At 44.5% G+C, this 143,519-nt stretch overlaps 4 protein-coding genes and 1 long non-coding RNA gene across 6 annotated transcripts; 4 read left to right on the forward strand and 1 right to left on the reverse strand.

Annotated features, from left to right (window-relative positions):
* Window positions 1–632: 632 nt before the first annotated feature.
* Window positions 633–41,278, forward strand: RHBDL2 (rhomboid like 2). Of its 2 annotated transcripts, XM_079776985.1 has the most exons (8): window positions 633–773; window positions 17,329–17,586; window positions 18,071–18,219; window positions 22,516–22,628; window positions 33,488–33,588; window positions 35,829–35,889; window positions 40,099–40,160; window positions 40,743–41,278. In XM_079776985.1, exons 2-8 carry the CDS (start codon window positions 17,347–17,349, stop codon window positions 40,920–40,922), a joined length of 906 nt encoding a protein of 301 aa, XP_079633111.1. In that variant the 5' UTR covers window positions 633–773; window positions 17,329–17,346; the 3' UTR covers window positions 40,923–41,278. The 2 variants fall into 2 exon arrangements, with proteins under 2 accessions (XP_079633111.1, XP_079633112.1); XM_079776986.1 differs by lacking the exons at window positions 40,099–40,160; window positions 40,743–41,278 and adding an exon at window positions 39,237–40,084.
* On the reverse strand, window positions 10,685–60,934 carry LOC307103074. The gene is made up of 3 exons (XR_013813781.1): window positions 60,582–60,934; window positions 34,492–34,570; window positions 10,685–11,797 (listed from the first exon to the last, which is right to left on the reverse strand). It is a non-coding gene; the product is annotated as an uncharacterized lncRNA (long non-coding RNA).
* Window positions 46,972–49,127, forward strand: GJA9 (gap junction protein alpha 9). The gene is given in 7 exon segments (XM_079776983.1): window positions 46,972–47,404; window positions 47,406–48,302; window positions 48,304–48,415; window positions 48,419–48,561; window positions 48,563–48,606; window positions 48,609–48,661; window positions 48,665–49,127. Coding segments are annotated over 7 exon segments (1,545 nt in total). The 5' UTR covers window positions 46,972–47,321; the 3' UTR covers window positions 48,878–49,127.
* On the forward strand, window positions 49,321–58,506 carry MYCBP (MYC binding protein). Its single transcript, XM_079776987.1, has 5 exons — window positions 49,321–50,187; window positions 50,389–50,461; window positions 53,862–53,910; window positions 54,150–54,279; window positions 55,466–58,506. The coding sequence occupies exons 1-5, from the start codon at window positions 50,104–50,106 to the stop codon at window positions 55,508–55,510; spliced, it is 381 nt and encodes a 126-aa protein (XP_079633113.1). The 5' UTR covers window positions 49,321–50,103; the 3' UTR covers window positions 55,511–58,506.
* A 131-nt stretch (window positions 60,935–61,065) lies between the features above and the next one.
* RRAGC (Ras related GTP binding C) lies at window positions 61,066–77,264 on the forward strand. The gene is made up of 7 exons (XM_079776984.1): window positions 61,066–61,379; window positions 62,723–62,926; window positions 63,864–64,063; window positions 67,320–67,434; window positions 68,603–68,745; window positions 71,124–71,272; window positions 75,778–77,264. The coding sequence occupies exons 1-7, from the start codon at window positions 61,143–61,145 to the stop codon at window positions 75,927–75,929; spliced, it is 1,200 nt and encodes a 399-aa protein (XP_079633110.1). The 5' UTR covers window positions 61,066–61,142; the 3' UTR covers window positions 75,930–77,264.
* The last annotated feature ends 66,255 nt before the right edge of the window (window positions 77,265–143,519 follow it).

Consider the following 143,519-nt stretch of genomic DNA (forward strand, 5'->3'; position numbering starts at 1 on the left):
AGTGAATGAATCAAAATTATATCTACTTTTTTTTTTTTTGCCAGATCGGCAACAAATATACTTTTTCGTGTGCCGCAGAATTTTAGTCATTAGTTACATGCGCCATGAGATGAGCAAGGTTGAAAATCACTGTATAGATCACCATGTTCCTCCACCTCTTTCTTCATCGTTAGGGCTGAGCCCAGGTGAGTGGTTCTCAGAAGGCACTGGATGAATAATCAGAAACTGGCAGGCATTTCACCAGCGCCCAGGGCACAACCAGTTCGGAGGAGAGTGCCTGGGGCTTGTGACTAACCCCCCGCTGGGAGTCACCAAGTCACCCACCCTGGCTTTCCGCGGGGCAGGGGTACAGGAGTAGAGGCCACCCGGCTGAGGTCTCGCCCTGAGAGCTGACAACGGACGGCGGGAGGCCCAGCGGGAGCAGGAGGATCGGACTTGGGGGAATGGAGTTCAGGGCCCCGGAGACGGAGCAGGGAGGCGGGCACAGGCTCCTGGCTCGGCCCCGGGCGGGCGGGCGGGAGGACTCATTCATCCCGGGCCAGCCCAGGAGAGGGCCTGCGGAGCTGGCGGGGAGGGGATTTCCTCCGGCTCCCTCCCTCCTCCCCCAGGGCCGGCTGCTGGGAACCGGCCCGGCGCCTTCAGTGAGGGGCGGGGCCGAGGAGCGCCGTCAGGCCAGAACTTCAGGGCAGTAAGGCAGCCCCTGGGCCCCGGACGCCTGGACACGGGGTGCTGCCGGTCCTGCCTGGGCGCCCCTGGGCCTCCCGGGGAAGGAGGTGAGCGGCGGGAGCTGGGAGCCGGTGGGGGAGCCCTTCCTTGGGACCATGGGGTGTGTGTGGGGGTGTGAAGGCAGGAAGCATGGGGCGGGGTGGCGGGAAGGAGACCGTGCCGTGTTCCCTGGGCAGCCTCCCTTCCGGAGTGGCCTTCAGCAGTGGCCGTTTGGGATCTTGCAACTTTCTGTTTAGAGTTGGCCAGGAGTCAGGGGCTGTTTCTTGGCTTCCCCCTAGGACTTGGGGGACATGGGGGGAGTGCCAGGCAACGCTGTTCCCCTTCTCCGACCTGGCCCATCATTGTCTCTCCCTTTATCCCACTCTCCCAGGGACACCCCCACCGCCCTCTTGCCCCCTAGTTTTATTCTCCCTGCAGCTGAGCCAGCGCTCGCCCCCCCGGGGTGCCTGCCCGCTGCCCCTGCCCTGGGCCCTGGAGACCACAGCCAGGGGACACAGCCCCGGGCTTCCTCCTGCGAGGCGCCTCGCTCAGGGTTATTTGTTTCCTCCTTCCTGGTAGGGGGTATCGGCCCATTCATGGTTTGTTATTCATTTATTTATTCACCGTTGTTTGAACATGTATCTGGATTCTCTGGGGGCGGAGAAACATACAATTCCTGCTCTTCCAGGGAATAAGAAAGTGGAAATTTATTTCACTAACGTGTAAGGGTCATTGATAAGCTGGTGGGCCATGTGGCACAGAGGAAAATTATTTTGGCATCACGGACACACTTGGTTTCATGTCCCGCCTCTCCGGTGCTCTTCCCGAGCCTCGGTTTCCTCCGCAGTAAGATGGTATCGCTCTGGGTGACAGGAGACAGGGCCGGGCAAGCACCCCTCCTGGTGCCAGGCACACGGGGAGCCTCAATGGGCATCTGTGCCCTGTCCTTCTTTGGCCCCTTTCCTGCCACCTCCCTAACCGCCACCTCCCCGCTCTAGGCTTGTAAAGGGGTAGAAGAACCTCTGGCCTTGAAAGCACTTGAAAGTAAACACAGAACTGGCAGTGAAGGGAAGGAGGCCTAGACGGTGCGGGGGTTGGGCTGAAGAGGGAAGGTGTCTCTCACCTCCGGCGGGTTTGAGGTCAGAATGCTGGACCAGGGATGGAACCCGGAGCTGGAGGGAGATGTTATCCCCAGCAGGCTCTCCGGCTGAGTTTCTGAATCTGCGCATTCACACCGAGCAAGTAATGGGAGCTGCGTGAGTTCCCGAAACCAACTCTGCTTTTAAATGTCCTATCTCACTGAATCATGACGTGTTAGGATATTACTAAAATGAAAATACAAACAGGCTCAAGGATGTGCCTAAGGTCACATGGCTAATCAGTTTCTCTGGATCAGAGAGAACAAAAGGACATCATCAGTCCCCGACATCCTAGACACCAGCTTCTCCCTTCCGGTATATCCCCTGCTCTAGACTTTTCATCCAGGTGGGGAGGAGCACACTCCTTCCCTGATTCATTCATTCATTCACTCATTCATACATCATTCATTCCATCAAGTGCACTCTTGGTCCCAAGAAGGCAGGGACAGTGTATAACCGGCAACTTGTATGTCCCTGATACAGAAATATTTTGATGAGTCCTTTGTGAGTAAATGAGTCAGCAAACATTTATTGATGCATTCCATGGGCTCCATAATAGGGATTTGAAGATGAATAAAACAGAAGTCCTATCCTCAGGGTATTCACAGCCTTGCAGAGGAGATGGTGGTAATATAAAGAAGACAAGAATAGCCGAAACCGGTTTGGCTCAGTGGATAGAGCGTCGGTCTGCGGACCTGGGGGTCCCGGGTTCGATTCCGGTCAAGGGCATGTACATTGTCTCATCGATGTTTCTAGCTCTCTATCCCTCTCCCTTCCTCTCTGTAAAAAATCAATAAAATATATTAAAAAAAAAAGAAGACAAGAATAGAGGTTGTTGAAGGAACTAAGAGGGGCATTTAATTCTACCGTGTCTGTTTTCCACTGTACCCAGGGCCTAGCATAATGGCAGACACACAGTAGATGCTCAGTACAGTTTTGCAGACGAGGTGTTTAGGACAATCTTGAAGGGGGTGTTAAAACTTCACTCGGAAAACAAATTGGGGAGGGAAAATATTCTAGGAGAGGGAGATGCTCATGAAAAGGCCTAGTGGAGGGAGGGAGCTGGAATTGCTGGGGGCTCAATATGGCTAAGTAGGGTGTGTGTGGAGGAATGGCAAGAAATGAGTCAATAAATAGGCAGGGCTCAGGTCATGAGGCCCTTGTGTGTCTTGTTAAGGAACCTCAGTTTTATACCAAGAGCACTGGGTAATGATTGAAGAGATTAGCAGAGGGAGGACATGATCTGATTTGTATTTCAGAAGTGTGGCTTATGCATGGGGGTCTCTGGGCCTGATGGGGTTCCTACCTGTCTGAGGAAACAAGTCTTCATTTTTAGGACTTCATGATGGTTCACGAAGGGACTCCTGACTTGTCCTATGTCCTGATTTATGGGTGCTTTGCCCTCAGCTGTAAACTGGGTTACAGCTAATCTGTTCTTCCTAATGAAAGTACTGAAATTTATGCATGATTTACATTTGTATAATCTGGAGCGAATTCAGGGATATACTGCTTGCTAACTTGCAATCCTTTATGCTTTGTTTTTTGTTTTGTTTTGTTTTGTTTGTCAATGGTGTTTAATTGAAATATGTTCCTTTGTGGGTCTTAACTGGACATTCCACTGCACCACTATTGATTTATCTGTGATGTCATGATGGTGGCAGCCATCAACATTGCAGCCCACAGACTGGTTAGCCCCAGGATCTCAATGGTTCCAGAAAGTTCTCTAGCTAAAGATCAGTGCTGTATCTGTTGGGCAATGTTGACGATCTCACCAAAAGTGATGTTTTCACTGTGCTGAATATTTGTTTGTTTTTCTTCTTTCTGTCTCTTGGCAGTTCTTTGAGGGCTTTGATGATTAGGGCAGAGGCAGAAGGCACTACCCCAATCTGGGCCTGTCCGGACTGTATGGTTAGTTTCACTGTAATCTTTAGACCCTTCCAATCACTGGTTGCTTTGGTGATGTCATCACCAAACTTTTTTTGGAGACAGGCCTAGGGGACCAGTCTTGGGGGCCACAACTTCCCCCCCTGGTTCTCCTCAGGTATATGACTTTGATCTCCTTGGGTGGCATGTGGGGGAGGGGGGCGACTGGTCAGATGAACCCAGATTCAGGAGGATCAAAGAAAGTTTCCCCTAAGCCTCCACCAAGTCAAAAGCCCAAAGCCAACAGCTGTGCTTTCTTATGTAAAAGAGAAAGAGATGGGGTTGGAGATGTGACACCAGGAATTCTACGGAGCTCTGAAGGTGCCCTGGGAGCTTGTACTCTGGAACTGGGGGGAAGTGGACATGGGTCCCTTTAAGGGAATCAGTTTCCAGATCCTCAAATTCCAGAGGGACTCTTTCCTGAAAACAGTCTGCTTGTTTGGATTCTTTTGAATTCTCCTTTTCACTTCTGTTTCTGTTGTAGGTCGTGGGAACGGCACCAGGTGTCTGGCCTGTGGGGTCAGAACAGAACCTGGGTTCAGCAACCTCGGTACTTGGGTTCTGGCTAGGAAAGAATTCAGAGCAAGACCCAAACTGTAAGAGAACATTTACTGGGTACATTTCAGAGGTAGAAGAAGTCATTCCTAGAGGAAATGGGTGCAGAAAACAAGTTATGGAGGCAAAGGAAGAGCCCTCGGAGCTTGGGAGTGGAAGCTAATGGTAACGTGCCTGGAGCGGGGAAGGAAGGGGAAAGGCACTGGGCCCTCTGTCCTAAGGGTTTGAAGGGCAGGGCGGAGATTTTAGGGGCGGTCCCAGGAAAGATCTTAAGAGAATAGTCAGTAGCTTTCCAGGTGTGTCCATTCAGGGTTGTAGTCTCCACTGATTGATTAGCCTGCACCAGGGCAGGGGGTCTTTACTGTAGCGGGTCCTGTCAGCTGTGGCTGGTTTTATTGATTATCGGGGCCTGGAGCTGAACGACAACTTGAGGCGTAAATGTTATCTCTAGGGAGGAAAGGTGAGGGTGTCCAAACCGCAGGACCAGCGATATGCTAGTGGAGGAAAAGTCACCCTGGGGGCGAGGTCCTAACCTACAACTGATTGCCTGTTGCTAGGTTCCTGGGGCTTTCCACCCTGGTGACCTTCTGGAACTGGCCCATCATCCTTGCTCTGCTCACGTCTGTCTAACTGCCTACAATAATTCCATTGTTTCCCTTCTCTGGCTTTACTAGATCCTTCCTGAATCTTTTTATGGTGAGTTGAGTTGCTTGGGGATATAAAAACCAAAAGGATAACTGGAGAATGCTCAGTTCCAGTGAGAGCAAGCAGAGAGAGAGATCAGGTAAAATAAACAGAAGGGGTGGTATCTTACTACAGATTCTTAGTAGTTATTTTTTTAAAAATCTTTTTTAATGCTAATTATGTGCCAGACCCTGTTCGGAAGGCTTTACAAATTAATAAAATCACTTAATACTCATACCAGCTCTATACAGTAGACATTTATTATCCTTCTTTTACAGATGAGGTTCCCAAGGCACCCAGAGGTTTAATAAGTAGCCCAAGGTCATAGAGCTCTTTAGTGGCAAAATCAGCGTTTGAACTCTTATACCTTTCCTTTAGCATGTGTGCTCTGAACGGTGATGCTAAACGTAAGTGCTTTAGCTCTTTTTCTGTGTACTGTAAAATTAGAATTGGGACCTGAGCCGGTTGTCATGGGGATGCAAATGAACTCATTTATAGAAATTTTTAAAAATGAAGGTGGATTGATTGTCTTACAAGCAGAAAATGATGCTCGTTGGGCTGATTGGTTTGACAGTGAGGACTGGCTTTGACAGTTGGATTACATGGTAGACAAGTTCCATGAACGGGACATGCTAAATCTGTAGCTCCAAGATTTGGATGAGAATATATCTAAAGCATGCCTCTAATAAAGACTGTGCCAGAAGATTCCATCTTGGGACCTATTTTTACTTGTGAAAGATAATTTTAGGTATTAACTTAAAAATGTGTGAGAGGGTCATAGCTTTTTCAACATTGTTATGGGGACTCATGAGCAAAAATTGGGAGGACTTCTGGAGTACGGCACATTATGAACAGCACTAGCCACGTGCGTCATGGTGGGCACGAGGATTCTGATCAGGTGAGGTGACGGGTCTTATCCATAGGTAAACAGGGGTGGAATTAGAGCAAGAACCAGGGTTTTCTGAATGCTGTAGTTTCAGTGCTCTTTCTATTATTCTTCCATACTTCCTTCTCCCTTCACTCTTCATTTACTTGCTGGTTTATTAGGGAAGACTTCTTAGGGAGGTGCTATTGGCTATGAAAGAGCTAGCCTTGTGTGAATGTGTTGGGGTGGGTGTGAGCTATAGAGAAAGGGTTAGGTAGAGGAAACAGCAAGTGGGAAGACCCTCAGGCAGCAGAGAGCTTGGCGTGTGCCTGGGACAGAAAGGCGGCCCTGCGGCTGCAGCACAGAGATGTCGGGGGAGAGTGGTAGAATTCCACAAGGAAGGCAGGAGCTGGGTCATGCAGGACCTCATCAGCCATAGAAAGGATATTGTATTTATCTTGAAGACAATGGGAAACCATTGAAGGATTTTAAGCAGAGAGTTGCTATATTTTGACTTGAAGTTGTATTTTTTTTAAAAATGTTTTTATGGATTTCAGAAATGAAGGAAGAGAGAGAGATAGAAACATCAGTGATGAAAGAGTATCATTGGCTGGCTGGCTGCCTCCTGCACCTCCCCACTGGGGATGGAGCCTGAAACCTGGGCATGTGCCCTGGCTGGGAATCGAATCAGGACCTCCTGGTTCATAGGTTGACATTCAACCACTGAGCCATGCCAGCCAGGCGTGTTTTTTTTTGTTTGTTTGTTTTGTTTTGTTTTGGAGGGGAGCAGGAGTGGAAACCCAGATAGAGACTAACTACAATCTATTTTATGGAGGGTTATGAAGATGAACAATGTTAATGGGAAGGCAGAATGGTATGGGATGTCATTCTATCTTCTAGTTCTGATGAGATGTGCTGGTAGCTATTGTTGTATGACAAATCATGCCAACATTTAGTAGCTTAAAACAACATTTTATTTTGTCACTAGAGGCCCAGTGCATGAATTTGAGCACAGGTGGGGTCTGGCCGGTCTGGCCCCAATAGGGCAGATCTGGGCTGGGCCTGTCCGGAGGCGGAGATGGTGAGAGGTTGGCCAGCCGGCCTGCCCTGATTGGGGCCTGATCAGGGCTGGGCTGGCTGGGGGGAGGGGCTGCGGGTGGTGGGCCGGCCGGCCCTGCCCCCAAATGGGGTGGGAGGGCCGATTGGGGGTCAGCTGCTGGGGGAGGGACTGTGGGAGGTTGGCCGGCCAGCCCTACACCCTATTGGGGTAGGGGGGGCGATTAGGGGTGGAGCTGGTTGGGGGAAGGGGCTTCGGGCTGATTGGGGTGGTGGGGGACCATCAGGGGCGGGGCCAGCTGGGGGAGGGGCTGTGGGAGGTTGGCCAGCGGCCCCACCCCTTCATCAGTCAGTTTGCTGCCCCCAGTGGGCATCATAATGACCGTTTGTTCTGGTCGTTATGGTGTTCCGGTTGCTGGCTTTTAATATATATGGATGATTCTGTGGGTCTAGAATTTGAGCAGAGCTCAGCTGAGTAGTTCTCCTTGTGGTGTCAGCTGGGGTCAATCACTTGGCTGGACAGATGGTTCCCAAATTATGATGGTTTGACTCATGATTTTTTGACTTTATAATGGTGAGAAAGTGATGTGCATTCAGTAGAAACTGTACTTTGAATTTTGATTCCCCCCCCCCCCCCCCCCCCCTAGGCTAGAATACTAGTATGCAGGAAGATCCTCTCTTGTGATACTGGGCAGTGGCAGTGAGATGAGATTGCCCAATTGTAGGCTAATGTAAGTGTTCTGAGCACATTTAAGGTAGGCTAGGCTAAGCTATGATGCTTGGTAGGGTAGGTGTGTTAAATGCATTTTCAACTTATGATGGATTCGTCGTAAGTCACAGAGTATCTGTATTCAGTTGGTGGATGAACTGGGCTGGAGGCCCGTGATGGCTTAACTCAGAGATCTGGCACATTGGTGCTCTTCCACATGGCATCTTTCTATGTGAGTAGCGGGGGCTTCCTCACAGCATGGTGGCCTCAGGGTAGTCAATCTTTCTTACATGGAACAAGCTTCACAGAGGGAGCATTCCAAGAGGAACAAAAGTGGGGGCTGCAGATCTCTAAAGGCCTGACCTTGAGGTACCCAGCACTACTTCCATATTGGTCAAAACCAGTCACAGAGCAAAACCCACCTCTTAGTGGGAGGAATGACAAATAATAGGCTCCATCTTTACCATACAAGTTTTCTGGGAACTGAATAACCATAACCATCCTGATCATGCTGATTCACTTTTAAATTTAAATCACAGTATACTGTCTTAGAACAATTTATAGGTCTTTACTCCCCATTGGATAGGGAAGACCTAGGGAACAGAAGGGTTTTAAAATATATATATATATTTCTATTTCTTTATTGATTTCATAGAGGAAGGGAGAGGGAGAGATAGAAACATCAGTGATGAGAGAGAATCATTGATCGGCTGCCTCCTGCATGCCCCCCGCTCCCCCTTACTGGGGATCGAGCCCACAACCTGGGCATGTACCCTTGGCCAGAATCAAACCCGGGACCCTTCAGTCTACAGGCTGATGCTCTATCCACTGAGACAAACTGGCTAGGGCCAAAAGGGTTTTGTTTTTTGCTTTTTCCTTGTATTCCAGAAACTACCATATATGAGGCATTCAGGGTTGCTTGTCCAATGAATGCATGCATCACTGGTTATCAAACTGTACTATACCTAAGACTCTCTGGAGAGTTGTTGGAAAAGTATGTAGATTCCTGAGCGAGACCCTGGTCCAGACCCTCTGAATCCAAATCTCTGAGGCAGGAACTTTTAGTCTTGGGTGCCCATTAAAAAATACCAGTGCCCAGGTCCTAGTTCCAGAGGCTATGATTCCATCGATCTGCGCTGAGCTCAGGCATCAATCCTCTGTGGTTTCCTCAGACAATTCTGACGTGTAGCCAGGGTTAAGAACCACTGCCCTAGGGTTGGAACCAGCCAGCTTCACGTGACATGTTCAGATGATTCTGAGGTAGATGGCCAATGATAGGGTGACCAACTGTCCTCAATCTGCTCAAGTCCCACATTCCAAGAAATCCATAGTCCCGTGCATACCAGCATAGTTGGTCACTATCGATGGGCCACTGTTGAAGAAACATTGTAGCCCTAACCGGTTTGGCTCAGTGGCTAGAGCATCAGCCTGCGGACTGAAAGGTCCCAGGTTTGATTCCGGTCAAGGGCATGTACCTTGGTTGTGGGCACATCCCCAGTAGGAGGTGTGCAGGAGGCAGCTGATCGATGTTTCTCTCTCATCGATGTTTCTAACTCTCTATCCCTCTCCCTTCCTCTCTGTAAAAAATCAATAAAATATATTAAACAAAAAAAGAAAGAAAGAAAGAAAGAAAAACATTGTAGATGAGGCAGTGAAAGCCTTTTTGAAAAATACCTAAATCTAACGGAAGCAGTGATTCTGCATTCTTACTTAAGAGACTGACATAGTGTCATAATGCTATAAAATAAAGTCAGCTCCGTGAGTTAAGGAGGAGATGGCTAAGGGTGAGGGTTTTCCTTCAGCCCTGGGCTCTGGTGTGCTAGGTCTGTTAAACTCGTTAAATAGTGTGTCCATCTTTGGGAATTCTTCCAGTGTCCATGAGGCAGCTTTGAGAACCTGACCACCATCAACAAGGACCATATGTTGAGGATATTATAACATATTAGGGGTCCAGTGCACGCATTTGTGCACCTTGAAAGGAACTGTGGGCCACGAGGCTGTGGTGGGCACAGGGGCAGGTCTCGGCCCATCCTTCGTGCCCCCGCCTGGCCCCTCCCGCTGCTGGCCCCAATCGCCCCTCAGGAACAGGGGGAGGTGAAGAAGCCCTGAGGGGCGATCAGGGCCGGCAGCCGCCGCTTGCACCCACTGATGGCGCCGAGTGATAGGGACCGGTGCTGGGCACCAGCAGCAGGTGCAAGCGGCGGCTCTGGTGCTGGCTGCAGGTGCAAGCAGGGCCAGTGCCAGCAGCAGGTGCAAGTGGGGCTGGTGCTGGCAGCAGGTGCAAGTGCACCAGGTGGGACTGTGGCGCACAGGAGCAAAGAATTTTCAGTAACCACCAGAGGCTCGCCCCGATGACAGTGACTGGTGCCCTGCCTTGTTCTGGCGCCCTGGCTCACCTGCTCCACCATCCAGACACAGCTGACACCTGCCATGTTCCGCACTCTGCCGCTTGCTGCCGATGCCCACCATGTTCTGCACACGCGGCACCCTCTCCCCTGCCCGTGGTCAGTGCACATCATAGCGACCAGTTGTTTGGTTGTTCCGCTGTTCGATCTATTTGCATATTAGGATTTTATATATATAGATAGGATGAAGTTCTGTGTTTCTACACCAGTGTGTACTTTTATTACTATTTTCCATATTATAATAGGGTACAAAAACATATGTAATATCTTAAATAGCTCTGTGGGGAGGTATTGTGATGTAGCAAAGAGCCCAGGATTTGGCTTAGAAAAATGGGTTAGTGCCACAGCTTTGCTGTGACTTGGTATGTAATTATGGGTGCCTCTTTTTGCCTTATTTGTTCATCTGTAAAATGGGAATAATAATGATGTCTTTTTCATAGGGCCACTGGGAGGATCCATTAAATAGTATACCTGGCTGGGTAGCTCAGTTGGTTAGAATGTCATTCTGATATGCCAAGGTTGTGGGTTCAATCCCTGGTTGGGGCACATACAAGAAACAACCAACGAACACATAAATAATTGGAACAACAAATCAATGTTTCCCTTTCCCTCCCTCTCTCTTTCCCTCCCTCTCTCTCTCCTTTGGTTTCTCTCACTCTAAAATCAACCAATAAAAAGAAAATAGTAGAAGTGAAAGTGATTCTGTAGACTGGGAAGAGGAGGTATTGTGATTTTCTTAGAATGGGAGAGAGACACAAAAGCATTATTCTGCTGTGAGGCCTTGCATGTGACCAAGGCCCTGGTCCCCCCACCCTGAACCACAGCCACAGCGGAGGGAGTCCAAGGCAGAAGCTGTGCCATGCAGCGGGCATGCAGAGACCTTAGGAAGCAGAGGGTCCTTACCCGAGTTGCCCTCACAATCGAGCCAAGAGTGCTTTGCTTCAGAAAGAAGGAAAACTTTTGGAAAAGAGGGTATTTTTTGTTTTTAAACCTTTTGCCTATTTATTCCAAGTGTATCCTCAGAGACGTAGCAAAAAAGAAACAACCACAGCCACAAACCCATAATATTGAAAAGCTGGTTCTTAATTTCTGTAGCTAAAAAAGCACTCTTTCAGGCTATAACCACGGAGATTGCTGCAGGCTTCTGGAACTGGCATAATAATGGTTTGCAGTGTGATGAAGGAGGCTGTTAACCTTTGTGGTCCAGAAGCTCAATACGTGGCCTCTCCAATTACTTACGTTGCCTAGCAACACCACCAAAAGTCTCCACACCAGGCCCAGCTGGGCAGCAATTGGGTATAACCAGCCCAGCCTGTTGCCCAGCCTCCTGGGCTCCCCGGCCACATTAAGGCCGCACTCATCCTTGCCAGGGGCCTGCCTGGTACCAAAGAATGGGTGGGGCCAGCTGTATAAAAAAAACAATTCAGATATTTAGAACCCACTTGTTTGCAGCGAGGAAAGCAGCACGAGCTAATGATCAAAAACTCTCTTCGGCCAGAGAGGAGTGGTCTAAAGGGGTGGCCTTGCCAGTGCTCTTCTGGGTGAGGTGAAGAAGGGAAGGTGAGCCTGACTTAGTCCTTTGGGTCCCAGAGAGACAAATCTTTTCCTTTCCTGGACGCCTGTCTGCATGTTGACTCCCTGTGGCAGCAATGGGAGTGGCGGGGATTCCCAGCCCCGTCCTCAGGGCTGGTGACCGGCCAGTTCTGTGGCTCCCATTTGGGAACTCCCAGGGTCTAGTCTGGTTCAGTTTGGGAAGCTGGAGGAAGAAGAGAGAGTTAGGGTAGAGGGAAGGTTGGGATGGAAATAATCAAAATAAAGACGTACACCTCTTTAACACTAGATGTGTAGAAATCACACGGTAGAGGAACACCCGGGGTCCTTGGCGTCAAACGCCCTGGGCTCCTCTCCCAGCCCTCCCCTCGCGGGTCTATGGCCTTGTTCAAGCTTTCTGGAAGCCTGAGTTTTGTTATCCATAAAATGGAGCTGTTACTATCCTGCTGTACAAGGTGTTGGGGAAATGAATGAAGAGAACGCTCACGAAGCGTTGAGCATGGAACCCGGCACATAGTTAGTGCTCACGAATGTGACAAATTTTCTTTCATTTGATTCTGATAATAATCCTGTGAGATCCTGAGGGGAGAGAGGAGCTCTGTTTTACAGCTGAGGAAACTGAGGCCCAGGGAAATGAAGTGTGGATGCTGGGAGTAGAACTCAGGTCTTTTTTTAAAAAATATATATTTTATTGATTTTTTTTACAGAGAGGAAGGGAGAGGGATAGAGAGTTAGAAACATCGATGAGAGAGAAACATCGATCAGCTGCCTCCTGCACACCTCCCACTGATATGTGCCCGCAACCAAGGTACATGCCCTTGACTGGAATCGAACCTGGGACCTTTCAGTCCGCAAGCCGACGCTCTATCCACTGAGCCAAACCGGTTAGGGAGAACTCAGGTCTTTACAGTGCCAAGTACAAGGAACAGAGCTCCTCAGAGACAGGCCACAAACCCTTTTGTAGCCATTCCAGCATGGTGGCTCCACAGGTCTCATTCCAACAGCCTAGTGATGGCAGAATGATAATGTGGTGGGGGTGGGAGTGCAGTGTGTTCGCGCAGAGGAGAAGGGGGTGAGAGATGCTTCTTAATACACAGTGATATAAGACTTAGTTAATGTGGTGTGGATAAAATTCCTCTTCCCCCTTCTTCCCTCCTCCACTCTTCCTTCCTTCCCTTCCTTCCTCTTTTCCTTCCTTCTTTCTTCCTCCCTTCTCTCTAGTATTCTTTTCAATAAACGTTTTATTTATTTTGGAATAATCTTAGATTTACAGAAAGGTTTCAGAGAGTTTCTGTTTTCCCTTTACTCAGATACAGGTATTTTCTGAACACTTCCTGTACACCAGGAACTTTTTGGGCACGAGGAATACAGCAATAAAACCATCTCTTCCAGGGTATGTGCCATGGAGTGGGCCAGAGAGAGTCTTAGTTTATGGTTCTCAAAGGTGCTGCTGCCTCCACTTCACTGGTATACTTGTCAGGGATCTACTCGTACTAAATCTATTAAATTAGTTTCTTCAGGGCGGGGCCCAGGAATCTGTATGACCAATGAGTGTCTGAGGGGATTCTAAAACAGCCAGTTTGGGGAACTACTGGTCTAGTGCAGACTGTTTACTGTGCATATGAGAGGATTGTCGCTTAGAGCTGAGAAGGGACTTGCTCCAGGTTACACCGCTGGGAGGTGGCAGAGGCTAGATCAGAAAACAGGTCTCCTGGTTCTGAGCTTTCCTTACACTATGTCTCCTCAATACAGAACAAGAAATGTGTTTAACTTGCCCCAGATAGTTTAGAAGAGTTTCTCGGCTATTCAGATGTATTAATTAGGTTCTTGGTTGCAAGGGAAAGAAACCAATTCTGGCTGATTGCACCAGTAAGTGAATTTTATTGAAAGCACACTGGATAGTAAAAGAAAAAATATTTCTCTATTCTTACTCACAGTTCTGACACCAAATGTATGAGTTTTCCACACCAAGCTATTTGACACTAACTAACTACCCCATAGGTTAAGGGCTCAGTCTCCTAAGACTTCTCCCCACTTCAGATGCCAATTGCAAGTCTGGGCCCCTAGTACTTCTGACCAACTGACTGTAAATTGGGGTTTCTATGACTCCTCTTCAGGTTCAATAATTTGCTCATAGAACAGCTCATAGAACTTAGGCGAGGGCTTTACTTACTATTGCCGGTTTATTGTAAAGGATACAACTCTGGAGCAGCTTAATGGAAAAGATGCACAGGGCTAGGTGTGTGAGAAGGGACACGAGGCTCCCACACTCTCTCTGGATGCACCACCCTCCCAGCACCTTGATGTGTTCAACAACATGGAAGCTCTCTGAACCCCTTTGTTGAGGGTTTTTATGGAGGTTCCATTACAAAGGCACGATTGATTAAATTTTGACCATTGGTGATTAAACTCAGTCTTTAGCCTGTTTCCCTTCCCCAGGGGTTGGGGCTGAAAGTCCCAACTTTCTAATCATAGATTGTTTCCCCTGGCAAACAGCCCCCAATCCTCCAAGAGTCACTTTATTAGCGTAAACTCAGGTAAGGTTGAAAGGGGATTATTATAAATAACAAAGATGTTCCTCTCACCGCTAACACTTTGAAAATTCCAAGGACGGAGATGAAGGCCAAATATATACATTTCTTAGTGTACCATAATTTTACAGGTAGATTACAAAAGTCACGAGAAGGCTGCAGACACAAGGTTTGGGAAATAAGCAGAAACAAAGGGAGATCAGGCACCTAGAACTCTACAAAGATCACATCACAGAGCCAAGTAGGTGAAGACAGCTTCCGTGTTGCTGCTGTATGCTCATTGCTGCAGCCTGTGTCAAAAATACAGCTGGGATTGGATGCTGGAGGCCACATTGACTCAGTGGATAGAGCGTCGGCCTTTGGACTCAAGGGTCCCAGGTTCGATTCCGGTCAAGGGCATGTACCTTGGTTGCGGGCACATACCCAGTAGGGAGTGTGCAGGAGGCAGCTGATCGAGGTTTCTCTCTCATCGATGTTTCTAACTCTCTATCCCTCTCCCTTCCTCTCTGTAAAAAATCAATAAAATATATTTATTTATTTATTTTTTATTTTTTAAATTTCTTTATTGATTAAGGTGTCACATATTTGTCCTCATCCCCCCATTCCCATCCCACACCCCTCCCCATGGATGCCCCAACCCCCTGTTGAACTTAACCATTGGTTAGGCTCTTATGCATGCACACAAGACCTTTGGTTGATCTCTCCCTTCTCCCCCCACCCTCCCTTATCCTCCCTCTGAGGCCCGATAGTCCGATCGATGCCTCCTTGTTTCTGGTTCTGTTCTTGTTCATCAGTCCATGCTGCTCATCATTTCCCCTAGATGAGCGAAATCATGTGTCACTAGAGATATACTTATAAGAATTGAATGTGCGACGAGCAATAATAGTTATGCTGACAGGCAAATGAATCAGTCTGTAGTGAGTTTCTTTCTCTATCTATCATCTATCTAAAAGGCTAAGCGACCATCTGACTGGTAGCTATGACGCACAATGACCACCAGGAGGCAGACACTCCGACCAGTAACTATGATGCGCACTGACCACCAGGGGGCACATGCTCAACGCAGGAGCTGCTGCGCTGTGGTGACTTGGCAGCGGCAGTTCTTGGGTAATGACGCACCTGGAACCAGAGAGGAGGGAGCCCGATTCTGGGGTGCATCACCCGAGAACCACCCTCTCACAATCCGGGACCCCTTGGGGGATGTTGGAGAGCCAGTTTTGGCCAGATCCCCGCAGGCCAGGCCGAGGGACCCCACCTGCCCTGCCGGAGGAACTTTGCTCACTCTGTAGACGACCTTCAAGCTGTGGCCACCCCAGGTGTGGCCAGCCGGGGAGGGACCGCGCGATTTGGCTCCAGAGTGTGTCCAGCCCATCTCGCCCAGTCCCAACCCAATGGCCACCTTCTAATTAATTTCCTTTCAATATGCACAAATCCGTGCACCGGGGCACTAATATATATATATATATACACATACACACACACACACACACACACACATACATATATATATATATATATATATATACACACACACACACATATATACATTTTATTGATTTTTTTTTTTTTTTTTTTACAGAGAGGAAGAGAGAGGAACAGAGAGCTAGAAACATCGATGATAGAGAAACATCGATCAGCCGCCCCCTGCACACCCCCCACCGGGGACGTGCCCGCAACCAAGGCACATGCCCCTGACCGGAATCGAACCCGGGACCCCCCAGTCCGCAGGCCGACGCTCCATCCACTGAGCCAAACCGGTCCCGGCCATATATACATTTTAAAATATGTTTATTGATTATAGAGAGAAAGGAAGGCAGGGGGTAGGTGAGACTGGGGGAAGGTCAATGGGGGGAAAAAAAGGAGACATATGTACTACTATTTGTAATACTTTAAAAATAAAAAGAGAGAAAGGAAGGGAGAGAGATAGAGATAGAAACATTAACTACCTCCTGCATGTCCTGACTGGGAATTGAACTGGTGACCTCTTGGTTCATGGGTTAATGCTCAACCACTGAGCTATTTCATATAAGACTATATTTCATCAGCCAGGCTGATTTCATATTTTTAAATCTTATTTTTATTTATTTTCAACTACAGCTGACACTCATTACTGTTTTGTATTTGCTTTGGGCATACAACATAGTGGTTAGACATTTATATAATTTACAAAGTGATCCCCCTGGGCGTATGTGTGTGATGAATGGATCCGTCTTTTTCATTGTTGCCAACCTGATTAGTCATGTTTCCAAGGTGGTGAATTGTGCTGAGAAATTCAGGTGTGGGAGCAGAAGGTAAACAGGAGTGGGAAGGATAGCATGACAGGAGGCAGCACCTGTGAGCACCCAGATGTTGGAGATAAGATGAAGCAGGGTGCTCCTGTTCTCGGGGAGCAGGCACAGACAGGTATGAAAGTCAGAGCGTGATAGTGATTGACTGAGAAGACAGGCGAAAACAAAATGTTGCAATCACTACCAATGCGCTCACCTGTTGCTAGAGCCTAAATTAGCTAGAACAACACAGCAGGTCCCTTTACTGTAGGTGCCAAGGAAGAAGGCAGACACACACCGAGTCTTGGCGAAACTGAATGGGTCAGGTATCTTTGCAGTCCAGGAAATACATTTCAGTAAAATACCTAAAATGGCGGGCTTGAAGTTGTGAAATGTCTGGAAAGTTTGGAATTCTGAAGAGAAAATTGGGGAGGAAGGACTGTAATTCTCATTTTTCTAGCTCCTTTTATAGATATACAGTTGTATTGTTAACAATGTAGAATTTTATTTCCTCATAATGTGATCATGTATGGTGCTTAAATTTACAATGGAACTTGTTAGTACAATGTGAATCATCCCTAATTGAACTTATTTTAAAAATGCTTTAACATGTGTGGTTAATAGATGTGATAGTCCCCAACATCGTGCCTGATACCCAGTTGATATTCATTAAATGACTTTTGATTCTGAATCAGAAACCTGAGAACAGAAGCAAGATGAAACTAGGAGGGGAAAGGAGATTGCTCAGTTAAACTAGACAAAACTGAGGTCAGTTATGTACTGTGCATGACTGGAGCCCTGAGACACATTACCCTCAGGGCAAAGCTAATGGTCGACTTGAAAGTCCAAGGCAGAGGGGAAGGAAGGAGTATACAAAGTAGTGTTGCCTTAAGACTATAGAGTCATCTGTTTTTCTCTGACATTTATGTCCCTTTCAGGTGTAGGTAGGACCCCGGATGGCTGCTGCTCAGGATTTGCAGATGGAGGATGTGAATGTGTATAGAGACATGGAAGAAGAGCTGGAGGAAGAAAAGAAAATGAGAGAGGATGGGGAAGGTAAAGATCCCTTCAAGAATAAGAAGGTCCACAAGATTGTCTCAAATTGGATGCTTCCTGAACATGCCCGAAGAACATACTTGGAGAGAGCTAACTGCCTCCCACCCCCTGTGTTCATCATCTCCGTCAGCCTGGCTGAGGTAAATACGTCGGGTGGTGGGCACTAGTGCACGTGCCACTGGGGAGCTGCAGACAAACTGGGGGCTTAGGTTAGACATAGATCAGAGACTAGAAAGCATGTAAGAAGGGAGTGAGGTGGTGGCAAGTACAGCACACACGGAACACAACCTCCCCCTCCCCATCCCCCTTCCCGGGCTTTTCCTATGTTCCCCAGTCACTTCCAGCCAAGCATTGAGCTTTATTTTTCAAACAAGGTCCCTTCCCAGCAGTGACTACAATTTCAGTGGCTGCATTTCATTTTAGTTGGTGGAGGAAGTAGGATAAGACCACATTTAAATGGTCAGACACACAGCAGGAAAATTTAATTCCTGTCATCTTTTGAGCACATGGTATGAAGCGGCCAACTGGAGAGCTAACCATTGGAAACAAAGGTGGTGCCCATGGGCTTTAATGGGGCCTCTGTGGAAGGTGTGGTTAGCATTCGTGTCTGCCCCTCCCTGACAGCTGGCAGTGTTTATTTACTATGCTGTGTGGAAGCCTCAGAAACAGTGGATCACCTTGGACACGGGCATCTTGGAGAGTCCATTTATCTACAATCCTAAGAAGAGGGAGGAGGCCTGGAGGTTTATCTCATACATGCTGGTACATGCTGGGTAAGGAATGATAGTTAAGTCACTGCAACCCCTAACGTTTGTTCAGAGCTTTATTACTGACTAGAGGCCTGGTGCCCAAAATTTGTGCACTGGGGAGGGGTCTCTCAGCCCGGCCTGTGCCCTCTCCCAGTCCAGGACCCCCCCGGGGATTGGGCCTAAGGCAGCAGTTGGACATTCCTCTCACAGTCCTGATCCCTCTCACAGTCTGGGACCCCTCGCTCCTTACTGCCTGCCTGCTTGCTGCTCCTTACCGCTCGGCTCGCTGTTCCTTAGTGCTTCTGCAGAGGTGGAAGAAGCTCCCGCCACCACCCTGCTTCTGGCTGAGCGGTGCTCCCCCTGGGGGAACAAACTGATCACCAGGAGGCAGCTCCTGTGTTGAGCGTCTGCTCTTTGGTGGTCAGTGCGCATCATAGCGACCGGTCATTCCATTCCGCTGGTTGTTCTGCCGTTTGGTTGATTTGCATATTAGGGTTTTATTATATAGGATAAGGCACTTTCATGTCCATAATCTTGCATGATCATCACAGTACCCCTAGGAGGCAGGTGTTACTCCCACTGTTTTATGTTTGAGGCTGAGGGTTAGGGTCACTTACTTGCTCCTTGTCACACAGCTAAGTTGTAGAGCTAGGACCTCAACCCATTAGTGCTAACTGCAGGTCCATTGTACTTTATATTACATTGTAACTGCCTAATATTGGTATGTATATAGGAATATTAATGAGATCAAATCATTACCAAACCAAAATTATGTTCCCCTGGTTGATGTTGTTGAATGTTCCCTTTAGAATATGAAGCATCCCTCCCACTTTTTCTGCTCCACCACACGCTTAAAAAAATAATTCATGGACACTGATGAATGTATAATACTGTTATCCACCTGGAATAATATAAGCCACAGGAGCTGCAGTGCCTAGCGTTTAGTTTTGCTTATAGTTTCTTTTTTTAAAAATTCTTTATTATTGTAAGTATTACATATGTCCTCTTCCCTCTCCCCCGCCCCCCATTGTCCTCTCCCAGCCTGCCCCCACCCCCCAGTCCTGGCCTTTACCTCCCCACCCCCATTGTCTGTATCCATTGGTTATGCCTACATGCATACAAGTTCTTTGGTTGATCTCTTCCCCACAAGTCTCCCCCCGGCCCACCCTCCTGCTTATAGTTTCTTAAGTGCTAATAGCCTTCTATGACCCCACTCAGAATCCACAATTCACCATGTCCACTGCAGACATGGTGAACTGAACAGCGTGCTGCTGGCCCCACCTCTCTGGTGGACTCCTGGGGTTACAGATGAGGCCAGCTTTGTCTAAGAGACCTACATAGCCCTGAACCTTGAAGGAAGACTCTGGCCTTTGGCCAAATAGGCATCCATGGCAGGACACAGGGCTCAGAGACTTGACAAGTCAGGGACAAAATCATCTACTGCTCAGTTTTTGTGGACACTTTCACACTTTGGTTTTTCATTTAACAAGTATGTTCTGAGCATATGTGGCTTCTGCACTCAATAACTTTAAAATGACAAGGAAGCAGTTAACTGATAATGCAAGGCAGTGTAGAATTATAGTATATAGTAGTTACTTAATCTCTTTGCATCTCAGTTTCCACATCTGTAAAATGGGGTAACAGTACCTACCTCATAAGGTTGCTGTGATTAAATCAGACAATGGTTATAACATAATTTTTATAGTGCCTGACACATACTAACCATTCAAAAAGAATTTACAAGGCTGTGTAGGACATGTAACATATGGGGTTGCCTAAATGCTTTTATATGTAAGTAACAACAATAATCTAACAGGGACTTCAATAAATGGAGGCCAATGTTTTCCCATATAAAAAGCTCAGAGGTAGGTGGTTGGTTCATCAGTTTAATGAAGCCAGGACACTAAGTCCTGTGCTGGCACCTCTGCTTTTTCCTTGGTCTTTCTCTCATGGTTGCAAATTAACTACTGTAGTGTGCGTTCAAAGCAGGAAGGGGGAAGAGGTAACACCAGGTACTGGTGAAATCATCCCTTTTTTCAAGACAGAAGCGCTCTTAAGTCTCCTGGCTGTGCTGCTTTTACTTGCATCTCACTGACCAGAGTTACGTGTCCCTACCTAAGAGAGGCTGGGAAAGCCCTAACCGGTTTGGCTCAGTGGATAGAGCATCGGCCTGCGGACTCAAGGGTCCCAGGTTCGATTCCGCTCACGGGCATGTACCTTGGTTGCGGGCACATCCCCAGTAGGGGGTGTGCAGGAGGCAGCTGATTGATATTTCTCTCTCATCGATGTTTCTGACTCTCCCTCTCCCTTCCTCTCTGTAAAAAATCAATAATATATATATATATATATATATATATATATATATATATATATATATTTTAAAAAAGAGAGAGGTTGGGAAAGTCAACAATAGCTCTTCCAGCCTCAGTAGAGGAGGTAGAGAAGGGGTAGGGAATGAGTGTTGGGTAAGCTACAGTAATATAAACGGAAAGAGGGAAAGATCAGAATGGGGATGGCTTCATACATGACATGGATCCTAGTTGGGCCTTGAAGGTGGATAAAATTTGGAATAAAAAATTAATATTTCATCCTAGCTGGTTTGGCTCAGTGGATAGAGCGTCGGCCTGCAGACCAAAGGGTCGTGGGTTTGATTCTGGTCAAGGGCACATACCTCGTTTGCAGGCTCCTCCCCAGCCCAGGCCCTGGTCAGGGCTCATGCAGGAGGCAACCAATTGATGTGCTTCTCTCACATAGATCTTTCTCTCTGTCTTTCCCTTTCTCTTCCACTCTCTCTAAAAATAAATGGAAAAATATCCTTGGGTGAGGATTTAAAAAAATTAATATTTCTATTTTGGGAATATGACAGGATCTCATCTTTCTGCCACTTCTACTCTCGATGTTGAGCAGAAGAAAGAGTCCTTGGGGTGATTCATTGGGGTCTTTGCGCTATTGGTCATCTTATCTTCTAGCTGCTGCCAGAGGACAGGATGGTATGGCTTTCTTTGACCTTGTTCAGATTCACAAAGTGCATATACTTCCAAATCTCCTTTATGTTTGAGGTCTCCATAAGACTAGTGTAATTGCTATTGCTAGACAGTTCTGTGCTGAGCTATGTTACCTCTCATATGTCTTTGAAGATGGCTTGGACAGTGATGGTTGCGGCTGGGTGTGCTTGTGGCCATAAAGGTAAGTTTTCTGTTCTGCCAGATATGCCCAGAGAACCTCTTCAATGGTCTAATGGATTTTTGTTAAGTAAATTATAATGTAAAACACACTCCCTAAAACTAATGCAAAAGCTGTTGCACTTTGTGGAAGATCCAATATCTTTCTTTTTTATTTTTTACTTTTTGCTTTAATCTGAAATCGTTGGGGGGAAAAAAGGGCATTGTGCTACATAACAACTAAATTGATGATTACGCTAATATGGGAATTTATCAAATTACATTCAGAGATTATCCAGAGATGCTTGTGGGGTTTGACAAGCAAAATGATATGAAATGTATTTAAAAACATTTTTACCTATTTAAAAACTATAATAAGAAAAAACCTGTACTCAAATGTGTTCTGCCAAATTGTGGTACATGGGAGATACCAACTTTAGCTAGGTAAACTTTCCCCCCCTATTCTGGTTAGCTTTTATTTTTATTGATTTTAGAGAGGAAGGGAGAGGGAGAGAGAGATAGAAACATCAATGATGAGACAGAGTCATTGATTGCTGCCTCTTACATGTCCCCTTCTGGGGACCGAGCCTGCAGCCCAGGCATATGCCCTTGACTGGAATCGAACCAGGGACCCTTCAGTCAGCAGGCTGACACTCTATTCACTGAGCCAAACTAGCTAGGGTCTCGTTAGCTTTAAAAAAAAACCTTTTTAGTGTAGACCTGGGAATGAAGTTCCTTTTGCCAGCTCTGTTTTATTAAAGAATATACTGAGATTGTAAGACACATTGCTTAACAACCTACTGAAATTTAACCTCAATATGAATGAATTAGGATGTCATCTATACTGTGCAAGTGAAACAAAATCAGATGCTGAGCTGATCTAAGTTGGCAATTGTCATCTAAACCTAATTTCAAGTTCATGTTCTTTAGGCCAGCCTTATTGTTCTCTGATTTTATCAGTAATTGTTATAATAAAACAGACCTTATAAAATAAATGTATACTTCTAAAATGCCCTTTTACCTGCTAAAACAATTAGAATTTGGAATTTGAGTTAAGCAAGTCTTTAACTGGAAACACCACCTCAATGCCTATTTATCTCCCAAGGAAATAACTGCCTGTCTCAGTAATAATATTTGACAAATGTGTTTGTCTCTGCAGAGTTCAGCACATCTTGGGGAATCTTATTATGCAGCTCGTTTTGGGTATTCCCTTGGAAATGGTCCATAAAGGCCTCCGAGTGGGGCTGGTGTACCTGGCAGGAGTGATTGCAGGTTAGTGTTCTCAGGGCAACAAGAAATCAACACCTCCGGACTCTCAGGAGGTTATAAACAAAATAAAGGTAATCAACTTTGATAATGGGCTTTTTAATTAAGATGTATTCTACTCCTAATAAGTGCTAGGAAACCTGATAGCACTGGAGATAAGTCAATTAGAGACAGTAGAGATAAGATTATCACATAGAAATGTCATTGTGAGTGCCCTTAGGTATCGCACAGACAGGGTTTTGCACGTTTGGAAACTTTGAATAGATTGATGCCCAGGTGCATACACTGGGTAAAGGCCTATAGCCAGATCAGGAAGGCCCTTATGTGCTCCTGTAAAGATTTTGGGAAGTAACATGATCAGATTTGCATTTGAGAAAGGTAACTTCAAGAGAATGTAGAGAATAAAGGGGTCTAAGGACAGAGTAGGTACTAGCAGCATACAGCAGTGACTTCTAAAATTGTGTGTGTGCCCAAGATGATTCATTATGGTGTGGGCAGAAAATATTAGAACTCCCATTCATCCATTATTTATTTGTTGGAAACTTTTTAAAAAAATAAGCTTTTCATTTTGAGGTATTGATTTATGCTTTAGTGTAAGAAATAAAAACCCAGAGGTACAGGTACCATTTAACCAGCTACCCACAATGGGTAACAGCTTGCAAAACTATAGTACAGTACCACCATCAGGATATCCACACTGATAAGAGTCAAGGTACAAAACATTTCCAGTACCATAAGCTATACTCTCTTCCCTCCCACTTGACACCCTCCTTTATCCCTGGCAACCATGAATCTATTCTCTATTTCTACAGAGGTGGGCAAAAGTAGGTTTACAGTTGTAATACAAATAAATAATCTATATATATAAAAGCCCAGCTACTGGAATGGCAAAATGACCAGAATGACCGGTGGCTATGACGCATACTGTGGCAGCCAACCAGCCTGATCCGGGCCCCGATGGTGCGGCGACCCCCCTTCCCCCCTCAAGCCGGCCTGGCCCTGATCAGTCCCCAACACCCTGATCGGGGGTGGAGCTGGCTGCCAACCGCCCAAGGCCCCTCCCCCTGGCCAGTCCCGCCCCCAATGGGCCCCTCCCATGTAGACTGGGGGCAAGGCTGGCCGGCCAACCGCCTGTGGCCCCTCCTCCCTGCTGGCACAGTCCAATGGGCCCCCATTGGGACAGGCCTGCCGGACCCCACCCATGCACGAATTCATGCACTGAGCCTCTAGTATAAGTAATAAATAAAAATACAAGAATAAACTATTTCATGTACTCAAAACAACCTGCTTTTGTCCACCCCTGTATAATTTTCTCATTTCAAGAATGTTACATAAATGGAATAATATGATAGGTAGCCTTTTGGGATTGGCCTTCTTTACTCAGCATAATTCTCTGGAGATTCATGTAGGTTGTTGCATGTATTAATAGTTCATTCATTTTTATTGCTGAATAGTAGTCCACCACCCACCCTTCAGTCACTGGATGATATCTGGATTGTTCCCAGTTTTGGACCATTACAAATAAAGCTGTTATACATTTGTGGACAGGTTTTGTGAACATAAGTACAGAGTTTTGTGAACATGAGTTTTCATTTCTCTAAGATAAATGTCCAAGAGCACAGATGCTGGGTTGCATGGCAGTTGCATATTTAGTTTTGTAAGAACCAGCCAACATGTTTTCCAGAATGGCTATTCCATTTTATATTTCTCCCAGAATTGTATAAGTGATTCAGTTTTCCACATTCTTCCATGAATTCAGTGTTGTTACTATTTTTTATTTTGGCTGTGCTCATAAGACTGTAGTGATATCTCTTCATAGTCTTAATTAGTATTTCTCTAGTGACTAGTGAAGCTGAACATCTTTTCATATACTTATTTGCCATTTATATCTCCTCTTTAGTGAAATTGTCTGTTTATGTCTTTTGCCCATTTTCTAATTAGATATTTTTTTCCTGTTGAATTTTTAGAGTTCTTTATATAGTCTAGATCCTAGTCCTTTATTGAATATGTAGTTTACAGGTATTTTCTCTCAGTTTGTAACTTGTCTTTTGTCTTAACATAAGGAGTCTCTCACAGAGCAAAAGTTTTCAATATTGATAAAATTTAACAATTTTTTTGGTTTATGAATCGTTCTTTTGGTGTTATGGCTAAGAACTCTTTACTGAGCCCTAGGTCTTGAATATTTTCTCCTATGTTATCTTCTAAAATTATAGTTTTATGTTTTACATTTAAATATGTGATCTATTTGAGTTTGTTAATTTTTATATAAATTGTGAGGTTTAGATTGAGGTCCTTTCTGTTTGTTTATTTGTATATGGATATCCAATTACTCCAGAACAACCTGTTGAAAGATTATTCTTCCTTCATTGAATTGCTTTTGCACCTTTGTCAAAAATCAGTTGGCTGTAGTTGTGTGTGACTGTTTCTGGGTTTTCCATTTTGTACCACTGATCAATGTGTCTATCCCTTCACATACTCAATACCACTGCTGCTATATATAATAAGTCTTGAAATCAGTTAGAGTGATTCCTCTCATTTTATTCTCATTTAAAAAATTAGTGTTTGTATTTTACTTTTAAAAAAAGATGGGTATTTAATTTGCTGGCTTTTTGTCCCCCCTGTGATAATAAAAAGCTTATAGTAGTAAGCTACTAACAGATGTTGAAAAAACAAACACCAAACGTGTCCCTTTGATGATATTAATATCATTTTTCTCCTAAGGAATAAGAATGTAACTGCTTTTCCAAAAATAGTTGTGCTATGAAAGGGCATTTTGAAAACTGGTCATTGGAAATCGCTCGATATTTATGCAATTTTGCTTCTGAAAATTATGCAACAACTCTTACAAATTCACATTTAAAAAGCTAGGAAACAATTTCCTAATCTGTTTTAACATTTTTCAGTAAAGAGTTTTAGTGCATTTTAAACTTATTTATTAAAACACTTACTAGTTTGCAAGAACTAATGACTGACATTAGGGAATGTGGGAATTAATAGCCAAAATTACAACAAAATTTTTGCATAATTGAAGCTCAGCCAATGATGCAATTCTTCCATTTTAAATTACACGTCATTTAAAAAAAAAGTTATATTTTGGCTATGGCAGTGATTAAGAGAAAATTTCTATAGAAAAATATCTGAATTTAGAAGTATATGTACGCCCCCCCCCACCTCCCTTAATCACAGGGAAAATGTTCCAAGATCCCAAGTGGATGCCTAAAATAGTGGATAGTACCAAACTCTAATGTACTGTTTTTTTCTATACATACATACCTATGATAAACTTTAACTTATAAATTAGGCACAGTAAGAGCTTAATAACAATAACTAATAATGAAATAGAACTATAACAATGTCCTGTAATAAAAGTTATGAGAATGTGGTCTCTTTCAAAATATATTGTACTGTATGTACAGTGTGGATACACTGGATAAAGGCATGATTCACATTCTGGGCTGGATGGAGCAGAATGGCATGAGATTTCATCATGTTACCCAGAATGGAACTTGATTCAAAACTTAAGAACTGTTTATTTCTGGAATTTTCCATTTAACATTTTTGAACTGTGGGTAACTGAAACTGTGGAAAGTGAAATCATACATAAGTGGGGGGGGGACTACTGTATCTGTATTTCTGTGTCATGATATTTAACCAGGATTTAAAAAAATAGTGAAGCTTATTTAATAACTTCATTGAAACATTTTTAAAAATTAAAGACATTTTAAAAAATGTATATTTTTTATTGATTTCAGAAAGGAAGGGAGAGGGATAGAGAGAAACATCAATGATGAGAATCATTGATCTGCTCCATCCAGCATGCCACACACTGGGGATTGAGCCCACAACCCAAGCATGTTACCTGACTGGGAATTGAACTGTGACCTCCTGGTTCATAGGTTGATGCTCAACCACCAAGCCATGCCAGCTGGGCTAATGAAATGTTTTAGAGCAGTTTTAGGTTCACAGCAAAATTGAGAGGAAGGTACAAAGATTTCCCAAATACCCTGTCCCCTATACACAGGCATAGCTTCCTCCATTATCAACATTTCCCCGAGTGGTACATCCTATATAATAAAAGCCTAATAGGCTAAGTGTCTGGTCGACCTATTGGCCGTTCAACCAATCAAAGCGTAATATGCTAATGCTATGCTAAGGCTGCTCAACTGCTTGCTATGACGTGCACTGACCACCTGGGGGCAGATAGTCAACCGGTTGACCAGTTGTTATGATGTGCACTGAATACCAGGGGGCAGATGCTCCGACTGGTAGGTTAGCTTGCTGCTGGGGTCTGGCTGATCGGGACTGACTGAGCGAGACGGGTGGGACACACCCTGTAGCCCGCCTGCGGTCCCTCCCTGGCTGGCCAACCTCTCCTGTCTCTCCCCAGTGGGGTCCCTTGGCCTGGCCTGCACCTTCTAGCAATCTGGGATGCCTCAGGGGATGTCAGAGAGCTGTTTTCAGTCCGATCCTGCAGACCAGGCCAAGGGACCCCACTGGTGCATGAATTTGTGCACTGGGCCTCTAGTTCCTTATAATTGATGAACTTACATTGACACAACATAATCACCCAAGTCCATAAAAGTAGAGTTCACTCTTGTGTGGTACATTCTGTGGTTTTGGACAAATGTTGACATGTATCCATCCCAGTATCGCCCAGAGTATTTTCACTGCCCTAAAATCTGTGCTCTACCTATTCATCCTTTCCCCCACCCACAACTCCTGGCAACCACTGATTTGTTTACTGTCTTTACTGTCTCCATAGTGTTGCCTTATCAAGAATGTCATATAGCCCTAACTGGTTTGGCTCAGTGGATAGAGCGTCAGCCTGCGGACTGAAAGGTCCCAGGTTTGATTCCGGTCAAGGGCATGTACCTTGGTTGCGGGCACATCCCCAGTAGGAGGTGTGCAGGAGGCAGCTGATAGATGTTTCTCTCCCATCGATGTTTCTGACTCTATAACCCTCTCCCTTCCTCTCTGTAAAAAATCAATAAAAATATAAAAAACATGCCGACACCGGTTTGGCTCTGTGGATAGAGCATCGGTCTGCGGACTGAAAGGTCCCAGGTTCGATTCCGGTCAAGGGCATGTACATTGGTTGCGGGCACATCCCGGTAGGGGGCGTGCAGGAGGCAGCTGGTCGATGTTTCTCTCTCATCGATGTTTCTAGCTTTCTATCCCTCTCCCTTCCTCTCTGTAAAAAATCAATAAAATATATTTAAAAAAATATATATATATATAAAAAACATAAAAAAGAATGTCATATAGTTGGAATCAGATAGTATGTGGCCTTTTCATATTGGCTTCCTTCCCTTAGTAAAATGTATTTAAGTTTCCCTATGTCTTTTTATGGCTCAATAAGTTTTTTAAAATACCATTAATGAAGTAAAAATAATTTTAAAATATTATGTAATCAATATGTAACATCAATGTGAGAGAAACACATAGATTGGTTGCCTCCTGCATGAATCCCAACCAGGGCCGGGGCCAGGGAGGAGCCTGCAACCAAGGCACATACCCTTGACAGGAATGGAACCCGGGACCCTTTGGTCTGCAGGCAGACCCTCTACCCACTGAGCCAAACAGGCTAGGGCATATCATATCTCTAAATAAGGTCACATTCTGAGGTGCTGGGCGTTAGGACTTCCACGTATCTTTGCGGGGGGACACAATCTGACCCATGACAATGCTTGGAAATGTTTTTTTACCAATCAAAGCTTTGCCAGCCTCCTAGATAGGGGCTTAATCACAAGGAACAACAAAAGCCCGTAATTATTGGAATCGAGAGTCTAGGTCGGTGGTCGGCAAACTCATTAGTCAACAGAGCGGTAAACCGCGGTGAGCCGCATGTGGCTCACGAGCCGCAGTTTGCCGACCACTGTCCTAGAGTAGTGGGGATGGAGAACAGGAAGCAGTCATGAGATAGACCTGCAAGGCTTACTGACATCTCCCCATCCTACTTCCCTCCTACTTAGGTGGATCCTGTTCTTCCGCCTTCTACTTCAGTTCCTGAATACACCTTTTCCCTGACCTTTTGTGACGTCAGGCCCTGCCTGGCTCCAGCATCTACACTCCCCTTTTCCCTACAGTTTGATTTCAACCTGTGGAATCAGCTCTGCCCCAGTTGCAGAGAAGAGAGAAAACATGAATAACCTGTTCAGATTCTTGCCTATTTTTGCAACAGCTTCTTGGCAGGTATTTCTTGACTGTTCTGGTTATCTTTCACACTGCTGCCTGGGACACCTTCCTCAAACACAGCATAGGTCATATTATAGACCATTTCCAGAGGCCAAAAGAAAGTTGAAATGTCCAAGATTGCTCTTCATTACCCTCCACGGCCGGGCCCTTTGCCTTTTCTCTTTTTCTTTTTGATAAAGAATGAACTTCTTTACTAATATTAAAAAAATAAATTAAATGTGAAGAGGTTAGAGGAAGACTGGATATGTTTTTTTTAAATCTTTTTTGAGTTTGATTGACATACAAAAATTAGTACCTATTTAATGTATACAACTTGAAGAATTTGGAGATAAGTATACACCCATGAAAACATCACCTATGCCATAAACATATCATCTCCAAAATTCCCTCCTGCCCATTGTCTTTTTTGCTTTGCCTATTTTGCCCTACAGACCAGGGTCTTCTTCCCATCCCTACCCTCCATCTGACTAATCATCAGAATCACCTGGAGAGATTATTACAACTGAAGCTACCCAGATCCCCACCCAAAGCTACTGAGTCAGAATCTCTGGGGATATGGCCCTGGGATCTGTGTTTTTCTGTTCAGAGATGTATAACTGATATGTAATAATGTGTACACATATTTTTGGCATACTGTAAATAGCACTATTTAAAGATTTCTATTTTTGATTCTTCATTGCTATTACATAGAAATATAGTTGATTTTTTACATTTTGATCTGGTATCCTCCAACTTGGTAAATTCACTTATTATTTCTAGGAGTTAGTTTAACAGTTAATTAGCCAATTATTTTCTAAAGAGATTTAAATAAGAAAAAAACTTGTATGTTTTTCCATGTTTCTATCATTTCCAGTGTTCTTCATTTCTTTGGGTAACCCTGTGTTTCCACCTGTATCTTTTTCCTTCTGCCTAAAGATTTCCTTTAGCATTTCTTGTAGTATGGGTCTGCTGGTCATCCATTCTTTCAGTCTCTGTATAACTGAAAAAAATTTCATTTTGCCTTTATTTTGAAGTATATAAGGTGTCTCCAAAAATGTATACACATACTTTTATTTTTAAAATATATTTTTATTGATTTCAGAGAGTAAGGGAAAAGGAGAGATAGAATCATTGATTTGCTGCCTCCTGCACGGCCCCTAATGGGGATTGAGCCTGCAACCCAGGCATGTGCCCTAACCAGAATTGAACCCTGACCTTCTGGTTCAACCTCTGAGCCACACTGGCCAGCCACACATATATTTTTTGATAGCTCAATTGATGTTTTTTTTTTTTCTTTTCAGATTTAAACCATTGGAATTAATAATTATTCAAAGTGTGTATACATTTTTTGGGACACCCTAAATTTTTACTAAGTATAGAATTCTAGCTTGGCAGTATTTTTCTTTCAGTACTTTAAAGATGTTACCCTACTGTTTTCTCATTTGCATTGTTTCCAATGAGAAATTAGTTATCATCCTTATCTTTGTTCCTCAGTATGAAACATGTCTTTTTATCCTGGCTGTTTTTAAGATTTTCACTGGTTTTGAGCCATGTTATTTTGTCACATGCCTTGGTATGGTTTTCTTTATGTTTCTTGTGCTTGGAGTTTTTTTTGAACTTTTTTGAATCTCATAATTTATATATTCTATAAAACTCTGGAAAATGTGGCCGTAATTTCTTCAAATATTTTTTATGTACCTGTCTTCTCTCTTCTCTTTTGGGGACTCCAATTATGCATTTATTAGGCTGCTTGAAATTGACCCATAGCTCATTGATACTGTATGTATTTTTTAAAATATTTTTGTCACCCAGCCAGTGTTGCTCGGTTGTTGAGCACCAACCCATGAACCAAGAGGTCATGGGTTTGATTCCCAGTTAGGGCACATGCCCAGGTTTCAGGCTCAATCCCCAGTAGGGGGTGTGTGGGAGGCAGCTCATCGATGTTTCTCTCATTGATGTTTCTATCTCTCTATCCCTCTCCCTTCCTCTGTAAAAGCAATAAAAACATATATTGAAAAAAAAATTGTGCTAGCCAGTTTGGCTCAGTGGATAGAACATTGACCCACAGACAGAAGGGTCCCAGGTTTGATTCCTGGGCACATACCTTGGTTTCAGGCTTGATCCCTGGTCCTGGTTAGGGTACGTGCAGGAGACAACCAATTGATGTGTCTCTTTCACATCGATGTTTCTCTCTTTGTCTCTCCCCCTCCCTTCCACTCACACTAAAAATCAATGGAAAAATATCCTCAGGTGAGGATTAGCAAAAAAAAAATTTTTCTCTGTGTTTCATTTTGGATAGTTTTATTACCATGTCTTCATGTTCACTAATCTTTTCTTCTGGAATGTCTAATCTGCCAATAATCTCAAGTTTATTTTTTCATCTTAAACATTGTAGTTTTCATCTTTAGAAGTTTGATTTGAGTCTGTTTATATATGTCTCTACTTAACATATAGAATATAGTTGTAATAATTATTTATTGCCCATAACTGCTAATACCTGTGTCAGTTTGGGTAGGTTTTATATTGTTCTCCTTATTATGAGTCACATTTTACTGTTTTCCAGACAATCTTTGTTTGGATGCTATACATTTTACCTTTGGATGGTGGATATTATTGTATCCCTATAAATATTCCTTAGATTTGTTCTGGAACTCAGTTACTTAGAAGCAGTTTGATCCTTTCTGGTGAAATTTGCTAGGTAAAATTATGTTTCTGAGTCATGTTTAGTGCTAATTATTCCCCACTACTATGTTCTTTACTCAATGCCCCATGAACTATGACATTTTCTAGTTTGAAAAGTTACTTAGCCTCTCTGGTGAGCAAGAGGTACTCTTCTCTCTATTCCTTTCTGGTAATTCTTTTCTTGGTTTGGATAATTTCTTCACATACTCCTCTCTGGAGTTCTCTCTCCATGTAGGTCTCTCCTCTCTGGTGCTCTGTCTTTTGAACTCTAGGTCTTTCTGGACTCTAAACTCTACTTCATCAACTTAAAGTTTACTGAGATCTACTCGGTTTTCCCTTCCATGCACTGCATCCTATCATAGCTCTTCAGACAGTAAGCTGGGCAATCAGACAACTCATCTCATTTATTTTGTATCTCTCAGGGTTCACTGTCCTTTGCTATCTGATATCCAGTACTTTGAAGACCACTGTTTCATATATTCTGTCCAGTGCTTTTAGATATTTCAAGTGGAGGGGTAAATCCTAACCTTGGGACTCCATCATGGCCAGAAGTGGACATTTGTATATGTATTTAAAAAATAAATTTCTTATATGATTAAGATGCAACCACTGTAGCCCTACCTATAAGTTGAGAACCATTGCTTTAAATCCATTGAACTACTTATCATTGATCTTTAGTTATCTGTATACCTTAGTTTCTATGTCTTTGCTTTTCCAGATCCCTACATTCTGAATACCTTCTCCTTTACTTTTCCTGTCCAAATTTTAAAGATTTTTCAGTGTTTAATAAAAAACTATCTCCTCAGAGTAGCACGGCCTACACCTCTCTGCTGAGAAAGTCATTCCTTTCTAGGTGCTTCCATAGCAAACTTATTACATTAAAAAAAAAACATCCCCTGCCGGGTGACTTGGTTGGAGCATTGTCTCGTACAAAAAAAGGTTGCAGTCAATACCTGGTTAGGGCACATACCTAGGTTGTGGGTTCACTCCCAGATTGGGACATGTATGGGAGGCAACTGATGGATGTTTTTCTCCCTCTCTTTCTCTCAAATCAATAAACATATCCTTAGGTGAAAATTTTTTTTTAAATTGTAGTTGTTATATTCTGCATTTTATGATTGTTTGCTCATCCATCTGTAAGATTGCTAAGGTCATACACTTTGTCTTTCTTGTATTAAGTAGGTATTATACTATATCCTAAGGATTGAAGGCGGGCCTCAAAAGCAAGAGACCAAATAATAGAACTAAGTAGTATAGAGAGATTATCTGAGAGTTTGTGTTGAGTAAAGTAATTTTTTTGTTTGTTTGTTTTTTTTTGTTCAGGCGATCTAAGATTAGGTTAGCACAATGGTCGGCAAACTGCGGCTCTCGAGCCACATGCGGCTCGTGAGCCGCGGTTTCCCGCTCTGTTGACTAATGAGTTTGCTGACCACTGGGTTAGCAAATAGATTTCATCTTGCTTGGTGATTCTGATGGAATGGTACGTTGAGGAGGTTTTGGAGGCCACATCTTGATTCCATGAGAAAGCTAGCGATTAGATAATAAAGTGTTTGGCGTGTTTCAGGTATTTTGATAGTGTGGGCTAAACATGTAGAATGTTTTGAAATAATAACAAGTATATAATACATTTCAGGTAGTGTTCTAAGCAAGATGCACATTTCAGCTCATTTACTTTCCCTGACAACTTATTAATATCCCCATTTTCTAAGTAGGAAAACTAAGGCACATAGAGGTTAAAAAACTTGCTCAAGTCACACAGCTGGTAATTCTTGCTCCAGAGTCTGTTCTTTTATCATTGTTATACTGTCTTCATATTGAACATTCATTCAATGTTTCAGAAAAATGAGGTGGTTACCCACATAGCTATACTTTTATAGTATGGAAGGGACAAAGTGAATACATTGTTTGTTAAATGGCCCAAACTCGGCAAACTTTTACCTTAGATTAGAAAGATTTGTCTTTCATGATTCTTATAATCATATCTGATTCTTTGTGTTTTATTTCTTTAGGATCCCTTGCCAGCTCCATCTTTGACCCACTCAAATATCTTGTGGGTGCTTCAGGAGGAGTCTATGCTCTGATGGGAGGCTATTTTATGAATGTTCTGGTGGTAAGAACTTTGGGAATGGAATCTATGGACTTTTTAAAAAACAAACAAACTAGTATTTGGTATAGGAATCTTCATTTATCAATATTTACTGAGTACTCATCTTCCTTTTGACCACCATTTTTTTCCTTTCATATTTTATCTTATTTTCCCCCTGATATCAAAAGTAATGAATACTAAATAAAATTTTAAATTGAAAGACAGAAAGTCAAAATCCCCAATATAGTATGTTAACAGTTTAATATACATTCTTTCAGATCTTTTACATGTATTAAAAATCCTACCAATTAATACAAAAATGGAACCACCCTTATAGTATTCCGAATCTTAACATAAAGTATTCTATCTACCCACGTCATTACACAGAAATCCACCTCAATCTTTTCAAGGGCTCACAGAACCCTCCATAGAGCTGTATCCTGACTTACTTATATTTCATTGAAAACAATGTGGGGTGATTACAGCTTTTCACATTTACATATAGGACTCTAAAGAATGTTCTTTTACATTTATCTTTTTGCATTTTTGTGATTTTTTTTGTAGGATAATTTCCTAGAAGTGGATTTCAATGTCAAATCGTCCTCCAAAGTTTGCATGCTATTTTACATTTCCATGATATAGTATGTGAGAATGTCAAGCACTTTTTAAACAGGCTAAAATCCTGTCTAGTTCTTAACCCTTTAACCATGTAGGTATACTTTAAAATATAAAGTGTTTATATTTTATTTATACTTATATATACATATATATATATATCTGTACTTTAAAAATACTGCAAGACAGGGGTGGGGAACCTTTTTTCTGCCAAGTGCTATTTGGATATTTATAACATCATTTGCGGGCCAGACAAAATTATCAACTTAAAAATTAGCCTGCTATATTTGGTCAAACATCTAATTAGCTCACCTCTAATGCCTTGGCAGGGCCAGACCAAATGATTTCGCGGGCCTAATACGGCCTGCAGGCCGGACGTTCCCCATCCTTGCTGTAAGAGGAAAAATATGAAACAATTATAAAACTGTTCCAAAAATAGAAGTCATTTAGAAAAATGTTTTTCAAACTTTGGATTTAAATCCAAAGTAGTTGTGAACTCAGCTTGAGGGTTGTGAAAAATTAAGCAAAAAAAGTGAAAAATAATTTCAGTAATAAGTACTGTTTGATTTATGTGTGTACTGGATTGTTACATAAATTATTTCTTTCTTTTTTTTTTTTTTTACACATAAATTATTTCTTATTGTAAGTCATGGTCACAAAGTTTGAAAATAATTTACTTAGAATAAACACAGTTATTCCAGCATCTTTACTCCTTGGGAAGAGAGTGAATAACTTGAAAGGGATTGGAGATACAATTCAATATATTAAAGTGGCAATGTTTTTCTGACTTTGTTCTCTAGTAACACATGAGGTTATTGCAAGCTAGACTGAGATGCATTTTTTCTGATCAGCGTTTAAAATTTTTTTTTTTGAAATTATCTCAAAAAATAAGGTAGAATTCAAATTTTAGTTCTTTACTAACTCCTACTTGGAAAGAGGATCAAGAAGTATCAATGACTATAAACCAAAAAAATGGGAAATATTTCATCCGACTTAGTTTGACAGCATATCTATCTATCTATCTATCTATCTATCTATCTATCTATCTCATGTTAAATGTCAATTTTATATTACTTACCTATATATATAAAAGCCTAAGTAACTGTTCGACCGGTAGCTATGACATGCAATGACCACCAGGGGGCAGACACTCAATGAACAGGCATGGAAACATGGAACAGACTGATGAATCTCAGGGGGGAAGGGAGAGGGTGGGAAGAAATTAACCAAAGATCTTATATGCATACTAGAGGCCTGGTGCACGAATGCACCAGTGGGGTCCCTCGGCCTGGCCTACAGGGATCGGGCCGAACCCAGCAGTCTGACATCCCCCGAGGGGTCCCGGATTGCGAGAGGGCACAGGCCAGGCCGAGGGACCCCACCGGTGCACGAATCTGTGCACTGGGCCGCCAGTATTTAGATCATTCCTGATAATAAAATTGTGTCTAGTTTATATTGTGGAGTTAAATGTCATGTTTCAATTTTGTTCTTCAAAGCACACCAAAGTTGTACTTCCAAAATATATTCTTTGTTTTGCAAATATTTCACATACTTTATTCTAAATGAAAAAGAAGATAAAGAGGGAGTACAGTTGAGGTTTCATTTGCCAATAGAGAGCTTATCTTAATTATTATTTATCTCTTTGCAAGAATTTTCGAGAAATGATTCCTGCCTTTGGAATTGTCAGACTACTGATCATCATCCTTATAAGTAAGTTTGTTTTGTGAATACTTCACTCCTTCAATTTTCTCGGTTCATCCTTCAGAAGGTTAACCTAGAAGGTAAACCTTTCTCTAAAGAAGTTATAGGCTTGGGGCATGACTACCCATAGTGACCTGCCCAGTTAGGAATTTAAGGTCAGCTCACCCTGTAGGTTACTTTCCATAGAACCTTTCTTTTAAATCACAAAAACAATAGCAAAAGCAGGGCTAATTATATTGTGTTTCCAGAGCTGATCCAGATAAAGCTGTGTCTGCTCGCAGGCGTGGGGAGAAGGGCAGATGTTGGGGTCACACTGTGGGTTCAGACTTGAGGGCCAAGACAGAGGTGACACTTGATAAGGCCTAAGATTTTTGCTGTCCACATGGTAAGAAAAAATGATTCTGCTAATTGGTATTGAGTTCAGTTATCCACACTGTGGAAACAGGGACAACCACCTCTGAGGAAAGACACTAAATAAAAACAGTTTAACTGTAAAAAAATGTTTCATCTTGAGAGAAAATAAGTGACTTATTTATAGTCTATGCCAGTGATGGGCAACCTTTTGAGCTTGGTGTGTCAAACTTCACCAAAAAACTGAGCATAACTTGGGTAGTGTGTCACTTTGAGGAAAAAACTAACTCCAAGACTCTAGTCACAAATGTTTCATCCTCAGGAGCAGCAAATGTTTCATCCTCGGCATGCGGCCGCGTGTCATCAGAAATGGCTACGCGTGTCAGTGCTGACACGCGTGTCATAGGTTCGCCATCACTGGTCTGTGCCATACTCTACGTAATTTTTTTTTCTCTAGAAGAAATCCAAGAGATGAGCTACAGCTGTCAGCACAGACAGGAGAGCTGTGCAGGGAGGGAGCTAGGAGAGTTGCTTTGGGAGCCGAGGTGCCACCCGAGTTGAGTCACACCAAGAACCAAGTCACACCAAGAACCAACTGAAAAATGTTGTTACACAAGTTACCTGGGTCTTCAGTTTGCTTCTTTTGTGTAATTATAAGTGACTTTTATAAAATAAGCCTCAAACCTTTGATGGGGAAGTAATTTTTATACTCTTCTTGAATACTCTTCAGTGTTGGAGTAAGAACCCTGTCCTCATGCACAGTGTTTCCAAAGATAGGTTAGTAAGAATATATCATTCTTGAGATAACTTGATAAAGCCACTGAATGATACACTTTTATTATGTCCCACAATAGCGGTAGGACAGGCCAACGTTAACTTTCCCCACTTCCCCACACACTTCTTTTTTTGAAAAATATATGTTTTTATTGATTTTAGAGAGAGAGGAAGGGAGAGGGATAGAAACATTGATGTGAGAGTGAAACATTGATCGGCTGCCTCCTGCATACCCCCTACTGAGGATCAAGCCCACAACCCAGGCATGTGCCCTGACCGACACATGGTTCATGGGTTGGTGCTCAACCACTGAGCCACACCAGTCGGGCACATCATTTCTAAACGTTCTTTGGCCTGGTTTACCTACTATTGAAAATTAGAAAAGTTACAACACATACCAGACATATAAGTACATTTTAATTTTAAACACATTTCCTTGTGAAAATGTATATACTTATAATGATATAAATTATTCTTTTTAAAAATTTTTATTGATTTTAGAGAAACACCGATTTTTTGTTCCACTTATTTATGCATTCATTGGTTGATTCTTTTTTAAAAATATATATTTTTATTGATTTCAGAGAGGAAGGAAGAGGGAGAGATAGAAACATCAATGATGAGACTCATTGATCAGCTGCCTCCAGCACGCCCCCTACTGGGGATCGAGCCTGCAACCTGGGCATGTGTCCTTGACTGGAATTGAATCCAGGACCCTTCAGTCCGCAGGCCGATGCTCTATCCATTGAGCCAAACTGGCTAGAGCTCATTGGTTGATTCTTGTATGTGCCCTGACTGAGGATCAAACCTGCAAGGGATGATGGTCTAACCCAGTGGTCGGCAAACTCATTAGTCAACAGAGCGGCAAACCGCGGCTCGAGAGCTGCAGTTTGCCGACCACTGGTCTAACCAACTGAACTACCTGGCCAAGGCTAAAAATTATTCTTAATTGTGGATGACACTTGGCCTTAAGCACCTTCCTTCAATAAGCATTATTTGTTGGATGTGTTTCCTGACAAAGCTAGTGAGCTTCCCTTCGGAAAACATTAAGAAAATCTCACGTTTTCATCGTTTTTAAAAAAAAGGTTGGTATAAAGGCAACCTTCTTAAAATGAGTGTTAAGTTTTTAGTGAGGATAATGATTCGGTTTGGAATGAGGAAGACTGGAGAGAGCACGGATTTATTGGGAAAACATGTCTCGGTTTAGAGACTGCAGCAACTTAGAAGCAAACTCCCCCAGAAAGCAGAAAGGGCCGGACAGAGGTGGGTGGAGGGGGGCGAGATGAAAGGGAAATGGGATGGAGACACTGACACGCTAAGGGTTACAAAGACTTTTGGAGAGGAGGCCTCCGCCTACCCTGGGAGACTAAACCAGAGTCACTGTTTCCAAGAAGTCAGCCCTGTTCTCTGGCAGGGCTTTCCTTATGCTTGCCTAGTCCCATCTCCATTGGCTCAGGAAATGCAAATGATTGAAAATACCATACAGCCACCTTTATCCAGAACCTTGTGTAACAGTCATTTACAATTAAATACTGAGTACTTCCTCGACCTCGATTCCTGTCCAGTGACTTTAACTTCGATACAGTAGGTTCTGAAGCTATTTTCCCGAAGGCAAGGGCTGGGCCTTTCCATCTCTTAGGATACAATGGCTCACTAAGCGAGCACAGGGAACTGGGGGATGGGAGCTGGATGTGGCAGTTTAATGAGATGTTTCCAAGTGCTGCACAAGTAGCGTGGGAGTCCTCGGCCAAGAAACCCGGACGTCTCCTGTTGTAGCACAGACCTGACTTATTTGAAGGATGTCTAAGCTTTGGCTCTCACTGTTCCATTGGAGCGTGTGCACTCATTCCCTTTCTGGCCCATCTTCAGTAATTAGAGGTCATTAGTGTGGTAGGTGAGAGTGGAGTCACACTGCCTAAAGTTCAAATCCTGGCCCTGCTTCTGAGCTGTGTTAAGTACTTGGGCCAGTACTTAAACCTCGGTGCCTTGGTTTCTTTATGTATAAAATGCCACCATCATTCCTCGCTGGTCTTCCTGCTCCTGTCCTTGCTCCGTAAGGTCTATTCCCTATATAACTGTCAGAATGAGCTTTTACAAACATAAGATAGGTTATGTCACTCCTGTGTTCAAAAGCTTTCAAAGGCTTCCTATCCCTCGGAATAAAAGTCAAAGTCCTTACACGGCCCCTACGTGGACTGGCCCCTGCTCATCATCTATCGATTTATCCCCAGCGGTAGTCCAGAATCACCTGGAGGTCTTGTTAAAACACAGACTGAGAGCCTCACCTTCAGCCTCTGGTTCAGTAAGTCTGGGGTGGGCCTGAGAATTTTAATTTCTAATGGGCTTCCAGATGCTGCTGCTCCCGCTGCTTTCGGGAGGGGCTGAAGCGGGGAGAACCACGCTTTGAAAAACACTGACCCAGCCAGATCAACTGCTTTAGTATTCCTCAAGCCCACCAGGCACATCCCTACCTCAGGGACTTTGCATTTGATCTTCCCTCTGCCTGGCTCTTATTTCCAAGGTCAGCATGGCTTACACCCTTATCTCCATCAAATACCATATGCTCAGATCCTCCCTGACCTATTAAAAGTCACACCCTACCCCCAGCTTTCCCAATTCCCCCACCCCCCACCCCCTTGTATTTCTCCACAGCACTTAGCACCACTTGACACACTGTATGTTTTCCTTGTTTCCGTCTGCCGCCCTCAGCTCCACCGGACAGGGCTATGTGATCTCGTCTTTACTTCCCTTTTCTCTTCTCTTCCCTCCCCTTGTATTTAGAAGCCCCTTCCTTAAAACCTAAAACCTTTTATTAGAAGTCTGCTCGCTCCAGTATGTCTACCACCTAGATAGTGCCTGGCACATAGAAGATAACAAATATTTGTTGGATGAATAAATCTGCAAAATGGGATAATGATAGTCCTGACTTTGTAGGCTCATTGAGAGGACTGATACAAGGTTAATCATGTAAAGCACCTGGCACAGAATAAGTCTTGATAAATGTCAGCTGCTACCATTATTAGGGGGAAACCAAAGCACTCGGTGTACTATTGTGGAGACCTTGGAGCTTCATCAGCTTGTCTTTCCTTCTAGTTGCGTCAGATGTGGGATTTGCTCTCTACAGAAGATTCTTTGTCCCTGCAAATGGGTCACCGGTGAGTTTGGCTTATTATTATTTTTTATAAAATATATTTTTATTTATTTCGGAGTGGGAGAGAGAGAGAGAGAAACATCAATGATGAGAGAGAATCATTGATTGGCTGTTTCCTGCATGCCCCCTGCTGGGGATCGAGTCTGCAACCTGGGCATGTGCCCTGACTGGGAATCAAACTGTGAACTCCTGGTTCATAGGTCAATCCTCAACCACTGAGCCATGCCAGTCGGGAAGGTTCTATGTTTTAAATCGGACATTTCATTTATGTGCGATCAGATTATGCTCCTATAAAGATCCTTCATGCAACTCAACTTTGTTCTCTTGTTTGGATCTATAGATCCATCCAAAATGGGATGATGGTCAATTACTCTGCCTTGTGCACTCAGAGAGTGAAATGACACTTTTTAGCTTTGCATATAGAACATCTCATCTCTCTGTGTCTCTTGCCTGAGCTCCTTGTTCTTCAGACTTTTTAGAGTCTTGTGTGACTGGGATGGTATTTGTTGTTTGGTAAGAGGGATGTAACTGAATTATGTAATTAGCATTTTTTCACTTATTTCTGTTTTCCTCCTTTTCTCCCAAGGTGTCTTTTGCAGCTCACATTGCAGGTGGATTTGCTGGAATGTCCATAGGTTACACTGTGTTTAGCTGCTTTGATAAGACACTGCTGAAAGATCCACGGTTTTGGATATCAATTGCAGCTTATTTAGCTTGCGTCTTATTTGCCGTGCTTTTCAACATTTTCCTATCCCCAGCAAACTGACCTGCCCTAATAGAAGCCAATTAATAAAAAGAGCCATCTCGGGAAAAACTGGAGAACTCTATGAAGAAAAAGAGAAGCCCCAGCAAATTTTAAAAGAAGGAAAAACACCACTGAAGTGATCAGTTGCAAGGACTTCTAACAAAAGTTTTAGGTTTTAAGGAGGGGCTTCTAGATACAAGGGGAGGGAAGAGGAAGAGAAAAGGGGAGTAAAGGCTGGAAATTTGGTCTTTCCCAGGCATATGGTGTGCTGCATGCATCCTCTACAAGAGACTTGTTCTTCGAGGATGTATTATAGAGATGGCTTGCTAGAGTCAAGAACTCTGTACTATGCTGATAATAAAAACTTTCATACCTGTGCCAGACTACTCATAGTCATTTCCAATCACTGTTCCAGCAGATAGATCACTGAGGTGCTTTATATACATTAATGCTAACCTTTTTAAGAACCCAAAAAGGTGGCTATTACTCTGCACCTTAGAGAGGAGGACATGGAAACTCTTTAAAAAAAAATCAAGTAACTTGCCTAAGAGGGAGCACAGTTGACAGATTGGTAATGACTTGAAAGCCCATACTCTCCTCCCCTACTGGTCTAACAATGCTGTATCCCCCAAATACTGGAGGTTAAGAATATCATGGGAGTATGGGAATAAACATTTCTGTGGGTGCACCAGGGATGGTAGAAATACCTCAGAGGAGAAGATGGAATTCTCTGGACAACTAGCTTCAGATTCTAATGGCTTGTCTAAGACCCCAAGGAACCTGGAAGTGACTTCCCAGTGCATACTGTGAACATAGCTCTGGACTGTCATCTGTGATAACATTCTTATCCTTCACCTGGCTAGTGGCTCTCCTAGGAGTGGGTGGGATTTATTTACAGAAGGTAAAAATGTCAGATCTGAAAGCTGAGATGCCTGTGTCGTTTTCATGTAAAGGACCCAGATTGTTGGCCATTCTTTTCCCCAAACAGTAGTTTTAGATTATCTGAACATCGGAAGTACAAGTTTATTCTCCTTTCATCATCCCTTCGACATGTTTTATTTATAAGCACCTCCACTTAATATAGTGAGGAACGTATTTTAGCATTTTGAGAAAAGCTAGTCTGGCATTTAAAACTTAAAAAAAAATTTGAGTATGAGAATATGAGTATTTCTTGGTTAAACAAATATTTGAATAAGAATGTAAAAAGGTACCCTTCCCTCCTCCCTTTTTTACTTTCTCACCCTCCAAACTGCTTTTTGCCCCTGGTGATGACCACTGTCAACAGCTGGGTGTGTATTCTAGGCCTTTTTCTATCCAGGATGAGCAGAAAGGGAAATGTATTTTAGATGATGGCTCACTACTCACTGCACGGAATTGCACTGAATCGACACTACATCCCCAAAGGGACAAATTCAGAGAAATGCTCATCTGCCGTGGTGAATACACCAGGTCACTAGCTCTGAGGAGAGACCTTTAATGACCTAAAGGGCAATGTAATGGTTAGCCATAGAAAACTGGACAGCAACAGGGTTCATCTATGAAATCGGACATGACCCATTGATTATTAATATGATGACTAAATAGTTACTATCTAGTCAGAAAGATTTTTTGGTACTAGAAACATTGTTCACATGACCAAACACAGTGATTATCTTATTGGGTTCCCCAGAGGGAAAAATTACCATAAAGAGAGCACACACAAACATCTGGTGTTTTAAATTTGATATCTCTGAATTATAGAGGAACCATTTATTCGGCTTAATTTGGGGTTCATAACTTCAGTCTTCCAAACTGTGCTGGGTTTTTGGACATACTGTAAGTATTCTTATCTGTGCTGTTCAATAAAGTAGCCACTAGGCACAGGTGGCTTACACATGTCACATTGCCAGAGCTCAAAAGCTACATGTGACCAGGGGTTACCTTATTGGAGAGCACATATAGTCTATTTCATCATTGCTGCAAAGAGCCCTATTGGACAGCCTGCTTTAGAGGCCAGAATGAGCTGAAAGGGAAATGGATTTTGGCTGGTGGCTGACTCATTCACTGACTGCACTGAACTGAACCTGCTCTACACCTGCAAAGGGAGCACAGGTTGAAAATGGCTGAGCTATAACTTCTGAGGAGGATTTGCTTCAGGTTCATATTCATCTAAACGAAGAAAGGTTTGTGTTAATTTCTCTCTTAGCTAATTAAGAGCCAATTGAAATGTTATTTTCTGCTTTTGAATTCTATAGTAATGTATTTATGTACACTAGCATTCATGTCATTTGCTATAAAAGCTTTAGAATCTAAGACTTGTGCTGAAATAATACTGCTTCTTTCAGGAAATACTATTCCCTTTAAGGGAAAAAAAAATCTTTTATTTCTTTTTGTGATAGAAAAGTAAAGTGCTCATGGTAAAAAAAATTATCAAAAATCAAGTTAATTGTACTCATACTACCCAGAGATAAGATTTTGATGAATATACTTCTAGGCTCTTTTTTGTTGTTGTTAATCCTCACCCAAGGATAGGTTTTTCTATTGATTTTTTAGAGAGAGTGGAAGGGAGGGGGAGAGAAAGAGAAACATTGATGTGTGAGAGACATATTGACTGGTTGCCTTCCACACGCCCCCCCACCGGGGCCAGGTATCAAGCCTGCAACTGGGGTACCTGCTCTTGCCTGGAATCAAACCTACGACCCTTCAGTCTGAGGGCTGACGCTTTAACCACTGAGGAAGTGGCCAAGGCATGGCCTTTTTTTTTTTGTATGCATCTCTACATTTAAGTAAATTCACAATGATGGGGCCATATTATTCTATTTTATAATCTGAATATCACTGAAACTGTTTATCAAATGTCTTTTTATATTAATATAAGATTATAATTTTTACTGTTTGCATATTACCACACTGTGGGTGTACTATTATTTATGTAAAATAGTCTTTCTTGTACCGATAATTATTGTGTATGTTTCCAAGGTATGATTACTATCATAATACCTGCTTACACTTTTTTTATGTCTTTTATTTTATTACTAGAGGCCCGATACACGAAATTCGTGTAAGGGGCTTGACCCTGGCAGCCACAGCCGTGGCGGCTTGCCTCGGCCCCTGCAGCCCTGGCTTCGTCTGGAAGGTTGTCCAGAAGGTCGTTGGGCTGTCTGGTCTAATTAGCATATTATGCTTTTATTATTATAGATTATTTTTTAAAATATATTTTTTTTATTGATTTCAGAGAGGAAGGGAGAGGGAGAGAGATAGAAACATCAATGATGAGAATCATTGATCGGCTGCCTCCTGCATGTCCTCTACTGGGGATTGAGCTGCAACTTGGGCATTTGCCCTTGACCGGAATTGAATCTGGGACCCTTCAGTCCACAGGCTGACACTCTATCCATTGAGCCAAACCGGTTAGGGCCCTGCTTACAGTTTAAAGTGCTTTGGATTGTTGGGTCAAAGAGTATAATATTGTTAACATAAATATAAACTTACTCTATCTCAGGAATACAACTACATTTTAGAAGGTTGATGCTTTTCCAAGTCTTTTTTAACTGCATAAAGCTTTCAAAAAGGCTCTAACCAGTTATTTAAAAAATCAAAACTATCTTTATTTAAATAATTAAACTTTTAAGAGAAAATAGACGATTTCTTAATGTCTCTTGCACACAGATTTCTTAAGTATGCTTAAAGAGAAAAACCAGTTTAATAACAATGGTTAAGAGCTGACTTTAGAGTTATATTAATTTAGCTGTGACCTTGGATAATATAAGGTGTGCCTCAGTTTCCTCACTGTCAAATAAGGAAGCAACATACCTATCTCGTAGGATTTTTGTGATGAATGTATCTTGTAACTATAGTATCCCGGGATATTGTTTGTGTAACATTTCCCTTTCTGTAAGGGATATAGGACATGCATTTATATTTTAGATGAAAGTGAATGAAAACATTTATTCTTTTTACTTTCTTTTGGGATATATTTCCTCTTAGATCAGTGATGGGCAACCTTTTGAGCTTGGTGTGCCAAACTTCGCCAAAAAACTGAGCATAACTCGGGTAGTGTGTCACTTTGAGGAAAAAACTAACTCCAAGACTCTAGTCGCAAATGTTTCATCCTCAGGAGCAGCAAATGTTTCATCCTGGGCATGCGGCCGCATGTCATCAGAAATGGCTACTCATGTCAGTGCTGACACGCGTGTCATAGGTTCGCCATCACTGTCTTAGATAGATATCCAAGGATACCAACCTTAATATAAAACCTGGCTGATAGTCCAAGCATGTAAATTATAACTTATCCTATTGTTCCTTCCACAAAGGCAAGCTTCATGTCTTAAATAGGTCAAATACTGTTACAATGAAAATGTCTGTAATATCACCACCACTCCAATGTTCCATTTATTTATCTAATAACATCTTGGTAGTATAAATAGTTGAAAATTTTTGGAGTTAATTTTAAGATGATAAAATTTTACAGTATTTTTCATAGCAAAATATAATAAAGATTTGATGAATATCCATGAATATACTACTGAAATGATTTCTGAAAATGTTCAAAAACTGCCATAAAGAAACTAGAACTTAGACATTTAAATGTGGATTAAAAAAACTAGTCTAAATTCTTATAGCGAGAGCCAGCTCTGTCTCCTCTGCCTTCACTGAATGCTGTGTCTTACTGACTGATGAAATGGAACCCATTCATCTTCCTTTGTGCATAAATGAGATTTCAAAATCACTGACTTTGGTTAGAACTTAACAGATCAATTCAGTAGTTTCAGGAACTTCTCCAAAAGCTGAGTTAAAAAATATAAAACAACAAACTTCAGCTAATTATAAGGTGACCAGACGTCCCGCTTTTGGCGGGACAGGCCCGATTTTTAACAATTTGTCCCGCGTCCTGCGGCGTTTTAAAAAAGTCCCAATTTTTGGAAAGAATGCACGACAAGCTAGGGAACGGCGGGAGAACGGAAAGGGAATATACGGTTTTCGGCGGCCATGTGGCTATTTAGCCAGGATATGAGTTTTATATTATTTTTGTTAATTTTATAATGTTAATAATAACAAATGTTAATAATAACAAATAATTGTTGAGAACTGATTATCGAGAACTGCTTATCAAAGTTTGCATTGTTGATCAGTTGTTAGAATCCGACCACCATTGTTTGGACTTAATGAACAATGGCATTTTTTGGGATTGGCAACGACGAAAACATTTTGTAACAGTCTCTCAGACGATACACATCGTACTGTGTGCTAGTAAGCTAGTTAAACAAGTGATGTCATTACAAATCAGCTATTCAGGTAATTTAGGTAAGTAATTTATTTATTTCAAAAATACATAAATTTTCTTGAATTTAGCAGACAGTACTCATATTATTTATATTTTATAGTGGCGGCAAAAAGTCTAGCTCCGGCCTTGAAAGTGACACTCACGACTTACGTCACGGCAAATTCAGAGGAAAAATAATACAAGTTAGTATTGTTATTATTTAGAAAGAAATATAGGATTAAAATAATTTTTAAAATATAGTTACTTTATAACAATCAAATTAATTTAATTTATAAACTAACAATAAAATATGTTCATGTAATTATGCACCTACTTACTGTGTTTTTAAGCAATATGTATATAATAATTTATAATATAATTTTAAATTATTTTTTTTAGATTTTTAACATAATGAGTAAGAAAAGAGGATGCAAATTCAACGATGATCTAAGAAGTGAATTTCCTTTTATTAAAAAAACCAAAAGCGATTACAATATAGACAAAATTTTAAATCAAGGAACCCCCCACCACCCCCCGCCGGGCCGAAACCGGTTTGGCTCAGTGGATAGAGCATCGGCCTGTGGACTCAAGGGTCCCAGGTTCGATTCCGGTCAAGGGCATGTACCTTGGCTGCGGGCACATCCCCAGTAGGGGGTGTGCAAGAGGCAGCTGATCGATGTTTCTCTCTCATCGATGTTTCTAACTCTCTATCCCTCTCTCTTCCTCTCTGTAAAAAATTGATAAAATATATTAAAAAAAAAAAAGAACCCCCCCCCCCCCCCCCCCCCCGGTCAATGGTGTCCGGCTTTACCAATGTTAAAATCTGGTCACCTTAGCTAATTAAGAAGACTCCTTTCTTATAGGGAGTTCTACAATTTTATTCTTCATAGAGATTATATGCAGTGCTCCCCAGTATCATGTTTTTATTTTTTATTATTATTACATTATGAAGTCTAAACATAAGTGAATTAAAAATTCTAATACCTTAAAATATATTTGTGGTAACAGATTATCACAACTCTAGGGAAAAAGTAAAGCAACTAGCACATGGATAGAGTGATGTTTTGTTCATATTTTGGCCATAGGTTGCTTTAAGGAATAGCACACAGTCAGAATGGAAGAATTTACCTGCCTCCTAGTTGATGGGGTTCAGAGCTAAGATGGCAGACTAAATAAAGATGGAGGACTGGCGTTTCCTTGGAGGCGTTCTGGAGGAAGTTCACATCCACTACACTGTGATTGGAAAGACCTGGCTCACCACCGTTCATATTTCGTATGCTTGTTCTGAGTGTAGCAGCTGAAAATGTTTGGAATGATGAGCAGTCTGGCTTCATCTGTAACACAGAACAACTTGGCTGCAGAAATGGATGCCATGACCAGGCTTTTCCTATCTCCCTCATTAGATCCTGGGCTCTGCAGGTGATTTTCGTGTCTGCGCCATCCCTGGTCTATGTGGCCCATGCTTTGTACCGACTGAGAGTTCTGGAGAAAGAGAGGCCGAGGGAGGAAGCTCAACGGGGAGGAGAACTGAAAGGGGTTGAGTCTGATTTGCCTGGGGATCGGAGGAGACTGGAGCAAGCACTTTGTCAGCTGCAGCCAAGGAAACTTAATAAAGCTCCACTCAGGGGAACCTGGCTTTGCACCTACGTGATACACATTTTCACTCGCTCTGTTCTTGAAATTGGGTTTATGATTGGACAGTACCTTTTATATGGATTTCATTTAGAGTCTCTATTTAAATGCCAAGGCTACTACCCATGTCCAAATATAATTGATTGTTTTGTCTCAAGATCAACAGAAAAGACAATATTCCTATTATTTGTGCAATCCACAGCCATCGTTTCACTTTTCTTAAACGTTCTAGAAATTTTCCACCTAGGCTTTAAAAAGATTAAGAGAGGGCTCTGGGGACAATATAAATTGAAGGATGAGCATAATGAATTCTATTCAAACAGGTCAAGACAAAATCTTGCCAAATATCAGAGCACAGCTGCAAATTCACTGAAGCGACTCTCTTCTGCACCTGGTTATAATCTGATAGTGGAAAAGCAAGCACACGCAACAGTGCATCCTAGTTTAAACTGCTCTGCATTTCAGGCAGGTCCTGATAATCACAATAGAAATGATGAGAAATGCATTTTGGATGAACAGGAAACTATTTTCTAATGAGATGTGCAAATTTAGTACTACCTGTAGTGATATTCAAAGCATCAGCTCAAGCACTAATGAAAACACTCATAAAAAATTAGGAAAAGAAGTTAATGGTAAACAGTAAGGAAAAAAAGAAAAGAAAAGAAAAGAAACTGATGGCAAAAACAGCAAAAGGAACCAGTACCCTACAGGTCACTGTTCTATTCCAGGTGTTGCTATGGATCTGGACAACCACATAGGGCAGTCACTCCAAACAGCTTTCTCTGTCAGCTAACTGCACCAGGAAACCAAGGTGGCTTCCTGCTACAGAGTCCCCTCTACAGAAGATGAAAATTGGGTGTCACCTCCTAAAGGTAATCTCAAGGGCTAGTTCAGAGAAAGTACAATCAGAACCCTTTCTCCTTTACAGGGAGAATTCCAACCACTTGACACTCCAGACACTCCTACTTCTTTTGGAGCATTGTCCTCTGGATCTAAGTTGGTCAGAACCTGCAATAACCCTACTGCTTGTCCTCCAAATCAATTAGTGTTGCTGACAAGCAATCTCATTAGTAGGCGGGCTCCCACAGACCTTCAGATCTGAACAGCTGTTGGCTTTTAGACATTCTGCATATTATCACAGAAGTAGCCTAGTAATAGTGGAACACAGACAAAGCAGATAAGGGCAGCTCTAAAGACCAGGTGTTAAAATGTACAATTGCAAACCCATTTCAAAAAGGAAAAACCGCTCTAATTCTGAATTGTGAAGGGGTAGTTTCGAAAAACAATGATATAGAGTTACCAAATCAGGATTACTTTTTCACAGGTCCACTTCAGAATTTGTGAAAACCGAGTTTGGGGAAATTATATGTTCAGAATTGAGGCTAAATGGATTGGAATCGAGTTTTTCCTTGAAGGGACCACAGTACTGCGAAGATTGTTCTTAATGTATATAATTCCTCCTTTTAATTACTGATCTTTTATTTGTGGACACTGGTTAAATTTTGTTTGCTCCTGGGACTTAGTTTCCTTACAGATTGCAACTTAATGTATCATGAGTATAATCTTAATGCTGTTATCCAGTAAATAAAATCTTAAAAAGATTTCTGGCTCGCTTTGACCAGTTTATGGCATCGTGATTCCGTGCCCAGACTGAACTTTTGGCTCTACTACTAACTGGTTATCTAATCTCACCATTTTACTAACAGTACCTATCTTACAGATATAGTGTGAAGACCAAAATAAGAAACACATGTTTAATACAGTGGCATCAATAGGCGATCCAAAGTGCTAGCTCTCATTAACATGTGACTGCTCACTCTATAGGCCCACATTAACTCGGCCACAAAACCAGGAAACTCCAAACGTAAAAGCCAGAACTGAAACTATGATTTTAAACACCCTCCTCAAACCATTGGAAATCCGGGGCACCTTTTTAGGATGGGAGCCAAGAAGCCATAACATACTAATTGGTTACCCCAGATTCCGAGGTCCCAGTTGAGGCAGGTCCGCCTGTCGGTGTCTGAAGAGTCCTAGGGCTCCCGAGTTACGCAGGCTCCACCCCCGGGAGCCACGCCCGTCTTTGGGCCCCACAAGGACGCTGGTCCCGAGTTACCAAAACCTCACTTGTCCCGAGGCAACAACTCGCTGCGGGGACCGGAAGAGGAAAGAGTGTTGTCAGTCTAGCCAGGTGGGCGGGCGTACGCAGACTCCCTCGGCTCAGCCCACCACGGGGCATTCAGAGCGTCCTTGTCGCCATGAAAACAGGCCACACCCCGACCACTCCAGCCCGTGGTTCGCAAGTGCGCAGGCGCGCGCGCCCTTCCGCGCATGTGCAGTACTGCTCCGAGCCCGCCAGCCACGGTCTCCGGCGCCAGCTACGCCGCTGCCGCTGTCACTATGGCCCATTACAAAGTGAGGGGGGCGCGGCGGCGTGGCTGGGGGCGTGCGGGAGGTGGCCAGCCGCGGGTCGGCTCCGGGTGGGCATGGGGGCGCGCGCAGGTTTGGGTGGGGGGTCCTGAGGTAGCGATGCGGAGGCGGGGTTTGCCAGCCTCCAGAGCCTTCTTCCTGCTCCGGCCCCCGGATCCCGGCCACTGACCCGCCGTATCTCCTCAGGCCGCCGACTCGAAGCGCGAGCAGTTCCGGAGGTACTTGGAGAAGTCAGGAGTGCTGGACACGCTGACCAAGGGTGAGTATGGGCGAGGAGAGGGTGCCTCGTGTTCTCGTCGTGCTCCTCGGGCTGCGCCCCTGACGGTCTGTGACGTGGGGAAGGAAGGGTACAGGTGGGACCCGTGCGGGGTTCAGCGAGGTGGGCCTTGGGGTTCGGCGCACGCCCTGCCGCCGGCCGCCGCCGGCCGGGGCCGGGTTGCCCAGCGCACGCCACCCCTCTCCCGGCCGGGAGTGAAACTCTTGCAGCTGTTGCAAAAACTCTCTTCAACTTCCGTTGCTTTGCCTCGAGCAGCCGCAGTGGGCATGTTTGCTAAAGACCTTGAGATCCCAATGCCCCCCGCCTTACGGTTTCTGGGGAGTCCTGGAATCCTGTTAAGAAACACTGAACCTCGAACCAAGTTGGAGAATTTCCAGATTTGAAGAGCGGTATGAAGTAGCTAAGTGAGCCTAATCCCCAGAGTAGGCGATTCAGTCAATTAGGCTTTTCAACCCCCGTTTCGTAGTCCATATTCGTTTCTACACGGTACAGATTTCACAATTCAAGTAGAATTACAGTTTAAGGAGTTTGAGAGCACCTCAGAATCGTTATATTGTTTCACTGTTACACTGTGTCTCTTCCTCCGGGGTTCAAGATCTAAGTGAGGGTGCTTGAAGCTGAGGGTTTCGAGACAGTTGGGGTACTGCTTATTTCATTAGCTCAGCAGTAATTTAAATGCCTATTATGTATCACTGAACTCACTTTCAAGGATGTATAAGAGTTGGCAGGATGAGGACCTAGGTCTAAATGAGAAGAATAGTAAGTGTCTGGGAATTAATTTGGTTACCGCTCTTTGGCCAGAAACAAAGATTAGGAGAAAACTGGAAGAGAATAACTCTGTCTTAGCAGAAAGTAGGGCTTTTAATTCTCGAGTATGGACTGATAATTTTGATTTCCTCCTTACCTTGAGCGGGGTTCAGGTACTAGTTTCCCTGCCTCTTTGCAAACCTTAATAAATTTCAGCAAACATTAAGGAACTACTCTATGAAGGGCTTGTCCTCTTGTTTTCTGGAAGCTTTACAGATTCTTGGAGGCCCTCTCCCCTAAAAAAAAAAACTCCACAAGTTAATTTCTTTCTTTCATTTAACCATTTTATTCAGGTTAAATGAGGATACAGTAGTGGAAAAACACAGACCACACTCCCTGCTCTAAATGAACTTATATCCTAGTTGGGAGAAGACATAATTAATACATTGTGTCAGCCAGTGGTATTAAGACATAGCAAAATAGGGGATAAAGGACAGATGGGTGTGGCATCTTATGTAGGGTGGTGGGGGAGGACTCTCTTAAGTAGTACCATTTGAGCTGAGACCTGAATGAAATAGTGTCTGATGTCCAGAGTTCCAGGAAGTGTAAAGAGGCCAAAGTGCATGGATGGAGTGAGTGAAAAGTAGAATGGTAAAGGCCAGAGAAGTGACCCTGGTGGGAGGTGACTGAAGATGTACAGCTTTGTGGCCATATGTGATTTTCCTTCATGGGAGATTAGAAACCATTGGTGGCTTCTTTTCCCTTGCTCACATCTACTGGTGTCTAACCCCTCACCACCTCCCTACATTTCCATTTCCCTAAATAACATCAGGTAACATAGTATCTACTGATGTGATCTATTTCAAATTTTATTTTCAGCATCAAACATAGGTACTTTACATAGATTTAATTTCTAATTTTTATCTAGTTTATTTCCAAGAGGATTTGAAACTGCTTCTAACATTAAAACACAAGACAGGATGGCTAAAGATAAAAGATGATAAACCATTAGGAAGAAGAGGCATTTAAGAGTTATTTTGAGCATTGTATAAACCTCTAAAAATCCTAGCTGCTAAGGCAAAAAGGGGATCATCAGGTATAGTGTTTTTCTTATCTGACTAAAAGGAAGTATATTCTATCTATAGAAAAGCACAGAAAACTTGACATTTACATTATGTTATGTAATTATCAATCTTTTAAGTACCACTGACAGAAATTTAAAAGTTGAAAAAATTGGGATAGAAGAGGAAGAAAGGATAAAAGTATTCAGGTTTTATAAAATTAGGACTCAGTGGAAATTAATGGAAGAAACAAGTTTGAGTATATAATTTAAAGGAAAAGATAGTGAGTAGAGGAATTAAAGAGTACTGTAACATTACAAGGCAGGTTGAGGAGAGAGTAGTAGTGATATTAAATATATAAATTTCTCAAAAAATAATGTAAGTATATTCAGAGAGATGAAGAGTAACTATCAGAACTCAAAGCAGTTGCCCATTTGAGTTTTTCCATACTGTCTATCTTTTGATGAGTAATTAAAACTAAAAAATAAAAGGGAAGTATGGTAAGTTGGTTTACAACAGGAGTTGTTAACTTGGGGTCTAGATATGCACATTTTGTGTGTGTGTAGTTACATTTTTTGGGGGGGCTTTTATCAGGCTTTTCAAAGGGTTCCATGCACAAAAATGTTAATCACTGATTTAGAGAGATTTTTAGCTGAGTAGTAAATCCTAGTAGGAATTTGTTCAATAGAAGATGCGCAAGGTAGTACTGATATGAGCTATTGGATATGAAAACAATAAAGTATATTTTAATGTTGATTACTGGTAAAGTTTTTGGTTGGCGGTTATTTAGCATGTTATGTATGAAAACTTCATTCTTGAAGAACATTTTGAATTCCATAACCATGTTGATATTCCTAAATTTTTCTCAAATTGATCTCCTTTCTTACTAACCCTCTATCACTCTAGTACAGTTGACTATCTTTGTCAACAGGATTACCACATCAGCTTGTTAACTGTTCTGCTTTTATTCTTGACCCACTTGCTGATTTTCCACACAGCAGTAAATAGTGATCCTGCTACCCTACTGCTTAAAATGTTTATGTGCCTGTTCTTAGAATCAAAGTCCAACAGAACTTGCAGGATCTTCCCTAGTCTGTCCCCTACTCCCTTCTAGTTTCTTCAGCAAATCAATGACAGTGGATACTCCTGCCACATGGTTGACAACTCCGTCTAGCCACACTTTAATTTCAGTTCCTCCGTACGTTGTTCGCTTGCCCCCTGCCCTTCCCATTTTATCTGTAATCCTCATCACCTAGATCTCAGATCTTAGTTCCCTTCTTTTAGGAAGCCTTCCCTGGTACCCTAGAGTTAGGTGTTCGTCCAGTGTGCTCCCATAACCCGTTCTCCTGATCGTTCCTTGATTCTCTTTCTGTGTCTATTTCTTATCTTTTGCACTAGACTGTAAATTCACTGAGAGTGGCGACCTTGTCTGTCTTATTCACCATGGTATGGATAGGCCTAGCAATGTGCTTGACATATAATAGGCACTTAATACATTCTAAGTTACAGAATATAATTTCAACCATTCAAATTTAAGACTTTAATTGTTGCTTTCTCTGCTTTTTGATTTGCAGTATTGGTAGCCTTATATGAAGAACCAGAGAAACCTAATAGTGCTTTGGAGTATCCTTTTCATCTTTCAAGTCAGAAAAAGGCCTTATTTTTAGAATTCTCATTTTTTTCACATAGATAATCTTCAAAATACTTTTGATTATGAAAAAAGTTACTTTCCTTTGAGTTTTTGGGTGATGATCTCTGGGTAAATATGGGTGGTGGGATAGGGTGACTCTGATCAGAGATGCTACTCTGGGCTATTTCATTACTGTCATTTAGCTCAAGTAAATTCTTAACTTTGAGATTAGTTTTTTAAAGCATCACTTAGGAGCTGCTACCCCAGAAAATCCAGAAATAGAGCTGCTTCGTCTAGAATTGGCAGAAATGAAAGAGAAATATGAAGCTATTGTAGAAGAAAATAAAAAACTGAAAGCAAAGGTAAATTTTTAAAAAGAATTCATGTTAATAACTTCATCTTTAGTTAATAATTTCACCTATCATTAACACATTCATGTTAATAATATTAATATGACCAAAACCTCACTAAAATGGACAGTAGGGGAGGGAGGAAGGTGAATATCAATCTCAATTAATTGCAAGGCCAAACTGATGCCCTGTCTAGAAAACCACAGACACATTAGAAATAGGATAAGCAAAGTGTGGTCAAGAAGAGGTTCTTGGGAACCTGCATCAACAAAAAGATGAGAATATTGGTTAATGCTCCTTCTAGTATGTGGAGATTTCTGAGAGTCTTACACAGTTGATTTAAGTTGCTTTGTGAGTGGCACCTCTTAGAGTTGTGCAGTGCACAATCTACCTAGTCATGTGGTGGCTCTTGTAAATTTGTTTGCACTTAATTTTGTCTAGTGCTAGTTTTTCTTTGTTTAAACTCCTGTGAGAATTTTAATAAACTTCAAATTAGTCAACTCTAAGTCCTTGAGGTTTCACCACATTCTGAATCACATAATGCATTTTATATTACTCTAGGAATTTCTCATGAGTTTTATTTTCTCAATAACATTGTGAGATAAGTGAAATAGATGCACAGGTGAGGAAACTACAGCACAATGAAGCCTAGCTTCTCAAATCTAACAGCTTAATGGAACAAATCTTAGCCTAGTGTTCTTCCAAGGGAACAACTTGGCATAAAAGAAAATGCAGTATTTCCACAATGTGAAAATACCAGTTAACTCTTGGGCACCTTTTAAATCAAAGACATCAGCAGGTCTTTATTATTTGGCTAGATTCATATATGTCACATAATTTGTTTTTTCTACTTTTTAGGAGAAAGTTCAGTCAACTTTTGGTAGAGGGGCTTATTATAATAAGCCACATCATCCTTGGGAAAATATAGATTATTGCATATCAAGTGTCTTGACAGGGTAGCCATAAACTGGAATTAAATTTTAATTTCCTAGTAATATTAAAGATTTATGTAAAAAGCCTTCATTAGGTTTGATTGTATTAAGTCTTAAATCATTGAATGGTTTAAACATTTAAACATATAAACTTACTGAGTCAGTAATTAAATTGAATATAATAGTGAACTTGTTTTGTTACTCTTAAATTTTTTTATCCAGTTTAGAATAAAATTCACCTAAATTCCTCTGTCTTTGCCCTATAGCTTGCTCAGTATGAACCACCTCAGGAGGAGAAGCGTGCTGAATAGGATTCTTCTCAGTTGAAAAGACACTGAAAAATGTTTTGTAAGACTTGAAATAGTTTGTATAGTATATAATCTTTTCTGAACAGATGCTATAGAACTTTTATATATATATATATATATATGTTAAATTCACCTATCACACTTTAGCTGTTATAAACACATATTCTTATAATCACCAATAAAAACTCAATATAACCTTCTTTGGGTCTTAAAAGCAGGAGTATCCAAAGTGAATCTTGAAAAAAATCTAAACACAGTCATCTAATTCATTACCTTAAAAGACATTCTGTTTACTAGTCTGACTAGGAATGACGGTACTGGTTGTATTTTAGCTGAGGAAGGTTAGCATGGAGCTGTTCCTTGGTTTAGTTCAGGATATGAGCACAGGTACAGTCATTCTTTAAAACGAAGATGACATTGTTTATATTCTCCGTAGGCAGCTGGAGAGATCTGTGTGCCATGAGATGCTTTGCATGGGTTCTAATGAATCTTTTGCTCATTTACATAATGCGGAATAAATAACTCTTCTTTGCCACCACTTTGCCTTAGATAACTGTGTGTGCCAGTTTGAACTCTGACACCACGTTTTTCTTCTATGCATTCATGCCCTGTTTGATAATGTTGCCTTGCTTGCTACTTGCCCATTGGCTTTCCTGTGTTGATTTTCAATTTGCTATAATAGCAGTTACCCTGTTGTAACTAATATAACATTAAACAGGATCACACTGTTCCCCTGCCTTACTTAGTTGCTCAGTTGAGCACAGAACAGAGAGAATATAAAATTCTGGGTTCATTCACAAGCTGGGATGAGAAGGAGAATAAGCCATATAAAGAGGAAAATTATAGTTTGCTGGTATAATTATATAGTGCTTTTTTCTCAAAATATTTTTCTAGCCTTGAATTCATTTCATCTTCATCATCCCTGTGAAGTAGGTAGGGAAAGTATGAGGGGAGGTTGAGTATTGAATTTTTAGGCCAAAGACTGATATTAATACAAATTACTAACTGTTGAACCTTGGGCACATCAGTTAACTGCTCTGAAATTCACTTTCCACATCTGTTAGTTGAGAATAATAATATCTGTGCTGCCTACCTCACAGGGTTGTTGTGAGGGTCAAATGGAATGTATGAAAAATTTGTAAATGGTAAAGCACTAGATTCTTGTTCATTAGTCCCTTTTCATTTATTTTGCAAGACCTACAGACTTAAAAAAAAAACCTGATTTTAGTCCTACCTGGTTTGGCTCAGTGGATAGAGCATTGGCCTGCAAACTGAAAGGTCCCAGGTTCGATTCTGGTCAAGGGTACATGCCCGGGTTGTGGGCTCGATCCCCAGTGGGGGACTTGCAGGAGGCAGCCAATCCATGATTCTCATCATGGATGTTTCTATCTCTCTCCCCCTCTTCCTTCCTCTCTGAAATCAATAAAAAGATATATTAAAAAACACACACAACACAAACCTGATTTTAGAGAAAGGGGAAGGAGAGAGGGAGAGAGGATAAAGGGAGAGAGAGAACACAGATTTGTTGTTCCACTTATTTATGCACTCACTTATATGCGCCCTAACCAGGGATTGAACCTGCAATCTTGGTGTATTGGGACGATGCTCTAACCAACTGAGCTACCCAGCCAGGGCCTCTGTTTTCTTGATCATTTATTTTCCTTATTGATTGATTGAGGTTATTAAGAAGTAGTCGTATTTCGTATATCTTATCCTGATTGTTAGAGAACCTAGCTTTTTTTGGTCAAAACACACAGAAAATGAAACAATACACTGAAAGCTGGCTTAACTAGCAAAATTCTCAGTACCTGTGAGAAACTGACTAAGCCAATTGTAAGGGAATTTTATTCAGTCATGTTGGTAGGAATGTGGCAATTGGTAGGAATGTGCCTCTTCTAATCACAAGTTTTGTTTTTGGATGGGGAGGAGGGTCAGATACTGTTGGAAGAACATTCACTTGAATTGGTTTATCTTCTACCAATCTGAGTGCCTTCTAAATGGACAGCAGAGGGCTGAGTGCTGGGTGTTATACTTGAAATTCGTTGTAAGACATGTATATAAGCAATTACAATATGGGCTAGGATGTGCTAAGAATCTTCATCAAAATAAAACATGGCCCCAGGGGGGTTTGGAAGAGAGGGAGACTTGGCTTCTTTAAGCAGTTGGTATGATAGTCCCCTTGTGGATACAGGCAGGTAGAAATTTTTTCTGGCAGCTAACCCTCATTTGCTTTTTCTCTTGGGACTAGTATTAATACATATGTAAGTCACGTGGTTGTGTCTTGTACCATCCTTTTGGACAGAAGGCCAATCTGGGTTGGATAATCACACTTTTTGGTGGAACTGACCTGCTAAACTGCTGTACCAGTCAGTGCTATTGAAGAAGTCAGAGTCAGCCTGGCCTCTGGAGGTCCTCTTCAACATTTCTATCAAGGATTTGGATGAAGATAGTATAAAAGAGGCTCAATGGAATAGAAAAAGCACCCTATCCATTCAGTTCCTGCTATGCGTCAGCTAACTTACCTATACAATGTAGATTTCATATCTTGCTTACCTCACAAGATTGTTGTAAGGATCAAATATAATGGATGAAAAGTACCTTGCAAATGATAAAGGACTACATACGGGTCAGATGGTAGTAATGCAAAATCTGTTAAGTGCCACCAAGTTGGAAAGGCTGATTGGTAGACTTATATTGAAACAAGCTTGAAAATGCTTAACAACTTGGAATACCCAAACTCTGGGCCTAAACCAGAAAGCTGAGCAAGTCTTATATTTAGGTTAAAAAACGCAGTTATACAAGTCGAGGCACTAGCATTGCTGACAATGTACTAGTTTCAGTGATTATCAGTGGGGAACACTTGTACTTTCTGAATATATTTTTAAAAAATATATTTTTATTGTTTTCAGAGAGAGAGAGAGAAACATCAATGATGACAGAGAATCATTGATTGGTTGCCTCCTGCACACCCCACACGGGATGGAGCCTGCAACCCTGACCAGGAATTGAACCATGTCCTCCTGGTTCATAGGCAGACACTCAACGACTGAGCCATGCTGGCCGGGCTTTTAAAAAAAAAAGTATTTTTATTGATTTCAGAGAGGGAGGGAGGGAGGGAGGGAGAGAGAGAGAGAGAAGAGAGAAACATCCATGATGAGAGAATCATTGATTGGATGCCTCCTGCACGCCCCCTACTGGGGATGGAGCCCACACCCTGGCATGTGCCCTTGACCGGAATGGAACCTGGGACCTCTCAGTCCACAGGCTGACGCTCTTTCCACTGAGCCAAAACAGTTAGGGCACTGGCTGGGCTTTTTATAAATATTTTATTTAAAAAATTTAAAAAATATGTATTTTATTGATTTTTTACAGAGAGTAAGGGAGAGGGATAGAGAGTTAGAAACATCGATGGGAGAGAAACATCAGCTGCCTCCCACACACCTCCCACTGGGGATATGGCCGCAACCAAGGCACATGCCCTTGACCAGAACCGAACCTGGGACCCCTCAGTCCGCAGGCCGACGCTCTATCCACGGAGCCAAACCAGTCAGGGCGGGCTATAAATATATATATATATATTTTATTGATTTTTCACAGAGAGGAAGGGAGAGGGATAGAGAGCTAGAAACATCCATGAGAGAGAGACATCGACCAGCTGCCTCCTGCACACCCCCCACCGGGGGATGTGCCCGCAACCAATGTACATGCCCTTGACCGGAATCGAACCTGGGACCTTCCAGTCCGCAGACCGACGCTCTACCCACTGAGCCAAACCGGTTTCGGCTATAAATATTTTTAAAAAATCCATTCTGGAAAGCATTAATAGAAATACTCTCTAGGTGCTAAACAATAATTCTGAAGGCTGTATTGGTGGTCAGTATTGCACTGTAGATGCCAGACATTTGATAGATGTTGAAAAGCTCAAATGCATATAAAAGAGAGTGACCAATAGAGAAAAGGCATTTGAAAATACAAGGCTGTACTGTCTAATATAGTAACCATAGCCACATTTGGTATTTAAAATTCAAAATGCAGTTCCTTAGTCACACTAGCAACATTTCAAGTGCTCAATCCACATTGGCTACTATATTGACCAGTACAGATTAGAACAATTCTGTCATCATAGAATGTTCTACTGGGCATCACTGAAGGAATGGTTGAAGAAACTGAGTATGTTTAATGTGGAGCCAAGAAAAGATTTAGTGGATAACAAAGACTGCAATCAAGGGGTGTCATGAAAGAGAAGACTAATCCTGTGTTCAACTATAAGCTCAGGGAGTATGATTTTTTTTTTTTTTTGGCTGAAAAAGAGAATCTTAAAGTTTTACCAAAGTGGAAATGGCTCCGTTTTGAGATAGTGAACTCCTTCTTGAAACTACTGAAGTTATGCTGTATGTCCATCAGATGCTGTATAGTGGATCCTCTTTAGGTGAGAGGTTGGACTAGATCTCTAAAGATGTGTCCTACCTGTAACTTCTAGATTCAGACAGAACCAAGTCCCAGACCTGCATGAACATGCTTTCCCTTCATAACTTGGAAGACCAGTACCACCACCACCATCCCCACTTTAAGAGGAAGATCCTCTTTTCTCAGCTGTCCAATTCTAAAACCTGACAGTCAAGGGTGAAAATTCCTCCAGCTTTCTCGAAACGTTTGGTGATAGCATTTACCTTGATCTGCTTTCATTGTGTATTCCTTTGGTCTCTGTGGGGGATGCAATGTTCTCTAGGGGGATGGAATTCCTGGAGTAGATTTTGACTAGGTGGGAAGGAGGGGAAATTGAGTCATGTTGAGTTTGAAGTGGCAGCAGTATCCTCTGTCAGTGATTCGCTGAAGAAAGATGTTCTCCCTGCTAGAATGAACTATACTAGAATACACTCTCAGGACTGCCTTGTTTGAGGTTTGCCCTCAAACTGAATGGCTCCTCCTCCATACCTTTGCATTTCCCAACCAATCCATCCAACGACCAGCTCAGACAACAGCTTCTTGTCGACTTTCTCACCCTCTCAACTCCCGAGCAGTATCGTCTGTATCTTTGACCTTCCCACTCGTATCTCGTACCGAGACTACTTACGCTATAAATCTTCGAACAACTGGAGGGAAGCAGGCAGGGTCAGGGTCGGTTCCAGTTTTGTGTCCCAGGACTTCGCAGACATCAATACATGTTGGATTGGGCGAGTGCAATTGTTCCGGAGGGACAATCAATCCTTCCAAATGCCCAAAGAGCATCTCTCGTTGGGACGGCCTCCGGAGCTCCGAGGAAGCAGGAGAGCGGTGAGAAACAATGTGCGTGGCTGGGCAGGACGAGGTGCGGGCTGGGGCGGAGAGCAGAAGGCTCGGCCGGCGGGGCCACCCTCCTCGTGACTCCTCCTCCCCCCGCCTCGGTTCCGAGTCAGGTGATTCCGGGCACGTGACGGGCACCACCTACCCTGCTGCTCCCGAATGGCAGCGTGTGCAGCCAATGAGCGGCTGGCCTCGGAGCGGAGCCAATGAGGGCCGGGAGGGGGGGGGCGGGCCGCACGGCGGTGGCGGCTGCCGGGGGCGGCGGCGGCGGCGGGGTACTGGGGAGGCGGCGGCCTGGCTTGGCCTGGCCTGGCCTGGCCTGTCAGGGCGCGGGTGTCGGCGGCCTAGCACCATGTCCCTGCAGTACGGGGCGGAAGAGACGCCCCTTGCCGGCAGTTACGGCGCGGCGGATTCGTTCCCGAAGGACTTCGGCTACGGCGTGGAGGAGGAGGAAGAGGAGGCGGCAGTTGCGGGCGGCGGGGTTGGGGCGGGGGCTGGCGGAGGCTGTGGCCCGGGGGGCGCTGACAGCTCCAAGCCGAGGATTCTGCTCATGGGGCTCCGGCGCAGCGGCAAGTCCTCCATCCAGAAGGTGAGTGGGGCCGCGCCGCGTCCCTGCGCCCCTCCCCGGGGACGCGGGTGGCCGCCGCGCGGGAGAGGCCCCCCGAAGAGGGCGGCGGCCGGGCTGGCCGCAGGGCTGTCCCACCGCACATTTCCTCCGAGGAGCAGAGACCCGGGCGCGGCCCGCGCGCGGACCCCGGCCTGTGAGTCCACGCCCAAGGCTGCTGAGGCCGAGTGGGTCCCGCCGGCGAAACTGGCTGGCGGGAGGCAGGTGCCCGTGGCACCGCCGGGGACCTCCGCCTCCTGGGACCCGGCCCCTGTGCCTGTCACGAAACTGACCTCCTCCCCAGTTCCACTTGGAGAACTTCACGGACTCCCCCCCCTCCCCTCCCCTCCCCGTTTTTGTGTGTTCCACTCACTCCAGGTGACCTGAGTTTGCAGGGCTTCCCAGGTGAGCCCCAGGGAGCGGCGTCAGAAAGAGTTGCGATTGAGTCACGGCCATTGTTTTGCTCTTGTTACTAATACGAAGGCTATCTGACTGTAACTTTGGGGGCTATTATTCCACTTATTTTATTTAGTACCTGTGGCTTGGCGAGTATAATTGCGGGTGGGATTACCCCTGACTGCGTGGTTAAGAATATTTGCAGGCCTTTGTCAGTGCATTTGCTTCCACTTAGGATCTGTCAGGACGAAGGGAGGGCTGTGCACTTTTTCCTAAGGGAAGTCCAGAGAGGCGCGGTGACCTGGTCATAAAAGGCCAGGTACCTGCTCTTTTGCCCTTTCCACTCGGTTGCAAAGGTCTATCCAAAATAAACCTTTCTGTGATAATTTGCAGACATTTGTTTTTGAAAAGTAGTCATCTTCCCAATTTACTGGATTGCTTGCTTTTCACCTCTACAGCAAAATCAGGGTGCATTTATGGTAGGTATTTAGCAAACTAATCTTAATCCTTTTCGTGTTAATACGTATTACTGACTAAATCTTGGGAGTGACTGTCCATTTTTCTCTTTTAGAAAGTAACAGTGAAAGGCAGATTAGTTTTGTGTTAGAGTTGTATGGATTGCGATTATTGTGATTCTTAACAATTGTCTTTACCATTTCTTTTCTCATGGGTTTTCCCTGTCTATTACTCCGGTATCCCCCATATATCACTTTCTACTTGGTATAATTACTGTCTTTGTTTTATTTCTCCCACAAGACTGCAAACTCAGTGAGGGCAGGGTTCTGTCATTTTCCATTTCTGACTATCTTAGAGCCTAATGTAGGCATTCTAGTAATTGGGGGTCAGGTTCTTTAAATTATGTTAATTCAGGGTAGATTTTTTAACTTTTGATACAAAGTTGAATAGTCACAAAATTGTCTTTCTTTTAACAGGTGGTGTTTCATAAAATGTCACCCAACGAAACCCTCTTTTTGGAAAGTACCAACAAGATTTATAAAGATGACATTTCTAATAGTTCCTTTGTGAATTTCCAAATATGGGATTTTCCTGGGCAAATGGACTTTTTTGACCCAACTTTTGACTACGAGATGATCTTCAGGGGAACAGGAGCATTGATATATGTCATTGATGCACAGGTAGTAGGGAATAATTGTTTATTTCTTTTCTCTGGTGGCAAAAGATGCAGAAACAAGGCAGAGTTGTTTATCTTCTTTGTCATGTGCTTCTTGCTGCTTATTTTTTTGCCAGTAGATTCCCTAGCAGTATAAGAGATGCAACTGTGAAGGTGCTTTGGGAGCAAGCATAGTCCAGAATAGCAGATGATTAGGAGATGTGGTTTATATCCTTGAGTTCTGGTTCATGAACAGTTTTTCACTTTTATTTGTTAATAGTAGATATTGCTGTACTTCATTAATTACTGCAATAATGATGTCACTCACTGAAAAGATCTCATCAGTGCCCATAATGTAAGAATATGGGAACTGAGTAAATATTAAAGTGAGTAGTTTCCTTAATTGTCCAAATTGAGTTTAGCATAACAAGCATTTATTAAGGGGCTAGCAGTGGTGGGCCCTCAGAAAATGGGACATGTCTCCCCTTAAGAAGCTTGCTTTTTATAGGAGTGCATTAGTTAGGAGTGCTTTCTGAGTGACAGTCTCTGGAATGGGTGCTTTCGCAGACCTGATCTATCGTTTACATACTCTGAGGAATGTGCTGTAGTTCCAGTTTTATGGATGAGTAAACTGAGACCACGGTCTTTAAGCAACCTGCTTAAAGTCAGACATCTAATAATTGGCAGAGCTGGGATTACTTTAAAAAAGTCTATTGAGAAGAAATGTCCATTTCCTTTTTTATTTCCTTATATTATCAGTATCAAAAATGACAACATTTATTTGGTAATTGAATTTTTTAATCTTAGATTAAAGATCTATTGAGTGGTAAAGTTTTGAGTATGAATAGTTAGGATAATATATTTTCTGTGGTTGGGGAAAGAGGTGTTTTGAGGCTTTCTTAACTCATTACTTGACTTTTATAAGATTTCTTTTAAAAAAACTATTTTTTTCTGACTTACAGGATGACTACATGGAGGCTTTAACAAGACTTCACATTACTGTTTCTAAAGCCTACAAAGTTAACCCAGACATGAATTTTGAGGTTTTTATTCACAAAGTTGATGGTCTGTCTGATGATCACAAAATAGAAACACAGAGGGACATTCATCAAAGGGCCAATGATGACCTTGCAGATGCTGGGCTAGAAAAGCTCCACCTTAGGTAACAACAACATGTGTGTTTGATATGGGAGTCCTGAAAAATGTGTCAGTGTATTCCCATCTCTGTCATTACAAACGCAAAGCTTTCTGTTACCAGTATATCCTCCCCAATTCTATAATGTTTTTGATCTTTTCTTTGTTGAATTCAAGCAGTTTTGGGAACCTGATGTTATTGAGAAGTTACTTTCCCTCTTTTTTCTTTTTTTTTTTTGCATTTTCCTGGAGGTTGAAGTCATGTGAAGTCTTTTCTTTTACAGATTCATCCCAAGAGACTGGAGTCAGGCTTTTTCCTCATGGCATAAAACTGTTTTGGGACTCCCTTCTCTTGGTTTCATCTCTTTTTTTTTTTTTTCTTCTTACCTCAGTTCAAGGACTTTCTGTCACATTTGCTGTAGATCTCTGTAGCTTGAGTTTTTACAGTATTTTTCTTAGTAGAAGAGCCTTTTATACATTCAAGTGTGGACTCTAATGTATCTTGTTCATATTTTTTAAAACACTGTATGCTTTTATGAAACTAAAGTTTGGATTAGGTGGGTTAATCCTATAAATCTGCTTAGGGCTGTAATTAAGTTTGAAGAACTGCTGATTCTTAATTAAAGACCATTAAGAAATTATTAACATTTTTTGTGCTATAGGTAGAAATGAGTAATAAAAGGTTCCCAAGAAAATGTCCTCTCGATGATATAAACAGCTGCTGTTATAAGCAGCTTAAACGGGAAGCAGGGGAGAGATTCAAGTGTCGCTATTTCCTTATCCTTGGTCTGTTACAGTGACTTCCTTATGGGCTCAAGCCACCCCCGTCCTGAAATACTCACTAGGGCCTCAGACTCCAGGGTCTTTCAGTTCTTCTTCTAGGAAATCTTATAGAAAAGTCTCATTGAGCTCTAGTTTACCTAGATTAAAAATTTTAAATATTTATAAGTAATTTATGTATTTAAAAAATCAACAATATTTGTAAGAGAAAGTGACAGTCTCCCCAATCATTTTTTGGGAATCCACTATTAATAGTGGATTTTAAGCCATGATTGTTTTGTGTTCCCCAATGCCCATAGGAATCCTAATCTTCTACACCAGTGGTTGGCTAACTGCGGCTCGCGAGCCACATGCGGCTCTTTGGCCCCTTGAGTGTGGCTCTTCCACAAAATACCACATGCGGGCGCGCACGTACAGTGCGATTGAAACTTCGTGGCCCATGCGCAGAAGTCGGTTTTTGGCTCTCAAAGAAATATCAATCGTTGTACTGTTGATATTTGGCTCTGTTGACTAATGAGTTTGCCGACCACTGCTCTACACCATGGCTGTGTCCCTTTACAGAGCATCCCATCCCAGTGGTACATACTATCCCTTTCCCCAGTGCTTTATAGGGCTCTAGGCCTTGTTAACCCCACAATTCTGCATCAAGCTTTTAATAATTACTTGTAGGCCTGTGGATGAGGCACCATTTGATTTCTGGTTTCCAGAAACTTGGCGTCCTAAAATGCCCTGTTCTCCCTGTCCCTGTCCACCTCCAAGCCTCACTGCCCCTGCAGGACCTTCTCACATTGCTAATCTTTTTGACTAAAGGAAACACTAAAATATTCCTGTGTCTTCAGTGCCTTTGCGGGGGTCATCTTGGCCTCACCTATTCCATTGCTCTCACGTCAAGAGTAGAGCCCCATCTTGTTAAGCTCTTAGGTCAGCTCCTTGAAAGTATCTTTAAATTACTTGTAAAGTATGATACACGCAGTTCTGTGTTTCTGGCTTTGCAGTATGTACTTATAAATGTGTCATGGATACAACTCTATAATGAAGATTATACTCACTGAGTGAAAAAGCAGGTAGGATTGTCCACACTGTTTAAATTGTTAAAGGCATCTCTCACTCTCAAATACGTGTTTCACTAAATTTATAGATGTTACTTCTCCACCGCACATCCTTTTAGGCTTCCATTCTCTCTGAGGCCCCAGCTGCCATCCTTCCTAATATGTTACTTACATACATTCTAAGCATCAGTTGTATCCATTTATTTATTCAGATATCCATGAGCACTGTTTAGGGCAGTGGGTTTGCAGCTGACAAAATCTCTTTATCCTCATGGAGCTTACATTCTGATGAATGAGACAGCTCAAAAGTACTTCAATTTTAAGTTCTTGTCAGTGCTTTGAAGAAAAATTAGGGAAAGCAGTGGTACAGAGGTACTATTTTAGGTAGGGGGATTAGGAAAGAACTTTCTGAGGAGGTGACATTTTGGTAGAGTCCTGAATTATATACTTACTAGAGGCCTGGTGCATGAAATTTATGCCCGTGGCGGTGTCCCTCAGCCCGGCCTGCACCCTCTCCAATCTGGGACCCCTTGGGGGATGTCCAACTGCCGGTTTAGGCCCAGTCCCACAGAACATCCCTCACCATCTGGGACTGCTGGCTCCTAACCGCTCGCCTGCCTGCCTGCCTGATTGCCCCCTAACTGCTCCCCTGCCGGCCTGATTGATGCCTAACTGCTCCCCTGCCGGCCCGACCCCCCCCCCCCCCAACTGCCCTCCCCTGCTGGCCTGATGGCCCCCAACTGCCCTCCCCTGCTGACCTGATCTCACCCCCAACTACCCTCCTCAGCAGGCCTGGTTGCCCCCAACTTCCCTCCCCTGCTGGTCTAATCTCGCCCCCAACTGCCCTCCCCAGCCGGCCTGGTCGCACCTAACTGCCCTCCCCTGCTGACCTGGTTGCCCCCAACTGCCCTCCCCTGCCGGCCTGATGGCCCACAACTGTCCTCCCCTACTGGCCTGTTTGCTCCCAACTGCCCTCCCCTGCTGGCCTGATCGTCCTCAACTGACCTCCCCTGCTGGCATCTTGTGGTGACCATCTTGTGGCGGCCATCTTGTGATGACGTCTTGTGACGCCACCTAGGCTTTTATTATATAGGATTTGCTAAATGTCACCTATCTCCTCTAAGCTTTCTCTTGACTTTTGTCAATTATGAGCTTAAGAAACTAAGCTTTTTGGATCAAATTGCAAGGGCTTAGGTGAATATTCAAGTTTCTGCATCTTAAAATACTTTCCTGGGTAGTACCTCAAATGCCTTTTGTATAAATGCAATAAAGGGGATGGATGCAGGTGGGGACACTGCATTTGTCATCTTGAACTATGGGAATGGTGGACAAGATAAAAAGCTTTTATTTGAATTTACTGAAATAAAATGTTAAGTAACTTAAAATTTTGTGTATTATGATCATTGTTACCAAACTTGAGATTTTTCAAATTAATCAAACTGTATTGTTTTTCAGCTTTTATTTGACTAGTATCTATGACCATTCAATATTTGAAGCCTTTAGTAAGGTGGTACAGAAACTCATTCCACAACTGCCGACCTTGGAAAACCTATTAAATATTTTTATATCAGTAAGTGAGCTATTTAATTCACTATAGTTTTGATTTCATTTTCATTGAACATATTTGTATTATTAAATTCTCCAAAAAATGGCTTGAATCGAGTTGAAAGACTAACGACGCACTTAATAGATAACAAATAAAAACATTAAAAATGGCTTGAGTTATTTTCTGAATTCTTTCCTTAGAACTTACCCTTTTTATCTTAAAATGAATTGATGAAAAATTTCCTCATGCTTTTTAAATTAAAAAATATCTTCATGATGTCTGTTTCCTGAAACAAGTAACTGGAAAAGACTGGGTTTTGGGAATTTGGCTTAGTTTATTTCTCTGCATTAATGGAGGTCGCATTGAAAAATTGATCTTTTCGTTTTCTTGCTAACCTTAGTATCATTTTACATTCATGTATTTTGAGGATCCAGCTTAAAGGGGGTGGAGATAGAAGGAGGTCTTAATATGAGGTGACAGGAGAAAATTTGACTTTGGGTGGTGGGCACATGGTGCAATATACAGATCTTGTAACATAGACATCCACTCCTGTAACCTATATGTTCATGTTGACTAATGTCACCCTCAATGTCACCCCAATCAATTTAGTAAATAAAAAAAAAAGGATATCCCTCTAATAAACTTAGTATTTTTCGTTATATTTTCTAAACATTACTTTGAAGGGCTCAGTGTGTAGTGATCTCGAGTTCTTTTGGGCTTTTGGGTTATGTTAGATGTTGACATCTGATATAACTAATATTTTATGTTTTGCTAAATGCTAATGGTCATGTACAGCCTTTCTGGTGGCAGGGTCGTTCAGATCAGAGACTGATTATTGTAACAAGAAAGGATTATTGAAAATGTAGCATGGCTTGATTTTTGGAGGATTTCTTTGTTTTGTTAATTTTATTTATGATGTCTTAGAAAATAATTCATTCAAGTGAAAAGGAGAGAGAAGAAACAAACTTGACTGACTGATGCGATGAGGTCAGTAAGTCAGCAGAGAAATAAGTTCACTTTTATTCTTGGATAACAGAAGTGCCACTTTCCCTAGTACTATTTGGTTATTTTGGAATTGAGTTGTGTCATTAAAAATGTCCTTGGAGTTCATCAATAATTCAAGATCTTTGATAAGTTGCAAATTGTAATTCTTAAAAAAAACTGAACACTCCCTCCATTTTGTTTTTCCAAGAATTCAGGTATTGAAAAAGCTTTTCTCTTTGATGTTGTCAGCAAAATCTACATTGCAACAGACAGTTCTCCTGTGGATATGCAATCTTATGAACTTTGCTGTGACATGATTGATGTTGTAATTGATGTGTCTTGTATATATGGGTAAGTTATGTACATATTTCTGTAAGATCTCCGGTGGAAAACTACTAGTTAGATTTGTCAGGGGGATTAATTTGTGAGGCCTCCAGCAAGTATTGTCTGAAGTGGACTCGTTCTGACTATAGTGCTGCAACTTGGAGCGTGATTTCTCAGTATGTGGGCTGCTGGATTTTACTTCTTCAGAGAGGATGAACAAGAATGGTTGAAAAAGTGTGGCTAGGGCCAGACTTCCTCCTGCCATTATTTGAGGGGTTTTGCACTGCGTCTTCTCATTTAGGGAACTTAGCTAGATGAAAAAAACTAGATTAATTTATTTAAAACATTTTGAGTAACAGAGTGAGTACTGTTCCTAATTTAACCTTAGGCTTTGTGGAATGAGGGATCCTTAAGGAAGTTGGAATTTTGAATGTCAGAAGGATTTATACATATAAAAATTTGACCTATATATCTGAGTTTCTGTAAAAGTAAATCTCTAAATTACAAACTCTTCCTTTATGGAAATTCACCAAACTATATAGAAATGTATAAAAGCCAGTAAAGGTGTGATTTTGTACATTATTCCAGAGGGATGAGTGAAAACTGGTGAATTACTGGTATTTTAAAAGCCAAAAACCTCTGTTGCCTCTGATAGCCCTGATTCCCTAATACAGTGATTTTCACCAGGTGTGCTGTGGCAGGCACACTGATGGCTGCAAGAATTTTTATTTTATTTAAAAAAATATATTTTTATTGATTTCAGAGAGGAATGGAGAGGGAGAAAGAGATAGAAACATCAATGATGAGAGAATCATTGATCAGCTGCCTACTGTATGGCCCCTACTGGGGATCAAGCCTGCAACCTAGGCATGTGCTCTGACCGGAAATCGAACTGTGATCTCCTGGTTCATAGGTCGACCCTCAGCCATTGAGCTACGCTGGCCAGGCTGCAAAAATTTTAGAATGTGTAATACCTGATGGTTTAGTCAGGGGCACTCACCTCTTTTCCCTCCGATTGTCAAGTGAAAAAAAAACCCACGATAACAGCCAGCACAACAACAGCCATCCGGTGTGAATGAATCAGAATTATACCTTTTTTTTTTTATTGTCAGATCGTCAAAAAATATAATACATTTTTTGGTGTACTGCAGAATTTTAGTAATTAGTTTCTGTGTGACATGAAATGAAAAAGTTTGAAAATCGCTGCCCTAATATGTTAACACCAGCACTCCCAACACACTTTCTGATGCTATAACATTGCCTTTGCTTTCTGATACCTGTGCTCTGTATCTTGATCTCTGCTCCATCCAAACTCCTCTTTCATTTCTCTGTTCCTACCCTTGACCTTGGTCTTTCTGCCTAATTTGTTAGTGTCTTTCTCCAAATGCCTCTGAGTAGGAAAATGCATTTGTCTCACCTGTGCTTGTCTCTTCTTGTCTTCCATTTCTATTTTTCACTTTTGTGATTACATGCTCTCCTTTGTTTTGATTCTTTCCATAATGAAATGAGATGTCTGTTTATATTATTCAGTAAAGTTTCATGTTTCCATTTCTAATTTTAAAAAATTGATGAATAGCCCTGGCTGATGTGCCTCAGTTGGTTGGGTATTGTCCCGTGCACCAAAAGGTTGCCAGTTTGATTCTTGGTCAGGGCACATGCCCGGCTGTGGACTTATTCCCTGGTATGGGGCATGCAGGAGACAGCAGATTGATGTTTTGCTATCACATCGATGTTTCTCTTTCCCTCTTTCCCTCTTTCCCTCTCTCTTCCTTTCTAAAAATCAGTAAAAAAAAAAAAAAAATAAAAAATAGAACATTTGTTTTTTCTTTAAAACAAATCTAAACTTTATAAACCAAATTTTAATCTCATTATTATTAACACATTCTATGCATGCTTTTTTATAGTTTAATTTTCTTTCTTGACTATTTACATTTTTTGAAGGGGGACTTCATATAACAATTCTAGAATGTCAATTCTAGTTTAGTAAATGAAAGCTTTCAGAACCTGTAAGACTCACTTTATAGGCATCCGGATTCCACAGTATCTTTGATAGACTATTTTAGTTTTTTTTCCTTACTCTTTTTTCACTAGTGGCAGTTTTCGTATTTTGGTCCTTTATTTGCAGACTGTGTCAGTACAGATTAGCATGAGGGAAAATTCACCTAAACTGCTGTATTCCATGCATTAGGTAAACAAGATGAAGGTGTGAACGCATGGGATGCTGCATCAAGGTCTGGGAACCCAATACACCTAAACGAGAACTTCTGTGCAATATATTTAAGCCAGTATTCTTTCTCAAAACACATTTGGGAAACTGGGTGGAAAGACATGTCATTGTGCAGATGAAATGTGACAAAATACTTCGTTGGGAACCCTGTAATGAACAATACTTTCTTTTAAAATAGGTTAAAGGAAGATGGCAGTGGAAGTGCTTATGACAAAGAATCTATGGCCATTATCAAGCTGAATAATACAACTGTCCTTTATTTAAAGGAAGTGACTAAATTTTTGGCACTGGTTTGCATTCTTAGGGAAGAAAGTTTTGAACGAAAAGGTAATGACATTTTAAAAATGCTGTTTTTATGTTAAGTTCTCTTGTTATAATTTCTTAGGTTCTTGAAAATGAGAAAATAATACTGCAGTGTTAGACCTGTGATTTTTAACAGGTGTGCCGCAAGGATTTTTAAAACATGCAGTACTGACTACTTAGGGCACTGACCTCTTTCCCTTAGATTGTCAAATAAAAAAATGACAACCGCCAACGGTAGCTGTCTTGTGTGAATGAATCAAAATTTTACCTATATATTTTTTCAGATAGGGGAAAAATGTATTTTTTGGTGTGCTGCAGAATTTTAATAACTAGTTTATGTGTGCCATGAGATGAAAAAGGTTGAAAATCACTGTGTTAGATGATTAAAAGCTCAGACTACTTTTCTCCCTTCCCTTCCATATATAGTCAGACTTAATCCTTCCTTCGTTTGATCTTCTATATTAAATCAAGATTTTTATTCCAGTCTCTTACTTCAGATCTTTTCATTACCCAACTGCCTGCCGTTTGGCTTCTTCCTGAGCCAGGTACCAGGTTACCTCCTTGCTGCCAGTGGCCTTTTCTCATCTGCAGCTTCTTCGGCCTTCTGAAGCCTCTCCAACCTTGAAGCTTTCTTCTCTCTGCTTTCCTAAAGCTGAACCCTATGGGTTGTTTTATGTATTTGTTTCTCTGAGGACCTCTCCTGTTTCCTCTGTTTTTCTTTTTCTTGGTTCTGAGTTGTTCCTCAGAGTCAAGTCTTTCTGCTTACTTCTTTTATTCTCCAGGTCAGCTCATCCAAGCCATGGCTTCATTAATCTTCTCTATGTGGTTGGTTGGAAAATTCACATCTGCAGCTCTGATATGGGCCCACGTCCCTCTCCCATGTTTGGAGCTGCTATTAGTAAGACACCTACATTTAAATATTTGATTATTGTCTTACCCAGGTGTCAAAAACTGTTGAACACTTTCCCCTTTGTTTCATGGCCTTCCTGGCACCCTACTTCTGTTATTAGTTTTGACTTTTTTTTTGGTGTCCAAGCTTAGCTATCTTGTGTGGTGGTATTGCTGAAGGGGCTCTTGCAGATAAGAGGGCATTCATTGTTCTCTTTTTTTCCAGTCTTTTCCTGTGTGGCTTACATTGAATTTTCACCATTTCTTATCATTTGTTTCTTGGCACTGTTTCTTGGATTTTCTTTTTATTTTATTATTATTATTTTAATATATTTTTATTGATTTCAGAGAGGAAAGGAGAGGGAATCATTGATAGGCCCCCCTCCTCCCTCCCCCCCCCCCCCCCCCGCCACTGGGGTTCAAACCCAAAACCTGGACAAGTCCCTTGACAAGAATCAAACCCGGGACCCTTCAGTCCACAGTCTGATGCGCTATCCAATGAGCCAAACTGGCTAGGGCGGTTATCTTTTTATTTCCACTGTCATAAGACCTCATTCCTCTAGGCTTATGGTGCTGCAGCAACTTCGTACTTGAGATTATGCATTCAACATATACAGGGGTGGGCAAAAGTAGGTTTACAGTTGTGAGTACATGAAAGAGTTGTATTCTTGTATTATTATTTTTAATATATTTTTATTGACTTCAGAGAGGAAGGGATAGGGAGAGAGAATTATATTTTTGTATTATTATTTATTAGTTGTATTATTTTTATATGAATAACTATAAACCTACCTTTGCCCACTTCTGGACATATATAGAAGGCTTGGTATGTATCATCTTTTATTCCAGAGGAAGACTAGAATTCAGAAAATTACTTATGTTATTACTTATGGATCTACAATAGCTATTATTCACTGCAACAAGTCCCTGCTCTTCTCTATAGATTTTAATGTTAATTAATATTAAATGATTACTATTCTTTCATTAATGTTAATATTAATGAATTATTTCAGATATGTGTAACTTTTTAGATAAAATAAAAATGTTTGTATTTCTTTGAGCTTAAGAAGTAACACATGACAAATGCATGTATGCCCTCTGTGTCTTCTGTGTTACTTCTCAATTGAAAACCCCTCCTTTGCACTTGTAGTGTTTTATTTTTCCCATGCATGATTTATTTGTTTACTTCACATCTATCTATAAACAGTATAGAGTATAAATGATGTAAAAATGTAAATAGAGTTTCTGCAAAATTGTTTTTGAGATTTATCCATATTGATAACATACAGCTCTATTGAGTTCACTCATTTTTAAAAAATATTTTTATTAATTTTAGAGGAAAGGAGAAGAATAGAAAGAAACATCAATAATGAGAGAGAAATATCATTGATCGGCTGCCTCCTGCAGGCCCCCTACCAGGGATTGAGCCTGCAACCCAGGCATGTGCACTGACGGAATCCAACCGTGACTTCCTATATCAATCAACCACTGAGCCATGATGGCCGGGCCAGAACATCATCTTTATAAGACATTGCCCTCCAAAGTGGTTTTACCATTTTTACCCCTGTTAGCATTGTATGGTAGTTCTTGTCACTTTATGTCCTTGGTAATACTTGATGTTGTTAGACTGTTTAGTCACTATCAGTCTGGTAGGTGTGAAATAACATCTCATTTGGCTCTAATTTTTACTTCTTTCACTAGTTAGGGCAAGCAATTAATTACCTTTTTATGCCTGATCAGGTTTCTTCTTTGGTGATTTACCTCTTCTCATTCCTTTGCTTTTTTGTACTGATCTTTTTTGTACTTCTTAGGATTTCTTTATTTTTCTCCATTCTGTTTAAATTTTTTTAAAACTCTTGGTTATGGAAATTTTCATATATACACAAAAGTAGACCAGCACAATGACTCTTCATGTATCCATCTCCCTGCTTCAGTAATCATCAACATAGGGTCACTCTTGTTTTCTGTATGTCCTTTTCCCAATGAAATGTTTTTTTACTCTTTTTTTGTGAAAACTGTCAAACATATTAAAAAAAGTAGAGAAAATCATGTAATGAACCCTTTTTAATCTGTCACCCAGATTCAACATTATCAAAATTAAAGCCAATCTTATTTCATCTCTCTACTTCTTTCTCTACTAGATTATTTTGAAGCAGATACCTGACATCAAATCACTTTGTATAGATTTCAGCAGATATCTCTAAGAGGTAGTATTCTTTTCTAACATAACAGTATTACTGTTAATACATGTAAACAAATTAATAATGATTTCATAATATCAAATATAAGACCAGTGTTCAACATTTCACAACTGTTAATTTCACAACTGTTAATTTTATTTTACCATTTGCATAGAAGTAAATTTTAATGTAGTTGAACTTATCAAAACTTTTATAGTTTTTTTTCTGCATCTGAAGGACCTTCTTAATTTGGCTCTAACCTACTTATTTAGACTTGATTCTCAGTACTTTCTACCAAGAATTCTCTGCTCCTCTCTCCAGTCAGACTAGTTTCTTCCCCATCTTTCACCTGTGCTGTGTTCTGATTGCCAGTTTCCTGCTGTTGTCTTATAATTTTGCTCCTCTTTCCTGCCTAATGAAATCTTACTGGTTTCCCCAAAGTGCTGCTTCATCTCTGAAGTTTCATTGGCTGCTTTTGCCCTGCACTTTGCTTTCCCTCCTTTGGACTTGTTCACGTTTGTAGTCACTTTGACACCAGATTGTTTTGATTTGTTTGTTGTGTGTCATCTTTCTGTCCCAGCGTCCTTGAGGGCATCATTTCTTTTCTTTCTGCTCTGCCTTCTTAGCGCTGGCTTCTATTCTCAAGGTCACTTCATGGTTTGGAATGGCTCCAGGAGCTCTGGCCATTTTATCCATATTCCAGTCATTAAGGAGGAACAGGGGTGAGGAAAGAATATAGCCTCTTCCTTTTTTAAAGGAGACTTCACGGAAGTCCCACACACTTACACTTATCTCAGTGGCCAGAATTGGTCATGTGGCCATACATAACTGCAGGGAGGTCTGCGGAGTGCAATGTTTCAGCTGAGCATCAGTGTGCTTGTATAAAATTGGGGTTCTGGCTCTGAGGTAAAAGAAGGAAAATGGATATTTAGTGGGCAGCTAGCCATTTCTGTCATAAAATAGAACTGTTTGATCAAAATCTTATTTGTAAGCCAGTTCATGAAACACGAAGAAGGAGCTGCCTTGCCTGAGGTGGGGTACAGGCTGCCTGAGGCTCTGCTGGGGGGTCTCTGGGACCTCCCAAACGCCAGGGCTCTTCTGACCAGTTTGCCAACGATTATTCTAGCTGTTTCCTTCAGTCTTCATTAGCTGCCCCAAAGATGTGTAAAAGGAAAAGTTCGGTAATTAAAAAGTATTTTATTTTCATTTTATATTTTATTGTAAATTTACCTTCCTAACTCCTTTATTTTTATTTTTTTTACCTGTTTACTCCCAGGCCCCAGAGGTAACCAGTGTTAACAATTTGGGCATATGCTTTATTTATTTTCAGTGTAGCGAATTCCTCAGCTGGATGTATGTTTTTTAATAAATATATATTTTTTTTCTGTCACCAAATGTTTCTTAGTAGATAATTTCACAGTTGACATTCAGGAGGACTGATCTTCTTTTTTCTCCTTGCAGGTTTAATAGACTACAACTTCCATTGTTTCCGAAAAGCTATTCATGAGGTTTTTGAGGTGGGTGTGACTTCTCACAGGGGCTGTGGTCACCAGACCAGTGTCCCCAGCCTGAAAGCATTGGCACACAATGGCACGCCTCGAAATGCCATCTAGCCTGAATTCTAGTGGTCGGGGCTCTGTGCCAGCTTACTCTTCACTCCAGGGTCAGATGCCACGTGCTGCAGGACATGGGAGTTGCCACTTGTGGGAATCTGGTGCCTGTCCCACTAGAGACGAGGGGTAGAGTTTCTCATTTGGATGAAAACCCCTTCAGCCAGTGGTCTGCAACCGAATCTACTATTTCTTCTTTTTCAAAAATGACAAGAATTCTAGAGACCACAGAAGTCAAGTGTGTGTTTCTCTTCTTTGGGGTCCTACTTTAAGTGGTTGGGATATTTCGGACCTGGAGATAACACCGCTTACCCATCCTTTCCATGGAATGTTGCCACCATTTACCAGTTGAAAATAATAGAACTGAGTTTTTATATGCTCCACTTAGGTTTTCAGTTGAGTAGTCTCTAAAAATGCTGCCTTGCTTAAGTTCTAACACTGCCTCTCAGATTTCAATTTTGGACATTGCATACCTAAGACCTTTTAAATGCGTTTGCCTGCTAACTCAGAAGACTTGTGGTCTGACTGCAGCAAAGGACATTCCTGTATTTGTTACTGAAGAAATGAGAAAACTTTATGTTGCATCAGATCAAGGGCAAGGTTCAGCAGTGGAAGCACTGAGGAAAAAATTTCAAAACAGAAGAAAATTTTTGCAACGGTGTTTGGGGTACCAGATCTGGGTTCTTTTCTCCTACATATGATAAATGATCATGATCAGTGTAACAAAGGGAATTTTTAAAAAAATTGTTTTCCCCACAATCTCCTTCTTCTAGGGGAGGAACTCATTATGTCATTGAAATATTTAACTCATTTTTCTTTAAACTCGATACCAGCAGCTACATACCTTTTATTCTATGCTGTCTAGATTCCTTAAGTACTGCTGTTTTGTTGACCATGAATGACCTTAAGGCACTGGTCCCCTGGGCGTTGGAGAGCACATGTGTTGTTTAACACTCTTCGTCTTCAGTATTCTGACACCAAGTGTCACCTGTGGTACTTCCTTCGCTTAGCATATTAATTCATAATTTTTTCTTTTTGTTGTTGGTTGATACCCTTTTGTTGATTGAAACTTACACATTATTTTTACTTCACATGCCCAGTAGTCATTTATTCCAAAGCCACTGGACCACTTGAGTACATACGTGCCACTGTTGAATGAAATGTGTATATTCAGGTCTGTAAACCTAACAGTGCGACTTGGAGTGCTTCCTGCAGATGACTGACTGCTGAGTATTTACATGGACCATGGTGATATCCAACAGAAAAGTGCTTTTATATTTATAGATTATTTCATTGAACTATATAAAATGGGTATCAATAAATGTATTTACACCAAAATCAGTTTTTTTATTTGCCTAAGGTATGAGAGGGTGGGGTGATAGAACATTGGGTTGTCCCACTCTGTCATTTTATCATCCATTTTCTTTCCTTTGCTGCCTCACATGGTTAACATGCCTATGTTTCAGGACTTCAAGTTCTATCTTGATGCAGGAATTTCCTATCTTGTGTCCAGACATCTCTCCTGGGCTGTTTCTACTTAGGATAGGAGATCTAGGCTCAGGTGAAAATGGTTTTTTGGTTGTGGTGTTTCATACCAACAGATTTCATGATGGGGAATATCCAGGGCTTGGCATAATTGATGTATTATATCCAAGCTATGACGGAGATGAATTAAGCAGGACACCATCTAACAAATGTGCGCTGCCCTAGCTGGTTTTCCTCAGTGGTTAGAGCAGCGGTTTGCGGACTGGAGGGTCTTGGGTTCGATTCCAGTCAAGAGGCATGTACCTCAGTTGCAGGCTCAATGCCCAGCCCTGGTTGGTGTGTGCCAGAGGCAGCCAATCGATGTGTCTCATATCAATGTTTCTCTCTGTCTCTCCCCCTCCCTTCCACTCTTTCTAAAAATCAATGGAAAACATATCCTTGGGTGAGGGTTAACAACAACAACAAAAACTTGTACTGATTCCAGCTTGTGATTCATTTCTTCCAGTTCCTGAGATATTCATTACTGACTTTTATATGTCAGTTAAATCAATGTTTATATAGATGCTCATATAGTTAGGCTGGGTCTAAATGGTTTGGAGTAAAGAGTATACATTAGCTTATTAAAAGGGAGGGAGGTCAAATGATCTTTACTTCCATAATTGGGCTACCTTAGAAGTTCAATTTTAAAACTCTGAAATAGAAATCACAGAAATAGCCCAGGCAGGTATGGCTCGGTTGGGCCATCCTGTGCACCAAATGGTTGCTAGTTTGATTCCCGGTCATACCTGGGTTACAGGCTGGATCCCCAATGGGAGCGTGCAGGAGGCAACCAGTCTCTATTTTGCCTCACATTGATGTTTCTCTCCTCCCTTTCTCTAAATATCAAGTTAAGAATTAAAAAAAAAAAAAAAGTCACAGAAACAAAGTGAAAAACAACCATAAGTCCTATATTCTTTTTCAAATTATGGAAACTAAGTCCAGAGGATTACATAGCCTTGTCCAGGGTTATGGATGGTGTGACCATATGAATTACTCCAGACATGGTACTGTTGAGAGTGTTGACACTGCAATAGGTCTAAAGTGCACTGTCATAAGTAAACCAAGGGTGGCCAGCCTTGTCATAGACCTAGTTGGTGGCCAGCTGGGGCCTGTGCTTCAGATCTGGCAGCCCATTTAGCCTTAAGCTCCCATTGGTTAAGTGGAGGTAATGTCTCTAGATGAGTGTAACATGGCACATAGATGCCCAAGAAATATTTCTTCCCCACTACTATGGAAAATTATAAATTCAGAGAGTGATTAAGGAGAAAAGGTGAAATAGAAAATAAAGTCAATGAGGAAAGGGGACAACTCAGGAAAAGAGGAATGGAAGAATCATGTTGAACTATTAAGGATTTGCCCGATGTGCACCCGAGGGATGTTTATGTGTGCCAGGCTACCTCAGAGAGAGCAGGGACAGATGGTGAAATAAAACCTTTAAAATATTTCGCAGCCAGGTGTTACAGCTGTCCCACACATCACGACCTCTCTCACACATTCATGTATGTTGACATGCATACACATATGCACATATATATATATGTGTATATGTATACACACACATACAGACATATAATGATGCCCCAATATATTTGTGAGTTTTGCTAATTTACCTTCTACATTTTTAGTTCTGTGCTTATACACAGAAACAAGTGATTTTAAAGACAAAATTCTGATAGTACAAACGTTTGTAGTTGGGGAAAGCAATGTGTGTGATTTGTGGACTTTGTTATGGTTTTCTATTTGTTTTGTTTTGCTAATGCTGAAAGCTCTTCCAATTATATCCCAAAGAGATTAGTGAATACCATTATTATTCTCCATCTAAGCTAGTAAAGGAACTTTACACACTCCTGGTTCCTCCACCTCCTGAGACACCCAAAAGGAACAGTCTTTACAGGGAATGTGAGCAGCAAGCAGTTGCACATAGCTAGAGTGTATTTCTGTTAATAGTATCTTCCCTGGACTGCTCCCATAGAGCCGGGAAACATAAAGAGCATAAGGAAGGACCAATGATTTAGGTGGTTTATATGTATTTCCTTATGTAATCTTCATAATGCTTTGAGAGGTAAGTATATGTTCCCATTTTCCAGATGGAGAAACAGTCCAAGAGAGGCTCACTTGTGAGTGGTGGAGTTAAAATTGGAATCTATGCAGTTTGATTCTAGAACCTTCATCCGTAAACTGACATTGATCTTGCTTCTCAAGTAGGATTTGCTCATGGGATATTTTGCAGAAAAGTTCGACAGTTAAATTTTGCAAACAGCATTCTATAGTCTCTTCTTGGAGATTTACTATGTACAGTCAAATATTAAAGGTTCTACAATATTTGAGAAGATCTGTAATAGAGAATTTGACCTTGGTTTATATCCCATATTCCTAAATTTATTTGATCCTTTATGAAATGTCTATTCAAGCAGCATGCAAGTATACTGAAACTAGAGGCCTGGTGCATGGATTCGTGCACTGGTGGGGTCCCTCCGCCTGGCCTGCACCCTCTTGCAATCTGGGACCCCTCAGGGGATGTCGGACTGCCAGTTTCAGCCTGATCCCTGAATGCCAGGCCAAGGGACCCTAGTATGCATATAAGATCTTTGGTTAATCTCTTCCTGCCCTCTCCCCTCCACCTTTCCCTCTGAGATTCATCAGTCTGTTCCATGTTTCCATGTCTGTGCGTTGAGCGTCTGCCCCCTGGTAGTCAGTGCGTGTCATAGCTACCGGTTGAACGGTCGCTTAGATTTTATATATATAGATCTTTTCAATGGGATTGGGAATATGATTTTTATTCCATTTTCCCCACATGTTTTAACACAACATTCAGTGCACTCGTTGTGAGATAGAGTAAAGCTTATCTATTTCCGCAATTGAGTTTAGTAGCTCTTGCTGGCTGTTCCTTGAGCCTGGAATCCACTTCCAGGTCTGTAGAAATTCTATTATCCTACTAAGCTTAGCCTAAATGCCACATCCTTCACAAAATCTTCTGACCACTCCCTTTTCTACCTCTACTCTCCACCCCTTCAAACCTTGTCATGGGTGAGTCTGTTCTCAGCTCAGGACCTGTCCTTGTAGGTAGTGATGGGGGAACCATATTATTTTCTACTCTGTAGCATTTCCTCACTGTGTCTCCTATGTTGAAGAAAACCCATGCTCATTTAAATTGTGAAGGCAGGGCCTGGGTTTGGCTGTAGTGACCAATTCTGTAGTGTTTGATCTCTAGGTGGCAGTGTTGTATCATTTAAACATGGCTTCTAGCTTTCTGTTTCCTGCTGTTGACTCTGTTCTGAAAGTTTAAATTGCCTGAATCACCCCAGTGTACACCTAACTTAGAGAGCCAAAGAACTGCTGATGTTATTTCCCCTGAAATAATATTCAGAGCTGATTTGAGACATTTTATTGGAACTGGAGCAGTTTGCAATTTTTCAGTTTTGTATCTGTTAACAGCTTTTTAACAAAGAGTTGGATAGAATGAAGGTCATGACATCATTTACCTCAAGGATTACAGGTTACAAAAGGCCTTAAGAAGACTACTCTGTCCACATTCCTACAGCAGGCAAACGATTTGCTCCCTATGCTTTCTGTTGTAGATGTATGTCCTCTTAAATGTGTCCAATGAAGGAAATGCCACATATTTGAATAAAAATATCCGCTTTCATCACTTCTCTTTGCCTCAAATAAGTTTTGTTGTAATCATTTCACACTTAAGAGTTAAAATGTAAAGGAAAAGGCTCCAGCCCACTATCCTTCCATGGACACTTGTTTCTTTCTTAGAGCCGTATCATCTCTCCACAGTCTCCCGCTGTGCCTTTGTGCTGCGAAGACAACTTTCAGTGTAAAAGGAACTAGATACATCAGTGCATCTTCAGAACTGTTTAAAATATAATTGAGAACTGTTTAAAAGTTTAAAAGGACGGTTATAATGAGGAATTGAGTGGAAGGAAACCAGTAGGCTCCCCCCACCCCCCAACTTGCAAATGCCTGTTATTACCAATGTGTTGCCCTAAAAGTGCTGCAACTTCTACTTTAAGATCCTTACAGTATTATTTTCACATAAAAGTTCTTAGTTTATTAATCTTCTTGTGAAATATCTGCACAGTCACCACAGATAAAGCCACTGGAGAATCTTTACTCCTGTTGTCCAATCCCCAGCTCACTTAATTTTAAAGATTTTATTGACTTAAGAGAAAGGGAGAGGTAGAGAGAGATGTAGAATACATCTACAACAGATCTCTCTCAATGATGAGAGAGAATCACTGATTGGCTGCCTTCTGCACGCTCCACACTGGGAATTGAGCCCGCAACCCAGGCATGTGCCCTGACCGGGAATTGAATCATGACCTCCTGGTTCATAGGTCGATGCCCAACCACTGAGCCATGCCAGCCTGGCCCCAGCTCACTTTTGTCAGCACTAACATTGGCCTTTGCGGTCCCCTGACTTTCTTTGTTTTACATTCCTTTCTCTGTTTTTTTTTTTTTTAAATTGTCTTCTCATATAGGCCATGTCTTGCAAGTCTATGTTTAGGTTCATTTTTCTTTGCATAACCCAAGGAATCATAAGACATGCCAAAGTAAGTTGTTTTGCCATCACCAAAATGGATTCTGAATCCAAACACAAAGGTCACATCTGGTGTGGTCTTATACATTTAGAATAGTTTTCCCCACATTTCTGTCTTAGGTAGCTTTGCCTTTCCAGGGTGAAGGACGTCAATGACCATTTGTTTCTGCTGAAGTTGTCTGTTGGCCATGAACTTCCTGGTCCGGTTAGTTACTGTGTCATTCATGATGTTGGCTGATTTCAAGTAGCCAGGGAGGAAATGAGAAGATCCTTAAACTTTTATACTTTTAAAATCCTCACCCGAGGATATATTTATTGATAGGTATGTGCCCTGACCAGGAATCGAACTCCCAGGCTTTGGGTGTCTGGGATGATACTTCAACCAACCAGGCTACCCGGCAGGACAAAATCCTTACACTTTAAAAAAGCATCTTTTGAGCTAAAGTGATCAAATATCAGAAGGTTAATTTGATTTAATATGACAACCTACAGAACAGACAGACGCTTAGGCTATAAAAATGGAATATTAATCTTCTACTTTTTTTGTTGTTGTTGTAAAAAGAGAGGTGCTGGTACACTCATTTTGGTACATTGTAAATATTCCTTCTTTTCCATGTCCTCTCTCTGGTCTCTATTCAAATAGACATGCAAACTTTGTATTTCAGATAATGAGATAGCTGAGAAGGGAATGTTGATTTATCTGAGCAAGCCGGACCTATCTTATTTGGAAAAGCAGTGCTGCAACTCTCTGTACTGGGGCTTTGTCCCCGAAAAGGCATTGGCTTTACAGCTTTGGGAGATGAACTGAGTAGTAGGCTTATGGCCCCTGTCTTGACTTTGGAAATAGAGCTGTTTGCCTTTTCCATGCTTGGAGGATGCCTTTTTGCTTCCCTGTAGCTCTTCCTTGTTAGAGGTCTAAGACTGAAGACCCTTTGGGCTCTGTTTCCGCACTATATGACCCCTGTGGTGGTCTATTGGTAGACATGGGATAATTGAGAAAGACAAGCTGTTTGGCAAAGAGGAAGTCATTTAGGTGTCAGGGGTCACTGGATCTCCGTGGAAATGCTCTTTGGACAACTAGAGTGATGAGGCTGGATGGAGGTGAAGAAGGCTGAGCTGAAGATTGAGCTAGCATACTGGGGGCATGGGGCAGGACTTCAGGAAGGCCATGGTCAATCAACGGAAGGAGGATAGCTGGGAAAGAAATCAGGATGATAACTTGAAGTGAAAAGAATACTAGGTATTCTGTGAAATGTGAAATGCAGCAGAGATCTGAAGAATGAAAACAAGAGACCTTGATTTTGCCTGGGAGTACTGGTGACTTTGAAAGACCTACAAACTGGAGATCAGGGCCACTTTATATTTCTGAAGGTCCTAGACCCGTGGTCGGCAAACTGCGGCTCGCGAGCCACATGCGACTCTTTGGCTCCTTGAGTGTGGCTCTTCCACAAAATACCACGGCCTGGGCGAGTCTATTTTGAAGAAGTGGCGTTAGAATAAATTTAAGTTTAAAAAATTTGGCTCTCAAAAGAAATGTCAGTCGTTGTACTGTTGATATTTGGCTCTGCTGACTAATGAGTTTGCCGACCACTGTCCTAGACTCTCCTCTCCCAATGGATTATTAAATCCCTAAATTATTTTTTATTTCTTTCCAATTTAAGATAATGCTTATAGAAGTGCTTGTTTAACTGGTATTCTTTTAAAAAAATGTTTTTATTGATTTCAGAGAGGAAGGGAGAGGGAGAGAGAGAAAAATCAATGATGAGAGAGAATCACTGATTGGCTGTCTCCTGCACACACCCCCACCAGGGGTTGAGTCCACAACCCAGGCATGTGCCCCTGATCGGAATTGAACCTGGGACCCTTCAGTCCACAGGCTGACGCTCTATCCACTGAGCCAAGCTGGCTAGGGATAACTGGTATCCTTTTTTATTTTATCCCATCGAGGCCAGACCCTTACCACATTTTACCTCAGTTCTTATAGGAGCCTTGGCTTGTCTCTTGGATTCTCTTTGTTTTAAAAATCTAGCCTATAATATAATAGTACTGGAGGCCCGGTGCACAAAATTCATGCACAGGTGGGGTCCCTCCGCCTGGCTGGTAATCGGGGTTGATCAGGGCCATCTTGCCTAGCCCTGATCGGGGCTGATAGGGGCTGGTGGCTAGGGAAGGACTGTGGGAGAGCTCCAGGGTGTGTCTGGCCCTGTCTCGCCCAGTCCTGATTGGCTGGACCCCAGCAGCAAGCTAACCTACCGGTTGGCGCATCTACCCCCTGATGGTCAGTGCATGTCATAGCGACCGGTCTGTTGACTGCTTGGTCAGACACTTAGCATATGAGGCTTTAATATATATATACTAGAGGCCCGGTGCACGAAATTTGTGCATGGGGGGGGGGTTGTCCCCTAACCTCTTCTGCCTGCCAGCCTGATCACCCCCTAACCACTCCCCTGCCAGCCTGATTGATGCCTAACTGCTCCCCTGCCAGCCTGATTGCTTCTAACTGCCCTCCCCTGCAGGCCTGGGTCCCCCCCAACTGCCCTTCCCTGCAGGCTCTGTCACCCCCAACTTCCCTCCTCTGCAGGCCTGGTCACCCCTAACTGCCCTCCCATGCAGGCTTGATCACCTTCAAATGCCCTCCCTTGCAGGCCTGGTCCCTCCCAACTGCCCTCCCCTGCTGGTCATCTTGTGGCTGCCATCTTGTGTCCACATGGGGGTAGCCATCTTTGACCACATGGGGGCAGCCATCTTGTGTGTTGGAGTGATGGTCAATTTGCATATTACTCTTTTATTAGATAGGATAGAGGCCTGGTGAACGGGTGGGGGCCAGCTGGTTTGCCCTGAAGGGTGTCCTGGATCAGGGTGGGGGTTCCCTTGGGGCTTGGGGCGGCCTGGGCGAGGGGCCTGTGGTGGTTTGTAGGCCGGCCACACCTCCTGGCGACCCAAGCGGAGGCCCTGGTATCTGGGATTTATTTATCTTCTATAATTGAAACTTTGTAGCCTTCAGCGGAGGCCAGGGCAGGCCAGTCACTTGGCTTCCTCCATCGCCGGGGAAACCTAAGCCTCCTGCTCGCTCCGTGGCTGCAGCCATTTTTGTTGGGATTTATTTATCTTCAATAATTGAAACTTTGTAGCTTTCAGTGGAGGCCTGGGCCGGTCAGGGTGTGCAGGAAGCTTGGCTTCCTCCATTGCCAGGGAAACCCAAGCTTCCTGTTCGCTCTGTGGCCATAGCCATCTTGGTTGGGTTAATTTGCATACTCTCTCCTGATTGGCTGATGGGCGTGGCTTGTGGGTGTAGCAGAGTGATGGTTAATTTGCATATTACTCTTTTATTAGATAGGACAGACTAGAGGCCCGGTGCATGAAAATTCGTGCACTGGCAGGGTCCCTCAGCCTAGCCTGCCCTCTCTCACAGTCCAGTAGCCCTCAGGGGATGTCCTACTGACAGCTTAGGCCCGCTCCCCGGGAGGCGACCAGGCTGATCAGTGGAAGGCGCTGCCCCCATCACCCCACCGCTGCTGCTCCTGCCGGCTGCTGCATCTGCCTGCCCTTGGCCCTCGCAGCCACTGTGGCTTTGCCTGGAAGGACGTCTGGAAGGACATCTGGAAGGATGTCTGGTCTAATTATCCTTTTATTATTATAGATTGTAACTCATGTTGTGGAATGCTCGGCATGCACTTTCCCTCTGGCCCCTGGTCTTGGAGACCTCATGTCCTTCCAAGGCTCTGCTCACCCTCTTCAGCTGCCACATGAAGTAAATTGCATTGTGTACGTGGAAACCCTTTGCAGGCTCCATGGTGTGCCTTTACTTCACTGCAGTTCCGATTACCCCAACATAAGGAGAGACATCCTCATTATCAGGTAACACCATCGTGGTAAGACCCCTGCTCAGCCTACTGCAGTGGTTTTAAATAGGCCATGGGTCACCCTAGATGGTTTGGCTCAGTGGATAGAGCCCAGGCCTGTGGACTCAAGGGTCCTGGGTTCGATTCGGGTCAAGGGCACATTCCTGGGTTGTATGGTCAATCCCCAGTAGGGGGCGTGTGGGAGGCAGCAGATCGATTCTCTCTCATCATTGATGTTTCTGTCTCTCCCTCTGCCTTCCTCTCTGAAATCAATAAAAATATATTAACAAAAATAAAAATAAATAGGCCATGAATCAAATGTCGCTGTTCTCCATCCATCCAGTCCCCTCACACTCTTTGGTCTTTGCCCCGCCTCCCTACACACACACACACACACACACACTGCTGGGGTCTGTAAAATGGGGTCAGGATTTCTACTTCAACCAAGGGTGATGCTTCCCCATGGCCCTCCTTCCCTGCCCATCTCTGTCCCCAGTCCTGTGGGGTCTCTCCCTCCCTCCCCTCCATCTAACTTGGTGGGCCCCACTCTGCCCTCTCCTCCTGCGACCTCCTGTCTGCAGCCTCCCCCTTTCTCCTCTGGGGGGTGGACTCCCCAAAGGCTGTGTGGGGCAGGGCGTGGCTGTGGGGGGCTGGTGAGGCGATGCAGGCAGGGCTGTGCGCTGGGTGAGCCCAGGCCAGGCCTTGGAGGAGAGCTGGGGTGACAGGTCACAGGGAGGGGGATGGAGGGACGTGGAACCTGTCCCGTGGGAGAGGCACCAGGCTCCTCGGCTGCCCCCACCCAGCAGCTTTTCTAGGCCCTTGGGCAGCTGTCACCCTCCGCCCCTCGCTGCCTCCCGCTTCCTTCCAAGTTTTGGACTCGGTTTCTCTGAGGCCTGCCCCCCTCTCTGCTGCATCCCCGGGAGCCCTGGCCCTTCCCCCTGTAATGGTGCTACCCACTCTCCTGGAGAAGTTAGTGAAACTTAACTAAATTGCTACTGAGAACGCCACAGGCTGAGTAGGGCTGTGCAGTCCACGACTCTCGGATCAAGTGTAGCAGCCTCCCGCGCCACCCGGTCCCTCCTGGCTCCCGCCCCCGCCTGCCTCTGCCAGGGGCTGGGACCAAACCCTGGGAGCTTCCTGATGGCTCTCACCTCACAGCTCACTTTCCAGTCCAGCCCACCAGTGCCTGCAGCAAGCTAACCTATAGGTTGGAGCATCTGCCCCCTGGTGGTCAGTGCGTGTCATAGCGACTGGTCCAGCAGTCGAACTCCAGTGGAACTCCGGTGGAGGGGACAATTTATATATGAGGCTTTTATAATATAGGATTATTTTGTTATAGTAATTATTAGTATTATGATATTTGAGTGCTTACAACTTGCATTATGCTAACAGCTTACTTTCCTTCTCATATAATGCACCCAATGTCATGAGGTTGGAGCTATTTTGTGGTCCATTTTACATGAGAAAACCGAGGCACAGAGAGGCTAAGGAATGTGCAAGAACATATTGCTAATTATTGGTAGAGTCTGATGCCAGAGCAAAGATCTGCCTTCTTGGTAGTAGCAGAGCTCCTTAGAAAATTGAGTCTACAGAAGGAGGAGGGATAATGGCTACGTGGGGATTCTGAACAGCTTGGCCCAGAGCTCTTCAAGGGTAGCTGTAGACACCCATTGTGACAATGGGGTCACCAAACAAGTTTCCTCTACTTCCTGGGCACAGGGATAACATTTTCAGCCTCCTTTGCCATTAGGGATGGTTCTGTGACTGCGTTCTGGCCAACAGAATGTGAGTGGAAGTGAGGTATACCCTTATCAAGCCTAGCCCATAAAAGCTTCTCATGTATGATCCTCCACGCATGATCCTTTCCCCCTCTACCATATTGCTGCCTGTGCGCACAGCAACACTGTTGCAAATGCAGAGCCTTGACATGGCAGAAGCCTGGATTCCTGATCACACTGTGGAAAGCTCATCTGCTGACCAGAAACACTTGTTCCAGAAGCAGTGAATAAATGCCTCTGATGTGAGGTCTTTCACAAAATGGGCTTTCTTTGTTATAGCAGCTGGTATAATCCTGATTTAACACCTAGACGCTGTATGGGTCATGATTCTTGGCTAGGAGCTCAGGCAGGAAGGGAGTGAGAAAAGAAAGAATCTCTGGAAAGAAGTGAACCAGAAAGACCCAGCTTTTGTGGCCAGTTGCAAAATGCTAAAAATAATGTTTTTTCAGGCCAAGCAGATTATACTGACCACAGAATTTGAACTGGGGTTTACTGGATACTCTTAGGGCAAACTTTTAATGCAAGGAGTTCGCTGTGTGACCCCAGGAACCAATGGATGAGCTAGAGGGGTTCTGAGAGCCCCTGAATTTGTGTGCAAAATTACATGTACCGACTGGACAGAAGGAACCCAGGCTTTTCTCTGTATACTCCAAAGGGTCTGCACTCACATAGGTGAAGAGCCAGTTTTGAATCTGAATAGAAACCACTCAGGAAGCATATTTAGAACAGAAATGAAAAACTTGATTTGGCTGAGTGTTCTGGATTTCACTTTTTTTTTTTCATGGGGTTTCCAAACTTCCCCCTTGTATGTGTAAAAACTATAAAAGGAGAGCTTTTCTTGAAACCAATACATTAGCATATGGTACAAGTGTCAATGAGCAAGTAAAACAGTCTGAGCGAGGGAAATCATGAATATAAAATGTACTGATCTGTGGTCAAGTAGCACATTAGACCCACAGTCTCAGGAATGAAAGTAAGCTTAGATCACGGTTTACCATCTGGCCTGCCAGCTTCCTCTTCTCTGTATGTCAGAAGTGTCCTCATCCTTCATGTCCCTCGGTGCTCCCTCCTCTAACGAGCCTTCCCTGCTCCCGCTTTCCCCTTCGTGATCTCGCTTCTCAGTGAGACTCCTGGCCCACATTCTGGCCCATCTCATCTCCTCTTTTAATTATTCTACGTGTATAATGAAATCCTGCAAGGGCCATCACCAGGCCTAGGCAGGGTCTGTGCATTTTGCACCCACCAGGGTGCTCAGAACAGGCTGGCCTCATACTGCACTGCCGATCCATTGCCGTGCTGGGGAATAATGGGAAACATGTAAATGGCAGGACTGGGAGATACAACTTCTGACCCGTGAAGGACTTCTTAGGAACAGTGATGTCTGGGCTTGCCTGTGGGTGACCAATATTTACTGGTTGCCTGCTCTGAGCAAGGGTCCAGGCCAGAGGTTTGTTCATTCATTGAACAAATATTTATGGAGTACCTACTGGGTGCAAGGCTCTGTTTTAGGTTCTGGGGATCTATCAGTGAATAAAATAGCAAAGCTCTTGCCATTCTGACAAAAGTTGGGACGCAGACAGAGGAAAACAGAGGCTCAGAGAAGGGAAGTGTATGCCCTAAATTGCCTAGCTGGTCCGTGAGTGTCCATCTTTAGATTCCAAGTCCCAAGGGCTTGTCAACATGCAAAGAGGATAGGGAGGAGAGATAGAAAAGACATTAGAGGCAATTTAATAAAGAGTTCTGTTTATTGCTCTTTTCAAAACAAAATGTACTATATACAAAACAGGAGAAACCCTTAGGAAAAATGTTTGTTAATGTATAATCGAAGAAGTTAATATTCTTAGTACAATTTCACAAATCAGTAAGAAACACATTCCAAAATAAAATGAGGAAAAGATATCAGTGTGACACTCACATGCAAAGTAGAAGAGGCCAAAAACATGAAAACCTTAAACCTCATAAGTAACAGGAAAATGCATATTAAAACAACAATGGGCTTCCCTTTCTCTGTCAAATAGGCATTGTTTTCCCAAAGGATGACACTCCATGCTGATGCAAGTTCAAGAACAGAATCTTTCACACATGCTTTTGCAATCAACTTTTGGATGTTTTAGAACTGATTGATTCTTGTACCTCTTTAAAATAATATTGGAAAAGTCTCTTACTCTTTTGTACCTCTTTAACTGTGATTTCCAATTTTTCTACAGTGAATATGTATCCTTTCTTATAGTTAACAATATACATATATGCGTTTTATTTTAAAAAATATTTTTATTGATTTCAGAGAGGAAGGGAGAGGGTGAGAGAGATAGAAACATCAATGAGGAGAGAATTATTGATCTGCTGCCTCCTGCATGCCCCCTAATGGGGATCGATTGAGCCCACAACCTGGGCATGTGCCCTTGACCGGAATTGAACCTGGGACCCTTCAATCACCAGGCCAACACTCCATCCACTGAGCCGAACCAGAGAGGGCCATATATGCATTTTAAAGAATCTTAAGAAAATTGAAGGGAAGAAGAGGAGGAGATGTTTATTGGTTTTTAACATGCAGTAGAGTATGGCCCTAGACGCAGAGAAGGGGGACCGAATTTATTGTCTGCAGTTTCTATCATGTCAAACTGCCCTTCTTCTGTGCATCCTCACCTGGCCGGTCTGTGGTTCTTTTCCTTCCAGCTCCTAGTCAGAGCCTGATCATCAAGTCTAGTTCTCCGAGCATGGTCTGTGTAGTTCCTATTGTTATGTTGTAGGCCTTTATGGCAGTGGTTCTCAACCCTAGCTGCACTCTAAAGCACTCAGGTGATCTATATTATAAAAGCCTAAGCAACCATTATGGCGGAGTGACCAGGACGACCGGTCACTATGATGCACACTGACCACCAGGGGGCAGACGCTCAATGCAGGAGCTGCCCCCTGGTGGTCAGTGCACTCCCACAGGGGGAGTATCGTTCAGCCAGAAGCCGGGCTCACAGCTGGCAAGCGCAGCGGCATTGGCGGGAGCCTCTCCCGCTTCCGTTGCAGCGCTGAGGAGCAGCGAGCAGAGCAGTAAGGAGCAAGGGATCCCAGATTGTGGAAGGGATGTCTGCCTGCCAGCTTACATTATTGTTGTGTAAACTGGCAGGCGGATATCCCCTGAGGTGTCCCGGAGTGCAAGAGGACGCAGGCCGGGCTGAGGGGACCCCCCCCCCCCAGTGTCTGAATTTCGTGCACTGGGCCTCTAGTTTTAAATAATAGTGATACCAGGTCCATCCCAAACCAATAAAATGAGGCTGACCCCATGCGACTTATTGTCAGTACTAGAGGCCTGGTGCACAAAATTCGTGCACGGGGTGTGTGTCCCTCAGCCCAATCTGTACCCTCTCCAATCTGGGACCCCTTGAGGGATGTCCCGACTGCTGGGATCAGGCCTAAACGGGCAGTTGGACATCCCTCTCACAATCCAGGACTGCTGGCTCCCAACTGCTTGCCTGCCTGCCTTCCTGATTGCCCCTAACTGCCCTCCCCTGCAGGCCCGGTCCCCCCCAACTGCCCTCCCCTGCAGGCCTGGTCCCTCCCAACTGCTCTCCCCTGCTGGCCTGATCGCCCACAACTGCCCTCCCTTGCAGGCCTGGTCCCTCCCAACTGCCCTCCCCTGCTGGCCATCTTGTGGCGGCCATCTTGTGTCCACATGGGGCAGCCATCTTTGACCACATGGGGGCAGCCCTCTTGTGTGTTAGAGTGATGGTCAATTTGCATATTACTCTTTTATTAGATAGGATTACACTTTGATTGATTGAACGGCCGAACAGGTGAACAGACACTTAGCATATTAGGTTTTTATTATTTAGGATGGTTGAGAACCACTGGCCTGTAGGCTGGATCCAACCTCACCGAGTTGTTTTCTCAGGCCTAAGTCATGTGACATAATATAGGCTTGTTGAATTGACTTAAATAGGTTAGGTCTCCCCAGCTCCTCAAGCACAAAGAATTCTGATTTTGCCACTCTTTTTTTGTTTGTTTGTTTTTGATGTGTCTAACAGATACACACAAGACGTGTCAGATGTATATTTGTTAGTACACCATTCTTTTTTCTTCTAAATTCCTGGATTGTGCTAGCTCAAAGTATCTACATTTAGTACCAGGTTTATTGTAAAAGTTTCAAAGCAAGAGGAAGGGAGAGGGAGAGAGAGATAGAAACATCAATGATGAGAGAGAATCATTGATTGGCTGCCTCCTGCATGCCCCACACTGGGGATCAAATCCACAACCTGGACATGTGCCCTTGACTAGAATTGAACCCAGGGCCCTTCAGTATGCAGGTAGATGCTCTATTCACTGATCCAAATGGGGTAGGGCAAAGCAAGATGAATTTTGATTCACTTGGTTAAATAAAGAAACATGTTGCAATGCGTTATTTGACAGAAGCTATGGTTAGCCACCATAGGACAGTTACTGTATTTATCTATCTCTGGCACTTGGTAGCTGTCCAATGAATGAGTGAATGAGTGAATGAAAGAATGAAAAGATTGAAACCAGGGTGGTACAGGGTCTCTAACTTTATATTTATCTCTAGTAAGGGTCTCTAGCTCCTTCTACCCATTCTACCATTTACTACTAAATTTTTATTTCAGACTTAAGTTGAATATCGCTGTTTTGGTGGTGTTTTACCCCAAACAACATGCAAGCCCTAAATAATCTTCGAAGTAAACCAATTTCTGGACTAGGTCATGTTCAAGAACATCTATTCCAGAACTTGAGCATATAGCTATAGACGGTCTGTCATTTTCTCAAATGCCAGCATTTGCTCTCCTAAAAAATGCTCCCCTCCTCTCTCCTCTGACTAAAGTCTCTAAAACACAGGTATGAACCTCACCAAACTTCTCTTGCATCTACTCTGTCGGCAGGCATGGTACTGTGAAAGCAAATGTCACTGCTGCAGCCATAATTTAAGACGTCCTTTTAAAAAATTCCAATTTCATCATTTCACAGAAGAATAGATCAATATTTCTACAGTTAAGAGTTTAGTTAAAAACCCTGCTGTGCAATGAAATAATGCATCTGCTATTGGCGTAGAGCGACTGGGATGTTAATTCCCTGGTTTTGTGTCAGTTAAGGGCAAATTAGCCTTCCAGCACCAGTCATGACTCATTATGTCATTATGTAGAAGGCACTTACTGTACCTCCACTACTATGCAATTTAGATCCAATAAAAATTGTGACAGCGTTTTTATCCACTTCATTAAGCTACTAATTTCTTGTAAAAAAATGTACATTAATCTTTTTATAGCTTCATGCAGAGTGGCATATTTTTAGACTCTAACATTGATTAGGTCCTGGTTAAGAATAATTTTCACAGTACTTTTAAGAAATGTAAATAAAGTTACAATAATTTAATTTTTCAACATAGTTATGACAGTATTGATCTTAAAATGAACATGTTGGCTGAATTAAATGTGTAGCCCAAATGAAATACAGACTGAATATTTAAACATGCAACAAATTACAAAGCATGGCTTAACAATACCCTGCAAACAGAATGAAGAGAGGGAGCGTGAACCTCCATGGAAAATATTAATTGCTCGTATTTTAAAAGATGTAAATGGGAATTTTTTTTTGACATCTGACTTTTCTCTCCCAAATGTTTAAAAAATACAGTAAAAAATTGTCTTCCTCCTTTGATTTTTCATTCCTTGTGAAGTATTAATGACTCTTCTGCCTGAATACATTAGGGAGAAGTAGACCAAGTGCCCTGTGCCAGGGTTGTGATGTTAGTAGGTCGGAGTCAGGAAAATGTGCCCAGGGCGTTCAGAGGGCACTACAGGCAGTCAAGGGCAGGGTGTTGGCATCTTGTCGTGCCAGGAGCCGCTCCTATTCACTCCAAGCACCCATCCTACCCTGGTCGTTTTTTAACCAGGTTGACCAGGCCATGAGTCACATCCCCATGGGCCTTAAAGGCGAGCTCTAAATGCTGGCTGACATTTGATGTAATTATGTGGATTTCCCATTAGATCCTGCCTTGCCTTGCTGGACCTCGTCTCCTTGCTCTGGACTGAGCTGCATTCTGACTTTGCTCCCTCTGGCAGTGTAGTCTCCTGCTTTCCCAGGCCAGGGAGCCCAGTTCTGTCCTGGGCTCCAAACCCACCCCATTCTAGCCCTTGGCGGGTGTCCACCACACCAGCCCCAAGAGGCATGCGAGGAGGGAGAGGGGGTGTGGGACAATTAGACTTTGCCACAGGAAACACAGTATGACCAGTACTACATTGGTGTCAAAGACTTAAGGACATAGCTGTGTCCCCTCTCCAATTCCGTCCCTGTCTCCTGTAGGGAGCCTTTGTGCTGGGCCATTAGAAAGGGCTGTTTCAGGACTGACATTCTCGGACTGAAGACCTCCCTCTCAAGTAGAAATCCATCCCTGGGACCTCCCTGGTGGGTTGTGTGTGGATGCTCCCAATGCTGGGAAGCTCACTTCTTTTCGTTTTGTTTTTTAAATCCACGGAGCCCTGTATCTTTCCCGAAAGGATTTAAAGTGGGGGTAGAGACGGGCTTCCTGCCTTATAACATCTTCACTGTCATCGAGGTGGTACAAGTCAGAGCAGTTCTTGCCAGACAGCCACACCTCAGTGTGCAAGCTGTGGGCGCTGCTGCTAAGGGTAATGATGTTCCTGTCACCTTGTCGCATCCCTGGTTCTGGGAGTATGATTGTCCCCAAATAGGTTTGTGTGGGACCCAAGGCCTGTTCTTAGCCTGAAGCCCAAACACCCTCTTTCTGCCCTTGGTCGCTCTCAAGAGAACCTGCGTGGTTGGGAATGGTCCTTCTGCTTTTTTTTGTTTCCCTAGACCCTGGGTCAGACAGACAGACCCTGGGTCAGACAGACAGACCCTGGGTCAGACAGACAGACAGACCCTGGGTCAAACAGACAGACCTTGGGTCAGACAGACAGACCCTGGGTCAGACAGACAGACCCTGGGTCAGACAGACAGACAGACCCTGGGTCAAACAGACAGACCTTGGGTCAGACAGACAGACAGACCCTGGGTCAGACAGACAGACCCTGGGTCAGACAGACAGACAGACCCTGGGTCAAGCAGAGCCTTTTCTAAAGCTGCTCCTCTCGCCGTGGCTGCTGCAGCTTCCCCGCTGTTCACTGCTGGGCATTGCTGTTCCTGACAGCGAAGCTCCTGTTGTTGCTCTTCTCATCTGAGCGGTGCTTTACCCATTAGGAGAGCATCCCTGAACAGGCAGATACACTGAGACCCAGAGAGGCAGAGCGACTGACCCAAGGCCACACAGCCATGAGGCAGTGGAGCCAGGACTAGAGCCCTGGCCTTCTAACTCAAAACCCTGTGCTCCATATATCAGAGCTTACAAAATGCCGTGGTAGCAGCGCAGGACAGTGGCCAGGAGCTTGGACATTGCCGCTGGGTAGATTTGGGCTCAAAATCCAGCTCTCCCACTTACTTGTATAAGCTTAGGTAGCTTACCCAACTTTTCTGAACCTCTGTTTCTTCTTGTATGAAATTGAGATAAATACTTTTTCTCCTCGCATGATTACGGTGAGATCTAAATGAGATAAGATGTGGAGCACACAGATTTGCACTTGGCACATATTGAACTCAATAAATGATAGCCATCATCATCATCATCATCATCACTACTTCATTCAGATCTCACCATAACCCCATGCAACAGGCATTCCTTTATTCATTTATCGATATTTATAATCATAATAGCCAAAGTTGGCGGAGAGAAAGATGAGCCCGGGCATGGTGTGTTAGGATGTTTGCAGCCTGCGCCTGCATTTCTTTCTGCCAGTGCCCAGCATCACTTTGTCAAGCCCAGACCTACGAGGCTCCTGGCTTCTTCCTTCCTTTCACAGGCCCAGGCTCCGAGATGCGGAGCCTCACGGCCGGGTGACCTCCCATTCTCAGGAGGTCACCTGGGTGACACCGATGCCGTGGCTGGGGAAGCAGGATCCGGCCCGGAGGAGGAGCTGAGCTGTGCCCCCAGCACCCAGCCTCTCTCTCCAGGAAGAATTAGTGTTCTGGGGTCACGTAATTACTCCCCACAGAAAGCTCTTTCAACTTAAGTATAGGGTTCTGCATGTGACGCTGTCTGCAAGGCAACCCGGGGGACTGGCGGGAGGTTAAGCTCTGTTTCTCTTCAGAACAATGATTCCTTTGAGGTTTATATAAATACTCAATCAGTTTCCTATTATGACAACGTGAAGGAGCAGTTGGTTGCATCTTCATAATTAAGACTGGAAGAAAAGTCAATGCCAGTGAATAAATTAGACGTGGGTGTTTTTCGCCCTCCCTGCCCTTGTTTCCCTGGGTGCCTTAGTACCCGCCCCCGACCAGCCTGCTGGCCTGGCCTCTCCTGCCCTCGGCATCAGGAGCGGGGGACGGGCTATGGCGTCCTCTCCCACGAGGCTGTGAAGTCCCAGAGTAGGAGGGGGTTTAGGCTTGCAGGCTCCTTAGCCAGATGGCATTTGATACGAATATTGATGTTGGTGGCGTTTGGATAATGCCGCTGTCTGTGGCAGGGGCTTTATTACTGTTATGAACGGCGCAGTCCTGGAGGGAGCCATTCTGTTTAGTTACCTTTGTGTGCCAGTTACAAATGTTTAACAGACAATTATCAGGAGATAGTGTTCTAGGGGATTCGGGTTTTTCCTGGATTCCCAGGCCGGCTCTGCCATCAGCCCGCGCCACAGGGCTCAGGCACCTTGAGTCGGCATGGGCTGCCTGAGATCATTCGCTTTCCTGCATGATCTGGTCACCCGAATCCTTTCCGTTTGTCCTCGAATGAGGCCTTCCCATTCTCTGGGGGCTTGCTTTGTTGCAACCCCTCCATACCAGATACATCAAAACCCTACCTTTCACACTTCCTGGGGGAGTTTGAGCTTCTTCCTATTAAAAATGAATAATAAAATCCTCTGCTTTCATCCTAATGGGGTTAGTAGGAGGTGTTTAGCTTTTTATAGCTACCCAGATGATCGAAGGAGGCAGATGAAGCCATCACAAAATTAAGGAAGAGGTCACCATTAGAAGGCGAGGGACCGGAGTCTTTTAAAAGCATTTCTGGTCTTAATTCAAAGCGTCTCTCCGGAGAGCGTCAGCGAGTAGAGGCCACGGGCTTCCTCTGCTGGAACCAAAGCTTTGGCAAGGTGGGGACTGTGTAGAGCAGGCTTCTCTTCAAGTTCCGTGGGAGGACCGGTCCCTTCGGAGCAAATATGGCCCTTTCAAGGTGGATTATCTGGAGAACAGTCAGGCCTGCTTCCTCCCAAAGGCCTCGTGAGAAGTGGATGAACGAATGAGTGGGACCTCAGGTGTTTTCCTGGGCCCTGGAAAATGGTTTCAGAGGCTGGGCTGGCGGATGCTGCCTACCAAATACTCCTGGGACCTGAGCTATCCGGCAAAACGGGAAGTCAGGAGGCTGAGCCGAACTTCTGGAAACAGCATAGAAATGGCTTGTGTGTGCTCCCAGCGCAGCTCTAAATCTGAATACAAAACAGAGAAGATGCTCTTTTGCTCCTTTCAGACTAATGATTTTGTCCTTTTTCCCTCTCCTCCTCGTTTTATTTCTTCATCTATAACATCTGCAAGAGGGCAGCCAGACTAATAAAACTGTGCTAAGCTCGCCTAATGTCAGCCATTGATCCAAGGGTGGGACCCGATTAATCAATAGGATTTTAGCCGCGTTCACGTCCCCAAGGGACATCAGGCCCAAAGACAGCTCTTGCCTCAGCAGAGGGGGTGGATCTGAGAACTGATGGAGCTGTGATTCTCTCTGTGTGGCCTCTGGGAGGTGGGGAGGGGCGGGTGCCCGTTTCAGGCAGCCACCGGGGGTGTCTGATGGCCTTGCTTTGGAGATGCTCACATCCTCTGCAGCGTGACCACACGGCAGGATTTGCTGGGCTCCTGGGGTGGGTGCTGTAGGAGATGAGAGGGGTTTCTAGAACAGAGAAAACCTCACTCAACAATGGGCACCTCTCACATAACTGTAGACCTGGGACACCATGGTCTCTAAGCCCCCTCCTCGTGCCGTGGAGACAGGCCCAGGGAGCAAGGGCCTTGTCCGAGGTGAGCCGGGGAAGCGGTAATGCTGCAGGACTAGAACCCAGGTCTCCCGGGCCAAGCGCTTCACCCGCCCTGTGTCTATCAAGTTGAGCCGGGATCAGGCTCTGTTGCAGTCGCATGAGAGAATAAAAGGGATGATACAAGCAGTTGTAGAGAATTCAGGCAGGGTACGGACACCCAAACTGAAGAATTCAGTTTCAAAAAAAATCACAATACATTTAAAAAAATAGACCACATACTCCCCCCCCCCCGTTTTCTTTAAATATATATATATATATATATACATACATACATATATATATATTCATTTCAGAGAGGAAAGGAGAGGGAGAGATAGAAACATCCATGTTGAGAATCATTGATTGGCTGCTTCCCGCATTCCCCCTCGTGGGGATTGAGCCCACAACCCGAGCATGTGCCCTGACCGGACTCCAACCATGATCTCCTAGTTCGTAAGTTGATGCTCAACCACTGAGCCATACCTGCTGGGCTCCTTTTCCTTGAATGTGTTTTTTTTATTGTACGCTATCACATTTATAAAAAGTACATGAAACACAGGTACAATTTGACAAATAAACTATAAGTACCTTTGCAACCAACACCCAGGTCAAGAAATAGAGTATTACCAGTCCCCCCAAAGTCCACTGTGTGCCTTCTTATCTCAAATTCCCCCTCTTAGAAGTAATCACTGTCTTGACTTTTGTGATGACCATTTCCTTGTCTTCATAATTTCCCCACAAAAGTAGCTTCTTGCTGCCTGCTTTTGAACGCTGTGTAAATGGAACCATCCTGTATGCATGTGCTCTTTTGTGTCTTCTTTCTTTAATTGCGAGAGTCATCCATGTTGTTTCTATAACTGAATTTCATTCACTGTCATCGCTAGTATTTTTTTTTTTCATGAAAATTATCTTAAAGACACACGTTGAACCCTGCCCTGCGAAATAAAGTGTGATTCATAAAGTAGTTCACCCCAAGGGATGGGTGTTGGAACAAGGGTGCCCCTAAAAGGTTGGTTTTTGAACTTTGGTTCTGGCTGCCCTAAGTGCTACCAACTTCTTTTTATGTAGCTTTAGGGACCTGATTGTTTCAGGAATTCCCTCAAAACAGACCGTAACTGAAGGGGAACAGGATTGTGCTAGGGTCCAGATCTCCCTGAGGCTGGGCAGGGGGAAAATCCCAGAATTCCTTGCTTTGCCAGTGGGGCACCTGATCTAGGCCCTGAGCCCCTGGAGGCAGCTGCTGTGTTATCTGTCTCATATCTCCAAGGCCCAGTCCAGAGTCAAGTCAGTCCAGAGCAGGAGATGATAAAGGTCATTCAGTACAGCCCTCCACAGGAAGCCTGCATTCCCTCAGCAAGAGGGTCTTCAGTGACCAGTGACTGAGGAACTGTTTCCCTGGTGGGCTGGTGAAGGCCCCCAGATGCAAAACGTCAGCTTAGCGGTAGAGGCAAGACTCTGGATCAGCCTTAGTGCATTGGTATCTTAGAAAGGCCAGTGTGAACCGGAGACTCGCCGCTTCTCAAGAAATTACATAAGAAGGAGTGTGGGAAGAGCAGCTCTTATTAAAAACAAACAAAGCCGGCCATGTGCTTTTGCAGGGAGCCGCTGGAGAGCCGGGCGGGGCTGTTCCAGGCCTCCTGCTCTGAGTGAGGTGTAGGGTTTGTGGCCACTGACGCCTCCCCAGGGGGCTCTGAGCCTGGGTCTGTGAGCCTCCTGCTCAGCTGGGAGAGGAAGCTGAGAGCGAGCCCATCTCTGCTGCTGCCCTGGCTGAGGCTGGCTGGACAGCAGTCTGATGGGCTCTGTGTTCTCCACCTGCTGGTGCTCAGTGACCTTCACCTTGCCCCGCCAGGTCAGGCATCAGGACGGCTACCACCGTAGCTGGAGATGCACATGCATATTGTTTGAATTATTTTGTTTTAAAAAATTTTAAAAGCTCCTTCTTTAAGGAATACCGTAAAATATTTAGGACAATCAAGGCTTATTGCAGGATCAACTCTTCCCACCCCTCCAGGGCCCCTGGAGGCTCCCTGAACTTTCATGGAATTCATCCTGTAAGTTATAATCTATACTTTTTTTTTTTGGAGACACTCATTTGTAATTTGCATGCATTTATTTGTTGGCTTGTTCATTACATCAACCTTTTCCACCAGATATGAGTCCCACCTAGGTTTTCTAGCCCTATTCCGCTACCTCTTTGCACACAATATGCCACAATTGTCTAATCCAGTGGTCGGCAAACCGCGGCTCGCGAGCCACATGCGGCTCTTTGGCCCCTTAAGTGTGGCTCTTCCACAAAATACCACGGCCTGGGAGAGTCTATTTTGAAGAAGTGGTAGTTAGAAGAAGTTTAAGTTTAAAAAATTTGGCTCTCAAAAGAAATTTCAATCGTTGTACTGTTGATATTTGGCTCTGTTGACTAGTGAGTTTGCCGACCACTTCCAACTACATGGTAACATTTAGTTTAGGGATTAGTAGGTACTTGGTGATGCGCACGTATTTACTGAATGAATGAATGACGGGGGATTGCTGAGGAGTCTGACTCGGCTGTGCATTGAAGGAAAAAGACCTCCGACCCCGTCCAGGTCTCCGAGGGAGCGGTCAGAGCTCTCAGCCAGAACCACAGCCTGTGAGCCCGGGAGCCCGGGAGCCCGGGAGCCCGGGAAGGCGAGCCTTCCTGGAAAGCCTTGCTTGGAATTGTCTTCAAAAGCTGCGACGCAGCCCCCGGAGTTTGAGCACGAATAAATCATTAGCATTTTATTTACAATTCTGGATTTACAATTCCTAGAAAAGGATCCTGCTGTTCAGTGCGGATTCCTGCTTTGCTGGCTTTCCGCGGCGCCTCCTCCTCCTCCCGTTTTTGGGGGAACCGGGTTAGCTCAAGACTCGGTTGGACCAGGGTGAGATGCGGGGCTGACGCGCCTTGCGGGTGGCCTGGAGGAGGGCGGGTGCGCCACTCCCCAGGTCTCGCGTTTTCCGACGACCCTGAGCGAAGAAGTCGTATTATCCCCGTTTTACCGGGAAAGGTTTGATTCATTGAGGCCGGGAGCTTGTCCAAGGCCACACAGCTCGTGCTGAAGTTTGCACGCGAGTCCTCAGCCTCCACGCCCCGCCGAGCTGCCGCAGCCCCGGGAGCTCCCTCCGCCCTCGCCCGCTCCCGGCACCCTCGGCGTCTGCGCGGCGCGCCCGCTAGATGGCAGCCTCGGTCTCCGCGGGGCCACGCGGGCCGCCCAGGCGGGTGGGGGGAGGCCTCGGCGGAAGCCACGGCCGCGCTCTGGCGGGTCTGGCTGGAGGCCTCGCGGGTTGCTCCGTCGGAGGCGCTGCCGTGGGCACCCAAGCCCGGGGTTGCGGGGTCCAAGTGACCAAAGGAAGAGGGTTGCTGGAAGCAGGTCAGGCTCCCCTGCCTGGAATGAAATGGGGGCTTGTTTCCGGCTCTCCAACTGGGGGTCCGAGGGCACGGCAGCCCCCCCCCCCCCCCCCCCGGAGAGCTCTGCGGGGTGGCCGGCACTTTGAGCCCTGGGCGATTCGGGGTGCACGCACAGGGCCCGGAGGGGCGGCGAGGTCGTGCGGGGTGGAATCCGCGGTGGGAAGCCGCCGGGCCTCCTGGTCTGGTCCCTTTGGAGGTGGCCTTCAGTTAGAGCCTTCTCCCTTCCCTCTCTCCCAGGCTTGGGCGCTCTGAAGTTCGCACGAGCTGCGAGGTGACCTGGATCAGCCACTGCTGGCCTCTCCCTTGACCCAAGCCCTACAAAGGCCGGCAGAGTTCATCTGCCCCCGCCCCGCCTGTTCTCAGGGCCACACCTTTAGGGAGCAGTGATCGGGATTGGGGCGCCTCTGAGCTGGCCCACCTTGGACCTGGGCCCAGCCACAGGAAAGAGGCGCCTGTTTGGGTGGAGGAGATAGCCATGGAGGTAGCGGTGGGGTCAACCATGCCTTTCCCAAAGTGGAGGGACCCAGGGGCTGGGTCAGTCCTGTTGTCTCTGGAGTGTATGATAGGAATTGTGGACCCCAAAGGGGCCACCTACTAAACCTGACAAGCTTAGGGCAGGCCTGCATGGTGGCCTGGCAAACTCAGAGTAGCCACATTCGACGGTCTGAGATGAAAACTTTCTAACTAAAAGCGCGTCATGGTGGTAGCCATGTCCTAGGTCAGTCTTTTTCCTGACAAAAGTCAGTCTTTACAGTAACTGAGACTACAGTCTTTTTGCATTTAGATAACATGCCTTTGGAAAGCCAGGGTGAGTTCCTTTTTCCAGACCCCTCAGCACAAAATCACTGCACCAGAGCACAGACCTCAGAACCCCTCATTGTTACTGTTTTCACGTTAGCAGTTAACTAGCCTATGCCCACCAATGTTAAAGAAGCAGGGGTCTAGTCAGTTTACTTTTTATCCGATCCCAGAGATCTCCTCTCTTTGCTTCTCCCTCCTCCCTAATCAATCACCAATGGGTTTCATGTGACCTTACCTCGTTTCCTTTGATTCTAATGTATAAAATAAGGTGCAAAACTTATTCTCGGGAGTGTTTTCTCAATCCGTTGAGATTTTGCTTCCTGTTTAAATTCATAAACATTCTCTACAAGTTTGGATATTTCTTGTGTCGACAGAATTCATGGATTCATTTTATTAGCCCCTCTTTTTTTTTTTTTTTTTTTTTAGGGTTTCTGCCGTTAAGGGTTCAAATAACTCTGCTGAGAGCTGCCTGCTGGGCAGGTGAGGTCTACAAACACTCTCCCCTCCCTTCTCCAGTCAAGTTCCTCCTCAGGAGGCGGCTTCTCTGCTTTCTAGGAGGAAGGGGGCTCAACCAGAATTTGTCTTGGCCCAGTGGCCAGCTTTATGCATTGGCCAGGACAGACCTGAGCTGCTCCGGGCTCTGAGGATTGGGCCTCTGAGGATTGGGCCTATGTAGGGCACTTGGAGGTGGGGGCACTGAGGCTCAGAGGGGGAAGGCCTTTGTTGAGGTCTCTCCAGGGCATCCAGGTCTCCCACTTCAGGACTCTTGCTGCTGCAAAGCCTGCTCAAAAGACTTTTCTAGCTGAGATCTGACCAAGTTCACATTTTGCATTGATTTTGAGAAGCATCTGAGGCTTTGTCCTAGAATGCATGGGTCAGTGGGCCCCAGGAGTGGGGTCAGGCACTGAGGGGGCATTGTTCCCTCCCACTGGTGGGTCTCCAGGCCATGCTTTCCCCAACTGGGGCCGTGCGGGTCAGGTCCGAGGAGGGCAGGCCTGTGGAGTTAGGGAACCGTGGAGTGAACATCCACGGACCCTGTAAGTTATCCCCAGGAAAGGTCCTGCCAGGTGGTGTAGGGAGCTGTGAGTAATCGCTACCCACCACCTGGCCCTCTGCCACGATCACCACTTCCATGACAGAGCCGCTCTCCAGTGGGGCCTGTCCACTGGCCTTAGGCTGAGCCGGCTTAGACACACCCGCCGAGAGCCCTGTGACTGTGGGACCCCAGGCGGTCAGGGCGCCTAGCCCAGGGCGGACTCGGACCTAGTGCCTGTCACGCCGTCAGGTTACTCGGTAATGACTCCGCACAGCCCTGCAATCGGCTGGGGTGGCGGGGTGGCGGGCAAGCGGCCGCAGGTTGGGAGGGACAGTGAGTGTCCCCGGCGCCCCCCGGGCCCGCTCTGGGCGGAGAGGGCCTCTCTGGACCCGCTGGATAAGGCCCCTTGGACCGCGGGCCAGGGCCGGGAGCAGCAGCTGACGTTACTGGCAGCCGGAGCGGCTGTTTGGGGGACGGAGACACTGGTGTCGGCGGCGTCGGTCCTGCAAAGGGGGGGGGGGGGGGGGTAGCCAAGCAGTTTGCAGCGCGTTCTGTTCCTCGCGCTGCCGCCGCCGCCGCCTCGGCTCCGGAGAGCCTGCTGGGGAGGGGGCGGCGGAGGAGGTGACCGAGTTCACGTCCCCGCCGCCGCTCCGGAGTGATGGATGGCTGTCGACTCGGGCGGGGGACGCCCGCACAGCTCCCTCCGCGGGGAGCGGCGCTCCGCCTCCCACACTCAGCACGAGGCGCCGTCACACGCCCTTTCTCCCGCTGCTCGGGCCGTGGGCTCAGGGTCAGCCAACCTGGCCGGTTATTCGGCGTGAATGAGACCATCCTTTTTGGTTTCATCCTCGTCTGTGGCCATCCTGCACAGACGTCCGTCTCCTCCTCCGGGCTCCACTGGCCCAACCTTTTGCCACAAACCCGCGGGCCCTCCTCCTCAGGTGCCCGAGGCTCGGGAAGGGCAGGGCTCACCCGAGGGTTCTTTGGGGGGCACACGCGTTTGGGATAGGGAACAACTTACCTCCGTGAAGACGGAGCAGAGAGCGCGGCTCATCGCTTCAGGAGAAGACAGTGGGCTTCCACAGTCCCATTAAATGAGGGCTCGAGTTAAGCAGTTAATTACAGGAATTAGGTTCTATTTGGACTTTCTTCCCTCCCTGCTCCAAAATGTCCTTAGTCAGTCTTTGGTAGCTGGGGATTCTGAAATAAGAACTTGGGGTGGGGGTTAAGGTTGGGGAGGGGCCTTTATTTTATAGTTTGCCCCCTGTCAGGGGATCCTTGGATCTAGTTGGTAATGCAAAACCAAATCACAACTGTGGGTTCAGGGAAAAAGGTGTGGGTGCTACCACATTTGGGGTGCTTGGAAAACTACCTCAGCCAACAGTAACAATGATGAAAACAATGTACTGCAGGTAACAGTTCTTGGGCACCTACTGTGTGCCAGGTACTGTGTACTTTATCTCCATTATCTTATGTAATCTTCAGAGCAGACGTATACAAGAGGTGCTTTTGTTATTCCCATTTGGAGAAAAAGTGAGGTTCAGAGAGGTGAATTAACCTGTTTAAGGTGACACAGCTGGCCCTAACCGGTTTGGCTCAGTGGATAGAGCATCGGCCTGTGGACTGAAGGGTCCCAGGTTCGATTCCGGTCAAGGGCATGTACCTTGGTTGCGGGCACATCCCCAGTAGGGAGTGTGCAGGAGGCAGCTGAATCGATGTTTCTCTCTCATCGATGTTTCTAACTCTCTATCCCTCCCCTTTCCTCTCTGTCAAAAATCAATAAAATATATATATATATAAAAATAAGGTGACACAGCAGGAAAAGGACAGAGGCAGAACGCAGCCTGAGCCCTTCTGATTTCAAGGCCCTCGATCATCACTCTGCTCCATTGGGACACAGACCTGCAGTTATCTTGATGCAAAGCACATGTGTATGTTGCGCTCTCTCTTTAAAACAGAGCAAGAAACAAAACAAAAATGCCAATTCTCACTTTCCAATGGGACAACCAGATCAAAGGGTGTCTTCTGAGTTCTACTGCTGGCTTCTATAAAAGAGAAGTTGCCTTAAAAAATGATCCATTCATTTAACTAATATTTAATGCACTTCCTGTGAAGTCATCTGGAATGTCTTCCTTTTGTCCCTCTTCCCAGCATGCCCCAGAGTCCAGCTGGAGCTGGACAAATCTGTCCTCCAATCCCCCCCCCCCCGCCCACCCCATACCTGCCTTTCACCCTCTGAGGACGGAGAGGGCTACCCAACGAGAAGCCTGCGCCCAGGCGGCTCCGTCAAGTTGGCTGTGAGTTGGCCCAGAGCCACTGAGAGTGAGAAACTTTCAAATTTCAAAACTGCCCTGGGCCAATTTAATAAACTTCTGCCACCTCCATCCTCTTCACATTTTTGAATTCTCAAAAATTCATTCCCATCTAAGACGCATACAAGAGTGGAAGGATTTTGGAATGTTAATAATGCAGAATTTTACAGCATGGCAAGGTGAATTCTCAAGGGGTAACGGTTAACATCTGCTTTCTCTTTTCCCAAGATAACAATGGGGAAACCTGTGCTCTGCACGCGCACACACACTAAGCCAGGATTGAGAGAGCCGAGTTTCTCTCTCTCTCTCTCAGCAAAGAGGTAAATTTCCCCAGATCCAGCACCAGGAACAATAACCAGAAAACTTGCATGTAGCAAGAGTGACAGGGATAGAAAAAAAACACAAAGCCAATCTCTCAGGGGGCACTTTCTGGGCTGTGAACAAGACCCTTTCTTCCAGGGGGTCTGGGAGATGGCAAGAAGCTCTCTGCTTCCTCCCAGCGGGGCAATTCTTAGCAATCAGCATCAGAGCTGTGGTCCTGACATGTCCCCCTGGGAAGCAGCAGGATGCTTTGTATCAGAAGGAGACAAACTGAGAGAGCTCGGTCTCTAGTTCCAGGTACAAGCCCTGGAGCACTGGGTGGGGGTGTGGGGTGGGCGTCGTCTTTGCTTGTCCTCTATGAGGGTTTCTGTGCTGTTGCCATCATATCAGCCCTCCACAGGAAAGGATGGTGACTGCCAATGAGCTCTGGAAACAGAGGCACCTGGGTCCCAGGCCCAGATCTGCCCATGTGAACCCGAATAACTGAACTCCTGAGCCTCAGTCTTCTCATTTATAAAATGGAGATAATGATACTGGCTTCATGAGACGTGTGTGGGTTGCTTAGCATAGAGACTGGCCCAGTATGCAGTAACTGTTTAAAAAAACCACACATATAGTCCACACTTACTTCCTAAGACCCAATTTATACCCTTTGAGCTGCTCATTTTAGGAAATAAAATGTTCTGTGACTTGAAACCAGGTGACCCAGGAAATAATTGATTTAGCCTTGACCTACAGGTTCACTTGAATAGATCTATGGAAATGATCCAGATTCAAGTCTAGGAACAGTGAAGACACCCTTTTAAAGGGAATCTCTTGGTTGGTTTTACTCATTAAAAAAAAATGACCCAGAAGTTATTATTAAAAATGAAGGGTGCTGCTCTAGCCGGTTTGGCTCAGTGGATAGAGCATCAGCCTGTGGACTGAAGGGTCCTGGGTTTGATTCCAGTCAGGGGCAGGTACCTTGGTTGCAGGCTCCTCTCCGGCCTGGGCTCTAGTCGGGGGCTCAGGCAGGAGGCAACCAATCGATGTGTTTCTCTCACATTGATGCTTCTCTCTGTCTTTTCCTCTCTCTTCCACTCTCCCTAAAAATCAATGGAAAAATATCCTCAGGCGAGGATTAACAAAAAAGAAAAAAAAAAAAAGAAAAAAAAAAAAAAGAAGGGTGCCAACCTTGTTCTTGTAGCTCCCTAGGGATTTTTATCGTTTGGTTTGGGGGTGGAAACAAATGCTTCTATATGTTGTAACAGCATCTTGCAGCTCAGAGCGATGTGAGGAAATGGCCAGGCCTCATTGTGCGGATGCCATTCTGGCTGCATATTGGAAGCCCTGAACTGGTGCACCGGCTTCTCTCTTTCACTCGCATAATGCAATTTAAATCCCTTGTTAATTTCCAGGTCGAGTTTCATTCATGAGGATAATCTTTAATTGATGTTAAATATAGGGATCAAGTTAAGTGCATTATTTCTTTTTTACAAAGTGCTAATTGTTCATGTTCTCATAAATTATTTTCTCTTCTCATGTAGCAGGTTTTATGAAAGAACTTTTCAGCCAGTGCTTTTAACCTCATTGTATGAATATTATCCTGTAATCAGCAGGTCGTTCAGATCCTTCCTGTGCTGATGATTTCTGTGTCACCCTTCAGAGCAGAAAGGAGAAGAAAAATGAGCTCGTTTTGAGTGTATGCATATTGGGGTGGCTCACAGACATTAAGAATTTTTTTTTATACCCAAACATTTTAAACTCTAAGCACATCTTTCAGCTGCTCTGTTCTTACTGAGACCCGTGAGGGAGTGAGCCAAAATCTACTACTTGTAAAAAGGTCCAAACAAGTTATTAATTTAATATTTTTATTAATTTAATTTTTTAACAAAATGTACATAGCATAAAATCTACCATCTTAAAACCATTTTTTCTATCTTAACCATTTTTAAGTGTACAATGAAGTACATTCACACTGTTGTGCCGCCTGTCTTCAGAATGCTCTTCATGTTGCAAGACTGAACCTTTGTATCCATTAAATAACAACTCCCCATTCCCTACCCCAGGAATCCACCTTTCCACCTTCTGTGAATTTGACTACTCTAGGTACCTCATATAAGTGAAATGACATAGTATTTGTTTTTTTTTGTTTTTTTGTTACTGGCTTACTTTACTTAGCATAATGTCCTCAAGCTTCATCTATCTGTATGTCAGAATTTCCTTTTTAAGGCTGAATAATATTCTATTTTATGTCTGTACCACAAGGTGTTTATTCATTTATCTGTTGATGGATGCTTGGTCCACTTCCACATGTTGGCTGTTGTAACACTGCTGTGAACTTAGGTATGCAGCCTGAAACGACTTTCGATTGTTTCACTTATTCTAAAAATGTCTAACCATGTTCAGAAAGGACCCTGTGCTGAGCTTCTGTAGGAGATGAGAGAGAGGCGGTCTGCTCTCAGGAGTTGCATAAAAAGAAAGCAAGACAATAGCATACCCACTATTTCTTGAGCTCTTACATGCATCCTATTATTTAATCTTCACTTCGACCCTCTGAGGGAGATACTGTGTGTTATTCCTATTTTGTACACGAGGAAAGTGAAGTTCAGAACCGTTAAGTCACTTGCCCAAGATGATCACAGTCAGGGGAACTGGGATTTGAACCTAGATCTGTTTGACTCAAAAACCTGTGCTGTTAACCCAAACAATATTGTGCCTCTTGCGAGGGCATAAAACTCCATAAAAAGAAGTGAGGGAACCATGTCCCTCGAGAGAGCCACAGACATTGTGCTGGGAAAGTTCAGGGGGGCTGAGGTTTTGGGATCAGAGCAGACTTCTTGGAGGAAGTGGTGTTTGGGCTGGAGCTGGGAGGATGAGGAGGAGTTCGGTGGACAGAGATGGGAGGGAAGGGCATCATGAACAAAGACCCAGAGGTGAGAAGGCATGAGGAGTCCAGGGCAAGGCAAGGGCTTCGGTAGAGTATGAAGGGACTTCCCGGGAGATGAGACTGCAGAGTTACTCGTGGAATAACTCAAGCCATCTGAGCTGGAAGGGCTGAGAGATGGGGACTCTCATGACACAGACTAGGAAGCCAAAGTTCCAGGAGGAAAACAAAACTCAGGTTCCAGACCAGGACTCATTCATTCCCCAGCATATTGGAAAAGGGAGAGGGATCTGGTTGTGGGGTGATGGGAGGCCACCAAAGATGTTTGAGCAGAGGTGCGGCGTGGTCTGGGCATTTTGCCCTTGTATCCTGAGCCCCAGAGCCACAGGGCAGTCCTAGACGTGAGGCTGTGTCAGGCAGTAAAACACACAGCAGGGCTGTTGTGACTCAGGAGCCCTACTGGGTCTGGCTATGGGCCTGTGCTGAGCGGACAGGGCAGCCCCTTCCCTCCAACTTCTGCTGGAAGCCAGTAATTGTCTCCCTGCAGAGTTACTGCGTTTGCTCCTTCCATCGTGGGTACATTTGCAGGCTTAAAACGAACAATGGGAGACAGTATGGCCAAGTGTGGTTAGGACACACAGGCTCCGGAGTCAGACAGATGTAGGTTGGAACCCACCTCTTTGTGCCATAGTTTTCTCAGTGTAGAAAGAGGGATGCAATAGGACTCTCGTGCAGTTTAAATGGAATGCTGTATTGAAGACAGGCATTTGCAAGCACTCGTTCAACGTTAGGACTACTGTGGCTATTCCCAAGATGGCTCAGCATGTTTTGTTTCCTAAGTAGCAGCCCAGTCGGGGCAGTCTGCACCGGCATTTGGGCTGCCGATCCTGCTTGATCTGGAACAACAGAGAAACCAAACAGCGCCCAAAGGCCCATGTCAGGTGTCCAGCGTCTGATTTTTGGATTTTGACAGCCCTGCTTAAGTCAGAGAAGCTTGCTGCTTAGGAATGAAAAAGTCAGACCTTTCTGTTCTTTCATCCATCCCACAAATTATTATTTGTTAATGGCTTACTCTGGCGGCACCTCCCAGCCGATGCCTGCCCGTGGCGGGGAACTGGAGCACTGCGCAGGCCGGCCTGGCATTGTGTCACTCCTACTCACGGCCCGGCCCTTCACGGCCCATAAAAGCCTCTTGGTGTATGCTTGTGGCAGGATCTATTTTTGACATGTGAATGCATTTTTCTTTCTTTCTTTTTCTTTTTTTCTATTTGCCAATCCCTATGCTCCAAGTTAACAGCCTGGCCCTTCCAATTCCTCTGCCTCAGGATTTCTTGCATGGAGCAAAGCAGTTGATTGAAGAGAGGGCTCTTGATTGGCAGAAGCCAAAGCTCCTTGAATAAATGATACTGGGTGTCTTAGAGTGGACAGAGCCTTCATGAACCTGGAATGGGAGAAGGTAGTAGGTCCCTTGAAGGCAGGGGTGGGGAACATCTGGCTGTGAAATCATTTGGTCTGGCCCTGCCGAGGCATTAGGGTTACCCGGGGCTTTCTGCTCTGGTAACCTGGCCTATTTTTCCTACTCTGCTTATGTCTGTCTAACTGCCTACTATAGCACCACTATCTAACTCCAGAACATTCCATCAGCCCAGAAAGAAACTTTGTACCTATTAGCAGTTACTCCCTGTTATCTGTTCTGGTCTTCACCTGAGCACCCTCTCCTACCCACCCTCCTGGTCACTACTAATCTACTTTCTGTCTTTATAAACTTGCCAGTTCTGAATATTTCCTATAAATGGGATCATATAATATGTGGCCTTTTATGACTGGCTCCTTTTAGTTAACATAATGTTTTCAAGTTCTTCCGTATTGTAACATGGGTCAGTACTTCATTTCATTTTATGGCTGAATAGTATTCCATTGCATGGAGATCCCATAGTTTATGTATTCATTCATCAGCTGATGGACATTTGGGTTTTTCTACATTTTGGCTATTATGAATATGCCACTATAAATATCCATATACAAGTTTTTGTGTAGACATATGCTTGTAATTGTCTTGGGCACATATCTAGGAGTAGAATTGCTGGGTCATATAATGACTCTATATTTCACTGTTTTCCAATGACTACACCATTTTGCATCCCCATCAGCAGTGTATGATCCTAGTAGGTGTGAAGTGATACCTCATTGTGGTTTTGATTTTCATTTTCCTAATGACTAATGATGTTGAGCATCTTTTCCTGTGCTTATTGGCCATTTGCATATCTCTTTTAGAGAAATATCTATTCAAATTTCCCCCCATTTTTATTTATTTATTTTTAATATATATTTTTTTGATTTCAGAGAGCATGGGGGAGGGAGAGAGAGAGAGATAAAAACATCAATGATGAGAGAGAATCGTTGATTGGCTGCCTCCTGCACACCCCACCCTGGGGATTGAGCCCACAACCTGGGCATGTGCCCTGACCAGGAATTGAACTGTGACCTCCTGGTTCAGAGGTTGATGTTCAACCACTGAGCTACGCTTACTGGGCATCTTTCCCCATTTTTATAATTCAGGTATTTAGCTTTTTATTATTAAGTTGTTAGAGTTCTTTATATAATCTAGATACAAGTCCCTTAGTAGATATATGATTTGCAAATATTTCCTCCTATTTTGAGGATTATCTTTTCACTTTTTTTTTTAGCCCCAAAGTTTTAAATTTTGATGTAGTTCAACTTATCTTTATGTGTGTGTGAAGAGTGCGTGCGTGCGTGCATGCGTGTGTGTGTGTGTGTGTGTGTGTGTGCATGTGCGCCTTTGATATCATATCTAAGAAACTATTGCCTAACCCAAGGTCACAAAGATTTACTCCTATGTTTTCTTCTAAGAGTTCTACAGTTTGAGCTCTTATATTTAGAACTGTGATCCATTTTCAGTTAATTTTTCTATATGATGATGTGGCTATCTAGTTGTACCAGTGATACTGTTATAATTAACTAGATAGTAATAACAGGAAGAAGGCGAAGGGAAGGCCAGACATGAGCATGCCCACCTGGGCAGCTGCACCAGGAAGCTGCAATTTCATACTCCCCAGGGAATCACTGGTCCATTCCCTGCAAATCGCTGGAGGAAGGGGTCCAGCAAAGGGAGATGGGGGCATGCACAGTGAAGCAGAGGTGAGGATAGGGAAGGTCCCTGTCAGTGTAACCTGGAAACAAAGGTAATTGGCTAGAGGGGGGTAGAACCACGGCAAGCGAAATCTTAGAAGGTTAAAATCCCCAGACAAAGGAATTCTCTCACTCTTGTTGCTCTCTTGTTGCTCTGTTTTTGTTCCCGCTTCATTGCACTTGCCCATGTTCCCAAAGCCATGCAGACCCCACACACAATTGACTACTAGTATAGCTGGGAATACAAACTAAGCTAGCCTGACGCTGGATTGGACTGTGCAAATATGGAACGGAAACGCTAGGCAACGACTTCAATCCTAGCTCCGCTAAAGACACAGCTGGGCTTCTCCCACGGCCGGACAGAGGGAGCGGGGACCTTGGAAACTCCACGCAAATAAACGCCACTCGTTCTCCCATGCCAATCTCAGGAGATTCCTTTTCTCATGACACTGGCAACTGGTGGGGACCCGGAGAGCTCCCCACCGATAACACCAGCACCATGTGTTGAAAGCACTGACTTGCCCCGTTGAATTATCTTGACACCTTTGTAAAAAAAAATCAATTGACTGTAAATATAAAGGTTTATTACTGGCATCTCAGTTCTATTCCATTCATCTACATATCGATCCCTATGCCAGTGCCATACTGTAGTTTTGGTTACTGTAGGTTTGTGGTAGGTTTGCGCCCCGCCCTCCCCCCCCCCCCCCCCCCCCCCCCGTTGTCCCACCAGGTAATTGCAGTTGCTCAGCCCATACTAGGTGCATGAATGTTGAAAAGAGGCAGCCACTCCCTTTGACTGATGCTGGGGCAGCAGGTGCACGCACACATACACCGGAACATCAGGGCTTCGTCGCTCCTTCCTAAAAGGCGCCACCCCAAGCACAGGCTTCCTCTCCAGCCGCCTGTTTGAGTTCATTTCTTCCCGAGACCCTTCCCGGGTTAGGAAGCTTTCGTTGCACACAAAGGGCAGACTGCATGCCTTAGAGACAGACACTTCTGCTCGTCTGCTTCCCCTAGCAGTGCCGGCGCTTCAGAGCTGTCAAGACCTCTGCCTCTTCACCCTTCCGAGCCCCACTTACTTTGACAGTATTAATACCTACCTCTCAGGATTGTTGAAGAATAAATTAGGTAATGTGTCAAGCACTAAAGATAAGTGCTTTAGAGGCATTTACTCCTATGAGATAGGTACTCAGCTTCGTTTATAGAGCTGGGGAAACTGAGGCACACACAGAAGAGGCTGTAGACCAGGGCTCCGTAGTATTCCGCGGCAGAGCCAGGACTCACCAGTCTGACTCCGGAGCCTGTGCGTCCCGGACAGAGTTGCAGGGACTGACAGCAGGAGCTTCCCTTGGAGAAGACCCCACTCAGGGCTAATTCTGGGGCGAAGCCTGCCCCTGCCCCTGCCCCGTTCCCCGGGTGGCCGTCCCCAAGGAGGTCTGGCTGGACAGAGCGGGAGGCAGGGGTCCCCCAAAGCCAGCCCGGCTCCTAAAACCAAGGAGGCTGTGTTCTGCTTCGGTGGCCCCGCTGCTAAGGACGCAGCCCGGGCTGTGCCGAGTGTTCCTGCTGGAAACGCGCACAAAGAACAAACAGGAAGGCCTCTAAAATGCTAATGCGGCGCCCGCGCGGCTGGCGCGGCTCAGCCGGGGCCGCGGTCACGGCGCTGAGCCTCATTATTGCCGCCGGGGCGGGCGGGCGGCGCAGCGGGGCGCGGGCCCCGTGCGGCGCGGCTGATGGCGGCGCTGATGGCGCGGCGGCGCGGCCGGGCTCAGCGGGCTGCGGGGCTGCGGGGCTGCGCGCTCGGGGCTCAGCGTCCCCGCGGCCAGAGCCGGAGGGCAGGTTCCGGGGCCGCGGGGCTGCGCGCTGGATGCCGAGACCTGGGAGTGGGCGCCTGGCTCCTAGGGCCCGGCCGCTGCAGACCTGCACCTGGTTCCTCATTCCCATTAATTGTTTAATTAAAAAAAAGTCTTTTAAAAATCAAAAAAGTGATCAACGCTAGTCGTGAAAAGCTCAAACAATACAGCGATGCATAAAGTAAGACGGGAAAGTCCCTCCAATTCTTCCTTCTCAAACCTTCTCTCCAGAGGTAACCACCCTTAACAGATTGGCATGTAGCCTTCCAGACTTTTAATACGCATAGCAATTTGATAAAAAAAACACCAAAAAACAACACCCAAAATCGAAACAACAGTCCCCCCACCCCCCTCGCCCCTGTTACACATCCTGGTCTCTCTCTCGCTTTTTTTCACATAAGAATGTGCCTGGAGATCTTGCCACAGGTCACCAGGCCTTGCCCTATCTAATTCTTTCCAAAAGCCGTATAATATCCCAGAATACCAGGGTGCAATGATTAATTTAACCTTTTTCCTGCTACTACTAATTAAATGATGGCTACATGCCAGGCCTTTAACTAAGCACCTTACCTGTATGTATCGTGTTATTTAGTCGTTATAACAGAGGCAGTGTAAGAAATCCCCTTTTAAGAAATGAAGAGACAATAAAGCATCTCCTACTGCTGGCATTGCTTCATCCATCTAACGTCAGGAATGTACAGTAATAAAAACAGCATGCCCCAACTAGGAGACCAAAGTGAACTGTAATCTAAAATGAGACTTGAGAGCAGAAGTGCTAGGTAACCAATAATGTCACTCACAAAGAGAGTCACCCTGTACGGTTAGTCTTCGAAGATTTGCTTTATCACCTCAACTCAACCTCCCCGTGTAGCAGGGAGGGCGTAGGTTTCTAAGACTCGACAACAGATGCAGAGAAAAACGACTAGTAAATTTCTTACCAGAATATCTGCTCTTTTTTTTTTTTAGGTCTTCTACTTTTCAAATTTAAGCATGGGTTTTTGGTTTTTGTTTCTCTGTTTTTTCAATCATTAGTTTTTGAAGGCTAACAACTTCGTAATACAAGATTTTTCTTGTTTAATAACTTTATTACCTAAGATTATACCATTATTTCTAGTACATTATGAAATAATTTTTATGTTTAAAAATATCTAATTAATATGGAGCTATTGTTTTCTAATTAGCTGTGATCATTGAAATATGGTCTTGATTGTTTCACATACATAAGCTTAAAATTCTTGTTATCCTCTTAAATGATCATCCCAGTATTTTGATTAAAAAATTCGAAAGTTTGGGAATAAAAAATAAAAGATAAAAGAAAGAAACAGGTGCAGAGAGGTGAAGAAACTGGCCTGAGGTCACAAAGCTAGTAAGGGGCAAAGGCAGATGCAAACCCAGGTGGACCTGACTGGGAAATCTTGCTCTTCTCCCAAAGCTCAGCGCTCAGCCCAATGTGTCATTCAGGTCACGGAATGCTGGCTGGGGCTTTTCCCTACTCGGTTAGTTCTTTAGCCCACAAGCAAGCTCTGCCTGTGTGTTTCTATGAGATTCTGCTGATTTCATCCTGATGATCCTAGCACAATGATTTTGATCTAGGGATTAAAAAATTGCAATTGTATTGTATTTACTCGGTAAAAAATAAGTACTAGAGGGTATGAAATGAAAAGTGATTCTTCCACTCCAGATTTCAGTTTCCTCTTTAGAGGAAAACCTTGTTAGCTTCTTATGTATCTTTCTAGACATTTTCAATGCAGATACTTTTCCATATAAATGGTAGCATACTAGACAGGCCTCTGTACCTTGCTTTTGCCAATTGATTTTTATTGATTTTAGAGAGAAAGGAAGGGAGAGGGATAGAGAAATAGAAATATCAATGCATCAACATAGATCAGCTGCCTTCTGCATGTCCCCTTCCGGGGATGGAGCCCGAAACCCGGGCATGTGCCCTGACCAGGAATTGCACCGGGACCTCTTGGTCCATGGTATGACGTTCAACTACTGAGCCACCCCAGCTGGGCTCACATTATATTTTGAGATAATTTTGTATTGGCATATATAGACCGATCTCATTCTTGTTTTTAAAATTCAATTTTGTTTTTGGAATAGGTAATACATCTAAAAGATTCAAAAATCAAAATAGTAGAAACAAGAATATATTGAGGAGTCTGACTCCAATCCCTGACTCCCCTGTGGGCGTTCCTCTGCCTCCCTTGGCATCTGCTTTCATTAGTGCATCTTTCCAAGTTCTCTTTATACAGCATTCACTATACTTACGTATTTAGCTATCCTATTGATGAATGGTTAGGTTTTTCAGGTTTTTTTCTTTTCTTTTTGTGTGTGATCACATGAGAAAGCTGCAGCGAAATTCTTGTATATACTTTTTGCATAACTGTGAGTAGGAAAAATTCTTAGAAATGAAATTTCTGGGTCAAAGGGCACGTAGGTTGAAAATGTGGAACTTATGGCCAATTTGTCCTTCAAAGAAGTTGCACCTGTTTATATTCCTGTTGACAGTGCACGAGTATGCTGATATCTCCATATCTTCATCTACACTAGGTATTAATACATTTAAATTTTTTTGCCAATCTGATAGATGAAAAATAATAATTCATTGTTTTAAAGCTATGGGGGTGGAAGAAACATTCCTCTACTCCCAAGGTGCTTTTGGGTGGTCTGATAATCAAATAGATCAAGACAGATTAGCAGGAGAAATGACCAAATTTAATTATATACATACGTATGGGAACCCTGCATACACGAGAGGTTGCAAGGCATAAAGGGAAAATGACAGATGACATTCTGAGCACCTTGGACTTCAGAAGGTCATTGCATGGAAAGCACATGTTTAGTAATCAGTAGTTTGCCCTGCCATATAGAGAGGTTATCTCTGATAACCTCTTACTATGGGCAAGGCCCCTGATTCAAACTCCTCTAGACAGCTCAGGGGGAGGCAGGAGTTTTTCTCAAGTCCACACGATCTCTGTTGCTTTTAGTTTAAAATAATCTGAATACCACTGAGGCACTTCTTGGAGTGGCTTGTTTTAAACCTTTACATTGATGACTGAGGCTGAACATCTTTCAAATGTTTAAAAATCATCTGTATTCCTTTCCTTGTCTGTCACTATTTTTCTATTGGATTATTTGACTATTTCTTATTGATTTTTAAAAAATGTATATATATTTTTAATTGATTTCAGAAAGGAAGGGAGAGGGAGTGAGAGATAGAAACATCAACGATGCGAGAGAATCCTTGATCAGCAGCCTCCTGCACGCCCCACACTGGGGATCGAGCCCGCAATTTGGACATGTGCCCTTGACCAGAATCAAACCTGGAACCCTTCAGTCCGCAGGCCGACACTCTATTCACTGAGCCAAACCAGCTAGGGCTCTTATTGATTTTTGAAAGTTCTTACATAACATGGAAATTAGCCTTTCCCCAGTTTGCCATTTTAAAATTTTGTTTTTGTTTTGTCTGACAGAAATTTTCAAATTATTGTGTAATTAAATTTGTTAATTTAAAATAATTAATGGAACATGTATCTTACTTTGATCTTAAATACTTTTTCAAAATTTCAAAAATATTTTTCATGTTTTCTTTTGTATTTTTTAATAATTTTATAATATTTAAATGTTTTATCTATCCAGAATAAGTCTTAGTGTGAGAAGTGAGGTAAGAATTTAGTTTTTCTCCCCCAAATGGCCAGCCAGTTGTCCCAACCCTATTTATTAAATAATCAAAAATTTCCTCATTGTTTTGAAATGCCATCTTTATTTTATATCAAATTCTGATATATGTTTGTGTCTATTTCTAGATAATCTATTCTTTCCATTGATTAGTTTGTCTATTCATGTTTCAGTACCAAAGTGTTTTAATTACTGATGCTTTGTAATATGTTTTAATATGTTAGTAGGGCTAGTCCCCACTCTATTTTTCCCCCCAGAATTTTTCTGGCTAGACTTGAATGTTTATTTTTACATATAGACATAAGATTTACTTGTTATGTCCCAAGAAATATCCTTTTGGTACTTAAATTGGGATTATATTACATTTATAGCATACTTTAGGGAGAATTAATATCTTTAGTGAGTCTTCTTAATCAAGATTGCAATCTAACTTTCCTTTACTCTGGGCAGAAGCAGTTCATGCTCACCAAGTATTTAGTCTGTTCCCCTGAATTTTGCTGCTTCTTGCAGATGGTAGGGCTACCTAACTCGTTCTGGCCAGTAAAATATGAGCAAAAGTGGCATGTGACACTTGGGGGCAGAGGCAATGACAAACTCAAGTCTGAGTCTCTACTTTCTCGTCCCTTGCTTCGGTGCTCATGGAAGTATGAGGCGATACAGGATCAAAGCAAGCCCATTGCTGGGCCACACATGGGGGACAGCTGTCTTCAACATTTGCCCAGATACAGAACTGACTTCAGGTGAGAAATATAAGCTGGTATTGTGTTAAGCCACTGAGATTTTGGGGCCACTTGTTTCTTCAACATCATTTAGCTTAAACTGACTGATATACCCTCAGGAGAGGGTCCCCCCCTCCCCCCCACCCAGGAGAGTTTTAAAGTTTTACTCTTATAGAAGCTGCATAGTGCTCATCAGGCTTATTTCTTTTTTTGTTGCTATTGTAAATGGGATTTTCTTTCCTTCCTGTATAATTCTTAATGGCTTTTGATACAGGAAAGCTATCAATTTTTATAAGGATATTATATCTGTAATCATTCATTTTACTGACACTGTTACATTTTCTAGCATACTTTCAGTTAATTATCTTAGGTTTACCTTTCCTTTTTAAAAAATTTATTTGCTAGTATGGAGGTTGAAAATGAACTGCTCTAGAGTCAGGTGTATTTTCTGTATTTGCAAAACAATTAAAACCATCTTTCCACAAAGCATAAGGCGTGCTTGGGTGTAAAGGTTTCACATTAGAGGGTTTAGAGTGTATGGAGGCTGTGTCTACAGGATCAGGCACAGATGCCGCCACTCTGACTGGGTACCACTATGTATTCGGGTGGTTTCGGTTATAGTTGACCTCATTGGCTACTTTCCCCCAATTTTGTGGATTAGTTTTGTGGGCATCCTTGGGATGTCCAATTTAGCAAAAGGACCTTCCTTGAACTAGAAATGCAGTTGCCTGGTGACTTCCGGTGGGCCCGAGGAGAGCCAGGTTTGAGTATTCATTCTCTTGTGCCAGGAAAAAAAAAAAAAAAAAAAAGAATGCAGTTGAATACTGGCCCAAACCATTACATTTTTTGAGTGTTCAGCTAACAATTTCTGATGTAGACATTTCCAAGAGAGGAAAGATTTGGAGCTTAACGTACAAGCCTGTCTTGAGGTTTGATGGTTAAATATTATATTCTAGAACTACAAGATGTAATAATAAAAAAAATTTGGGAAAATTTCCCTATAATGGCAGATGGAGATTAAAATGCATTTGGGGACATTTCCAACATACATGAACATGGTAGATGAAAGCAAGTCCTAAATGAGCTAACCTGTGGGAGCCAAGTCTGCCCGACGTCTCCAGCTGAGGGGGGTGTTTAAGACACCCAGGGGTCTCTAGCTAAGTAGATTGTCAAGGGCCGGGGTGGAGGTGGGGTGGGGTGGGGTGGGTAAAAGTTAAACAGCTGCCCAGCAGGTTGGTGAAAGAAATGATTCTGGAACAAAAGTAGTTTTGGTTTGGAGTTTCAGATTACAAAATGCTAGCACCAGTGACGATCTAACCGGTATCCATACAGACGCGGAATGATGCCCATTCTGCACGGAGGTAAACGAAGGTGCGGAAACACAAAGGTTTCCACAGGCTACCCAAGGCGTCGGGCTCATTCGGGGCAACAACGCGCATCTCCTTGTCCGGTCTTCCACACGGACTCTCCACCCTGTTGTTTAGGCCGGGCTGGCACGGACACCATCAGGCTTACAGACCCTCCTTGAGCAGGTGCTCATCGGCAGTGTGGAGGACAGAAACCTTCACATTCTGGCCAAAGGCTGCGTGTAAGGGAGATTTGGCCCCAAACCCCGCAGTTGGTCCTCCCAGGAGGTGAGAGTGTGACGATTCCCGGTGCTTTGTCCTCCCTATGCAAAGACATGGGCTCCTGGTGGAGGAAGTGTCCCTCGGGTGGGGAGTGCCCACGGCTACTTATCAGCCGTGGGCTCCTCAGTAAGCCGAGACTGAGGGACGGGGTGGCGGCGTGCTTTTTAGTATCTAATGCGGCCCCTCCCCTTCCCCTCTCCCTGCTCCCTATGCCACTTCCAAATCTTCATAAAATCGATGGAAACTCACCAAATGCTCAGTGTGAATGGATTTCCAGTGGACCCTGGTCAAGGAGCTGATCTTTGCACCCTGAACTTGGCCCAGAGGTCAGCTTCCCATCTCCGCATCCTCACCAGCCTTACGGGCTTATGTTTCAGCGCTAACAGCCAACGCATTAGAGAGCAGGGGCTCTTTTCTCCAGAGCATTTATTATTAGGGGCCAATGGTACCTGGAGAGAAAAAAATTACCAACTTCCAAATTCTGTTCGGGAAACCAAACCTAATTTAGGGAAGTACAATGTGCTGAAGAAAGATTGCCTCTTAATTTTAGATTCATGCGGAATGCAGGCAGGAAGGCAGAGTCCCTTAACATAACACAGCCTGTGTGGTGGTGTAACAGAATAATAAATCCTGGAGGAATTCCCCAAGCAAGGTAAAGTAGGATAATATACATTTCTTAATATTGCAGAAGTTTCCTTAATCTCATTGTTTAAACTTTTCAATAAACCGTAATGTTTATTAGTAGTTTTTCATTTCCAACTGTCAGGTAATTCCTTTTGCTAAGTTGGGATAAACAGGGTCCCCCCCGTGCCTCTGCTTTCCGTTTCCTGTGATATATATCTGACCAGACACTTGATGTAATAGAGAAGTATTGTGTCTTCCAGTGTTGAACTTGGAGGTTCAAATGTGTTAATGCAATCGAATTGATTGTAATATTTTATAAAAGTTTCTCCAACGGAAATATGGTTTGCGACTCGAGTTGTCAGAGGTTATGAGAGCACATAGAGAGGCTTGCTTGCCGCTCTGCAAGTTTCCGGCTAAGTACTGGGGGGGGCGGGCAAGGAGGCTTAGTGTCCGGGAGTTCATTCTCCATTTTGTAGGAAGAGATGCATCTGAAGAAGGACAGCCAGCTTTCCCCTGCCAGGCCCTGCAGGAAGGACCAAATGCATTTGTGTTTTGTACAGGGTGTGGCCTGCACAGTGAGCATGGGGGGGCTGGTTCTGCATAGCACCCGGCGCGAGTGGATCGGGAGGTTGAGGAGGCTTTGCCAAGCTGGAAATTGCACATGAGGATTCCAGCCCCCTTTTAAAGGAAAGGGTGGGAGATGGCAACATTAATCACCACTTAGAGAGAACTTTCTTGATCAAACGCCTTAGAAGTACTGTTATTTTTTGCAACATCCCCGCAGGGGAAAATCTTATCTTAAATGATCAGTGCAAGTGATGAAGAAATTCATTTTTACCTTCTCCCTTGACTCCTTTTAATTGATTTTTTTCCCCTCTTGGAAATGGCAAATAATTTGACATTGTTACAAAATTTCTTCCGCTCAATAGCAGATGGGAAAAAAACGACACAATCACAGTAAGGAAAAGGGTAAGAATCCCACTCGGCTAATGAGGTCTATAACTGAGCCATTAGTTCTGCTTGAAGCCCCTGTCAGCCCCAGATTAAGTTGATGGCCTGTGTTTTCAGATTCCTTTGGTAGCACACTCTGCATACCCTTTTACCACCTGCTGGGTGGCTCTGGCATTCTGGTCTCTCAGAACTAAAAGACAAAAAATTGGCCCGGGATGTTTTTTTGCTTTCTGTGCAGGTGCCGGTATAATGGAGAGGATGCTCAAGGCAGAAGCCTGTTGGTTTTCTGATGCTAAATCCCAGCTCCCAGCCTTCTAATATTTAGTGAGAGAAGCCGTCTGGATATGATTTTCGGAAAAGACTGCACTGAATGGCGCAATCAGTAGAGAGGGCTCTGCGCTCACCTTTTGCAATTTCTTCTTTTCTAAATGATACTCCAAGCTAGTGAGGACCCTGGGGGGGCTGGAGGCACAGGGGTGGGCCTGTCTTCCCCAGGGTTGTCCTTGAGCCTTGATCTTTTTCCTGCCTTAGGGTTTAGACCTGCTCCGAGGCCTGAGAATGGAATCTAGGCTGTCCAGTAGAGTAGCAACTAGCCACCGGTGGCTATTTACGTGTAAACTCAAGGTAATGAAATAAAGCGGAATGAAAATTTAGTTCCTCAGTTGCACTAGCCACACATGGCTACTGAGCACTCACCACATGTGTGCCTCATGGCTACTAAACTGGATCGTGCGGAACATTTCTGCTGCCATCATAGAAAGTTCTACTGGGCCGTGTCTGTGGGAGGGTCTGGGTCTGGTTACCCAAGCTGGAGGGCTTGACTATACAGTCACCCACTGCTTAACGAAGGGATTACGTTCTGAGAAACGTGTTGTTAGGCGATTTCATCACTGTGTGAACATCATAGAGTACACTTACCCAAACCTAGATGGTCCAACCTACTGCACACCCAGGCTAAACGGAATAGCCTATTGTCCTGGCTACAAGCCTATACAGCTTGTTGCTGTACTGAATACTGTAGGCAACTGTAATGCAATGGTCAGTATTTGTGTGTCTAAACATATTTAAACATAGAAAAGATACAGTAACAATGTGGTATCTATATATATATAAAAGGCTAATATGCAAAGTATCTTCTTGGGAGTTCAACCGGAGACAGGGAGTTCTATTCCTCACTATGATGTGTGCTGACCACCAACGGGCAGCGCGGAATGAAGGAAGGCCCCGATTGGCCCTGATCGCCGGCCAGGCCTAGGGACCCTACCCAGGCACAAATTTCATGCACTGGGCCTCTAGTAAAAGATAAAAATGGCACACCTGTGTAGGGCACTTACCATGGATGGAGCTTGCAGGACCGGAAGTTGCTCTGGGTGAGCCAGCGAGTGCGCGGTGAGTGTGTGTGAAGGCCTAGGATGTTACCGTACACTACTGTAGAGTTTACAAACACTGTACACAATTTATAAAACAACACAAGGTTAAATCAAGCACAAGAGAAGATGATGCAATCAAGAGACATGGTAAATTCAAGAAGTATGAGACTGCTGCTGGTGAAACAGGGCACACTGTTTTACAGCAAAAATGTTTCTTCTAAGTAGAAAGAGTACACTCTAAAATAATGGTAAAAAGTATAGTCTAGTAAATACATAAACCAGAAACATAGTCTTTTTTTAAAATCATTTTCAAATATTATGGACTGTACGTAATTGTATGCACTGTGCTTTTATATGACTGGCAGTGCAGTAGGTTGGTTTACACCAGCATCATTACAAACACATGAGTAATGCATTGTGCTATGATGTCACGAGGCGATACAAATTTTTCAGCTCCTTCCATTATAATCTTATAGGACCACTGTCATAGATGTGGTTCATCCTTGACCAAAATGTCGCTATGTGGCACGTGACTGTACTCGAGACGTAAAACTGGGAAGCACACAGAATTTGATGTTGTTTAGCCAGCAAGCATTGCTGTTTATTGGCAGAGAGCAAGAAGGAGTCCATATATACAGCTCATGTAAGAAAGGACATATGAACCTGGGTTCTCTTTGAACAAGGCTGCTGGCAGCCACAGGCTGGGGGGGAGTGTGACCCTGTCATGTGACCATGCTGGGTGATCATGTTACGATGCTGTGATTCATATGATCCCTGCTGGCCTTAAGGATTCTCAGCAGAGGGAATGGAATATGCAAAGGCCCCAAGATGGTAGGAGAATGAATTGGAGAGCGTCAGTCATTGTAAGAAATTGACAGGGTAAATGCTAGGCAAAGGCATGGATGGCTGTGTGCTCCGGCTGAGCATGACATCAAGGTAGCACCCCGAGATCTCTTCCCGTTCAGGATTTCAGAGCATCTGTCCTATCTGTGATCTTCCGTCGAGGCCCTGGGATTCTCACCCTCTTCCAGAGCTGGCTGGGGTCACCTGAGCCTTCCCTAGAGATGTCAGTGTGGTTTCCAGCCTTCAGGAGAGCACTCATGGAAGGTGTGGCAGACTGTAACTTCCAAAGACGGCCACACCAGTATACATCCCACTCTTTTACAGCCTCAGGCTCACCCTCCCCTTGGCCCTGGGTGGACCTTGGTGATTGTCTTGACTAAGAGAGCGTAGAGGAAGTGAGACTGCATGACTTTGGAGGTTATGTCATAGCAAGTAATAGGTGGCTTCTCTTTCCTCTCTTCCTGTCATGAGCTCTCTGGCTGTGAGGACAGCCTCTCCTGTAAGTCACTCACCCCTGGATAAAATCAGGGGTGCCTGATCGAGGCCGGGATCCTAGGGGGTCACTTGGCCCTCTAGGTTCCTGACACCCAGTAACAACAGTGAGCAAACACAGGTAACTGTGCCACCAACTTAGCTTTTATTACCTGCAGGTTTAATCCAAATACAAACACATCAGAGTGCGTGTGTGCATGCGTGCGCATGAGCACACATGTATTGGGAGTTACCAAACTGAAAGTCTAAGAGTCTCAAATGTCCCCTGGACTTGGTTATTCGCACAGCAGTGGTTACTGGTCACTCAGAGCCGCAGAAGCCTTGGTGTCCAGGGGCCCACGTCTTGCAAGGAAGACTGCGGAACCGGCTCGAGACAGCAGGGCCCCAGAATAATCCACGGCCACCAAGCCAGACACAGGGGCTGTCAGCACGGCTCCTTCGCAGGGGGGCGAATAGCACGTGTCCCCGTTCCTAGTTCCACTCTGACCCACCTTGTGGCCGTGTCTCCCTTCGTCTGCACTCGCTAGATTGGCTTGTGGTCTCCTGAGCCTGGCCCTCGAGGTCCAAATCCAAATACCTGGCAACGTCCGTGGAGGTGCTTGGCCACTGTTATCACTTGCACCTGTGGGTTGCCTCCCTGTGACTGGCAGCCCAGGACTTGGCTGTTGGCCCAGACGTCTGTGTGTTCAGATGATAAGGCTCACACTCAAGTTGGAGTTAGTTATGCTAACTCTGCTCTCCTCGCTTCTTCCTGCCTCTCCTCCCCTTTCTTCCCCTTCTTCTCCTTTCCATTCTCTCAGGAGCCCTGGGATGCCTTGTAAGCAATCTGACTACCATGGAGATGACGTGCTGGAGAGATCACGTGAAGAGGCTGCTTGGAGAAAGAGAGAGATGCCCGAGGAGCCTCAAATGGTCCAGCATCTAGCTGGGACCCCAGAGATCATGGGGCAGACACAAGTCATCTCTGCTGTGCCCAGTTCAAATTCCTGACCCGCAGAACCCGAGCATAATAAATGCCTGTTTTGTACCACGTAGTTCTGAGATCATTTGTTACACACCATTGTAACTCTTACAGTGGGTCTGGTGGGACCCTTGGAGGCAGGGAAAAGTACTAGCTTTCCATCTTGGCTGACCTACAGCGTCCCTGTCAGGTGCTGGAAGCAATAGGGTGCTTTTGCAAATGCAGTCAGACCTTGTGCATTTAGAATTTGGAATTTGTTTTGGTTTCTAATCAGGATTGGACTAGAACTTCCCAGAGCATCTTCCATCAAGAAAGAGTTTGCAAAAGCAAATAGGAATGGCAACTGAGGGAGGGAGAGAGCTTTAATTACCTAAGAGGACAATTGATTTTGGAGAGACGCAGCCAAGTCTGCATTGCTATTCACACATGAACGATTGATATGCTTACCACAGACCCTTGTCACTCCACCAGAGCAGTCCTCCAAGGACCTAGTTATGGGAACTCTCACTAGGTTTGTTAGACTTAAAGCTTGGCTAACGTCAATCTAGTCACTCGCACTTAAAAAAATGATAATTGGTGAGTGTTTCCCAATGGTTCTTAAAATTCAGTTTTTCCTTTTTGAGATTAGACCAGCCCCTGCACTGGCCTGGTGCGGACAGTCATTACTGCTTTTTATTGAGAGCTTCAGATGTACCAGGTAAGCTCTGTGCTGGGTACTTTAACCCGGAATATTCTCATTTCACTCTTAGCATGCCTCTGAGTAAGGTTCTAGAATTATCCTTGTTTTGCAGACGAGGAAATCATGGCTCAGAGAGGTAACGTGACTTATCCAAGGTCACCTGGCAATCTGACTCCAGAGCCTGAGAAGGTGACTTCATGCTAATCCAGCCTCTTCAAGGGGGCTTTGCCCATCCTCCCAGATGGTCTGGTGGAGGGCAGCTGGCACAGCACCCAGGGGCTCCCGAGCTCTCTGTCCGTGCACCGGTGACAGGTCTCCTTGAGGTGCCAGTGCAGTGGGCTGTGTGATGTTGGACAAGTCATATCCCCACTGGGAAAGGCTGGCCTTGAGGATCTGGAAACTCCCTTCCCGGTCTTGTCAAGAGAGGCTCTGGGAGCCCAGGGAGCAAATCACCCCCTTAGGTTGCAGCTCCTGTTTGCAAAGCCTGCTACAGGTGCCTTAATTAATTATTCAGGCGGACACCTCCAGCTCCCAAATCAGAGGGGTGCGAAAAGATCATAGGAATATAATCAATGTGAGCTTGGCTGGTAATCGCTGGTCCCAGGGTGGTGTGAAGAGAAGAAAACCCTCGGAATCGGTCTTCTCTTACACTTTGGCCCTGGTTCTGCCAGCGGCCAAGATAAAACCGTCCTCCCTCCATAATTAATTAGCAGGAGCGCCCGGGGCCTGGGCCCCTGGAGGAGGCCCCTCACCGTGGCTGCGCCTACAGAAGCGCGCATACCCACGCGGACCAGCCGGTCAGGGGGCGAGCACACTGAGTCACAGCGGCTGACCCAGCAAAGGGCCGGGAGTGTGACCGGAATGAAGGGCTGCTCTGTCTGTCTCCGAGGTGGCGTGGCAGATCAAATCACAGCGGATCAGGCACCGAGATGTTGCCTTGCTCTGAGTGACAGAAGTTAATAATTAGTGACAATGATTGACAGATACACTCCATCTGCTGCTCTGACGCCTAGGAGCAGTTATTCCACAACTGTCTGCGGGCACAATGAACTCCCCCGGGAGCGCAGGCTGGCCCGTGATTGACAGCTGCCTCCGAGAGAGACAGGCCACTGACGGGAAAGTCGCTGTCAGCAGAAGCGCCCGGTCCCCCCGTGTTACCGGGGAGGCTCGGGCGCTGTATACATTTATTCTGTTTCATTTATCGTGTCAGCGGCGGTTTTAAATAGATTACCAGCTAGCCTGTTTTTTAATGGGGGAGTTGTCTGTGGGTAAATTAGAAATACCTGCGTGTGCGGCCGCCTTCCCGGGACGCAGGTCTTCCTCTGGCTTGTTCTCTGGGTAGATGGAGGAGGGAGATAGGAGCTTGCTTGGGTGGTGGATTTCACTGATCTTTCCATTAAAATCAAAACGCAACCTTGAACCAGAAGCGCTGCAAAATGGTGCTGAGCATTACTTGGTGCACTGGGGCGCAAAAGTCCAACCGAAAGCATGCACGCACCTAAGAAACAGACATGCCTCCGAGAGAGCCTTTACATGGCGTGCCTTGTAACAATGGCTCCTTAAACGATATTTGCATTTTTGGACGATGAGAAGAATTCCCTGACAATTCAGAAGCCTACTTTTCTCAGGATGAACTGTGTATTCCCTTGGGATTTCATGGTCAAAATCTGGAACTAACAAGCAAGGTATACTTAAGTGTGGGTTACAGCTCTTTCTAGACCAAAGTCCCTGCCCCATTTCTTCCCGGGGTATTTTTATCCTAAATTAAAGCTCTGCTTCAAACCAGCCCGCATGTAACAGGAGGACTCTGACAGCTCCTAGCCCTATTATAAATAGGAAAACAGAGTTACATGTATATATATATATATATATATATATATATATATATATATATATATATATATTTTACTGGAGGAATTGTCGTCACCTAATTGTTCCTACTATTAATTTGTTTGGCTTTCTGGAAAAAAAATGCATTTTAATTTTGCTTCATTTAGGATCTCACTGCTAGGCTTTCTGGGCAATCACTTACTCCTCCTCTCTCTTCTTTTGTCCCTCCCCCCCCGCCCCCATGCTTCAGCATAATTTAAAGGACTGTCCATCGTGGTTATGAATAAAAGCCTACTTAAATCCCGCTATTTAAAATACAGTGAACCCTGTTTATATTGATCTCATTCAGAATGTTTTCCCGCATATGATGTCCATCCTTTAAAGTATGGGTCATGTTTCCTCTTAAGATGTTTTCTTATCTTATTCCCCTAAAATGATATAAACAGTTTCAGTATTCTTGATAATTAGGTATGCGGGTAAGGAAAAGACATCCTGTTCTTTTTTAAGTTTTGAAACCATCGGGATACCAGAAAATGAAGTCATAGGGAGTAAGATGTTTGCCTCTCATCCAGGAATCTGTTTTCCTCCCTGTCTCTATAGAAAGGAAATGTACTAGGACACAAGATGGTAGCGGTGCCTTCGCTTACCCCGAGGGTGCATGCCATCTCTGCAGGGTGGCCCCACGTGGCCCCCATTGTCTGCCCAAAGGCTCGGAATGGGAGTGGGGTGGATGGGGCTGGATATTGGAGAGGAAACATTTAAGTATGATTGTCCGTCCAACCACCACCCCCCCCCTTCCTGAGTTAAATGTGTATCTGCATGTCCTGTAGCAAACGAGTGCATGGCATACGTGTACATACGTTGTAGTGGTTGCTGTCTCTCATGTTTTTTTCAGAGGGACTTTGAAAAAGGTGTGTTGATGCAGCTTGTTTATCTATTTATTTTTGGTTCATCAGCTGGAAGGTCACCACCCTCCATTTTCCTACTTAGAACCTGCCCCAGTTAGAGCTACAATGGCCCTAAATAGCCAGGGCCTGTGTCAGCCCCAAGAATGCAGAGAGACACCCTCAATAGCTTACTACCTACTGGGGGATTGGGCCAGCAAACAGGAGTTATACCATTTCATGACGAATGCTATGATGAGGGAAGAGCAAGGGCTGAGGGTGCCAGAAGAGGGGAGGTCAGCTGGGTCTCCAGGGCCAAGGAAGCTTTCCAGGCAGGCAGAAGCCTAATGAAGGGGGAAGGGGCGTGGGCAAGGGCGAGGGTGTTTCAGGCAACCAGAATGGCACCTGGGAAGGATCCCCACGAAGTGCAGGGGCTGCCTTGTCCGGCTGGGGAAGGGAGTGGAAGTCACATCACTTGGGCCCCATCTGCCGTATTGAGGAGTCGGGACGCTGTGCTAAGGATGTGCACCCCAGGAAGGCCACTCCGCACTGATCGGGGGCACGGCTGGGAGTGGGTGTGAGACGCAGGGTGCAGTCAGGAAGCTGTTGCAGGAAGGACCGTGGTCAGGTGAGGGGAGCATCCCAGCGGAAGGAGAGGTGTAGGTAGATGGCAGAGGCCTCTGGGTAGCAGACTCAATGGGCTTTGATGATCAGGACCGGGTGAAGACCTGCCCTGTGACCGGACTGGGTGCAGGGCAGGAGGGCCTGTTCGTTGAAATGAAGAATTAGGAGAGGTGCGTGTTGGGCTGGGAGGAAGCTGCGTTAAATTTTGGACATGTTGAGTTTGAAATGTCTGCAGCCAAGGCCAGCTTCGCGGGCATGCAGCCTGGGCGGCTGCCCCGGGCTCAGAGGGCGCTGCACTTGGTTGAATGCTCTGCTGTCGCGGTCTTGAAATTCATCATACATTTTGAACAAGGTGCCCATGTTTTCATTTTGCACTGGCTGTGCAGAGCTCATCCAAGTGGAAAAGTCAGACAAGCAGCTTGATATCTGGCCCTAGAAGTCAGGACCGGAGAAGGAGGTCTGGGATTCTTCAACACAAAGAGAAGTATTTAACACCCTGGGAGCGGATGAGGTCCTGAGGGAGAACGTGAGGAATGAGAAGAGAAGAGGGTCAAGGATCTGAGATGCACAGCCTGGTAGGGCCATGCTCTAAGGAGAAGAACCTTCAAATGCACAGACGCTGCTACTTGTTGCCACGCGTTGCCTTTGAGATGAAGCACTGAGGTTTAGCTGTTGCCTTAGGTCTGAGGAGTGTCTGCCAGGGTCTCAGCTAAATGGCAAATCTAATCGGCAAATAAAAAAAAAAATCTTGTGATCAACCATCTGTAGTTATTATTATAGACATTTGTAACATTCTCCAGATTTCAAAGTACCTTCATTTATTCATTCAACAAACATTTATTGAGCACCTACGATGTATCGGGCACTGTGCAGGGTGCGAGGGATATATCAGTGAACAAAAACCCTGCCCTCATGGAGCTTCCATTCTGGTGAGGAGAGAGAGACAGTAAACAATAAACATCGTAAACGAGTGAGTTATATAATATGTTAGAAGGTGATACTGCCTTGGAAAAAATAAAACCTCAATTTTCTTTTTAAACAAAAATGACATTTTGTCTCATGTAACATGGAGCATCGTGGATGGGCACTGGGGCTCCAGGGTCACCCTCAGGTCTGGTTTCTTCCTGTTTCCTCTGTGCTGACTCTGTTATCAGGGGGACCCTACCCCAGTGGGTGGTCAGCGATGGTGCCAGCAAAGCCCCGTGCAAATCCAGCGGAAGAGAGTGAGTGTCTGTTCCCACCTTGTTGGCAAAAGACAGTCGGCATGAACCGGCCTGGCTCCTCTGCCCTCCTGACCGCAATCTCTGCAGCGGTCCAGTGTGGAAGCTGTCCTTACTCCACTTCACAGCTGAGGACTACTGAGGCCAGGAGGGCTGTGACCCTCCCAGGGCCCCACACTCAGAGAGCGGCAGACCTGGGAACTGAGCCCAGCTCTCTGACCCTAAGGGGTCCCAAGGCACAGTACTAGTATACATACATGTAAAGATACCATCTCTCCCCAAATCTACTCTAAGGCTTAACGGTGACAACTTTAAATAACTATGAAAGACTTAATTAGGGACGTGATTAGGTGACCCGGTGAATGTGTAAATGACAATTGCCTAGGAATTTAGCACATCTCTAACGACTGGGATTTACACATTTAAAGACCCTCCAGGCCAGTCCTTAGCTCTGATAGGCAAGGAAACTGACATTCATCGAAGAGAAGGAACTTGTCTGCTTCCCCAGCAAGTAGAGGAAGGCCAGGACTGTCTGTTATTCTGGACCAGGATGCGTGGCCCTTTCTGTAAAGAAGAAAAAGGGGGTCAACCCTTTCTATGGTGTGCCTGAGCATCCAGTAGCCACTTAGGTTACCTGGGTTTGGCTAATGACTACCAACTGGCTAAACAGCCTAATGAATAGTCACAGCCTCTTAACAACTTTATTGCTTGCTAATTTAACTCCTTCCGTAGTTTTTGTTGGTGATAATAATAATATCAGGCTCTTGTTGAGTACTTACTGTATGCGAGGTATTATGCAAAGAGCTATCTCTGCATCATCACATTTACTCTCACCCAGCAACCCCAAGAGGTAGACTCTTTTTCTAACCCTCTTCACAGGTGACAGAGTGACTTGCCCTTGGTCATAGGTAATGACAGGTAGAGCCTGATTTAAAGCCAAGTCTGTCTGATTCTCCAGCCTAGGTTTTCAAACACTGCAGAGCAAAAGTTTTTGTTTTTCTTGTGAAAAAGAATATTAAAAACTAGTAATGAATACCAAGGACAGCGCGTCACTTTTCCAAACCCTACACACACTGTTGTTGTTTTTCCTTTTCTAGGCGGGGGCAGTCCCTGCTGGGAATAGAAGGCATCAGCCAGGTAGCAAAGATGTGGAGTGTGATGGGGCTCAGAGCAAAGACCTCCACGAGGTGCTTGACTGGTTCAAAGGGACTTTGAGGGGGGAGGAAGCAGAACACTCCAAAGCTCTGGGACAGAACCCCCGCTGTCCTCTGGGCTGGGCCGTCCCCATTGGGAGGGAACTTGTGTATCTCTGTCAGTTTTCCCAGGTCTCACTGTCATCAAAGGTGCCAAGAGAATTACAGTTATAACAGCTCCACTTACAGAGTGCTCATGGGCCGGGCCTGGCTGAGGGCTTCATGTAGTTGCCTCTCTTAATCCTCAAGAGCTGGTAGGAGAAGAGAGGTAGGTAGATCCTGTGAGGTCCGGACCATTATAATCCCCGATTCATACAAACCAAGTTGGTACTTGCTTAGGAGGTTGGATGACTCGCTGAGGGTTACGGTGTCTAAGTGGTAGAGCTGGAATTTGAACCCCGGAAGGCTGCCATCTTAGCCATCAGTCTGTAGGACCTGCCCCAGAATTCAGAGGCACGTCTGAGGTCACTGAGGCTACCGAGGCCAGAGCGGGGCAAGGGCCTGTTCAAGGTTGGGAAGCAAGCAGCTGGCAGAACAGGGACAAGAAGCAAAGTGTCCTGACTCCTTGTCTAGTACCCGTTCAACATACTGTCGAGCTTTTGAGCAGTTTGTTCTGCAGGGATTCCTAAAACTGTCCTGGAGGAAATATTAATGGAAGTTCTATTCCTAAAACACTTTCCCAACTCAATATGCGATTAGCTACTATTACTCAGAGAGCTTGGCTTCCACCCTGCCCGGCGTCCTGCATTTTTCAGCAGCTGTCGATGACCTCATCTTCATCTTCATGAGTTCATCTTTGTGGAGGGACAGTAGCGTGCTCAGCCAATGAACCTTCCACCCTGGGCCCCTCATGCCATCCCTACAGTAAGTCTCTTTGGGACTCCAGGGACCAAGCCCAGAGACAAGGTGATGAAGCGGATCACCTCCATGGCTCTGGCTGTCACTGTGAATGTGCACACTGCTGAGAGGAGCCAACATTTATGGGAGATTCATTACGTGCCAGGCTCCCTGTACAACTTGTCTTATTTAATCTTTACAACTGCCCTTTGGAGGAAGTTCTGCTCTGAACCCCATTTTACAGATGAAGAAAACAAGGCCCAGAGAGATGATAAGACTTGCCCAAAAACATGGCCAGGAAGTAGCGGAGCCAGGACGTAAGCCTCTAGGGTTTGTGTGACTTAAGATTCTGTGCTTTGCCCCATGACTCTTGAATACATTTATGGGACGGTTATCCCAAACTGTGGGGGGGAACCTAAGGAGCCTTTTTTTCTTGCACATGGCTCACCTTATTCTTTGGCCATGGGTCCAAGGCTCCTTCATGCCTCTGAACAAGGACAAGCTGATGAGCCTGAGAATTGCCCACCTCAAGACCTGAAGATGATATGATTGAACTGCCAAGCCCATGGTCCAATATTTCAGTGAGATGACCTTCTGTCTTCTGCTTGAACAGATAGCAGATATTTTTTTAAGCCCCTTGTGTGTTGGGTACTGCAGCAGTGACTGGGGATGGTGACGAGATTCATGCTTTCTCCCTTCCCACAGTGCCTAATATGGTGTGGCCGACAGACAATGAAACAAGTGATTGTAGTGTTGTGAGGGGAATATTAGTGAAGCAAGTACAGAGTACTCAGAGGCACACACAGCAAAGCATTGAAACCAGTCTGTACCATCAGGGAAGGCTTCTTGTAGGAGGTGAGGCTGAAGATCATTCCTAGAGGAGACAGGTGTGTGATAGGCAAAGAGGGGGTGGAAGAAGGGTATCGGCTAAAACCTGGGGGGAAAGAGAAGATGGGAGCGCCTTTCAAGACAGACCATTTCATCATTCCTATAGCTGGGCATCCTCCTAACTCGCCTATGGTCGTACACCTAGGAAGGAAAGCTGTTCGACTCCAGAGACAATGCTCTTAGCCTCCACTCCAGTTCCCCTTTTGCCCTGGACATTGTCGTATCAGGATGCGATGGCTGGAATTGTTGCTGCTACCTCGGCGCCATGAAGGGAGCCAGCTCGAGGGGAGCCAGCCCAAGGGCAGCGCTGATCCCTGAGGATGTGCAGTGGAGAGATGTAAAGGACCCGAGTCTTTGACGACATTGTGCAGCTTCTGAACAGCCAGTCCTGGGATCGGGCTGGCCTCAGCTGATCTTAAGTGAAATAATATAGTGTTTGAGAGCCGAGGGTCAAATCCCAGCTCTCACACTCGCCAGCAATGTGACTTTGGACAAGGTAACTTTTCCGAGTCTTGGCTCGCTCATCTATAAAATAGGGATAATAATAACTGATAATAATTGCACTTACCCGGAGAGCGAGGTTGAGGATTACAGGGGTTAATGCCTGTCACCAGCTTACAATAATGCCTGGCCTTAGGAAGTGCCAACAGATGGAAACTATCAGTATTGCCAACACCCATTTCCGGAGTCGGCTCACACTCCCAGCCTTTTCAAAGCTCTCAATTACTACAGAGACTTGGGCAGGTCGATCGGCACTATGACCGAGCCCAGAGCAGGGAGCAGTTCATGCAGGAGGAGCAGGTGAAGGTCCACGGAGGCCACGTGTTTGAGCAAGGACTCCAAACATGAGTAGATGTTTGAGGAGGAGGAAGGGCATGCTGGTGGTGAGAGCGGCCTGAGCAAAGGTGTTTTAGGTGCTTTGGAAAGGGCAAGGAGCTGGTGTGGTTACAACTTCAGGAGTGGCACTCAAATGGCGTGGCTCAGTGGTTGAGCATTGACCTATGAACCAGGAGGTCACAGTTCGATTTCCAGTCAGGGCTCATCCCCGGGTTGCGGCCTTGATACCCAGTGTGGCCTGTGCAGAAGGCAGCCAATCAATGATTCTCTCTTATCATCGATGTTATCTCTCTCTCTCTCCATTCCTCTCTGAAATAAATAAAAATATATTTAAAAAAAGAACTTCAGGAGTGAGTGCATGTGTGGGTGCATGTGTGTGAAGGCAGGAGATGAAGCTGGAAACCTGGGTGGAGGCTGGCTAGCTGTGGAAGGCCTGAGTACCAGACTGAGGCATTTGCTGTAAATCCTGAAGGGGCTCCATGGTCCTGAGGGATGCTGCCTAAAACAAGGACGCCGAGGCAGTCAAGTCAGGATGGACACGCTGCACACTTTGTAGTCCTGGCAATAAAGAATGTGTATTCGTGTACTAAGGGCTCTGACAAGTCCTGTAGCAACAAAACCCATTTAACTTGGTGTAAGCCAGTGTTTTACGAACATATTCAACCACAAGGAGCCCTTCATTCAACACTGCGGGCCACACTTTGGGGGAGGCAGTTCCAGGCACTGGGCAGCTGCCCAAAGGGAGGGAGGGGTCAGTTTTACATTGCCCAGAGATTTCTTCTAATTTCTTAAACAACAAGGGATCAAATTAAGTCACCAGTAGGCTGTTTCAAAGGATTGGCCTGCTCAGCTGAGGCTCTTTTATTTTAAATGGCTGACCTCTTTTGTCTGGGTCCCTCTGAACGTCGTCTACCTTTTAAGTATCCGAAGCGGAGAAACTTCCTGCCGCTGTAGTTTTCCTTCTGACCTTTTTGCGGTGTCTCTTTAAAGCTGATGATTCAGGCTCAGCACTGAGATTGACACTTGAAAGCTACCAGGATGCTTTTTAGGGGTTAAAGGTTACAGTCACGAGCTACAGTTTGACCTGAGAGAATTTTTGAAGTTCTTTCTTTTCATTCCTTTTTCTTTCTTTTCTTTCTTTCTTCCCTCCCTCCCTTCCTTCCTTTTCTTCTCCGCCCCTTCTCCTTCCTTCCTTCCTTCCTTCCTTCCTTCCTTCCTTCCTTCCTTCCTTCCTTCCTTCCTTTCTTTCTTTCTTTCTTTCTTTCTTTCTTTCTTTCTTTCTTTCTTTCTTTCTTTCTTTCTTTCTTTTTCTTACAGAAGGGCCAATTGAAAATGATGTTTCCCAGCTTGGCAAATCCTGCTGATGGCAGAATGTATGATAAACATGCCCCTTTAGAAGATTTTGGCAAAGAATGGGATTTCTCAGTCACCTGGAAGTGGGAGGGGAAGGGGCTTATGAAAGAATACAGATGTCAGGGAATCAGCTTCTTCGGTGACTTGAATGCACAGTAAAATTTGCAAACTACACACTTGGGAACTTTCAGATTTTACAAATCCAACCTATAGATACTTTGTTGGAAGAAACACGTCCTCTTTACCCCTCCGCCCTCAGTGCTGCTTTCCTCGCCAACCCCCAACCCCAGAGCGCTCCCCCCAGGACTCAGAGTAGGTCCTGGACCAGTCCACACAGACTGTGGCCCCACAGTCTGTTCCTGGTCACACTCCCCTGCCATAGACAGTGTTCTTGCTGCTGGGACGGAGAGGAATGGGGCCCAGGTGCAGGAGCAAGGACTTGGGGTGATGGAGGTGGCATGAGAATTCTCAGGGATTAATGCCATCGGTGCTGTGTGGCCCCCATAGTGCTACGAGTGGTTCACTTTATGGGTATCTGACTCCCATAGGGTTCCTGCTGTGAGGAAAGTTGTTCTGTTTGGTGTCTTAGGGGCTCCTCCTCACTTCTGGCTGTGTTCATCTCCCCTTCTTTTTATTTTTAACCTCTTCATTGCCACAGCATTGCCATTGTCCTCCACACTGTGACAGATCATCTCCCGGGGCTAAGTCACTGGTGGTCACATTGCTAATAACAAATCCTTATGACTGTTCTTCTCATTCCCCTCTGCTCTTAAAGGAAATATCCCATCTCCTACCCCCCCAGGATCACCACTTAGGAGGCCTCATCTTGCTCCTTATCCTAGAGAACCATCCTAGTTTCTGGGAGAAAATGCTCCAAGCTGGGCTAATTATTGAAGAGATGAGAAATACCTTCCCTAATGGGAGCTATTGGTGCCCTAGAGGTTTTGGGGTGCCCTGGAGGTTTTGGTCTGTGCTTTACTTGGCTTAGGTTCTTATAATAAAACTAGAGAGCCGTTGCACGAATTCGTGCATGGGTGGGGTCCCTCAGCCTGGCCTGCGATCGGGGCCAATTGGGGCTGTCTGGCCCAGTCCCAGTTGCGGCCGGTTGGGACTAGAGTTCAAAGTATTTTCCCAAAGGACAACATTTTCCTCCCTAAGAGAAATTCTGGTGACAGCCGTTAGATAATTTCCCCACCTCATCAGCTACACCACAAACCTGGAAGAAATAAATGTTATAATGCTGGTTTAGAGCTAATGCTCAGGAAGCGAAGAGAATTGAGGTGATTAATTCCAACCTGGAGGATGATGGCATGTCCCCAGAATAAATGCCATTTGAGCCACTTCTCATTGGAGGATGGGGAGGACTATGATAAGGGGAAAGAAAGAACTGGAGGCAGGCGAGGGCTTGGTGTGGGGGACAGCGAGTTGTCTTGTGCTGTTTGAACCTTGGGGTTTTGGAGGGAGCTGTGGGCCAAGGTCAACTTAAAGCCTCATTATGGAAGATCCTTCTGGTGTGCCGAGGAGAATGGACTCTATTGTGTCGGCAGTAAAGAGCCATCAACAGGCTTCCAACAGGGGAATGATGCAATCAGCTCTGTCTTATTAGTTTGTGTATTCTCAGCATTAAACCAAGTGCATGGCACATCACAGGTGGTCGAGGATGCTTTTGCACAAAGGAGTGATTCTAAGAGTGACTCTGGGGGGATGAGTTGAGTTGGGAAGAGGCTGAAAAAGGGGAGCCTGTGAGGTACTTTCTCAGTAGTTCAGATTGGAGCGATGAGGCTGATACAGGGTGGGGCCCTGGGGTAGAGAGCAAGGAGCTCTCAGAGTTGTTTAGGAGGAAGGAGTGATAGGGCTTAATGCTCATGAGGTGGGGGGAGGGGCAGGGTCAGAACGAGGGGCGGTTTGGGGAAGACTGAGGTTTGTGATCTATGAGGGGGTGGATGGTGACATCATTCACCAAGTGGGGGCCAGGAAAAGGGGCAGGCTTGGGATGGAAGGGCAGAGAAGAGAGAAGACTATAAGGATGCCGGTTTTCTGATATCTCTTGGGGGGCCAGATTCACAGGGTAGGGAGGTGTGGTGTTGGTGGGAGGTCATGTAAGTTTACAAGGGATCCAGGTTATGCCCCTCACCCTGTCTCTCCCCAGAAAGAAAACTCGGAGTAATGCTTTCCCGAAGGGCAAGCACCTCCTTTGTTCTGTCTCAGAACAAGCCTACCCTGAAACCCAGCACAAAGAGGACATCTTTCATCCCTGTCCTCAGCCGCCAGCTCCTCCCAGAAGCCCTCACCCTGTCATCTCTCAGCGTGGCATGGCCATCAGTTTGGACTGGGACAAGCACTGTTTCTCATGGAGATGTCCCTGATATGCTATCAGCAATGGGCTTTCACTGAGAGTCCCAGCATTTCTAGATGTCCATGAGAGGACCGGCCAGCCTGATGGGATGTCAGTTATCTGGAGATCCTGAAGGTGCTTCTAGATCAGAGTTAAATTATGGGTACCCCTAATTCCTTATTCTGAAGAGACCCCCAGAGGTCTGCAGGAGAACCATCATGGCTATATTGGGGCATAGACAGACATCCTGGGAGCTGGTGGTCAGACAATTTTGTTGCGGTAAATCTGGGTGTGAACTAGTGATTTGATTCTGTATCTATCCATCCATCCACCCATTCATCTACCTACCCTTTCATTTCACATACAGTCATAATAGGCTCATGCTGGGTACTAGTAATTTAAAAGTGAACAAAATAGACTTATGCATTTTGTTGCTCAGGTAAACAAGTAAACAGGCATTTACAATAAACATTGAGTGCTAAAAGTTCAAGTGTGGATGAAGAAGTAGCTAAGTGAAAAACAGTCAAGGGTGAAGTATGTTCCAGAAAGGGGATGCAGCAGGTACAAAGGCCTTGGATGGGGGCGGGGGGGGGGGGGGGCGGGCAGTGCAGGGCATGAGAGGAGAAAGCACAATGAATTAAGGAACTCAAGTAGTCAACATGAATAGAGTGTAATGCATGTGCAACTGTGCATGTGTGTGCATATATGCCCATGCACGTGTGGCTATATATGCACACGTATACATGTATACAAAAATGTACTAGTATACACATACACAGTTGGGTACACATACCTATATATGTGAGTACTTGTATGCATATGTATTCATGCACATGTATGTGTGACTATGTGCACATGCATATGCATGTGTGAGTAAGAACACATGCATGTGTGTGCACACATGTGCATGCACCTTATCGAGTGGTACTGGAAAGAAATGAGGCAAGGAGATAATCACAGACTCTCTTAAAGGAACTCTCGTTTAAGAAACAAAGGGGAATGATTTGCAGGCCACCTCTGTCCCATTTCTGGACCTCTTGTCATCAAACAAACCTCCCCAAGGACAGGGGTACTGAAGGGCCTGGCCACCTTCGTGGCGCGAGTGAGACAGGAGAGCAAAGGGGAGTATCTGCAACCTAATCACTGGATACATTCCTGCTCCACACCCCTGTTATTGCAAAGCAAAGAGTTAAAATATTCTGGCTTCCTACTGTCTTCCCTGGCTGTTCCCTTTCATGAAGAAGCATTGAGTGCAGCTCAGAGAGCAAAGGTGTGCCAAGCCTCTGCCCCAGGCTAGTTCTCTCAACAATGGAGTGATGTTGCCAGTGGCTGACACCCCAGTGGTGCATTTGGGCAAAGAAACAAATGCAGACCAAGCTCTCGCTCTGCTCCAAGCATGGCTCCTGCGCATACAGGTTCATTGTTTGAGTTGAATATTTCTTCCGGAAGATTGGCATCTTATCAGGGAGCAGGAATGGGGGGCACGCTGCTCAGCCCCGCCTGCTCAGCCCAGCCCAGCCCAGCCCAGCCCAGCGGGCCACCAGTGAAGGCTGGATGGTGGCCCCACCTTTTTGTTCTGAGAGTCAGAGACCTGGGATCCACCCCAATGCTATGCCCACTCCCCTGAGGGCCATGGAGTCTGGCCCTTTCTCAGCCTTTCCTGGAACCTCTCCTGGGAGCCCACTGTATGCCAGGCCATGGCGAGGCCAGGGCTGCCTTGCGTTGCATTGCTTTCCTTGAGGAGTGGGAGAAAGAGACACGTAAATAATTATGTGTAATGTAGTGTAACAAATGCCACATGGAGAGAGGCTAAGGTGCAGTTACTTGCAGGAGGTATAGGGTGGGGTGGGGAACATAGCAGTAACAAGAGTTAATATTTCCTGAGAGCTTACCAAGCGCCAAGAGTTTACCTGATGCTGTTTGCATGCATCATTTTATCTAATCCTTAGACATACTCCCAGGAGGTGTCTGTGGTGGGCAGAATAGTGGCCCCCAAAGATGACCGTGTTCTAACTCCTGGAATCTGTGAATATGCTACCTTATGGCAAAAGGGTCTTTACAGATGTGATTAAATTTAAGATCTTGAGATGGGGAGAGTATCCTGGATTATCTGGGTGAGCCCAATGTAATCACAAGAGTCTCTGTAAGTGAAAGAGGGAGGCAGGAGGGTCAGAGGTCAGAGAGATTCCATGTGAGAAAGACACAGCCGGACATTGCTGGCTGAAAGGTGGGCATGCTCTATCCTTCTATTTACACTTGGAGAGCAGAGCATATCCAGGGCTGGCAAATAGTCTCATGGTCAGACAGTCTGTAGAGACTGCTTGGAATGCTGTGTTGAGAAAGATTTGGTGCTCCCTTAGCAATGTCTGCCATGGATGTGGAAAGGGAGAATGGAGCACATTCGTTGTTTGTTTGTTATCCCAACCCGGGTCCCCACACCTTACACAGATGAGGGAAATGAGACCCAAGCAAGGAAACTGACTGTGCATGCCTTGACCTGTTCTTCTAACAACATGTCACTCATGGTGGCCAAAGACTCCCTCCCATCTGGAATGCTGGCTTAAAAATGGGTATCTGTGCAGGACCAGGTTCTTCTAAGTCTTGGATGCTAATACCCATATAATCTGAGCTGGTTGAAGGCCATATAATCTCTGTGCCAAGAGATTTGTAACTTCCTAACTGGTGGAGCTTTTTCAATTTAGGCTGGTCTGCTGGGAGGTAGTGAGCCTCCCATCAGCTCTAGAATCATGGAGGGTCTGGTGTTCTGCTCCCTGTCAACACTGTGCTGGGACTTGGGGGAAGGGGTGCCCAGCTAATGCATGGTGTTTTGGGGCTGCTCTCTTCTGGTTCTGAGTGGAGCGTATTTAGTGAGGCGTGCAAGGTGAGTGTGGTGGGAAGGTTACAGATGCCTATCAAAGGGCCCGCGTGGCTGTCGCCTGGAAAACATGGAGGGCTGCACTAAAAGATGAGGTTGTGAAGGGCATGTGAAGCTAGATCATGGAGGGTCTTAAACGCCATGTCCAGGAACTTGAACTTTAACTCCCGTGATCAGGACCTGGGAAGTAACATTAATCAACAGCTGCATCCCTTTAGGCCACTGCCAAGGGGCTCATTTACCTGGCTGAGTTGCATGATTTGAAGGTGGTAGATGTGTCTGAAAAGAAAGTGCCTTTTTTGATGGACACTTGAAACGATGCTCAGGCTTTAGAATGATTCGCTTCAAGGGCCCTTGGCTTTTGTATGTTTCAACTCTCGATTGCAACACTACACTAATGTGGTTTTTTGCATTGAATTAAAATTAATCTAATACTTGACAACTCTGGCTGGACGCCTGCCAAATATGGAGACTGGAGATGCTTCCTGTAAATTCTGCCACAGAGGATTCTTATGATTCAGGGAACATCTCATTTATCTCACTGCTATGCACTCCTGACCCTAATTCTCCAGAGATTCCTTCCGCAAGATCCTCTTGCATAAACGTGAGCATGTTCCAAGGCAGTTACTTTTCAAATCTGTATAATCTCTGGGGACCAGGATCATCTGAGGTGCAGGGAAAGGGTCATTTAGATGAACCAACTCTGCTCAAAGTCAGTCTTGGATTTTTTCCAGTAATAATCTCTTTCGTCATTAATGGCCTGCTGGGTGAATCTTATTATATCTCTTTAAAATAATTTAGATGCTAATATCTCCCAGTGACCATTATGTGGGGAACGCAGGGCTGGAGGTGGTGGTGAGGACTGAAAGCTGTCTTAATTCTATGCTCCTTTTCACAGCTGGAGAGCTGCGTTCGATGCACTTGGAAAAGCTGCCCTAGCAACCAGGATTTTCATGCCTTTGCCCTCAAAATGCCTTTGGTTGGTCTTTCAAAAGTTCTACTTTTTGAGATGAGGAGTCAGGATTCTGGGTGAGCAAACCAAGAGGATTCTGGGTGAATATTCCAAGAAAATTCCAGGTACACCATGGAAGGGCATTTGTATTTTTGATGTAAACTTGAGGGTGGGCTGGGGGAGGCATAAAGAAGGAGTAAAGGTCTGGCAGTCAGGAGGTTCGGCTTCAGTTCTAGTGGTTTGTTCAACTAATTGAATTAATTTGTTCATTCATTCATCCATCCATCCATTCAGCAGCTATTGATGTCTATTTTGTGTCGAGTTCTCTGCTGGTTCAGAGAAAACAGAGACAAATAAGTCATCATGCCTGCTTCAAGAAGGTAATAGGTTGTGTATGCCTTTCTCCTTCCCGGGCCTTAGTTTCCTTATCTGTACGGGGAGGGAATTGTTGGAATAAAAGTTCTCAGAGAGCTCTTCCAGGGTCAGTGTTCTGGGACCATAAGATCCTAAATATCTGGTACCCTGTCTTTGATCTCATTCATTGAACTCCACCCATGCACTGCCTCGTGGGCCAGGGATGCTGGCTTGCCATCAGCATCTTGCTGTTGACAAGCTCAGGGTCAGTTGGAGCAGGATTTACATGACCTGGTGGTAAACGGGCCAATGCATGTTTATTCAGAGCCCTTTGGGAAAGCCAAGGAGGGAACAGACAGCTTTGCGTAGGGATGGTGGCTATGAAGCTGGAGGATCCCCGAGCTTCACGGATCCCAACCTCCTAGAATCACCAGAAAATTCCAGCTAGATTCCAGCTGACTCGTTAAGTCCCCGCTGGAAAAAGGTTGTGGGGCTCTGTTCTAATTCCTGGGAACTGGGTTTCGAGTTCATCCCTGGAGAACAGGCAGAATCTGCACTGGAGATCTCGATTTTGAGCATCAGGGAATATGCCACCACCTAAAAACAAAGTGATAATGTTGTTGACATTTAAACAGAAATATTTCTTGTTGGATGCTAGAGAGTAAGCCAATGTTGTTTTCTTAGAACAGGAGAAAGTGTGAGGTGTGAGTATAAAGCTTGATTATGTAGCATATGGGCCCCACCAGCTGGGGGGGAAGGGGGAGTTAAGATGGCATCTCAATATTGTCCTAAGGATGTCATGTCCCTGGCTGTGTCCCTACCTGTGGGGACTCCAACCCTAACTGATTCATCCCAGTAGATCCTGGGAGTTTTTGCCTATCCTGATTTGGGTTCTCCCAGAAGAAAAATCTGAGACAAGGTATATGGACTCAATCTGACAGTTGCAACCACCAACAGGAAGAAGCAAAACCATCATGTATGCCTCCGAGTAGGTGTTTTCCTGAACCCTGACTGATACACGTTGTCTCTGATTTTCCTTCTGTTACAAGGATCAGAATTTACACACCGTGGAAGACTGTGGTCACGGTGCCTGGTATTGGAGGCTGAAGACCAGAGGGCAGGCAGTGGGAAGGGAAGATGGATGGAAAGTGAAGGAGATCAAGGACAAGCTGGAACCCCACAAGAACTCTCTGAATTTGGAGACTGTTCTTGTTGCCTCTGATGGCATGGGGTGTCTTTCAGAAGTGGGGGCCTTTGTCACAGAGCTAAAGACATATGTCTGAGCTGGTGGTCAGAGAAGCGGAGGGAATGTCCAGGGAAGTGGGGCAGGTGTGGACCTCATGTCAACAGGCCAAGTCAGCAGCTCAGCCCCAGTGTGTGCGAGCTAAAAACAGCTGCTGCTTCCCACTGCTCTCCACATCTCCCACAACATTTCTTTGTGGCCAACCTTAACAGGAAACACATAGGAAATGGAATTCTGCAAAATGTAGTTCAACTGGGTCAGGCCCTTGGAACTTGACTTCTGCAGGTCCCGACTCCTGGGCATGTTCGTATACAGCCTGTATGGACCTATGCCCCAGCTGCTGACATTCTTTGAGTTCTTTCCCCAGAAGTCTCCTTAGCTGCTATAACCAAAAAGTAAGCGTGTGTGTGTGTGTGTGTGTGTGTGTGTGTGTGTGTGTGTGTGAAGGACCCCTGGATCATACACCCGGGTTCTGCTGGAATACCCTGTTACTGTTGAGTGAATGAACAATCGACATTGGTCCCCACCCTGGCCTCTCAGGGATGCTAATTAAACAACTGAGAGCCTAGAGGCCAGGGGTGAATGGGTTCTTGGACCCAGTTCCAGTGTGTGTGTAGATTCCTCACACCAACAAGCACTTCCCAGACCCCAGCAGCGTGTCGGAGAACTCAATTCTGATACCATCTACCAGGAGACAGAATCAGGTTGCACA

This window comes from Cnephaeus nilssonii, assembly GCF_951640355.1.
Source record: "Cnephaeus nilssonii genome assembly, chromosome: 7".
NCBI lineage: Eukaryota > Metazoa > Chordata > Mammalia > Chiroptera > Vespertilionidae > Cnephaeus > Cnephaeus nilssonii.

Bases quoted from the DNA above. Each gene is read 5' to 3' on its own strand.
- RHBDL2 (XM_079776985.1), top strand. From the start codon at position 17,347: ATGGCTGCTGCTCAGGATTTGCAGATGGAGGATGTGAATGTGTATAGA. The intron at 35,890-40,098 runs GTAAGTTTGTTT...CTTTCCTTCTAG, and splicing joins ACTGATCATCATCCTTATAA to TTGCGTCAGATGTGGGATTT. The intron at 40,161-40,742 runs GTGAGTTTGGCT...TTTTCTCCCAAG, and splicing joins TCCCTGCAAATGGGTCACCG to GTGTCTTTTGCAGCTCACAT.
- MYCBP (XM_079776987.1), top strand. From the start codon at position 50,104: ATGTGCAGTACTGCTCCGAGCCCGCCAGCCACGGTCTCCGGCGCCAGC. The intron at 50,188-50,388 runs GTGAGGGGGGCG...GTATCTCCTCAG, and splicing joins TCACTATGGCCCATTACAAA to GCCGCCGACTCGAAGCGCGA. The intron at 53,911-54,149 runs GTATCCTTTTCA...CTTTGAGATTAG, and splicing joins AAACCTAATAGTGCTTTGGA to TTTTTTAAAGCATCACTTAG.
- RRAGC (XM_079776984.1), top strand. From the start codon at position 61,143: ATGTCCCTGCAGTACGGGGCGGAAGAGACGCCCCTTGCCGGCAGTTAC. The intron at 64,064-67,319 runs GTAACAACAACA...ATTGTTTTTCAG, and splicing joins CTAGAAAAGCTCCACCTTAG to CTTTTATTTGACTAGTATCT. The intron at 67,435-68,602 runs GTAAGTGAGCTA...TGTTTTTCCAAG, and splicing joins TATTAAATATTTTTATATCA to AATTCAGGTATTGAAAAAGC.